The sequence below is a fragment of the Diplotaxodon limnothrissa genome, linkage group LG17, assembly GCF_057381915.1.
Source record: "Diplotaxodon limnothrissa isolate DT_005_m linkage group LG17, D_limnothrissa_male_GT1.1, whole genome shotgun sequence".
Classification (NCBI taxonomy): domain Eukaryota; kingdom Metazoa; phylum Chordata; class Actinopteri; order Cichliformes; family Cichlidae; genus Diplotaxodon; species Diplotaxodon limnothrissa.
In genome coordinates, this window is record NC_140612.1 from 9,070,222 (window position 1) to 9,188,728 (window position 118,507).

At 41.0% G+C, this 118,507-nt stretch overlaps 1 protein-coding gene across 1 annotated transcript; it reads left to right on the forward strand.

Annotated features, from left to right (window-relative positions):
- The first annotated feature begins 41,542 nt into the window (after positions 1–41,542).
- lrrc7 (leucine rich repeat containing 7) lies at positions 41,543–112,783 on the forward strand. Its single transcript, XM_085376619.1, has 33 exons — positions 41,543–41,628; positions 58,308–58,554; positions 64,311–64,428; positions 64,582–64,660; positions 65,486–65,575; positions 66,001–66,057; positions 66,974–67,037; positions 67,326–67,400; positions 67,518–67,662; positions 69,510–69,582; positions 69,844–69,861; positions 72,896–73,025; positions 76,038–76,153; positions 76,420–76,489; positions 78,169–78,268; positions 78,395–78,519; positions 81,330–81,575; positions 81,853–81,975; positions 82,743–82,854; positions 94,947–95,160; positions 96,057–96,563; positions 97,286–97,510; positions 97,601–97,832; positions 97,964–98,314; positions 98,576–98,818; positions 100,504–100,716; positions 101,930–102,097; positions 103,769–103,888; positions 104,023–104,233; positions 104,421–104,671; positions 106,081–106,173; positions 109,861–109,935; positions 112,673–112,783. Exons 1-33 carry the CDS (start codon positions 41,543–41,545, stop codon positions 112,781–112,783), a joined length of 5,088 nt encoding a protein of 1,695 aa, XP_085232745.1.
- The last annotated feature ends 5,724 nt before the right edge of the window (positions 112,784–118,507 follow it).

Below are 118,507 nucleotides of genomic sequence, written 5' to 3' on the forward strand. Positions count from 1 at the left end.
CATTACAGGAATATCCGAATGAGAAAATCCTTTCTTGATCTCACTTAAGAAAGCAATTTAGAGTTTCTCCGAGACAGAAAGAGTGTTGCTGAATGCAACGTCAATCAAGCTGTAAAGTAACAATCGGCAAATCGCGCTCAATCTGCTGCAGAGGCACAAAATAATTTGATGTGATAGCGCGATTCATGACTGACTGCTTCGAATATAGCAACAACAAAAAAAATACTGTGCATGGGCCTGTGTGTGCCAACAGATGAGCTGCTCTGAAAAGACAAGTCATGATTTGCTTCATTATTTTAAAGCTCATAAAGATGTGAGTATGAGAGGTTACTCATCATTATGATGGCTATCCTTAATAGATTTTTTGCAGTGTGTGATGTTAAAGGGCTGTTTAATTTAGAATAAATTCATTTAAACATTTTAGGAAGCTCACATTTGAATTGATTGATTTATCGCAGCAGCATAATTTTGCATCAAAGTTCCAAAAGCACCATTTGAATCAGCTGTGTTGGATCAAGGACACATCTAAAACCTGCAAGACACCGGCCCTCGAGGCCTGGACTTACCTACCACTGCTTAGGGTCAGGGGTCTCAAACTCCAGGCCTCGAGGGCCGTTGTCCTGCAGGTTTTAGATGTGTCCTTGATCCAACAAGGCTGATTTGAATGGTTAAATTACCTCCTCAACATGTCTTGAAGTTCTCCAGAAGCCTGGTAATGAACTAATCATTTGATTCAGGTGTGTTGGCCCAGGGTTGATATCTAAAACCTGCAGGACACCGGCCCTCGAGGCCTGGACTTTGACACCCCTGGATTAGAGGGTTGAAGGCAATACTGTATATATAAACTATGACTTCACCTATTGGTTTTGGGCTCTGCATTTTAAGGCTCTATTGGTGGCATATACTATATTGTTTTTCTTTTCTTTTTTTTTGGAGTTAGAAGTGGCCATATTTGGAAAAGAGGATGGAGTTCTAAGTTCTAAGGCTACTAAGATACAAAAATCATCTTGGATAGGCTGAACCTCACACTCCATAAAAAGTACTCCAAAAGGCCTCAGTACTTTGGAGATGTCCCCGTTCAGTGGTTCAAACATGTGGTCATGAGATAGATATCCACTCGTCCAGTATCCCCCCAAAAAAGTACAACTGTTGTATGAAGGGGGAAATTGCCTTAAGAGAGCAATGTGTTTTTCATACTAGGTTTTGTTGCATAGTCTCACATTTAATATGTGATTCTATATGAAAAAAAACCAAACATTTTTTGAGCCACCCTCAAGTGGCTGCTATATGAACTGCAACTTCTGATGCCTGGCTTAATTTTTCTGCACTTGAGGTTGCCACTTGGCAGCGATGCAGGGCCGCAGCAGCGCTGACACATCAGAGGGTGAGATGGGAAAAGTTGCAGCTTAAATAGACTGCCAAATTGGCAGGATGTGTTTGCTGTATCACGTGAAGAGAATGAGGCACGTTGTGTGTGTGTGTGTGTGTGTGTGTGTGACGCAGTGTCGCCGGCCTTTACTAACTTGCATGCGTCACTCCACGTAATATGAGGATACATATATCACTCTTTCCTTAAAGCGACACAGGTTAATTGCACAGCGCAGTGACATGAAACACTGCAGGTGTTCATGTGTGTTAAATGGCAGCACTTACAGCAGCACAACTCATATGGCCGTGATTCAACTGAGGCAAGAACATGCTTAAGGCGTAGCCACTGTTATCACACTATGATTAAGATAATGTGATCATGCACTTAGCCTGAGCATTATCACATTAACATATTGTTGCTGCTGAGTAACATTAGAAAACACTTGCAGGGATGGACTAAAAAGAGAGCTATGCAGGTGAATAAATAATCAGCTGTAGAGATGTCCTGGAGTATAAATTAGAGTGAGAGAGTGAAAAGCAATCACGGCTACCTTCTAAACATGGATCATTTGGGGAATTCCCTCTTTGGCTAAAGTGTGGGGAGTTGGAGCCATTTGGAAAGCTCCCTGCTGGAAGTTTTTCTTTTTTGGTCCACATATATTTGGGAGTTTGGCCAGATTCATTTTTAGAGAGTTTTATGAGCATCAGTGAAGAAAAAACATAGAGTCCTGCCAGTGACTTAAAATGTAGAATATCAACGATAATCACTTAGTTTGCTAAAGTTATTTTAACATCAGTTTGCAAGAAGTCAAAGAAAATAGCCATAAAATAAAGATAGCTAATTTAATGTACATGTCTCCTGACGGTCCAGACTCTTTTTATTAAACGGCATTTCAACAACACAGGGTCGTTTATCCCCACAGGTATTTTTCAAACCACTTTGTCACTTTTTTCTGAGATTTTTTAGATTAAGCTGGACCAGTTGTTCTCAAAGTAGTCCCAGAACTCCTGGAGCTATTGCTAAGGGTTCTGCAAAATATTACAGTATGCCATAAATTAGCAAATTATGATGCATTAACAAAAATTGCACTCAGTGTTGTTAATCATTCGTGGCAAAGGAGCACATACTTTGTGTCTGTTGAGCCAATTCAATTTCTGATATGACCCCAACATTGTTCTTTTAGTAGAAATGATGGTATGCTGCTGCTTTATCAGTGTTAGGATGATTAGGAGTCCTTGGTTATCTTTCTTGTCCGTAATATTTCACCTGTGGTTTAAAAACCACAACTGAGTTATTTATGATGAAATAATTTTGTCATGGGTTTTATCCGGGTTTTTAATGCTTTGTGTCTTGTTCTGTTTTATCTGAACAAGCCCCTAGAAAAGGCAGTGATCACTGTCAGCCTCTCTCGGTTTTTATTACAACTATTCATCAACAGCATGTTTTAAAGCTCATTTTTAAAACCTTACAATGTAACTAAAGCCCACCCCATGCAGCAGCAGTATATTAAATACTAACCTCATATTGTGGATGGATTATCTCAGTTGTTCTCCTGACTGAAGCTTGGTCAGTTTACAGCATCCTGCCATGCGATTGCATTTGTCTCTAACCATCGGGAACCCTCACGTTAACTTTTATCAAGCTGAAAAAAGTTAGCGTTCATCCTCCAGCTTCACTGTGTTTATGTTATGTTAACATAGCTGTGTCGCTATCGATCACGTAGCACATCATTATATACCAGCTAGCCCAACTTCAGTAACCCTACAAAAGTCACTGCTGTTTAGTTTTCTGTCTTCATTTATGTCGGAAGTAATAGCAGAGCTGTACGTTTGAATTTTTCAGAAATCCCTCAGTCTGAACATGCTATATTATGTTTAGGTGGAAACTAGCGAGCTAACACGCTGCTAACTTCTAACTCCGTTAAATTTCATGAATTCTGTTTTCATGGATGCCTGGATGTTAAACTTAAGTGTTACCCCTGGTAGAGCAGCAACGCTGATCATTTTATTAAAGATGAAAGAATTTAGATTTTAACTCTCAGTGATGCTGCAGTGTTCATTTGACTTTGGACCTGAAGAGGAGTTTGGACCTGCAAGCGGCTAATGGACGTCAGACTTAGAGACGGGATAGACAGTTGTATTGATTTAAGTAGGAGTGTGTCTGTTCTACTAGACATGCGTGAGAACAACTTAAAAAAAAAGAGAGGCTCAAAGGAACCTCTTGTGTAGAGACAGTGTAGTGCTTGCGTTAGCTGTTGCATGGTTACATAAGCTTATATAGGTACACAGGGAGTTGTTAAATTATTAAGATTTGTGGTTTAGTAAAGGAATTTTATTAATTTATTTATTAATAAAAGTCAAAAAGTTTTGTCATTATATCTGGCCAATAAATCCGTCCTGTTACCTCATGAAATGGTAGCCTGTGACCCTTTTAAACTAATGTTACTGATATTTATTAGACTGACTTGAAGTCTATCTTGTCATTTAACTCTCGGAAGAAAGCAAATGTGCTCATTTCCTTTCATCTCCAGCTATCCTGTTTTGATCTGGTCAGCACATTGTATTATTGTTGTATTATTATTATCACAGTCTGAAGTCTAGAACTCAATGCATTCATCCATCCGTCTTCATCTGTTTGTTTGCTCCTCAGCTGTCTTCGCTTCCTATCCTCAGGTATCTTTTCCTTCCTCTGTGATGGCAGGAATGGTCGCCATAGAAACAGAGAGCCTATGGTGAAGTGAGAGAAAGACTGAGGAAGAAAAGAAAGACAAGCAATGCGAAAGATACAAAAGGAGGGTGGGCCAACTTTAAGGCCTGCACTTCATCCATTTTTGCCTCGCAGCAGTTCCCTACTCTTTCTTTTTTTTGGAACTTCTCCTGAAGCTTTCATCTGTTACTTCTATCCATCCCCCAGCTTTGTTTCTAATCCTTCATCTGTCCCTCTGAGTCCTGGAGTTAAGAGCCACTTATACCTCTTGGGTCTGACAAACAGTTTATGATACACATAACTAATGTGTGCTTTCCATGCAGCAAGACCACCCCACCTTGATTGTAAACACGGGAGGATAGATTCTCGTTAAAAAAGAAAAAGAAAAACTGTAAAAAGTGCTTGTTAGCTGCAGCATTTACTTCATGCTGTAGTTGCTCTGAGCTGATTTAAAGTGACAAATCAAAGTACAGCACTTGTGTCTCCTGAGTGGAAGGCTGCATCATCATTAAATGGCTTTCGCTCGGCATGTTTCTTAAAATAAATGCTGTCAGTTTAAGGTCATTGTAAACTAAAATAACTACAGCGATGGAGGCTTTAAGAGACTCATACCAGAAAAAAATGTCTAAACGGTGAAATGCTTATGCCCCTGTGTGGAGGAACCTATGTGCTGGCGAGGGAAAAGAGTATGTATTTGTGTGTGTGTGTGTGTGTGTGTGTGTGTGTGTGTGTGTGTGTGTGTGTGTGTGTGTGTGTGTGTTTCACTGTTTTAATCTCATTCATATATTCATCAGCAGGCAGAATGCTGACGCAAGTGAGAAGGAGAGGAGGCATGGAGAGAGTGAGAGGCAGAAAGTGTGAGATAAAGTGCGAGGAGGAGAAACAAATCCAGAAATTCATCGTCCATCTAGCTATCTATCCAGCGCTAATGTGACTCTGTTTTTTGGTGTACACATTAAACATACAGAAGGGAGAGGAATAGCAGAGGTACCAGCAGAAAGACAAACATAACAAAGGTGAAGTATCCCAGAAACATGTAGACATACGGAAAAGAGCTTCTCTTCTGTTTACAACAAATCCCTTTAACTGAATCTGGTCAGTGCGAGAGACATTTTTTGACAAAAGTCCAATTAACCTAACATTGTTAGCACACACAGACAGATTTGCTTCAGCTTGAAGGCTTACATCTGTGGGCCTCCTTCTCTCTGTTGTATCTAACTCTGTTTGCTCTGTGCTGACAATGTGAAAAAAACACAATGGAAAAAGTGCAAAAAAAATCACAAAACAGATAACAGGAAAACAAGGAAATTAGTGAAGAAACGGTGACTATGAAACAAGAGCAGACTACAATGACAGGATGAGTTCCTGATCTTTGACTGTGATCGTGTCTGTCATTAACCACAGTCCATCAGGACCCTGTCCATTCGCTGGACAGCTGGCTGACTCTGAAAGTCAAACAGGTGTGACATGTTTCTCAGACTAGAAAATGGCAATTACACTAGTGAATGATGACATGCTGGATTGCAGTAAAAATGCCAGAGAGAGGCAAAAGGCAAAATATTATAGTTATGTGATAAATACGCTCATATTTGAGTGACAAAGCCTACGATGACATGAACAAAGTAGATGGTCATGTGAATTAGTAATCCATACATACAGGGAGTGCAGAATTATTAGGCAAATGAGTATTTTGTCCACATCATCCTCTTAATGCATGTTGTCTTACTCCAAGCTGTATAGGCTCGAAAGCCTACTACCAATTAAGCATATTAGATGATGTGCAACTCTGTAATAAGAAGGGGTGTGGTCTAATGACATCAACACCATATCAGGTGTGCATAATTATTAAGCAACTTCCTTTCCTTTGGCAAAATGGGTCAAAAGAAGGACTTGACAGGCTCAGAAAGGTCAAAAATAGTGAGATATCTTGCAGAGGGATGCAGCAGTCTCAAAATTGCAAAGCTTCTGAAGCGTGATCATCGAACAATCAAGCGTTTCATTCAAAATAGGCAACAGGGTTGCAAGAAGCGTGTGGAAAAACCAAGGCGCAAATTAACTGCCCATGAACTGAGAAAAGTCAAGCTGCAACATCACTGGTTTGGGCTGGTATCATCAAAGATGAGCTTGTGGGGCCTTTTTGGGTTGAGGATGGAGTCAAGCTCAACTCCCAGTCCTACTGCCAGTTTCTGGAAGACACCTTCTTCAAGCAGTGGTACAGGAAGAAGTCTGCATCCTTCAAGAAAAACATGATTTTCATGCAGGACAATGCTCCATCACACGCGTCCAAGTACTCCACAGCGTGGCTGGCAAGAAAGGGTATAAAAGAAGAAAAACTAATGACATGGCCTCCTTGTTCACCTGATCTGAACCCCATTGAGAACCTGTGGTCCATCATCAAATGTGAGATTTACAAGGAGGGAAAACAGTACACCTTTCTGAACAGTGTCTGGGAGGCTGTGGTTGCTGCTGCACGCAATGTTGATGGTGAACAGATCAAAACACTGACAGAATCCATGGATGGCAGGCTTTTGAGTGTCCTTGCAAAGAAAGGTGGCTATATTGGTCGCTGATTTGTTTTTGTTTTGTTTTTGAATGTCAGAAATGTATATTTGTGAATGTGGAGATGTTATATTGGTTTCACTGGTAAAAATAAATAATTGAAATGGGTATATATTTGTTTTTTGTTAAGTTGCCTAATAATTATGCACAGTAATAGTCACCTGCACACACAGATATCCCCCTAAAATAGCTAAAACTAAAAACAAACTAAAAACTACTTCCAAAAACATTCAGCTTTGATATTAATGGGTTTTTGGGTTCATTGAGAACATGGTTGTTGTTCAATAATAAAATTATTCCTCAAAAATACAACTTGCCTAATAATTCTGCACTCCCTGTAGACTGTAATGAAAAGATGGATGAAGCTGGGTAAACGCCTAGTAGCCCACAGGAGGCAAGTCCCTGCTTTCTGGATGAATTTGTGGGCTCTGGCTTCAGATGTTACTGAGTTAAGCATAATGTACATGATCTAAAATATGGGCATTGTTACGAGTTAGAAAGCGTTCCAAATTACTATGCAAATAAGATTTTAGTGTCATAAATGTTTTTGTGTTCAGTTAAACTCATGTCTCTCGGCTCTGTGGATCACTGATATCAATCTCAGACAGCTGTCATAATTAGTTTGGAAGGGGATGAGTCCAATAAAATGAAAACTAGTTAAGAAGGATGTTCCACATCATTAAGCATGCCACAGGTTTCAAGTAATATGGTAAAGTAAAAGGGTCTGTGCTGCAGATATGTGATGAATAGTGTAATACCTTGGAAGAGGTCTGAAAACATTAGGTATTATATGAAAACTTAAACGTGATCATTGTACTATGAAGAAACTTGTGGCTGAGTCAGAGCACAGACGGGTTCGTGCAGACTAAGGCATAGAGATGAAGGTTTCTGCCAGACAAATTCATCAGATTCACAGAACAGCTGCTAAAATGCCATTACAAAGCAGCAAGCAGGTATTTGAAGCTGCTGGTAGTACCGAAAACCTCAAGCTGTAGGATGCTCCAGAGGCTTGCAGTTGTGCATGAACCTACCATTCGGCCACCATCTAACCTATACTCACAAGCAGGAATGGTTCCAGTAGGCCCGGAAATACATCAAGAGTAATTTTCAAGCTGAGGAAGGCTGTGCAACCCTGGATGGTCCTGATGGATGGATGGATGGATGGATGACCATTTTTAGTTCATTACAACCAATAAAATGTTTTAAAACTCAGTGCATTTTGAGGGTTTTTTTTATTTGTGCAAAACCACAGCTATCAATGGGAGGTTTGTTCAATAAAATTTGAATTGTGCAGTTGATGACTTGAAAAGTACACTGACTGTCATTTGAATTGAATATATAGGAAAGTCAGTAACATATATCCTTTGCATTATGAAATTTCCCCTTGTGGGACTAATAAAGGTATATCAAATCAAATCAAATAATTTGAAAAGCAGTGTGTATCAGGCTTGCTCATCACATCTGTTTTCAAAACACCAAGATGGTCATTAGTGTTGGATATACCGTACTATGTGACTGACAGTATGTGACTGTGCAGTAACCCTCAGTGCTACAGTCAGCTCCACCCCATGTTTGTGATTTCTGGTTTCAATAATGGTGACAGGAAAACTGCTTAGCATGAGGCTTAAAAACAGGACTTCACTAATAAATGGGTGTTATAACTGTGGTTATGTCCATCTTTAATATACAATCTATAGGACTATCCCTTTTTAACCATGAGTTCAGTATATTTGGACAGGTTGGAGTGCTTAATTATCAGTTAAAACTTGCAACACTTGTGAGTTTGATTAGCAAGCTCTAACAATGGACTGAATGGGTTCATTACACAAACTCAATTACTTTTTAGTACTAAATGACTTACAAATAAAACTCTTGAATTTAACTCATTGACAATGGAGCAAAGACTTCTTTGACAGGATGTTAGGACATTACTTCACAGCAAGCCACATCATTTGTCATGTAATTGCATTGAAAATGCTCCAAAAGGCACCAGCGCTACAGAAAAAGATATATATAAAGAATCACTTTCCAGTCTAATCAGAAATGCTTAAAAGATTTGCTGAATTTTTTTCTTCCACTGTTGCAGAATTCTCCCATGTATTTCACTTCAGGATCCTTTGAGTGCCAAGTCTTTCTCTTATATTGCCTCTGCTTCTGCTTCAAGCCTCAGTTGAGGATCTGTATTTTCAGGAAGTGTTGCTTTGGCATCATTTTAGAGCCACAAAAGTTGCTGATTGTGCAGAGCAGCTATTACCAAGAGCGCTGTGGCTCACTTAGAAACCAGATAATCCTATGGGGCAAGCCCAATTTTAAATCTTCCCTCCAATCAAAATACAATAGAAAGTGATGCATTATTACTTGAACATTTTCTGACAACACAGGGCAGTTGGCTAACTGCTAACGCTCTCCAGTCATATGCAAACTGTCAAGGCCAATGCTTGACCACCTTGCCAGTAAGACACAAATTTCAATGCAAGATCAGTAAATTTAAGTCCTGCAAGATGGTTTTAGTGGGCAGGGATTTGGTTGGGGTAGATGGATGTGTCTAAGAAAGACTGAACCTAAAAACTCCTTCCTCATTTATACTTAAAAACAGTTATCATGCACTTTTATTTGCTTTTATTTAGCACTTTTTTCCTTTAATTGCATAAAGTAAAAATAAAGATCTGGCTACATAGCTCCGACCTGAAGAACTGCAGAATTTCCTGCATGTGGTCCCTGTCTAAAAAAAAAGCAAGCTTGAAAAGAATATTACAGCCACCCATGAGAGGATCAGTGAAGAGGAGTACAGATCTGGAACCGAGTTACTGCACCCACCTGCAGCTCAGTGTTGGAACGACTGGAGCTGCCATCCTCTGTCGCCATCCAGCATGAGGAGGTGGAGACTGCAGACTCGGATGCTCTCATCCGTCAGTGTGTGCGCTCAGCTGTTCCACATGTTGGTTGCAAGCAGTGCACCATTTTTCCTTATACTGTTCTGTCAGGTGTCAAAGCTGCTCCCAGAGGATTCAGAGTCTCTGATATCGGACCGCAGGAGCTTTCAAACTTGAACAATCTGGAGAGTTTATTTCCACAGCACTGCTCTGGCTAATCGCTGCTCACTTTCCATGACCTTTGCAGTGAAGAGGCGGATGAGATGAATGTCAGCTTGAAGGCTACCCGCAGAACTAAATGACAACAAGCCAGCAAACGCAATTTTGAGTTCAATACTGAAGAGTCCTTGTAGTCAAGAAAAGTTAAACTCACATGGCTCCTATATTCATAATTCTTCTAGGTACCTCTGTAGTTCCACTACTTAAAACACTTGTTTTAAACCTTAATCATCCTAAACACAAGAATCAAGTTGCCACGCTTTACTGCACTGCAGTTACCTAGCAACACCCATTCACAAAATGCCATATATGGCATAATGCAGTAGAGAGAGACTGAGTGTACTCTAAGATTCAGAAAACCAGGCAGAGTGAAAGGACATTAAAGAGATGTGGCTTTTTGGAGGATAAATAACAAACAAGAAAATAAGCAGTTCTACATGTGAAAGGTTAAAGCTGGCGTTTGTGGATGCTCTGCAGGCTGCCGAGCACTGATTCTTGCAAGGACGTCTAATCTGCACAGCACGTCACATGTCGTTCAACCTTCTTTCTTGCAAACTGTCACAGTCAGTCAATGTAAGCCCTATACAACTGTACAACACCACAAACTATTTTCTGCTTCTCCTGCCCGTCCTATAATCCTGTGTATTCCCCCGTCTTCTCCGTCTCTCTCCACTGTTAGTGAGTCGTTCAGCCTGCTGGTCAGCCAGCCAATCAATTAGTCATCTCAGTGGGAACAGACTAAAACTTGGTCTCATCCCACACGTAATACCTAACAGATCTTAAGGCTTACAATAGAGACAGAAATGGGCACTGTGCACAAGGCAGCAGAGAAAAAAAACTGTGATTGATAAAACAGTGTTTCCATAGAAACCCTGGATATTTCATATTGACAGTAAGAAGACATTGCTTTTTTTCCTCCTCTCTCTGCTCTAATCAATTTCTGTTGTATTCTTAGATCATTTTGGCATCAGACCGCCTGATTGTGTTGTCCTTGTCATGCAGATCCTGTGTGTAATCATTTCAGTCCTGATTAAATGTCTTTAAATGAACAAATTATGCATTTCCTGAGTCTGCAGTGAGATGATCCTGGGTGCTACTGCTGCAAGATTTGTTGCTACATTCAAGGATTTTTCTGACATTTTTCAAATAAATAAATGTACCTTCCACTTCATAGAGAATGCTGGCTTTCTAAGTAGTTTATTGAATACTGCTGCATGTGTAATGTGTGTCATATTATGGGTAGGTTTCTTTCTAATGGGGTCAAAAAGGAAATGCCATAAATGTAAATTATTGAACATTATGGTGAAAACGTCAGCCTCCAGGAAATTAACATAAGTCACTTTTATCTTCTTGAAAATTCACGCGTACACGACTGTGTGAGTGTGTGCGTACATGTGTGTGCATGTGAGGCGCTGCAGATTGGAGTTGTTACTCTCCATGAATCACATTGCATTAAGACTTCTCATCACCTATTCATAAGCCTGTGAGATAAAGAGCTCTTGAGAAATTCACCTGCAAGGACCATCATACTGTTGATGAGTGTGTGCCATGTACTTTTTACAGTTTGCAGAACAGCAGTTGTCTGTGGGTAGTTTGTGGTTTTCCTGTAAGACGGTAAATACTTACTGACTTGCTTCCACAAACTAAGAAAATGTGTTATTTGTAGAACAAAGCAGAGCATTCTTGAATTGTTGCTTTGTAAAACCATAAACCACAGAAAAATGCACAGAAATGGTTTAAAGATCTGTTTGTAATAACCAGTGTTGGGTAAGTTACTTTAAAATAGTAACTTAGTTACATTACTAGTTACTTCTCTCAAAAGTAACTCAGTTACTTCAAGTTACTCGTTACTTTCAAAGTAACTAGTTACTAGGGAAAGTAACTTTGGTTTTACACAGAATTCTCTTGTTAATGTGTTTCTTCCATAACTTTGCCAGTCTTCTAGCTTGCTTACTTGCCACAGTGCACTGTGCCACCTAACAATAGAAAGGAAAAGATAATGTGCATATTTCCACGAGAGAAATCCCACGCCTGGACCGTCATTGACTGCTGCCATGATTCTAGCCTACGTCGTCACAGCATCATGCGCACCTTTTACATCTAACACAAAAACTGCAGTCGTGGTGCTTTCGATTGTACTCAGAACTCGGAAATTCTGCCTTCTGAATAGGAAGATGTAGGCAACACCAGACTGCAGATGAGCTGCATACAGGGCTGGACTGGGACAGAAAATTGGCCCGGGCATTTTGACTAGAGACTGGCCCACCATTATAGGAAAAATCATAAAGCCTTTGAATGAAAATAAACACTGTTGTGACAGTGATGTACACTGTTTTGATGGTATATATGCATCAATCTATCAATCGTTTGTTGTAAGATTCAGATAATTATTTTTTAAAAGCTAGACATTTTAAATGAGAATAAGAAAGAAAAGTATTTCTACCTGGCCCCCCTGGCAACACTTTGCTAGATCCGCCCCTGCACAGTTACCAGCTGTCAGCTACCTAAAAAAGGATCCTGGTGTTATTTGTCTCTCAGAAACAGTTCATAACTTCCCTTCAACTCATTCATGTCACCTAAAAGGTAAACCTGTTTCTCCATCACCTGTTCAGCTCTGATGATTCAGTAAGGACATCTCCTGGTTTCATCTTCATGTTTCCCTCTCACCAGATAACCAAACCGATATCATGACCAGCAGCTTTACAGCTGTGGCTCCAGCAAACATCAGCTGATACTAGAAATTAATATTAAATAAACTCTAACAATAGCTGATCAAGCTTAAACGTGCTGCTGTTGTTTAGCGCGACATCCTTCGGCGCAAAGTGAGCGATAAACAAACAAGAGAGCCGATCAGCTGATCATTGATCAGTTTTCATGATTGAAGTAGAAACGGGAGAGGGAGGGGGGAGAATGAAAGAAGAAGAGGCAGCTGTGCAGCAAAGACACAGAATAACTCCAGCTTTGTGCCTTTTTCATTGTAGCTGAATTACGGGACAAACTGTTCCTTTTCACCTCAATAAGAAACGCTTAATATTTTCTCTGAATACCAGACGGGACGGTTGGCAACTCTAATAACTTATGAACAAAATAAAGTTCAACATCATTAACATCATAGCACCCACCCAGCTGTATAGAAACTCCGTCATGCTAGCTAGTACGCAGTACAGAAAAAGTCAGAATAACGAAAATAAACTCCACCTAAACTTGGTTCATATCTGACCCAGAGAGACTGCAGGTCATAACTTCTTACCTGAGGTTCAGTTCACACTTGGACCGGCGGCCGCCTCGGGTCTCTTTTCCTTCTACCTCCCTTTTCCTTCATCCACCTGCTGGCCTCCACCACTTGCTAATGTTACTGAATCTCCGCGATAGCCACCACACGAAGTAACGAGTAACGACCCTATCTAAATCCCAGTAATGAGTAACGCGTTCCTGATTTTGGCATAATAACTAGTTACCGTCCTCGTTACCATAATAATAACGTAGTTATTGTAACGCATTACTTAATAACGCATTAGTCCCAACACTGGTAATAACTTTGGTAAGTCTCCCCTTCCATTATTAAAAATTGCTTTATGCACCACAATTTGGTTCCTGCAAAAAGCAGAGATATAGACCTGGTCATTTCAGGTTCAGTCATGGACTAGCCTTCCAAAGTGTAGTTGAGTGAGGGACAAATGCAGATTTACAGGTGTGGGGCTAAGGCAGACCTCTTCTTATCATATGTTTGCTTTAGAATTTGAGTGACAGCAATGTATGTAGTATTATTACAGTATTAGATATCTGTTTGTGTTTAGTAGTACGGAATATATACTTATCTATGGGGCATAACATTTTTAAGAAGGGACTAGATTTGTCTCCTGCTGCTGGAGACTTCTGCCCGTGCTTGGGCTTAGTCCTAGAAATGATGTATCTGACCCAGATATCCTCAATTACAATTTCTCTGAAATCCAAACCTCACAATGTCACCCAAAGTCTCTTTTTTTCCCTTTTTTTTCCAGTGAATTTGGTTAAATATCTCCCTTCTGGCTCTCACTGTATTTGTGTTGCTTGGCAACATTAACTTAGCGACTGTCTTAACAGGAAGCAACTGTGGAGGCTTCAGCGATTTAATGACCCAAGTCTTCTCGCTGGCTCGGCGCGAGGCTGTTCGTTCACAGCATGGCATCCTGCTACCTGCAGGGTCCCATCACATGCTCATATTGTCTCTCTGGGATGCAGTTATGTTTTTGCATGTTGAACAAACTCATTTTCTCAAGTTGCTTATGAATATGGTTCTAATAGTACAATTAGCTTAATGGTTATCCATTGAGGCGCACATGTTTATATCACTACATTTACCAAGACTATTATTACCCACAATCCTAATCTCAGCCATCATAAATTATGTTAAAAAAACAAATAGTATGCTTTGCTTACCATGAATCTAAACCTGCACCGTAACTGATTTTTACTCATTTAAGCAGTATTGTGATGTGGACATATAATAAGATACTGTATTATGTATACACCATACACATAATACAGTATTGTAAAAGGCAAAGTGGCAAAATAAGTTCATAACTTAAATTTTTCTTTGCTGTAATTGCATCAGAAAACCATAATGTTACTTTGTAACTGAAAAACAGTACTCATACTGTAATACTATACATTTAAAATACAATAATAATATTGTAAATGACAAAAAGTAACAATGTGGAAAATGAAAACATTAATAAGTAGTAACGGTATAAATGAAAATACAGGTCTATAGGCCTGGTGAATAAGAAAATGTAACCATGATGTAAATGAAAATGCAGTAATAATGCTGTGAGCAGTTTAACAGTAAATTCCCAGCTTCCAGTTGCCAGGAATTTACTGTCATATTTAGAACACCTACTGTCACCTTGACTCAAAACTGTGACTTTAAAGTAAGATAACTGGTACTCTCAAGGCACAAACTGATCCTTAGAAAGATGTAATAGTCCACAGTTTTGTAGATATGACCCAGCGCTGCAATAAGAAATCCATGTCCACTTTGTGTAATTCATTAGAGCCAGAGTTTGGACACCACTGATAAATCTACTGTATCAACAGAGCTGGGAATCCTGCCATTGTGTTATTATGGGCACTATTGTATTATTTGTGGATAGCACTCTTAGAATAAACTCAAGGTGTTTAAGGAGCTGCAATCTAGTGCCAAAAAATAGGCAAGCTATCTAAATGTACAGCTTTGTGATGTATGTTTATAGCAGATGCGTGCGTGGCTTTCTAAACCAGGGTGCCCCAAAATAACCCCTGTGGGCAAAATCAGTTGAATCCAAAGTGCCTGAAATAGGACCTGTGTGCAGAAATTGGCTCTCATACTGAGTTTGGCCCACCAAAGTATTACACTGGGTACAAAATGCAGCATCTCTCATTTATTTTCTTTAAAACTGACATTTCCTCTGAGTTATTTGAAAGCAAGCTTTCTGTAACCTTTCCAAATAACCCCTTGTGAAAACTTGGGTCTAAAATGACTTTTAAATGTTACAGTAAAAATATATATCCAGAGATGCCACTTCAGGTTTTTGACTACAATGTTTTATCTTTTACAGTTTTAAAACATTTTGTCTCCAACTGAAGGATGCTCTTCTTGTATTTGCAAACTACAGAGACGTTCATGCACTCTCTTTTTTTTTCTCCTGTTTTAGAAAGTCGGGCTGACATAAAGTAAAAATAAAAAAACTGTTAACAAGACAAATTATATAAATGGATGCCTATAGGAAGGACTTCCTTATATGAAGTATCTGAAGTTAAGTGGTTTATTTATCCACCTTTTGGCTGGAACTGCTTGACTAGCTTAGCCGCCAGTCTGTGACCATCTGGTAACCACCGGAAAAATGTGTATTCCCTGACTGGATGGTCAGCAGTTGCTGAAGGTTGCTGGCACTCACTGTGAAACTGATTGCTAGATCTCCATGCATGCACGCCTGGCGACTCCTCTAGTAACCCTAGTAACAGTGACCCAGGTTACTAGGGACTCACAGGTTGCTAGGGAAAAGTGTGCGTTTTGAAATTTGGTGGTTGCAGCAATAATTTCCCCGTGACCGAAGCAATCAGAAGGACATTTCTGATGCATCTCTTTGTGACTGATTTCACTTGGTTAAAGCCAGCAACCACTACCAAATGGTGGGGAATCCCAATTTTCCTCTAGTGACCGGAGGTTGCCAGAAGGCCGCCAGCTGGTCTATGTGACTGTGTGAGGTCTTAACTGGACGCTATATACATCCAAAAGTCTTGATAATGTCCTTTTTTATGATGCAGACTGTCAAGATCTACCCCCATTTGTGTGATTGATGTCATTCATCCTCAGGTTTTACCTCAGTAGGCCAATTTGTTTTCTTGTGACCACCATAAACTCAAACATCCTCAACATGGTGCCACATACTTACTGGACATAGCCTCCTCTAACTTCTCTGTTTTACTGCACATTATTCTTCTTCACAGCAAGGAAGGAAGGAAGGAAGGAAGTGTTAAGGAAGTGCTCACATCTGTCCCTTTGTGTTAAAACACAGGGACAGATGTGAGGTTAAAGAGATACTTGATACCCAGCTGATGGGCACATGCCTTGAACAACTTTGGGTGGTTTTAAAACCCTTCTCACCTTGTTTTGCAGAGATGGTCAGCACAGCACATTTGAGATATTATTGCTGTCTGGCAGCTAATCAGTATGATCTTGATGTTCCTATTGACAACTGGACTTTTAAGCAGTGATCTTCACTCCTCTCCAGCGCTCCCATTCGCTATGAAGAAATGGAGCTTGTGTCTCCATCTTTCTAGTCTCTTTTGTCTGGAGCAAGTATTAACGTGTTTTTTTTAAGGGAAAAACCCCCAAATCATTTCCAGGATGTAACAGCTCACAATGATCACAAGCAATAACTGAAAAAAAAAAAGAAATAAAAAAGAAACACACAGATGAAATAAATGGAAAAATAAAGCAAACTAAAAAAGCAACTGCAGCAGGCTGCACATACTGTACAGTCAGTGCATGTACACATTTTGCATTATCCATTTTTCATCTGGAGCTTTTTTAGTTTGCTTTGTTCATTTGCTTTTGTAATTGGTTATGTATCCATACCTGATTTCCTTTATAGAGTAAAGAAATGTTAGAGTTGTTATATCATTTTATAGATGTAGAAATTTAAAATGAAACCGTACCCAGTAAGGTCTGATTGATTGCCTCTATTTCTGTTTTTATTATATTTGTCCAATCTATTTGAACTGTTATCAATTTCAGACTATGCAGTGATTCAGATGTGACCCCAGATGTGGTTCCAGATGTGAAACAAGGCTATTGTGTTGTTTAGCCTTGTGAAACAAGGCTAAACAACACTTGTAGTAGTGATGCATTTAGGTTCTGACAGTCAATAGGCCAAAAACTGACCGTTGCTTATCTCTGTGTTTTAAAGGCAATGCAAAGCTAGTGTGTTAAGCTTTTACCTTGAGAAGCAAACATACGAGAGATACTGTATATCTCATGCAACAATTGTGGGGAAGACTGCTGACTTGACAGTTGCCATGACAATCTTTAACACCCTCCTCCCTTCTGAGAGTAAGCCACAGGAGGTCATTCCTGCAAAGGCTGGCTGTTTGCAGAGTGCTGTATGGAAGCATATTGCTGGAATGTTGATGGGAACAGCGTCCTCGTAGTAACAGGTGCTCAAGCAACAAAGATAACCAAAGCTTTGAGAGTATTGTCAAGGAAAGTCGATTGAAGAACTTGGGAGAGCTTCAGAAGGAGTGGACTAAGGCCTGGGGGGCCACAACAAACGTGGGGCCTCAGGAAAGGTGCTACTGTACAACGGTCAGATTCCTGATATCAAGCCAGGCCTGAGTCACAAACACCGTCAGAAGCATCTATCTGGGAAAAGGCACAAGAACAGGATTGTTACTCAGTGGTTCAAAGTCATTTATTCACATAAAACTAAATTTTATATTTCATTTGGAAATTGAAAATGGGAAACTTCATTGGAAATGAATGTCTAAGAGTATGGACCAAGCGTGGAGAGGCATAGACTCCAAGGTGTTTAAGGTCCAGTGTGAAGGTTCAGGGGCCTCTGATGTTTTGGGGTTCTGGTTTTGGTGGTGGTTGGTCCAAAGCTACCCAGCTACTGGGAGATTTTAGTGCACTTCATGCTTCCATCTGCTGACAAAACGTTATGGAGGTGACGATTTTGCTTTTCCAGCAGGACGCAACACCTCCCCACAGCACCAACATTACGACCAAAGGGTTTGCTGACCATGATATTACTATCAGCAGACAGATATTGCCCTCGAGTGACCTTGACCTAAAAGAAATGAGTTGAAGGTGGCTATCAAAGCAGCCTGGGCTTAAATAACACCTCCACATTGCCACAAGTTGATCACCTCTATGCCACCATGCACCGATATAGTAATTCACGGTAAAGTACTGCGTTTATAAACAAAAGTACTTTTCTGATGTATGTGTGTGACTTTCATGAGCTATAATAATAATGGATTGGATTTATATAGCGCTTTTCAAGGCACCCAAAGCGCTTTACAATACCACTATTCATTCACTCTCACATTCATACAACAGTGGAGGCAAGCTACAGTTGTAGCCACAGCTGCCCTGGGGCAGACTGACAGAAGCGAGGCTGCCATATCGCGCCATCGGCCCCTCTGGCCATCACCAGTAGGCAAGTAGGGTAAAGTGTCTTGCCCAAGGACACAACGACCAGGACAGAGAGCCCAGGGATCGAACTGGCGACCTTCCGGTTACAGATGCGATTCCCAACCCCCTGAGCCGCAGTCGCCCCTATAAGCCATAGTCATCAAAAGGAAACAGTAAATATTTTGCAATGTTTCACTTGTAAGGAGTATATAATACCTCAAAGTTGACCATGTTGTATTAAATAATGGAGAATAAAAATAACATTTTCACTTTATTTTTATTTCTTCAGCTGCACGAGTACATAATCAGTGGCTTGAGTCTCAAAAGAGGAGCTGCTCACCATCCTTTCAGCAGTAGACTGTACTGTGTTTTTAAAATGTTTTTCCATTTGTGCTGTCATCCGTGTTCTAAAAGTAGACTTCTTTATTGTAGGATGTCCTCTTTTGAAAACAAAATTATCTAAAAAGCCTCTATATTTGGTATCTGTTGTTGCCAGGCAACAAAATGCAGTCCCAGCTGAATTTTTTTTTTTTAGACCCTGAACATTTTAAGCTATTTAACCAAATACTTAAAGGACTGACATGGAGGTAAAGTGGATGTGTAGTGGGAAAGGAAAAAAGAAGGGCTAGACAGAAGAAGATGACTAGCTGAGTGACAGGGTGACGGGCTGGCTGGCTTCCTGGTTTCTCGCAGACTGTTGTCAAACTCAGTCGATCTTGGAGAATCCCAGTGCTGCCATCTGGGTTTAACGGGAGCTTCATCCTGGCACTGCCTACTGGTACAGATGGCATAAGGATACTATGTCACTGTTACAGTAGACTTGAGTACAATAGAATAAAGCAGAGCTGCAAAGTCACAGGTCGGTTTAAGTCTTCACGGGGAGCCACAAGATTTACTGTACCTATATCTAATTTTTTCCAGGGGCCAACATAATTACTCTAATTGTACTACTCTAATGGTACTTGTTATCATGTTGTCATGACCTCCCACACAAGCAGTCCAGACCTACAATATAATTTATTTCACACAGTGTTTAAATTGATCGAAAACACATCCTGACTGTCGCTGCTGTTTTGGAAAGAAACTCTTAGCATTCGGATGATTGGGAAGAAGTATACTGAAATGCTATTAAAACAGTCTAACACCCAATGTCTAATCTTATTTATTTTACAGCATTAAAATGGGTCTAATCTGTTGTATTTGATTATCGAATCCTATTTTATTCATGGATTTGACTTCCTGTAGAGCAGATCTGCAGGTATGAGTGCTCTTCTGCAGTAACACACATAACGCACTCACACAGTTGCACACCTAAAGCTGCCTACTGCCAATGCACTGTGTCATGCTGGCCTCTGAGCAGCCTCACTATGCCGTTATGGGCAGTAGAAATAAGGCAGGGACAGCTGCTGTCACCCTCCTTAGGCTAATTTGTCCTGATGTTCCTGCCACAGTCCTGCTTCTCAGATCTCAAACCAGTGCCTCTCTGTGTGGAATGATTTGCAGAAATGTAAAGTATTGATTTAATCGAGGATTTTGGAAAATGACGATGCTCATCTTTGCTAATCCGCATGAAACGTGCAGCTGAGGTGTAAAACCGCAGGCAACAGATTACACTTCAGAGTGAAACTCTGAGCTGAGACACAGGCGTACGTACAGGAAGTTTAGCTATTACTTCACTGCCAACCTGTTTGTACTTGTGTTGCCAAGACTGAAGAAAGTGGGCATTTCTGTAAAGTGGATTTAAGCTCTGCTGAGTGAAATTGAAATAAACAAATAGTATTGAATTGGCTCGTGCTGCCTGTGAATGAACTGATTAGACTTAGAAGCCTCAAAACAGCAGCCCACTCAGATGACTACTGAATGTAAGCAGCAGTTTGCACCACACTGAGCTCTGGGTAAGGCTGCTCACTTAGCATCCATCATGTCGTCCACAATGCCAGCAGGGTCCCCGGCTGCTTCCACCACTGCATCACATGTGTGGCTCGTCTTTGATGTTTGTGTGTCTTGTGTCATGCCACTATAGGCCAGTCAGTGTGGAGATAGGCATCATTACCAACAGTTGTGCTGTGAAATTAAATAATGAGCAAGCGAGAATAGGTTAAGATTCAATGACAACGTGGCACCGTTGCCTTTCAGATTCACATTTCACTTTGGATGCTAAAATGATGGTCAGGAGGAGGAGGGACACATTTATCACAGAGGCCAAAGATTAGTGTGTGTTTAGCAGGGTGGGTTCAGATACTGATATTGCTGGTGACTTGTCATACGTAATTTAAAGAAAAAGAGACGCTTGTTTGGAATGCAAATAGTTATAGTATAAAGCACAATGGATAAGTCATTTATAAATATAAGGACTGATGGATTACTACTGTCTGTTCGTATTAACTTCAATAAAGGGCTTTCTTGGTTTATCATTCTCTAATATGCCATCAAATCCAGTTATAAATACTACAAGTTGGTGATTAGTGGATTTTAGTCCAGGCTTATTTGCAGGACCCTTATAATTAAGTTAATAATTGTTAATAAGAATCTTTTAACAACGTGGCAACTCATAATTGGTTGTAGCTTGTAGCGGAACTATAGAGTTAAAAGATAATTTCTTAATAGTTAATAAGACATTATTACATCATATCATCCGTTAAAAGACATTGCCTTATAAGAGCGTGGCGTTTGTTTAAAATAAACCTTTTCATTGAATATTATCTCTAATCGAAACCGGGCTATTTTTGCGCACCAAAATAGAAAAAAAAAAAACCTCATAGGAAAAGATGGAGGCAGCATGGCAACAGTCTCAGAGACAACCTCGACTTCACGTGCACGTGCACGCGCACCTGCACAATGAGATAAAAGACGACTTCTCCTCTTTGCTCTCACAAACTCTCACCCGTGCGCGATTACCGCACACAGGCACGCACATCCACGCGTCCTCGTTCCATCTTCATCCATCTTTCCTCCCCCTCCTCTCTCTTTCTCTCTCTCTCTCTACGAGGGACGTATGGGAGGGGATGCTCGTGCTGAATGTGTTTTTTCCTGCAGCGTGCTTTACGGTACCGGAGAAGAAGTAGGAGAAGCACGCCGCTCCCCTCCGTTGGTCACGGAATCTGTGTTGTGACATTGCGCGCCTGCTTCTTATTTTCTAAATGGACCGAAGGGGATGTGACTGAAAGCAGTGTGTAGTCTGCGCGCGTGTAACCGAGTTGGATTTAAACCTGACCCTGAGATGAATCACACTGCCCCGGTTGATGCGCTCATCTCCTCCGTCTTCTGGCTTCGGGGGCACTAAAGATGCGGCTGATAGCGCGGGTACCTGTCCTGGTTTCACACCGGTTCGGTTTGTCCCGGTAGACTGATCCCGTCCGGTGCTGCGGTTTCCAAAGGGGCGAGCTGAGTGATTTTTTTCTTTCTTAACCGGATCCGTCACCAGCAGCCTGCCAGATGGATAACTACTCTACTTTACAACGTAAGGCGACAGTGACAGACACATACCTGCTGCCGTAGCCCATTTCATGTTAAGTCTGTGCTAATGATGGAGTTCCCTTAATGAATAACCACATTAATCTGGGGTTAGCAAAGACTGCAGCTGAAGTCAGATTTTACTGGATAAAAAACAGAAAAAAAAATAACTTAAATAAATATTAAAATATCCTGTAAATGTCCACAGGAGGGACATTTGATGGTTTTCCCTCATGTTTTGTCACGACCATACATTTTTCTTGGGCTGACATCACGTGACAACTTGAATGGCATTTTTCAGAATTTGGTGAGCTTTGCTACTGAGCATCTGAACAGTGGCACTGTACACCGTATTTAATAATTTGGCGCTTAAATGTATGCACAAATTAAGCCCCTTCATCCTTTCATAGACACCCCCCACCCAGGGCCTTTGAAGCTCCGAGATGAGCTAATGAAACAACCATGACTGCAGGATCAGGGAGAGGTGGGGTGTGTGGGGGGATAATATATGATGCAGTGTCACATACCCTCTTGTCTTGACATGTAGCCCCCAGCCCTGTTGCCATTATAACGTCATGCTTTCATATAATGCACCACATTCACACCTGTTAAATCCACCACCTTGAGGTATGCTGTGCTTATTAGACTATCTGCACCATTATTTAGCTGGATCGGTTTGTCATGCTTGTTGTGAGCCTGTAATGACAAAGGCTTATTAACCATCTGCCTAAATGGTTTATGGCTGCAGTTATGCACCTGTAGAAGGTTATGGCTTTTTATTAACTGGATCATAATTTTTACAGATACAAGCTCTAATTTGTTGTCCATGTCTCTTCTGTGTGTGTATGTATGTGACTTACAGGGCTGTAAACCAACAAAAAGAGCCTTTTTTCCTTTTTAAAATCAAAGAGAATATTTAATTCCAATCTCAACTGCAACATATTTTAAAGCTCCTCTGTCTTTGTTGCTCCTAAGACGGTTCTATTTATACACTCTTTTTCGACAGGGCTTTGAAGTCGCTGCTCATTTTGGTGTCATTTTGCAAAAAAACACTATTATGTGTTCAGCACTGGTTTCTTTCTTTGGGCACACTGATCACAACAGCTTACATGCTGCATGTGTAATTCTCCAGACATGGAGAGTGATCTGCCACATCTTCAGGATACATGAGATATAGAATACCATGTAGATTTTTTTAGGGACTATAAAGGGATTTTTGAGAGGTTGTCAGGTAGAAATGTGTACCAGTAATGGAATCTAATCAAGTACCTTATAGCCATGGATTGTATTTAACGCCTGTATGTTGAAGATTACTTTTCAAACCAAACGTTCACTGAGACTTTCGAACACAAACCACTGGACTGATCAATAATTTTCAAGGGAACAATTCACAGGACTCAGTTACTGACAGATGGTTGTAAAACTGATATTTTTTTCAAATAATAATAAAAAACTGACCTTGCAAACACTTCATGAAGTAGTTCACAGCAGTTGATCTGTTATAATAAAACTCACACATTGATGAATCTCTGGTGTGGTTACATGTATAACCCCTTCTTGCATTTGCACATTGCTGCTCACACATTTCCTAAATTATCTCATGAATAGATAACAGAACACTTGCAGTAGTTTTCACTGTTTCCCTCTTTGTGGAATTTGTTTTCTCCTTTGAATGATGATCTGCCAGCTGTTAGCAACAGCTGGATTAGTCCAGTATTTAGCAGCTGCCACAGCTTAGTCGATATTGTTTCACCTTGTGAGTCTGTATCTGTAGCGCACAAAAATATGGTCCTGGCTACATCTACCATAGCAGGAACTACCATTTTGAGTACTTCTGCAGGTGTTTATGTGCCTATCTGTGGACAAGGTTTTTCAAGAATTGGTGTCATAACCCTACAAGATGCCGTCGTGATAGTTTACAAGTAAGCAGCAGTCATGAAAATCAAGTTCAAAGATGGTTGCAGTTTGACCCATGGGTAATGATTATTTTAAGAATGCACAGTGTGATACCAGTGCAAGATGGTCAATAGTCAGCAACTTAATAAGTGGATCTTTTGATTATTGCTTGGTTTCTATAGAGTAATATTTTCAATTAAAATGGCCAAACATTATCCAATTCCACCTTCTCAGTGTGAGAATTTGCTGTTTTTCATCATCTTATTGAAACAGCTTTTTGGTTTTTAGACTATTGCTTGGGCAAATCTGTGTTTTTATGCCTGTCTGTTATAGCTGAGCAAATGAATAATCTGTCAGTTGTCGAAATAAATAGCCATCTCATTTATACTGAAAACCCTAATTATTTATTAATATACTTTATGGTTGGTACTTAATCCCTTGTCTTTGGCATTTGGTGGTTCCCGTTTATGAGAAATACTAAAGACAGAAGAAGGTTTTACATACGAGCACTTAGTGATGGTGAAATAAATAATATTCAGGTAACTGCAATCTTGTCATCATCAGTTTTCCGTATTACTTACATTTAAACCCATCTATAGATGTACTCATTTTGTCAGTCTAAATTAAGCATGCCTAGTACCGAGGCTTCAGATCTAAGAAATGATAAATGCATTAACATTTCCTCTTCAAAGAGAAAACTTGCATACAGATAAAGAAGGATGAGTGGCTCAGTGTTCTACTGCTGCTCCACTTTAGCTCTGACAGGACACTGCTGTTTCTTGCTGCTGCTGCTGCTCCTGATGCTGCTGGTTGCCTAGTGACTGTATCCATGGAACCGGCTCCCATCGTCATGGTGATGGGCCAAGGGAGAGAGACCCAGTGAGGGAAGGGGGACAGAGATACCAGTACATCTGCAGTGTGTGCTACAATGATGAGGATGAATTGTAATATCATGAAGGATGATGATGATGAAGACTGTAATGCTCTGATTGCGATATTCTGGTGTTTTCAGATGTAGCGATACCACTGAAAAGCATGGAGAGGCTAGTTTGAAACAGAGAAAATGGTTATGTGGTTGCCAAAATATGAAAAATATGTCAAGGCAGTGGTTAAATGTAAAAGCCGTACTGCTATCCATGGATGGCTGGATCGATGGGTCGATGGTCTGTAATAGCATTGCAATAATTATCAGAGCTTAATTAGCAAGATTAACCTCGAACTATGTTCATAATATATTTATTAAGGTAATTTCATAAACAATCATGTTATGGCTAGCTGGCTGAGCACACATGTTTGCTAGTATTGTTGAAAGGAAATTTTTGTTGTATATTTTTACTTTGTTCCATTAAATGATTTACAGGTGTCTAAAGCAATACTGTTTGATATAGATCTAACAGTATCATTGTAATATAATTTACATTGGGTGGTGAAGGATATTTGCCAAGCTAGCCATTGAGATGAGATATAATTTTTCTAGTGCTAAGATTAGCAAGCAAGATACATTCATCTATCTAGCTGTAACTTAACTACACAGCACAAATCCACTGTTATCCACTTAAGACTTTATTTTGCTTTGTAAGGTAGTTTGCAGTTCATCTGTGTTAGCAGTGATGCTAGCATTAGCTAATATTAGCTAGAAGATAAAACGTCTTCTAAAAACAAAGCAATACCGCCATGTATCTAATGCCCTGCTTATGTCAGCCGTAGCTTTACCTGATAGCCAACTTCCTGAAGCTGGGACAGGCTTTGTTAGATAAAACTGGCTACCCTTCTGAGTTATGTTTGGGCTAATGGAGCCCAATTGATTTATTGGCATGTCGATACCATCTGACGAACTATTTGCTGATCTATGTGTATGAAGTAATAACGGTCAAAAAGTGAAAAAAGAGCACTCTAGAACTTCCTTGTTGGCAACATGTATTTGGAATGCCACAAACAGGACAACCAGCTGATCCGAACAGTCGGACCAAGTGTAAACAAGTAAATAAAGAACTCCATATAACAAATGTCAGGGAAATGCCTATGGTTCGTGTGTCCAAAACAAAACATATACTTAAATACCATAGTTTTAAATCACCAAATATCAGACTGTAAAATCCTAAATCGGTCAGGCTCTAGCAGATAATTTGCTTGATACCTACAGTGGGGCAAAAAAGTATTTAGTCAGCCACCGATTGTGCAAGTTCCCCCACCTAAAATGATGACAGAGGTCAGTAATTTGCACCAGAGGTACACTTCAACTGTGAGAGACAGAATGTGAAAAAAAATCCATGAATCCACATGGTAGGATTTGTAAAGAATTTATTCGTAAATCAGGGTGGAAAATAAGTATTTGGTCAATAACAAAAATACAACTCAATACTTTGTAACATAACCTTTGTTGGCAATAACAGAGGTCAAACGTTTACTATAGGTCTTTACCAGGTTTGCACACACAGTAGCTGGTATTTTGGCCCATTCCTCCATGCAGATCTTCTCGAGAGCAGTGATGTTTTGGGGCTGTCGCCGAGCAACACGGACTTTCAACTCCCGCCACAGATTTTCTATGGGGTTGAGGTCTGGAGACTGGCTAGGCCACTCCAGGACTTTCAAATGCTTCTTACGGAGCCACTCCTTTGTTGCCCGGGCGGTGTGTTTTGGATCACTGTCATGTTGGAAGACCCAGCCTCGTTTCATCTTCAAAGTTCTCACTGATGGAAGGAGGTTTTGGCTCAAAATCTCACGATACATGGCCCCATTCATTCTGTCCTTAACACGGATCAGTCGTCCTGTCCCCTTGGCAGAAAAACAGCCCCATAGCATGATGTTTCCACCCCCATGCTTCACAGTAGGTATGGTGTTCTTGGGATGCAACTCAGTATTCTTCTTCCTCCAAACACGACGAGTTGAGTTTATACCAAAAAGTTCTACTTTGGTTTCATCTGACCACATGACATTCTCCCAATCCTCTGCTGTTTCATCCATGTGCTCTCTGGCAAACTTCAGACGGGCCTGGACATGCACTGGCTTCAGAAGCGGAACACGTCTGGCACTGCGGGATTTGATTCCCTGCCGTTGTAGTGTGTTACTGATGGTGACCTTTGTTACTTTGGTCCCAGCTCTCTGCAGGTCATTCACCAGGTCCCCCCGTGTGGTTCTGGGATCTTTGCTCACCGTTCTCATGATCATTTTGACCCCACGGGATGAGATCTTGCGTGGAGCCCCAGATCGAGGGAGATTATCAGTGGTCTTGTATGTCTTCCATTTTCTGATGATTGCTCCCACAGTTGATTTTTTCACACCAAGCTGCTTGCCTATTGTAGATTCACTCTTCCCAGTCTGGTGCAGGTCTACAATACTTTTCCTGGTGTCCTTCGAAAGCTCTTTGGTCTTGGCCATGGCGGAGTTTGGAGTCTGACTGTTTGAGGCTGTGGACAGGTGTCTTTTATACAGATGATGAGTTCAAACAGGTGCCATTCATACAGGTAACGAGTGGGGGACAGAAAAGCTTCTTAAAGAAGACGTTACAGGTCTGTGAGAGCCAGAGATTTTCCTTGTTTGAGGTGACCAAATACTTATTTTCCACCCTAATTTATGAATAAATTCTTTACAAATCCTACCATGTGGATTCATGGATTTTTTTTTTCACATTCTGTCTCTCACAGTTGAAGTGTACCTCTGGTGCAAATTACTGACCTCTGTCATCATTTTAAGTGGGGGAACTTGCACAATCGGTGGCTGACTAAATACTTTTTTGCCCCACTGTATAGGCAGTATACAAGATACATTCTGGGTCGGAAAAGTGAAGTCAGCTTAGACGAGGCTTACACCAGCGCTCGTTTTAAAGGCTACCGGTGACTGACAGCTGTGATTGCAAAAAGCCTTTGGGTCCTATAGAAGTGTGTGGCAAGTCAGCCCTTGCATCTGACCTCAGTAAATACTTTTGTGATAAGTTTAAGGGCTCAGTGACTTGTTTTGTGTTATAGTAAATAATAAATAAAGTTCATTTTGTAATTTTCGTCAGAGTCAGAAAGACTTCACCGTAAGAGTCGCCGCTCATACATTAAGTTTGTTTTCAGTGTGCCAAGATGGTGGAAGTTGCTTAACTTTCATTTATTGGAGCATGACATAACACTTTCATTGTGTTGATCAAAGCTTCAAAGATAAGTAAATACATTTTGAAAGCATAGCAACAATATCTCTTCCCAAAAAGCTTTACCTGGTTACTTAATAATGACACTCGCCAACATTTCACCCTGCAGAAGGAACCATCCATGTGTCCATTAGACATTAATAGCATCCCCTTTGGCTGAGCTAGTGGAGTACTTGCACTTCCTATGTTTGACAGGTGTAGTTTGTTTGAAGGAAAATATTTCCTACCTAAAAGTGCTGACAACAAGGTTTGGGTAAATGTAATCAAGAGAAAACCAGAGTCTAAAACTGGGCAACTAAAGTCAACCCTGGTCAAGAAATGGAATGTTTTAACAAGTATCAGAAAACATTTTTATATTTTTTTTCATGTAAGTGTTCATGTAAGATTTTTGGATGGCATGTGGCTTAAGCAGCCATGTGTAAGCCCAAAAGACAAATGAGACCATTTTTTTCTATGCTTCTTAAAACCATATTAGCTTACACTAGGAAACCCTTGCAGGATTTTAGAGGAGCTCAGAGGAGCAGAGCGAGGAGTAGAGTAGAAGGGGGAGGGAGGAGGAAGAGACAGAAACATTATCCTCTTCGTCACGGCACGTACTGTACTGTAGGTTCACACAGGCTGTATGAGTCCGTTCCAAACTGGTCTCACAGAGGATAAATTTATCTCAGTCTTGTTGTTCATTTCTCTGGTTTAATGTGATTTCAGTCTTTTTTAAAAATGTGAGTACAGATTTGTTCAGGGAGCATCCGTTCCGTCCCTTCTCTAGTCTCCGTGGCAGTGTTGCCATGGTTGCATCATTCACATTGTTCTCTTGAGGGTGACATAATAATTTGGCTCAAGTTAGAGATTGTGGCTCCTTCACAGTATAACAGGGACATTACATTTGCTGTTAATATTAGTATTTTTTTTCCCACTGGAGTTCCTCTTCATTAGTATTTTTTTTAAAAACATTGAACACTAAAGAATTGACCAAAACAATTCCTTGAAAATATTTATCCTGGTTCAGGCTTCTTAAATGCAACAATTTATTTTTTTAATGTCACTGGAAATTGAATGTCTTTGGATTGTGACTGTTGTGTAGATAAAACAAGACATTTGCAAAGGAAACTTGTACATTTTTTACAATACATTTCAGTCTATAGACCAAATAACTGGTCATGTCATCTAATATGAGGTGAGTTATCAATACGTTGTCTTGTACTTATCACAGGTACACTGCCATATAAGTTGTTTTATACATGTCAGAGCTACAGAGCAGAGCTACTCTAACTCAGCTGTTGCAACAGGCCAGCGGCAGAGTTTGAATTGAGCAGAGTCAAGCTGTGTCTTCACGGTGAGTTGCTAGTTTGGCAAATTCATTGCTACAAAGTATCCAGTGTTTCAAACTAAGTAATACACAAGAAATCAGACACGCACTGTGTTATTTCTGCTGTGCTGTGCAAGCATGTTACAGGAAGCACAACCAGATCCCTGCTGTAATCGTCCTTATTATTAAGTCTCCGTGGCTGCTGAAATAATATTCCAAACTGCAGAATGCCTGTTGTAGCAGTGTCATACGTGTCCTCGGGCTTCACTTTAAGATCCACAGCTGCGGTGCACCAGGAGCATCTTTTTTTGGAAACACTGACAGGGCAGGTCGAGAAGCTTCTGGTATTTCTTTGTCACAACCGTAGTCTCCCCTGATCTAATGTGACAGCTACAAGAACACTAAAGAAGATGGCTTGTCATTGACAAAGAGGAAGTCAGGCCAAGAAGTCTGTTCTGAGATAATGGATCTTTTCAGGGGTGCGGAAAGTAGGACAGTGGTGCAGGCACACAGGTGCCACAGCACAGTTCTACAAAAACAAGGAACGGCTTTTTAGATGAGGACACAATGGTAGTGGGGTATTGAGTGGAAATGAACAGGTAAAAAAACCCCACCATAGGTAACCGTGCAGTTGCTAAACAACCTGGCAGGCTGGCAGCAAGCTGATTCACACGTTACAGTACGCACAGTGTGTGTAAGCGTGGATAATGGAAGTGTGGAAGTCTTTCACACTTGACCAGTATGTCACTCTGTACAACCTGCTGTGTTTGTGTGTGTACCTGTGTTTGTGTGTGTGCAGTTTTACTTTGCTCCATGTTGATGGGATGATGGGAAATGCCTTCATAGTAAAACAGCTTTTTTTACGAGTTCCTCAAATTTCCACACCTTTAGAAGCTAGAGAGATGACAAGATTTTATGTGAATCTACAACTTGGTGTGAAAAATACAATTTTAAACTGAGGAAAAATCCATCAGTAACCTGTAATGGAAAATGTTAAAATCCTTATTGGCAGCTGCGGTACTTAAAGCTGAGAATCTGTAGTCAGCTTTGGACTAATTTTCTTGGTCTTAACTAAACACAAGTGGTCTGTATAGTATATAGTGTTTGGTCACTGGAAAATATGTTAAAGTTAACGCTCATTAAGCACCAGCACAGAATTGCAACCCAAACATTTTGCAGAGCCTCTCATGCTTTCCACGTTAGAAAGCAGGAGATGATCTCTTTTACAAAGATCTGCAGAGCTCGTGAACTTCCTTTGCTGATAAAACAGCAGTAGCATGGCTGATAAACTGGATTTTATTTTTTCTAAATTGGATGTTTAGCTCAGATGAGAGCATCAACATTCATTTCCACAGTCACACGGATACAAAACTGGTGTAAAATCACCAGTCAAATGTAATTTAAAAAGTGCTTTTAAAAAAGTGCCAGAAAAAGAAGAGGAATGGTTCAAATCCTTCTGCTATGAATGCACACAATTTCTAACATCGTGGCTTTGTTCGGTCCAGTACCAGTTCTGCTCCTCCCATGAGGGCACTTCAGAAACGCCATACTATTTCACCTTATGAATACAGGAAATGTCAGCCTGACTGAATTAATGGCTACGATGTTTCCTGTTTAATTGCCTCTTCGGGGGCAGCAGCAGGACAGCTGCCTTCTTTTGCATTTCAGAATTGTCTCGTAGATTTCTATTTGGGATCCTTTGAGTCGCTTCCTTTTTTGACCTCCAGTATCTCTCTCTGGTCATACATCATTACCTTACATTAATAGTAGCTGGCTTATTCTAACTCCCAGTCCGCTGTCTCTCAGTACTGGATCTGACAAATTAGGTCACTGAAAAATATAAAATCACAAACTTTTTCTTGTTTTGTTAAAAAGTCCAAATTTATTCGAAAACAGCTGGTAGGTCATCCACCCGAGTACAAGAGACTAAATTAGGGAGGAATAGTTGAAGATGATGGAAGCAGGTTGGGTGAATGAGCGAGTATTGGTTTGTCGGTTTGGTCCTGGTTTTAATAGAGTGCATAGAAAGCACTTTGCATCTTAGCTGTCAGCTAATCTATTTTAGATTATATGAAAAGTGAGTACTACTTATGGTAAGGATGACATTTTTAACTCTTCCAAAACATGTGCCAAGTCTCAAGTGATGTAGTAATTGCTGGAGAGGACAGTGTATTGTGTGGGTACCTCCCAAGAGATTGAGGGATGAGGCAGGTCTTTTTGACCTTGTGCTGGTTTGTCCACGTGTTGCCATAGGCAACCCAGTCTCCTCTTAATGGGGCAAGAGCTCTGCCAGGGCGACTTTTAGAATGCCACTTTGTTTGAATTTAAGTACGAAACAGACCAAGAGCAACCCTAAGGCCTCTATCATAGTCTTTAAAATCCTTTCATCTGTTTCAGACTCGCAACATTTACAATCTTTTAGTGATGGCTGTTTCTGTTTAGCAAAAATAAGCGCAGCCAAGATGAAAATAAAAGCAGAACAGAATCTGACATGGGTACGGTGGAAAATCCATAACTGCAATTATTTTGTAATTAGAGGTAGTAGCATCTTTAACTGTCTGCATTACTCCGGCGTAATTGGAAAACAATTTGTGAAAAAGTCTCTGGAGAAAGTTTTGGAAAGCAGCAGAACAGAGTGCAGACAGACAAATGGGCAGGAAGGAGGATGGACGGGCGATGGAGTAATCTCCCTAAGTCGACAGCATCTGCCTACTGTCCCGCTCTGTCTGTCTCAGCTCAGCTGTCATGGCTATCAGACAGGAAGAGACTGTGAGATGGCGTGTCTCGGTGTTCGCTTGGGTTTGGCACACTTAGGCATTTTATCATTTCCATAGGACAGCTGTTTCTCTGTAACCATCACCTCTCCATGTTTATATGTTTAGGAGGCAACTGACGTTTTTCTTTTTCATTTTAGATCAAGTACCAGTTCCATTTCACACCAGTCTTTGGCAAATGCTGCTCTCTGGAGACTATTTTGAGCTACAGGTTAGGTGCATTTATGAATAGCAGAGCAGTGTATGTTGGATCGACTCAATGTTCGTTCGCATATAAGGTAATAGAGGAACTGGAGGAATAGAAGAGTTTTTGGAGAGGAGCGCTCAGAAATAAGGATTTGGCAATGCCATCAGTACTCAAGAGTTCTTTGTTGGCAATCAAAGAATAAAAGGAATCCCTGAAGTTTAATATATAAAATGTGTTCAAGAGCAACTTTTATTATGTTGGTTTCACTGTAATTGATGGTATAGTTCTCTGGCCAGATTTACATTACAAATCATACGTACAAGGATCAGATGCCGAAGTGGTGCCATAGCTTGATGCCACTTCCTTTAAGACTGTGGAGGAAGGTTTTTCTACCTTATATTCATTGATGAGTTCTAAAATGCTTTACAGTCACAAGCTCAGAAGGATAATAAAATACAATGTTGGTTATTTCTGCAGTAGACAGGTCTTAAAATGTGCCTCCTTAGGTAGAGGTACATTGCTGGTGCTGCAAGATTGGTGCTGTTGCTGCCCATTACAACGTAGTGTGCTATCAATGATCTTGGTGACTGTGGTCCCAACGGCCTTCAGATCATTAACAGCCTCATCCCATGTAGTTTTGGGCTGATCTACCACCTTTCTCATGATTGTACCCATGAGGTGTGATCTTAGATGGTCGTTTATTATTTCTTTCATTTCCGAAAAATCTTCCCCCCAAGCGTCTTGCTGATGGTTGTGTAGCCCATTCCAGCCTGGTGCACGTCTACAGTCTTGTCCTTGATGACAGCTCTCTGGTCTTGCCCATGGTTGCCCAGAGGATGGAAACTGATTGATTGATTGATTGAGTGATTGATTGGTTGACTGACTGATTGTAATCTATGTGCTCCATGGGCACAAGGCCAATCTGTGAGAGCAAGAATGGCGGCTGACTTTTAGAGGATCAAATACTTATTTCACTCAATGATATGCAAATCAATTCATAACTTTTATGTTATGTGTTTTTATTCTGGGTTTTCTGTCTCTATCTATTAAAATGAAGCTATCATAAAAGTGAGAGATTCTTTGTTTCTTTGCAAGTGAGCAAACTTAGAAACTCAGCAGGAGCTCAGATAATTGTTTCTTGATTATATTTTGCATCATAACTCTGAATCGCAAACTCTTCAGAAACTTGGAATATAAATGTACTGAATTAAAAGTACAAGTTTTCCAGTTTGCATTGCAATTGATTAGATATGCACTTTATACACTAGCAGAAAGGACTTTGAAATCACAGTTATGTAAACACACTGACCAGATTTCTCTCTAGCTTTGCATGAAAACATTACGAGCAAAACACCTCTTTTTTTAAAATTACACACAAGCATGCCTGACATTAATTACTGCAGTATCATTATTGCAGAAATCATTGCCTTATTTTCTCTTAGCAAGCTGTATTTTAAGAACTCATTATTTAACAGTTTTGCCCGTTAATGAGCTCATCTCCCAGATGAAGTGTGGTACAGTTGTTTTGTTTGACAGCAATTATTCTTTACATTTGAACAATGTCCTCAGAGTCACTGTAAGCACTGATATGTGGAGAATGTTAATAGACTGCTCCACTCCACGTGACTGAGGGGAGACTGCACTTTACCAGCAATTTAGCCATCCATGCGATTATATAAATCACATGTGTGTGTATCAGTGTATGTGTGTGATAGAGAGAGAGGGAACTGCTGACTGTGAATTTTCACGTCATGTCACCATTTGATTTCCTGTTCAGAAAATCTTTCACATTGACCATTTTCACTATTAAAACAACTGCAGTGATGGCATTTATTCTCGATTGATCTTGAGCGGTTGATCAAAGGACTGATTGTTCAATTAGAATTGAGTTTTGTCTGAAACAGTGTACAGATCTGCTGTGTGAACAACTCGACCTGTGTTCTTCGAGAAAAAAGCAAAGGAGTCAAGAGTGGCAAATGTTGCCATTTTGGAGTTTCTGGCATGACAACTACAAATGACTTGTGGTCACTCTCATCAAACCTTACTTTGGCTGTGTCATGGGCAGAGCAAGGAGGCACACTAAGCTGGTCATCATGTGCTGCACAACACAAGAGCCACTCACACTGAGCAACAGCTAGCATTAGCTTTCCTGCCCCTTCTTATGTGACTTACAAGTGTCCGCGCAAACATTTACCAGGTAAACGTGCTGTCGTGTGACACTGAGGGTCAGCTGCAGCCCTTTAAAAAGCAAACATTGCCAAGGTTAGTTAAGATGCCGATGCGGTCCTTATTATCAAGGCCCCAGTCACACAAGCGTAGAGATCTCCTAGCCACCATCTGGCAACCACCCATCGCAAACAGAGAAATGCGTGTTCCCCGACCAGTTGCAGTGTGGCTGGTGAACGTTTTTGGCAGTCGTGCTCCAAACAGAAAACTTGACCTCTAAATTTGACCTTGATGTCAAGGTTACTGAGATTCAACTCCTAGGTCGTCTCGATCTGTGTCCGCGCCACCTGCCCACCCGGCAGTATGACAACAATACCCATCAGCCTTTGAGCTGATGGGTAAAAACTAATCTTGCGTGTTCACTACATAGATTTCTTCCTTCATCCTCTCTCTCCTCATGTTGACTGTCTCTTTATCTCTGTAAAGCACAGATTACATTAGGACATGTGGCTCACAGGAAGTCCCAGACTTCTTGTGGGGTCTATAGGTTTGCTTTATAACAATTTCAGCAGGATTTAAGCTCTTTATTACTTCATACTCTTCGTTCTAATTACATTCAGAGCAAAGATTTTAGATGGTGACGGGAAATCTTGCTGCCTCTCATATGGTGACAGGACAGGCTTTGAAAACAGCACAAAAGCATCCATAAGGAGCACCATATGGGAAATAAGATATTAAAACAGCTCAAACTGCAGGAAAGTCAAAATTTCCCACATGCCAACTATCCAGCTGACTGCCCCCCAAACTGCACAGGAAACAACAACCGACCCAGCAGCAGACGTAATCAATTCAGGAGTAAAATTTGAGCCAAATCTGCGCAGTGTCTGCCAAGATTTACAAAGCAACATAAAAATGATGACTTGAAATTAAACTTTTTCATGAATAAAAAGTGCTTACAATTACTTTATATGTTTGCGCAGAAATATGTGGACGTGTTACTTCCTTTAATCGGCCGGCCTTCGGATCCTGATGCATTAGATATATGAGTGTGAGGAGTGACGAGCAAATACAGAGTGTGTTTCTGGCAGTGACGTATCATTCCTTTTATTATCCACTAACAACTTAAGTGTGAATGCTTTGAGTTAAAGTAAAAAAAAATAAAAAATACTGCAGCAACAAAAAGTGTCGCTTCACTCCTCCTTAGTTTATTTATGAAACGCTGCTCTACAACAGTGATGTATTATTTGTGCGAATGTGCTTTCGGAGCTCTGCGAATCGTGACGGTGAGGTTTGATGGGCTCGCGGACGTGGGAGTGAAGCGCCTCGACCTTGACTGTCTGGCCTGAATTTGCCTTGTGATGCCCACATCGCCACAGCAGCGGCACCGCGTTAAAGCGTTTTCTGCAGCAACTTTGTGTCGTGACTCGTGGGCTTAACATCAGCGTGTTCTCACAGAGCTTGCTTCCCGCTCTCACTGTTCTCCTCTTGTCTCTTTCTGTCCAGACAGAGAAGGTGTCTGCATTTATTCTGCTGTGCAACAGGCTGTGCTAAAGCACCACATACCCTCAGTCAGACACTTTATTAGGTACAGGTTGTTATTACTGGGTTAGACTCTCTTTTTCCTTGAGGACTGCCTTAATTCTTTGAGGTGTAGATTCAAGAAGGTGCCTGAAACTTTCCTCAGAGATTTTTAGTTCATATTGACATGGACATGGTTAGCTGCATGTCCTTTTGAATATCGTAAGCGTAAACTTTTGAGAGGATTTTAGGTTTGTGACATGGCATGTTACCCTGCTGGAAGTAGTCATGAGAAGATCCGTGCACTGAATCCTTGATCCTTGAGCATGAATCCTTAGAAATAAGTCACAGAATAATTTATTTTGTGAGCATCAATACTATTACTACTGTGATATCACTTCTCTTTGTGGATTTACCCAAGTGAACATAATATAAGCAGATGTTTGACCAGCTGTATGTATGATTTCTAAGGGTATAAACAGTCGAATTTAGAGAGGTAATCGAATCAGCACCTCAAATATAAATTGGTGTCTGCTACCCTTGATGCGACCTAGATGTAACCAGTCCAGCTTAGTTCATCACTGCAAACTTTATCTCAATACTACAAACTGTGCAGTGTAGCCTGCACTAAACTGCCTGGTACATTCATGCTATGTTTAAGAGACACAAAAGTAGTGCACTTCAGTTTGTTTTGCTAGATGTTTCACAAAAAACTAAATCCAGCAGCACATTTGAAAACTAAAATGAATCAGGACATTACATATAAAATCAAAATTTGTCAAATTTCTTCTGCTCCTGCCCTCTTTGTCTTACAGCTTTCACCACCTCTCAGTGTTTCGCATTGAGGGTTTTTGTTACTATGTAATACAGGGACAAACTGCGCAGAAAAAAGTTTGTGTGTTTGATGATATTTGTGAGTTGTTTGAAAAGCTGCATTTGAAAATTGTCTGGTGCTTAAAAAACATTAATCTGTTTAGCGAGAAGGAAATGAGAAGGAAAAAGAGATGTGTTTGGAGCTGGAAGCAGACTTTGGGAAGTCGCATTATTTTTCCTTATTTCTAAGCATGCTGTCTCTGGAGGCAATACCAGGCTGCAGCACATGAAAAATGAACTCATTCAGTAGTAACATGCATTAACCTGCCTATCAGATTTAATGAATCATTGAGTGAAGGTGCCAGAGTGCTGTTCTGGATCGTTCTGGCCCACTTTTTTGTTTTGTGTTCAGATATGCTGCTGACTTCCTGTCAGGCTGCCCTTTTCTCTCAGACTTGTATCGTCAACAAGGCGTTTTTACCCACTGGATATTTTCACTTTTTCACATCATTCCCAACAAATCTTAGAGATCCTTGTGTGGGAAAATTCCCAGCAAATAAACAATTTCTGAAATACTCAGACCAGCCAGTCTGCTCCACGAACAACCCTGCAACGTTCAAAGGCACTGAAATCACCTTTCTTCCCTATTCTGATGCTCAGTTTGAACAGCAGGTCGTCTTGTGATCGAGTGATTAGATATTTGCAGAAACGTGCAGTTGAACAGATGTGTTGTTGAGTGTATTTGTAGTGTGTAATTTAAACCTTATATGAACTTTTTTAAGGGGGCGTATGCCAACATCCCATATTACCTTGACATAAGCTAACTGTTATGTACAATAATAGAATAGAATAGAATAGAATAGAATAGAATAGCCTTTATTGTCATTGTACAGAGTACAACGAAATTGGAGTGCCACTCCCTTGGTGCAAGTTTCAATAATAAATATAAATGTAAAATATAAAAAGTACAAAAAAAACAATCGTAAGTACTCAAACAATAGTATGTACAATATATACAGGATAGCAGCATTAATATAATGACAGTATGAATAGCAGCATAATATAATGACAGTGACGGTATGGAATAGGTTCAATTGTTTTTGTGCTTATTTACTACGGTGATAGCTCTGGGAAAGAAGCTATCCCTGAATCTGTTTGTCCTGGTTTTATGTGACCTGTACCGTCGGCCTGACGGTAATAGTTCAAACAGTTGGTTGCTGGGGTGAGAGTGGTCCTTGATGATATTGCCAGCTCTGCTGAGGTACCGAGAGTTTGCAGTGACCTCCAGGCTGGGCAGATGTTAATAACTGGCAAATGTTGAGGGAGCTGGCAGCATAAAATATACTAGAAAAGCTGTTTGGTAATTTCTATACTTCTACTTTATAATGCTTTATTTAAATTAAACATTCACCGGTCGCACACAGTTGAAGAATGCAGTTATGTGAACCTGCGCGTTTGTGGTGATCACTCCAGGAAACGTGTCACTGTTTCCATTCATCAAATGCAACAATACAATGCTCCAGAATATATCGATGTGCTTTTTTGATTGGTACATTTTGGCCGTGTTTTGTTTCACTTTCTGTCTGTGTGTCTTTACCAGCAAATTCAGAACCAGAGTTATTATAAAAGAGGTTTGGATTTGTCATTTTATGCTGTTTATGTTGTTTTAGCCGTCTCCGAGGAAGTTTAAGCAGCACTGAAATGTTTTCCTTGATGTATTTTTGGCAGATTAAACGTGTAAATAGTTTGTGAAACAAATTCAATGGGATGTTTTCCAATTTCAGTAGTTGTGAATGTCTCCAAAGCATGCTGATATTGACTACATAAACTAAGGTATGCATAAAATTGAATTGCATAAATCTTTTACACCCGTAGAAGAGAGATTGGTTGAAATGAATCAAGTGGTGGCAAAGATTTGTCAGATACACAAACTGAATATAAGACGGATGTAGTCACAGAGTCAATGTGCCAGTGCCCTAAGTCTGGATTGTTTCCAGTGCCCAGCAGAGTTTGATTACTCTAGTTGGGTGGCGTTACGGTGGGTGTTTCTATATTTTCCACAGTCTTAGAAGCACTCAACAGCTTTTTACCTGACATACTTCACACCTACACTCAGATGCAGCGTGTTCAAAGAATTAGAACATGTCAAACATACTGAAATACCTTCTTTTCCCAGTTTCTTTTCCCCACCTGAGTGACTAGCTCAGCAATGTTGCATAAAGCTTGTCAAAATGGTGCTCTTAGCCATGGTTTTTGTAATTAGTGTTTTATGGTAATTTTGGGCAATTGAGTCCCCAGTTACCATAGCAACAGCTCAATGTGCAATTTCCATGGACTGTTAAGGAAAGCTTTAGGGATAAAACTTACTAAAGGGTGTTTATGCAAATGGAAGCTGTCATGCAGGATGAGCAAACCCTGCAAATGTGGGCAGGGTTCGGGGGAAAGAGACGCTCATAGGTTTGAACCCTGCAGGTCACAGTGTGCATCAGCATTAGTGTGACCTTGAGGAAAATAGTAAAGCAGATCTCACTGCTGAAAGAGCGTGTAAGCTGGAAGATACCAACGCGCAGATAAAAAAGCCGTGGCGTCTAATCTTTCTTTTTCATCTAGAGAGGAGAGGAAAACAAGATGAGGGGAGGATAGAGGAGTGACAGAGGCAGCAGCAGGTGATAGATGGAGTGAACGCATGAATAGAGATCCAGACAGTCATGCACAGCTATCAGCTGGCAGTAAAAAAGAGAGATTGACTCCCGGCCAGAGTGAGAGAGAGCGAGAAAGAGGGAGGGATGACAGAAAGATGGAGAGGTTATTCCAGATAGCAGCAGGTCTCACAGTGTGTTCATGGAGACTTTTTCAGGTGAAGGTGAACTGTTCTCTTGCAGTCGGGACTGTTGGATCTGTATTCATCACATAGCAGGGAGACAAAAGTGGAAACCACGTCACACAATGGGGCTCAGCAATGTAATCGAGGAAAAATAACACTGTTGAATAGCTGGAATTTTTTATTGAGCATCTCTCAGCTCACTGCTTTATTTTTAGGGCCAGTGACTCTATTGTTCTGGTTCACTCTCAACTACTTTTCAGCATCATTACCATTCTCTTCAGGCAGCTGCATTAGAAAGAAAATGATTCTGATAAACCCACGGCGTGCTACTGAGCAGGTCGATAAAGTGGTGCGTGTGACCTGCTTAACAGTCAGATAACTCTGTTAGGCATTGGTGGAGACCAGAGGGCAAACAAAAAGAAGAGTGAATATTAGACTTCTATTTCCCAAGTGGTTATAGATATGAGTTTAAAGTGGGTGATTCTTTCTCTGAGTCTCTACACGTGTACGCGTTCAGCTGGTTGTCGTAACATGCCGCAACCGCCTTTTACACGATGACATGCCAGCCCTGTGTTCCCGTTTGCACACGTTTGCAAAGTTGCCGTTTTATAGACCTTCTCAGATTGTCTGAATATTTTAGAGGTCTGAAAAAGTCAAACTATGTACTCCAAAATGTAAAAAAGTAAACCCCCGTAATAAATCACTGGATCAGATTGTACTCTACTTGAACTGGTGCATTTTGCGTTCCTATTTAGTCTGCAGAATCAAATTACCCTGAAACTTTGAGTAACAAGTGTCACTCTGTTCTATGATCTATGAATAGCTCCGAGCTTCTAGGTCAACAGTTTTGAAGACATGGCGCTGTTATCATAGACATCCGTATGCCTGTGTGTGTGTGTGTGTGTGTGTGTGTGTGTGTGTGTGTGTGTGTGTGTGTGTGTGTGTGTGTGTGTGTGTGTCTCTGTCTTTCTGGCTCTGAGCATTGGACGAGTTGCTGGGACACCAGCATGGCAAGGTGACCTCTAATAAATAACTAAATAACATGGAGACACACACACACAGACTCTTACTGGCAGTCTGAGTCCATGTTTTCAGCCCAGAAGTCCAAAATGTATACAGTAAATCAACAGTTCATAATTTTGTTTAACTTTTCTTATCAATCCTAAAGATACACACACGCTCCAGAAGTATGTGGTGTATGTTTCATATCCTTTTTTTCCACATGATGTAAGATCGAGGAACATTTGAAACGAGTTGAGTGAGAGCAGCTATTTTTGTCAGTTTGTGCTTTAACCATTTATCACAGTTAGAAAAAAGCAGAAGGTCAAACTAGTGACCATCACATGTGCGCTGAAGTAACAAAGAGAGATGCAGGCTCCATTTGTGATCTAGTGCTGACCAGCTTTGACTTGTTAAACCCTCTGACGCCCAAAACCCAATGGCTAATGGGTCATCAGGGCTTTGTGTGTTGAAGTTAATTAGTGGTAAAAGAAGCATCTCTTACAAGAGATTTCAGCTTTATTGGCTGATTTCTGAGGGGGGGGTTGTAAGTCTAACCTGCCAATTCTATTTTTCTTTCCCAGAACTATAACTGACAGCACATACAAACAAAAATCATTACTTCTTCAATTAAAGACACTGAAAGAAATGATTAAACTTTACAATTCTTCTCCCAAACTGCACTAAGTCACAGGATTTACTCTCACTGAAACAGCTGAAAATAAAGTGCTGCTGGAAAGTGGTAACCATAACTAAGTCACCCTTACCTGACATATATGAATTTACTAAACATGAGTAAAGGCATCAGATGTATATTAAAGCAACTGTCAGGTACTTGCATCATTTTCCACTGTGTTTATAACTTAAAATAACGGGACACTTTGGTCCTTTGCTCATACTGAGGCTGCTGGCTTGTGGTTGGCTCTGAGCTCTGGATTATTGTCACAAACGTTTTCGTGTTGGTGCCCCCACGGTTAACCTTGGTGAACTTTGTGTCTTCACTCAGAATGAACAGGTTCCATGCTAACAGTGTGTGTGGATTGAAGTGTGTGCACGACTATTTCCCACTCTGCTCAAGTTGCACATGCTAAAATGGACTGCCTTACAATCACACGTGTGGAAAGTCGATCGCTCAGTGGTCCGGGCCGAGAACAGGTGATTCTGTTCCTGGCCGGTCAGTAAAAAAAAGACTAAATGGGTAGTCTTCTAAGTTTATAGTTTAAAATAAAAATATTTGTGCTTTTATTTAGAGGTTTTAATCGGGTTTTTTTACTTGTCCTGTTAACAGAACATATGTAGGTCAGCCATAATGAGCTGCAAAGTCTTTATTTAAGACTGTACACAGTCAAAGTAACCTCAGTGCTTTTAATGTGTTAGGAGTGTAGCTTTTACATGCTAAACAGGTCATTGTGAAATACAAAACAAATCCAAAATCTTTGGGAAAATGTGATCATATTCAGCAGAAATTGGCTTGTGCTGAGGTGAAGTTCTGCATTGGGTTTATGTGGAAAGACAAACTTTAATTTTGAAAAATAGCACAGATGCTTTCCTCTTTTCCTAATGAAGACAGGAGGAGGTTTTTTACTGCTCAAACACAGGATGATAAGTTTGCCTTCCCATTAAATTGCCTTCTGGAATTCAAAAATGGTTTTAGATCGAGCTGCTCCTGTATAGAAGAAACAAAAAGTGCTGTGCCTGGGTTTTAAGATGGCTCCCCTGCTTGTCTCTTGATAGAGGAAGCGATGGAGGAGGAGAAAGAGAAAAAGTTAAACCTGGAGACAGATTGAGGAAAAGCGCTGAGACACCGAGAGAATGAAAGGGGGAAAAAAGGAAGATAGAGCGAGGAGATGCGCTGGGGCATCTCAGGCAGAAAGAACTGGGCCACTGAGCACAACTCTGGAAGAAAAGAGATGGAAAAAAAAAGAAAAGAGTGGCCTGGAAAAGAGGGAGAGACAGTGAGAGATGACAGAAGGAGAGGAGAGGCTCATGTGAAGCCTTTCCTCTGTGAGCTTCACATATAGGCTACTGAAGAACAGTTGGACGAGCGAAGCCTTGAAATGAAAAACCAAATAAGTTGGTCTGGTAATGTTTGAGAACAGCCAGTTGAATAGTGAAAAATGATGGAATTTCCCTGTCTCAGAGAAATGTTGTGGATTGTCATCTATTAAGTAAATCGGTGAAAATCTCATATCTGTTACTTTTGGGCTCTGAAGCCTTTTCTATAGGAAAATTACCAGAAAGCAACCAGCTAGCAACCAGTTTCCTCGGATTGTGCTCATTGACAGACTCATTCATACTGATGGCAGAGTGCTGGCAACAATCTGTCTGCACTCATTAATAAAATAGCACCTTCTGTGAGAGTGATTGCAGTTAAGTCAGACTGCAACTGTTTGCAGAAAGGTTGCCTCCTTTCAGGCGATCTGTGCAATCGCCTTCCAATCACAAGTTGTTCGGAAGGCGATTGCAATCAATCAGTCACAGCACATTGCAATCTGGTGCAGAATGACAGAAGTTCAATTCAATTCAATTCAATTTCATTTATATAGCGCCAAATCACAACAACAGTCGCTTCAAGGCAAGTCAAGGCAATTAACAGGCAGCCAGCACAGATGTCCTACTTTTTATCATTTGACTGATCCATTAGCGTGCTCTGAGTTAGCTTTTTGATACCAAGTGTGTCCAATGTCGGATGGTTTTTCAGTTGAATAAATGTAATGTAAGCTTGCTCAGCTAACACTATTTCAGGATTTTGGTGCATAAGATGAGCTCTCTTGTTCATAGTATTCCCAATGTATTTCATTTTATTGAGCTAGCATTGGCAACATCCGGTCTTCCCTCTGCAAAGCCTTGCAGCCATGGTGGTAACTGTTGTGGATGAGAATTGTGGACAGGACTATGGATAAAGTTATTCTTCAGATTGTCTATTACTGTACACCAACGTCAGTTTAAATCTTGCTGTAGTTTCCTGTCAGTTTTGAGCTATAAAAGACTGACAGCTTTTGAAGTAGTGTTCATAGTTTTTCTCAGTTTTTCTAGAATGCCCAGTAAACGGGTTCATGACTTTTATGACCAGATATTATCCATATTAATGAGAACTAAACTGGTACTTAAATATCATTTTCCTTCAGTAAATTAGTGCTCAAAGCCTGTTTTACAACAAACCACATTTACCTTTGACAAACCACTCACATCCCCTTTAAGCTCTTTCTAGGGTTTGGTGATAAAAAAAAGTAATTTTTTTATATCAGTCAATATCAATAAAAATATCATAGTTAGTAGTGCTATTGTCATTATCATTTGGCCTTTCATGTTTTCTGTCAATGAACTCTTAATAGAAATATAAAGTTCACAGAAGCCATATTTCTATTGAAGAAATGTGTTTCACAATAATGATTTTAATAGTTTGATCGCTCAGCCCTACTTTCAGTTGCCCACGGCCACACTTTGGCATATGGACCGGGGAGCTTAGTATCAACCCACTGACCCTTTGATTACTTGGCAACCGTCTCTACCTTGTGAGCCACAGATGATAATGAAACTCGTTATGAGGTATTTCATGTGCTTAAGCCTACCAATTTGAGCGCTTTTTTTATATAGCTCAAAAATGAAGGATACCTTAAATGACACATCAGATCTTGATAAATTAAAGGTTTCATTTGAAAAAGGGTCATTAGAATTTTATGCTATTTATGCCTTTTTTTGCTGCTCTTTTTTAAACTTATTCTTTTTAAACTGTATTGCTTATTGCACTGTAGAGGCTGGTGAGGAACAGTATTTCCTTTCAGGCTGGGTAACACCATAAGGAATGATAATAAACTTCTTTAGTCTTCTTGAGAAGTCATGATTTAAAAAAGACTTCCCTTTATTTTATTTATGTATTTATTTATTTGGAATCTTGCAGAAGCAAATTTATGAGAGAAAAGGCTGTGGAAACACGAGCACACTTCTCTTCGACGCCGATGCTGTCGATAAAATGTCAATAGTTGCCACCAGGGTTTGCTGCAGGCCAGGATGCGTCGCATATATTGCCCCAAACTAACAGAGTCATGTGCTATTCTTGGCTGACTTTTTAAAATTGCCAAGCATTCCTGTTGAGCAGCTAATTAATAAAAAGATCTATTAGCCGCCATATGAAAACAGTGTACATGATAGAATCCCTGCAGTAGCTCGGATACGTTCATATCTGACAGCATGATTCTCCCTGACTGCCTGTCACGCAGCCCTTTTCTGTCTGGCTGCTTGTTTATCTGTCTTTATTGCAAACTATTTATAAATCCCACTGTTTGTCTGTCTAACTTTCAGTCTGTCATTTGTGGGTACTTGTCACTGAAGGCAGTCACGTCCTAAAGTTTTTCTGTGTACACAGTGAGAGTCATAAACATCTTTTTCAGGTCACTCTGTGGTTTCGGTAACAACGCTTTGACTCATTTGGCGCGTTTGTATATTTGTTCATTCATGCATCTGAGCATAATTGATTGTCACATTTCGGGTGCAGGTGAATTGTCAGCTGTTCTCGGCTTTGTTGTGTCAGCTGATTGTTATTTTTAGTGTGAGTGATGCAAGGGTCGTTGGGTTTTACAGACGTGCCACCTGGAGCCACAGTGGCAGGCAGATTGGACTGGCTGAGAGTGTGAAAACGCCCAGACTGTGATTCATCAAGACCGTGTTGTGATTCCTCGAGGCTTTGTCCTCTTCAGAAAAATGCAAACCATTTGTTAGAGCACAGATAAATGTTTCCCTGACAGCAAGGCTTTTTAGGGATGGGAGCGACGGGATGGAATGAAACGGTGAGAACTGGGGATGGTTTGGGGGAAAAGTGAGGTAAAATATTTTATTTGTATCTGTTTTTTCACTTAAATCAACCTAAAGGTAGGGAAATATGAGGCGGGAATAAAACTAACCCACACAACTTCAGAAATTTACAAAACCTTCACACTGCGCCTAACTAAAATAGACAATTAAATTAAATGTGATCTCCAAAAAAAGCTACTAACTATTCAGTAAACCCTGTTATTAGTGATCTTCAATAAATATTACCACTGTTTTGTCTACGCTTATGAAAGATGAATTCATAATTAAATTAATTAATTAACGTCTCACTAAATTAAGTGAGACTTTAATTCTTATGAGCATTATAAAACTTCCAGAGGTAACCAGAGGTAATTCTGACCTTTTAGCCACTGATCAGTGTATTAGCAGACTGATATTTTTTCAAATTTATAATAGCCAGTAAATAAATCTTAAAACTGTAAAGAAGAGATGGCGGTGTGTTGATGTTGAATAATTCGTCCACAAGAGGGCACTCTCAGTTTCATTGTTGGCAATGCACCTGTTTGGAAGGACAAACGTAAACAAATAAATAAACAAATGTAACACATTTTAGGGAAATCTTTTTGAGTTTTTGTATCTAAAGAAAAAAGACTAAAATTGGGAATTATATCAGAATATCAGCATCTGTCTTAAAAATCCTACATCACTCCTGTATGTCGATGTTGCCATTAACATAAAAACCAGGATGTCACACATTCAGAATGTCAAAAAAACGAAGAAACACACAAACGAACGGCAATACTCGAGACTTAGGGTCTAATTTAAAAGAGCTCCTGTCTCATCTCCTTCACCTGCTTCTCGCCTCTCATGTGAGCTATTATGCATCATCTAAAATCAAATAAAATGTTAAAGATTTGCATTTTCTTTCTTTAAGGAAGTACAGGATAATGACTACCATTTAAAACACTGAATTCGTTTCAGCAGTTGAAATTACAAGTTACAGCGCGCTGGACCTCAATGTGAACCAGCGGTCTGCTTCACAAAAAGGATGGCATAATAAGCTGGCAATATAGTTTTATACCACAACAAAAACAAGAATTATCATGGGAAATGACATGGCGGTCCTTCTGCCTCCCGTCTGACCTCGTCTGCATCTGCTCCTTTCCTGGAAAAAGACACCTCCCTAGCCTAACCTTGCTGCATTAAAATCAGCTAGCAATTCTTAGCCTGTTGTTTTCTACTTATTATCCAAGTCCGGGACAATCTGTTCAGACTCTCTTGGACCAGAAAAATTTCACCCTGACTTTAACTAGTTATGATGTGTAAGCATGTTTGCAAAATCCCTCTGCAGCTCAACATGTCAGCCTCAATAATTCAATTCAATCATAGCACTGAATTGATCCTTTTGACCCTATTTACACAGAGTGCCAACTCTTAATGAGCGCAAAGACAATGAGTATATAATAATCACAAAAAACAGCTTTACTTAATCATTTTATTCCTAACAGGTATGACTTTGTAACTTTAGACAAACAGCTTTGACCTGTGATGCCAAAAAAGAGCAATAAAGTCCTTCATTTTTTCTATATCAGTCGTACGGTTTTTCTATTCCAAAACAAGATAACACATTTTTTTTAATTGCTCAGATACATATCATGGATCAGCCTATCCGCTGTCTTTAATGCCTTTTAAGGTCTTTAACATTAACTTTGAAAGCAGCCCTGAACGTTGTGTGGGATATCTGGTTAAGTCAAGCTACCGAAGCTTAACCAGATCTTAACCTTTGAAGTAGCAGACGACAAGAAATTGTTTCTAATTTGATATATTTTCTGTGATACTTATGTTTTGTGATTATTGCCAACAGAGAAAATACCCCAGTTTTTTTCTGGGTTTTTTTTTCCATCAGATTATTCTTCCAGACTTTGCTGGCTTGCTATTTATAATATTCATCCCGTACTTATCAATCAGTCTCTTTACATTTTTTTCATTATATTTTTCCTACATGAACTTATGCAGTAAATAACCAAACAAATTGTTTGGGGGGGTCTGATATGATGAGAAGACATTGTGCAACAGACAACATCACGAGTGAGTTTCCCCACATTTTAATATGTAAGAAAATATCAGAAGATCGGGGCGTTTGTCATCACTGCAAAGTTTATTTGTGTGTTGAAATGTTAAAGGTTGTGGAGCAGCACAGGACAGTCTGACAGTCAAGCAGCAGCTGATACGGGTAGCCTGCTCCTTCTACTGGTTAATGCCTCATTCAGTGCTGGTTGTCCGGCCACGCTGAAGGGTGAACGGTTTGATTGTGCACCAAAGTTCCACAAAAGCAAGCGGAGGCAAAATCCACTCAGTGATGACGCATCGTTCAGACTCACTTTTTTATGACGACTCTCTTTCAAGCCTTTTTCGCAGCCAGATGCCTTGTTATCCCAGACTGTGGATTTGTCTAAAAAGCTTAATATCTACTATCAAAATCAGTCCTCCAATGATAAACCTGTGCCTCAGACTTATATAACTTTTCACTATTCCAGTGTACGTATGTGGGATGACAGCACATTTCTATAGGACTTTTCAAAAAGAACATCTTAAAATGATGTTCTCTGATGATCAGAGACTCAAGCACAATTGAAATCTGCATGTGTGTGTGTGAGTATTTTCATGTGGTGGTAGTACAGGTAACTGCCCAAAGTGCTTATTTAATGTTTAGTAAATGTAAAAAAAAAAAACAACAACCCAACAAAACACAGAAAGTGGCAGAACAAGCTGTTCTTGGCCGCTAGATAACTAACTGCCTCCCACATGCACACACACACTCACACTCAGGGATTTGCTTGACAATGTGGAGCACTGGGATGTGAAACAGGATCTTCCGTGTCCTCTCACCGTCACTGACACAAGTAAATGAGTCAGCATGCATGACTGTTTGTGTCACTGATTTGTATGTGTGTGTGTGTTTCACATGTGCTCGTCCGCGATAGCGTGCGACTGTTGTGAGCGAGTGCAGAAACCCTGGGGCGATATCCACAGAGCGCAGCTCTCCCGCCTTTTGCGAGAAACAGAAAAGGAAACACGAAGCGGTGGCATGGAGTTGTTCTCGGGCTCTTATTCAGGTGCTATAAAAGTGTCTGACATATCTGAGTCTACATTAAGCGTCGCAGAATGTGGAGCGCTCGCCCACCGAGTGCAGCATGTTCTGTTTTATGACACAGAAGAGAGAGACAGAGAGAGCAGGAGAATGAGTAAAAATACACCCAGCTCCTGGGAGACGGTCTCTATGGCAGCGGTTACCGTGGCGACAGTGAGGCTGCACGTGAAGCGATGGCTGTCATGGCACCCCTAGGGGAATTCACCCTCTTGAGCTGCTGGAGGACATGCACAGATATTCACAAACACACAAGCTTGAATGAAGAGCAGAGGGAGGAGGAAAGCGACCGCTCGAGGGGAAATTCAGGAGAACTGCCGATCGCTCGCTAGCTGTGGTAAAAACTTAACTCTGGGGGACTGCCGAGCTAAAGCAGAGTTTGCTTGAACATTTTATGGAGCTATATAATTTTAAAAGGAAATATTTTTACCAGCTCAGACAGTGCAGTTGAGTTTTGTGTGACATTTCAGCAAAGTGTCCTGCAATTCAGTAGTTGGGACCAACGTTAAAGATGGTTTGTTTTGACTTATTAGTAGACAATAAAGGGGGGTCAAAAGTAGTTTTTGTGACTCTGTGAAAAAGGTATGTGAAGAAATATTTCTTACATTGCTTGGTGTGTTCCCAGTGCTTACTGTATATGTACACTGCACAGCCAAAAAACAAAAAGTCCCACACTCTAATATTTTCTGGGACTGCCTTTAGTTTTATAGGCACTACACACTCACTGAGGAATTGTTTCGAGATATTTACAAAGTGTATTTAAATATTTTTTCAACAAGATCTTGTAACCATGATGAGGCAGTCAGACTGCTAAAGTCTTCTGCAGCACATCCAGAAGATTCTCAGTGGGTCTAAGGTCAGGTCTCTGGTGATCCCTGAGCCAGTGAATTCTGTCATCTGTCATCTTGGAACGTGCTCGTGCCGTCAGGGATGAAAAAAAAAAATATTGATGGAAAATCCTGGTCAGTCAGTACAGTATATTTAGCAGAAAAACAATTGTCTTTTTTTATTAACAAACACCTGATCATTTCAGTGTGGGCATTGACGGTGAAGGGAGGGAGGCAGGACAAAAGACACACTGTGGAAGAGAGCCAGAGATTAATAACAACTAATAATTAAATGCAGAGCAGAGTATTAAACACACAGAGAGTATAAAGAGGTGAATGAAGAAAAGAAACACTCAGTGCATCATGGGAAGCCCTCAGCAGCCTAGGCTTATAGCAGCATAACTAAGGGAGGATACAAGGTCATCTGATCCAGCACTAACTATAGCCCTTGATAAACTGTAAGGACCTTTTCACATAATGAAGTCTGCACATTTTTACCAATACTGCTGCATTTTTACTTTCTCCTGAGTTGGATTTTTGGCTCTCTCTCGAGTATTTTTAACAGCGTGCAGTGTGGCGTTAATACTTCTTCATCACAGTCTTCTTCTTTTTCACCCGCTGCTGGTGTGTAAAAGTGTACATGTGTGGAGGTGCTTAAGTCTGTGCGTGTGCACATGTGGGCGGGTGTATGTTACAGTAGCAGTTCTTGTAAAACTTCTCACTACATCTTTGTTTTCTGTTTTATGTCATAATTATTATGATGATTACCAAAGCTATTTAAATGTGTGTGTGTGTGTGGGGGGGACTTGGACTTGCACATGAAGCATTGCCTCTGCAGAGTCAGTCTGCTCCGTCATGCTGTTTCCATAGCAGCAGCAAGAGCCAACACAGCCAACCACGCTCACTTCCTTGTTTCATCCTATTGGTACTGGCTCATTCTGACTCCCATCCAAATTGTATTTCTTTTTTTTCTTTTTTGTGCTGCATGCTATCTGGATGTCTGGGCAGGACTGGACACACTTCGGCACCCCCTTTACATTCACTCTAGCAGAGGTGATCAGTGTGTTAGAAATAAAGACAAAACCTAACGATGACTAAAATATTTCACTGCATCCATGAATGGCCACGTGGCCAAGTCCTTTGCACTGTTATATTGATATATGGGTCACACAGAGCAGTCTTCATCCTTGTTATTTGTCTTTTGGTGTGATATCTGTTGTGAACAGTGGCAGCACAGCGCCCTCTTCTTTTCCTCATGAACTTCAGATAATCAGTCTGTGCAGGTGTCTGTGTCATGAAGGTGACTGCCCACAAAAGTCTCTCACTGCTGCCCACGTAACCCCCCCCCCTCCAACAGACACACACCCACACCCATATTTGCTATTTGTCACCCTGCTGTTGTTAATACTTGCCTGGGCGACATCAGCTCCTCTCTCTCGTTCCCTCTCCGCTCCGTTGACAAAAAGCTGTTATTTTTAGTCTACTCTGTCTTTGTAAATTAAGCTGTTACATCCATAACCGTGAGGGCAGAGCAGGCAGCTGCACTATCAGTAGCTTATAGAAACAGATTTCTTAGCAGACGGCGAGCTCATATTTTGCACATGTTTTCAAGACAAAAGTTTTTTTTCTGTGCTCCTTTTAGTGAGTTCTGTAATTACTCAAAGTCACCTCAGTCAGGAAAACAAATGTTTTTGCTTATGTGTGATGGATCACACACACACACACACACACACACACACACACACACACACACACACACACACACACACAATGAATAATGATAACTAAAGCCAAAAACCTCCAGAGTCAAAAAAGGCACGTTATAGATGGAAAATGAGTTTTAACAAACTCTGATTTGTGGGTCACGTCACCTGTGGTTAGTGTTACTGGTTTCTTTGGAACATAATACTGGGCCATCTGGATTAATGATTCGAGGATGCTGTAGACACTGAAACTGATTTTGCATGTTTGCTAATTATGTATTTTTAAGCCCAACAAGCAGTCCGCCTGCCTTCTTACTCAGCCACTGAGAAGATCCTTAGTGCTGTGTAACCACGATGGAGTGTGTCAGCTGACTTCTGCCGCCTGTGCTCAGACAGCCACACTAGCAAGCTGATGTTCTAGCAAGCTGAGCGTGGACACATGTAGTGTTACCTCTTTGTTTAGGCATCTTTATATTGCAGAGAATCTAATAAAGATTGTAAAGAGCAGCAGGATGTATTGACCTGTGGTGTAGTTTGCTCCAGGCCCGGATACTGTTAACATTAAATGTTTCTGAGAAAATGCTGTTGGGACAGCAATGTTAAGTCCCAGCCAAAATGGTTGTGGTTTGATTGGGGAACTTAATTATAAAGCAGATGACCAGAGGGCACATTGTTTCCAAGTCAGGCCCTTTCTTAGAAATTAGGAAATATGGATCACATCAGTGTAGTTGTGTAGCTATGAAAAAAAGCAAAGCAATACATCTGTATGTGTTTTCTTTAATATATTTGATAGAGAGTCTTTTTGGTAGTTTATTTGGTAGTTAGGGTTGGATCAGGTGACCCTGAATCCTCCCTTAGTTACACTGCAATAGGTCTGGGCTGCTTGGGGCTTCCCATCAGTGTTTCTTTTTCACTCGCTATATGTTTATACACCACTCTGCATTTAATCAGTAGTTATTATTCATCTCTGGCTCTTTTCAGCATGTCTTTGACTTGTTTTCCTCCCCTTACCCCAACCAGTCTGACAGGTTGCTGCAGCTCCCTGAGCCTGCTTCCTGCAGAGGTGTTTTTCCTGTTTAAAGGAAGGTTTTCCTCCCCACTGTCGCCAAAGTGCATGCTCAAAGGGGATCATATTATTGCTTGGGTTTTCTTGTTTTCTTTGTATTGTTATAGGATCTTTACCTTACAATATAAAGCACCTTAAAGCAGTTGTTGTGATTTAGCACTATAAGTAAAACTGAATTGAATTGAACTGAATAGTGCCGCGCAGTACTGCACTGTAATACTTTCAATAAAAGGTAGACATCTGATGTTAGCATGTTTTACAGTTCTCATATCTAGAAGAGATATAGCATTAATATTCCATAATATGCAGTGTACATCATGATTATATTGATTATACAGTTTATGTCACAGTAGTGTAATTAACACATCAATTTCTTCAAAGTCTCCAAAGTGACGTAGTTAGTTATATATTTAAAAAATATATAAGAAAACATTAGGTTAAAACTTCTTACACTTTCTTAATAGCATCCACGCTATTTGCTTTAAAACTACACTCTCCAGCCACTTTATTAGGTACACCTAATTAACACAAATTAGCCAGTCACATGGCAGCAACTGCTTGCATTCAGAAATGTTGAATGTGGGAAGAAAAGTAATTTTAGTGACATTGAATGTGGGAAAGTTCTCGGTACATTTCAGAAACTGCAAAGCAGGAAAGCATGGATCCATCTGGCCTTGTATCGATATTTCAGGATGATAGTGGTGTAATAGTGTGGAAGATATTTTTTCGTTGTACTTTGGGCCCATTAGTGCCAACTGAGCCTTGTTTAAACACCACAACCTACCTGAGTATTGTTGCTGACCATGTCCATCTCTTTACAACCACAGTGTAGCCAACTTCTAATGGATTCTTCCGGCAAGCTAACATGCCATGTCACAAAGCCCAGTTTAGGCTCAAATGGCCTCCGATGGCCCTGATTTTAATCCAGTAGAGCACGTTTTGGATGTGGTGTAACAGCATATTCACACTGTGCATGTGCAGCTGATAAATCTGCAGCAAATATGACATGCTATCATATCAACATGGACAAAGATCTTTGAGGAATGTTTCAAGCATTTTATTGAATCTATTTCACAAATAATTAAGGCAGGTGTAACTACTGAAGTGGCCGAGTATCTGCGGTAAAAAATAATACACAGACAAGCCGCCGCCAAACAGCATCGTGAGAAGCACTGACTGCCGGGTTTACACATAGAATAGGCAAACAGTAAATGTCAGCTGGCCTCATTACACCTGCACTGAGCATGACTGTGGATAAGGATGCATTGATTTTAATGGTCCAGTCCTTTTAGATAAACAGTCCTGCAGGATCTGCGACCTTTTTATCTGATTTCAGTGGCTTGCAAAAAGCTAGAGCAGATAACACAGTGTACTCGCAATGTTCAAGATTACTCTCTCTATCGTCTGAATTCATCTGGTCTCACTGTGCTGGACATGTGTGTGTTTATAGCCAGATAAAGCTGCAGGTCTTATCTCTGAGCCTCCTGGTGTTCCTCTCACTGCTCTCTACACCTTCTTATTTTCACGTTCTCTCTTTAGTTTCCTCATCTCTTTCTTTTCATGCCGCTCTGCAGCTTCTCATCGCATCCAGTTGCTGTTGTGCTCGATGGCAGTTGAAGATCAAGCAGGAAATTGAAGTCCAATCACTGAAAACTCGCTCTTTGTTCCGTTTGAAAGGGCTGGCGTTAAAATGTCTTTATTTGTCAATAGATTGAGCGCAGCGAGCAAGTGGGTTTGCAATGATAAAGCTGAATGATGAGTCCTCACTCAAGGACTTTAATGACCATGGTTAGCCTACTTATGCCATTCAGCCACAAGCTTTTTAAATGGAGTTGTGTAATGGAGCGATGTTGTCGCAGAATTACAAAGGATTCGGTCTAATTATATGGCTCTGGCTTGTTGTTTGAAAAGACCATGTGTGTGTGTGTGTGTGTGTGTGTGTGTGTGTGTGTGTGTGTGTGTGAGACAAAGCGAGCCGAGCCTCAGCCTGCTGTGAACTGGGTAACTGCTGGTTGGCGGGGGATCACTGTGATACCCATCTGCCATGTGAGTTTTACATCTGCCTGACAGTCATGTGAAGCTTTTAAACTAATGTGGGTCCTTCAACACCTGTGACCTAAAGTATAATTTCACATTTTTCTCTGCCTTGGAACAATCTTCACGTATCCAATATGTACAGTGGCTGTTCAACACGGTTGAATTAAAACACAAAACAAAAACAAAACATAAAGGTCTGAATAAAAGTTGAAAAAAACAGAATGGAAGGGGAAAAAAAACAAAACTCACAAAACACAGCTGATGGATTTTTAGGTAAGATGGAAAAGTTGTGGAAGTGACAGAAACCAAAACATGTAAAAGAATTTACTGAGACATACTTGAAAAGGATTCAGAAAAAGATGCAAGGTAATGTGGGCGATCGTGGCTCAAGAGTTGGGCGTTTGCCTTGTAATCGGAAGGTTGCCGGTTCGAACCCCGGCTTGGACAGTCTCGGTTGTTGTGTCCTTGGGCAAGACACTTCACCCGTTGCCTACTGGTGGTGGTCAGAGGGCCCGGTGGCGCCAGTGTCCGGCAGCCTCGCCTCTGTCAGTGCGCCCCAGGGTGGCTGTGGCTACAATGTAGCTTACCATCACCAGTGTGTGAATGTGTGCGTGAATGGGTGGATGACTGGATATGTAAAGCGCTTTGGGGTCCTTAGGGACTAGAAAAGCGCTATATAAATACAGGCAATTTACCATTTAATCACATAATTCATATAATATTGTAAACATTTGTTTGCTTTTAGCCGTTTTCTGTTTTGTCTCCCCAAAACACTTCTCTCGTTCTTCTTTGTGAACTTTTACTGCATTATTTTTTCTGTTCTTCTGTTGTTTTTGCAGCCTTTTTCTATTTGCTGCAGTTTCAGTGCATTTGAACTCACAGGGCCACCGTACACATGGCCTTTTACATTGGTGCAGTTTTTTTCTCCTATCCACAGCAGGAAAATCCACATTCCTTAATCTATGCAAAAATGTCAAAGTTTACGTGAAGTTAATATGTCTCACTTCACAAAAATGTGGTGCTAGTGTAAATGATATCGTTCTCTAAAGTCACTTATAATACGACTTCACCTGCAGTTTTGGTTTGGTTGGACGGGGACACTTAGTGTCAATACCCACATTAGTTTAATTTTACTGTAAGAGCAAACCTTTAGCAGTGTCCATGTCTGATCTGGCTCAGAGTCGGTCTATTTCAAAAGGATGTGGGCACTGATTCCTGTACTTGACCATGGACTCAAATCTGAGTACAGCAGTAGTTCATTCAAATTCAGTGTAAGAAAACAGCTCAAATAATCATTCAGCAATTTTAGATCACCGCGTTTATATTTTTTGGTAGACTACTTTGTTTTTGTCTCTCACAGGGTTGTCAGTCAGCCACACTCACATTTACACAAACTCAATTAAGAGTCAGGATGAGGAGAACGTTCAAACTTGACACCACACAGAGAGGCTCGAGCCAACAGAACGATTTGGTACGTGCAGATTAAAATACTTTGTATGCTGATTTTGAACTATGGTTTAGATTTAAAAGGATCAGCTCACTAATTTTGGACATCAAGATTATCTTATCTTATTATTAATGTTGTAAACCACTAACCAAATTATGAATAGATAACAAAATCTGATATTGTTTATGTTTTCACAAGTAAAAATAATGTTTTGTGTCCAGTATTTTTATAGAAAAACCATGAACCATACCACACACATCCTGTGTCTGGAAGACCCTATCTCTACCTTTAGGATTAGGCCCTTAAGCCCAGCATAACTAATGCAGCATAACTCTCTTAGTTATGCTGCAGTAGGTGTAGACTGCTTGGGGAATCCCATGATGCATTGAGTATTTCCTCTTTAGTCACCTTTCTAACTCACTATGTGTTAATAGACCTCTCTGCACTGAATCATAGTTATTATTCTCTGGCTCTCTTCCACAGCATGACTTTATCCTGTCTTCCTTCTCTCACCCCAATCGGTCACTGCAGATGGCCCCGCCCCTCCCTGAGCCTGGTTCTGCTGGAGGCTTCTTCCTGTTAAAAGGGAGTTTTTCCGTCCCACTGTCACCAAAGTGCTTGCTCTTAGGGTGTCATATGATTGTTGGAGTTTTCTCTGTATTTATTACTGTAGGGTCTACCTTACATTATGAAGCGCTGTTGTTGTGATTTGTCACTGTATAAATTAAACTGAATTAAATTGAACTACAGCATTTGAAGCCTAAGCTAGTGTCTAATAGAGGTGGGGGGAAAAATCGATACTGTGTAGTATCGTGATATTTTGTTTGCTAATAATGTATCAATACAGGGACAGCAGAAATCGATATTTTGTTGCAAAAAAAGTTTTTGTGCTCTGACTTCAGAGCATGTTGATCAGCTCCTTTTTCTGAGCAAGAATCCTGACATTCCTTCACTGTCCAAATGTGTTTAACTTTTTTTTTGGCAGCAATAAACATGACAGTTTACTTATTTTAATTTAAGACATGTTTTATTTTAATTAAGTTTAAAACTTTTTTATGTAATGTAAAATTATATTTTGTTTTAATTTACTTTCAAATTCTTCAGTTGCTGAATGGGCTGCATAGTTTTCATAAATTGCATAGTTCAGAATAGCTATAATTGTACCAGATGGTTGCATTCAGTTAAGTTGGACTAGACTGTAATACAAACCGTTCAGTTTGTCAACAATAAAACTGACTGAAATGAGAGAAAGACTGAGTGCGAGACTTTGTTATTAGATAAAATGAATATTGATAAAGTTTACCTTTATGTACAGAATCTGAATATCGCAAAATATTTTAAAAAATTGCAATAATATCGTATCGTGCGTTAAGTATTGTGATAATATCGTATCGTGGGATGTATGGTGATTCCCACCTCTAGTGTCTAATGCCCTTCACTGGCTTTGCATTGATTTGAAGGTTGAGAAGGGCAAACATTTCAGAAATTACTCTGTTGAAAGTAAAGGTTGCTCACCCCTCTCTCTTTATCAGTTGATAGCTTCCCTTCTTTCCATGGTCAGATGAGGGTGCTATGTGTATTTGCAGCATCTGTTATCATCTGGTACACTTGCATTATTTTTTCTGTAGCAAAAAACACCAATATGGACTTGCCTCACCATTTATGAGACTTTCACACAGTCCATCAAACGTTTTTGGTTTCAGCCTCAAAGGAATGCTAGTTTCTTTTCATGCTTGTTACTGTTAGCTAACTAAGCTTGATGATGAATTTGGACAGAGGAACTCTTGTCACCCCAGACTTGACTGAAGCTATTGAAGCTTAGTAGTTTCTGCTGATACTGTTCTCGCTTTTCCTCAGGTGGTTATTGGTGGGGATCAAAGTGTTGTTAGTTGTAGGAAGTGATCAAATTTTTTTGTCACATATTTTGTCATTCTTCTTGTCATGAATTGGGGCTTTGATGTGTCACACTGTATAAATTACCACCATTTGGTGGGATCAAGTCTGAGCAGGCTTGATTACTTTTGACAGCTTGCTTCTGTATTTATGAGGACCTACAGAGTGCCTACAGATAGAACAAGTCAGTAATTCATTAAAAATTATATTGCAGTAATAATGCATGATTGCTACAAAATCCCAAGACACACTAACGTGACTCAGCAAACCATTTGGTCACCACTGGTTTCTCATCCTCTGCAAGGCTGTGGAGGGCTCACTATGCATAAGATGAACAGTCCTCCTGTCTATGCAAGGCATGTAGGTGATATTTGTACAATGAAAAGCTCCTATATCTGATCCCACTGTGTTTAACACATTGTTTTTTGCACTTTGAGATTCAAATAGGCACATTTTTTCCTTCTGCACAGTATGAATAATTTTGCAGTAGGTGGATTGTGAAAATGTTTCTTTGTGCATTTATTTATTTCATTACTCATCAAAAGATGCAAAATCTGTCACTGTGAATGAATGCAACTCACATTTTTTATCACGTAGTTTTTAGAATTTGTTTCCCACGTTTTATAGAAAACCCCACTCACGATTTTTTCACTATCGAAACACTTTGTATAACTAGTTTCTTATATCAGAGCCTGTCTTTTAGTACGCTAATCTGCCCATATACTGTTAATGATGCTATCAGACTGACAAGGTTCTACACAGAAGAACTCCATCAGGTAGCATAGCATAGCATCTTTATTTATAACGCACTTTACATCCAACAGTGTTGGCCAAAGTTCTACAAATCTAAAACAAAGAGAAAACAGTTTAAATTACATATAGAATATCTACAAATTAAAAATAATATAATTAATAAGAAACAGGTACAACAAACCTGTTAAAATCACGAGCTGCTGAACCTTAAAGGCCTCTAACATCATGTCTGTTCTCTCCTTTTCTCACCATTTCAGTGCAGTGTCTGGAAATGACCACTAAACGGAAGCTGATTGGCCGGCTGGTGCCGTGCCGTTGTTTCCGTGGTGAAGAGGAAGTGATCTCAGTGTTGGACTACTCCCACTGCAGCCTGCAGCAGGTCCCCAAGGAAATCTTCAGCTTTGAGAGAACTCTGGAGGAGCTCTACCTAGATGCCAACCAGATTGAGGAATTACCCAAGGTACCCCTGAGTCATATGTTAATTTTTTCCTGATATAACTCTTCTTCCTTTTATTGACCTCTTTTGGGGGGTTTACTAATCCTTATGCCTTTTTTAAAATTTCTTCTTCTACTATTAAGCTTCTACTACTAAACTAAAATCTGCTTTTTCTGACAGTTGATCAAATTCACAATTAATAGCTGTTCATCCACTGGTACCCTGAGTAACAATTAGGGATCACAAACTGCCTTTTCACTTCACCCACTCAGGTTTATTGAGCTAGTTCTGCACCTTTTTTGTACAGTTGTGTATGCAATGCTGACCATTAGTCATGTTGCTTTGTTTATGATTTTTTCGAATTTGGATTTCGGATGTGAAACACTGATGCTAACTTAAAATGCCCTCTCACTATTTTGTGGCGATACCCTTACTGGGCAATATTGATACATTAATATCCATGAGTTCACACTGGGAGCTGCACAGAAGCAGCCCACGTGGGGACTGCTGATGCAGAACGCCCTTCTAAAATTTCAAGGAGAATTACAGGTGCTGCTTATTAAAGGGCCGTCACATTTTATGGATATCCTGGCCTGGTTTAAATGACAAAGATGTTGAATTAGATTTCTAAATATAGCCAGCATGAATGGAGACAGTCTAATAAGGATGTATGAGATGAGATGTGCGACCTCGCATTTAACTTGCACAAAAACATTCTGCTCAGTCTTGACAATGTATGTCTGTGCCAGCAATGCATATTAAGTCTCTGGCTCCAATGTGAGTGAGTTGGGCAGCTTCTACATGTGTGTGAGTGTTTAGAAGGCTCTGTTACAGTGGCCTGCTGTGACCTCTCCACTCAGAGCAGATCTGTCCATTTTAGAATATATATGCTGTGGCTTATGTGCTGTACTTTTTACTGAAGAGAATGTCCTAGAATTAATGAAGGTGACATATTGCCTGGTCAATAAAATAACAAAAATATATATGATCTTCAGAATTAAAATCACCTGCTTAAGATTGGGTCAGTTCTTCCCCCAACATGCCTCCAAAGTAGCTTTGGTATGTCTGGGCATGGACAAGGAAACCATAGATGTGTCACTTGACGTTGGTCTACAAGTGATGGCAGCAGAGTCTTTGGATCCTGAATAAGCCCAGATCTTTAATCAAGTTTGGATCTGGGAACAGTGCAGTTGTTAGCACTTTCACTACGTAGCAAGAAGTGGTTTTAGATGTGGTCAGGGTTATTTCTGTGTGGAGCCCGTGCTGCCGTAGTTTCTTTCTAGGTACCTCCCACAGCCCAAAAACTTGCACATTGATCTGCAGGAAAGAGGCTGCTGCCTCTTCAAATGTTTTGAGGGTTTTGCAACAATATACTACAGCTAGCTAGTACTTTTTAAAGTAGCATAGAACACATCACATCAAGAAGGTCCTGAGTAAATGTGGTTATCCCAGCTGGACTTTTGTCAAAGCTGGGAAGGCACCTATAGAAAGTTCCAGCTGATCCAGAAGAGAAGGACAACTGCTGCCTAAGCGAAAACCCTTAGTGACCCATACGTGTCAGGAGTATCGGAGCAGTTGAGACGCATTTTTTCTAAACACCGTGTCTCTGTGGCTTTTACACCCCAAAAAACGCTGAACCAAAAATTGGTCCACCCCAAGGATTGGGTCCCCTGACACAAACAGAGTAACATAGTGTACGCTGTTAAGTGCCAGGAGGACTGCCAGGATTTATACATCAGGGAAACCAAACAACCTCTGGCAAAGCGGATGGCACAACACAGAAGACCAAACTCGTCAGGTCAGGACTCTGCAGTCTATTTACAACTACAGGCCAGTGGACACTCTTTCAATGATGAGGATGCACACATCCTGGACAGGGAGGAACACTGGTTTGAACGGGGCGTCAAGGAGGCCATTTACGTGAAAAGGGAAAGACTATCTCTGAATCGAGGAGGGGGCCTGAGGGTACATTTTTGCCATCTTACATGCTGTGATTGCAGCCATTCCTCAACTCTCTGTGAATGGTACTCATGGCCATTGATCTCACTGATCAATGGCCATGAGTACTGATCAATGATCAATAGTCTTTGATCAGTGGTTGTCCATCAATGGTCATGAGAATTTGCATCCCTGCAAGGGCAGGGATAGCTCAGTAGTAGGGTTGCCAACCGTCCCTTAAAAAACGGAATCGTCCCGTATTTAGAAACAAAAGTACACGTCCCGTATTGAGCTAATAAGGGACGCACTTTGTCCCGTAATACAGTGAGAATCAAAAGTAGTCTATAACTTTTAATGGAATTAACACTTTGTTTGAAAACATAATTCCCAGCCCCTCTCCTGCTTTGTGACCAATGCGCTGACAGCACACTTATGACAATTCGAGTATGACAAGTCAGATTATCGCTCATCTCATTGGTCGAGGAAAGGTCGCTTACGAAGAAAATACCGGCCAACAGGGAAACAAACGCCGACACTGCGGTGCAAGTCTCGGACAGCACACTGTGCCTCCATAAAATGAAGGTTATAACAGAAAATCTGTCGCTCTCTCTCTCTGTCTGTCTTTCACTCACACAGACACGCACACCGCCACCATCAACTTTGCTAAATTGCTAATGAAAAACATTAATAAGGCAGCTGTGATTGAGCAACAGTGTAAATCCAACTATTTTCACGGTTGTTGTGGTCGTGATAATTTTGTGATGCCACATCGAAAAGGCTCGGATGAGCTTTCCAAAGTTCTACAAGTTGTGCCTCCATCGCTTGTGTCCAGATCACACGCTGCACAGCCGTGCTGCTCCATCTTTTTCACCGACGTTTATGTGTTTGCGCGTGAGCAATGTGAGCGCCTGTGGTGACACCCTCACGAGCGATTGATGATCGGGAGCTGGTCGTGAGGTGTTAATCGCTTCTCGTTACCCCACGTATACTACACGATGCACGATGAAGGCCAAAATCGGGCCGATCACCAAATCGGTCGCACGACTCAAAAATCGGCTCAAAATGGGCCAAAAATCGCACAGTGTAAGCCCAGCATTAGAGCAGCAATGTTTGTTCGCTCAGAGAAAGAAAAAAAGGCTGCAAAAGTACAGGGAGGAATGGGAAAAGGAAAACACCTGGCTGGAAAAGTGCACTATAAAGCGCACTGCACTGTGTGCTGGCGCACTTTTTCCATAGGCATGCTTCTAATGGTGGGCACGAGGGAACACGAGGGGCGTGAAAGCTCGGGGAACCCTTAACCAATTTCTTGTCCACCAGGCATGGCAGAAGCAGATATGGTATGTAAACACTGGTTTGTTTTTTTAAAACCCTCTGGTTAAGGTTAATATGGGCATGTGCAGTGAATATCAGCGCTATGTGGCCAGAAGTGTAATAATATAATTTATTTTGTGTAATAAACAACTGCAAGGATAAATGATTACAACAAATAGATCACTAATACATAAAAGTAATACATAGATGAATAATGATGATGAGTTATGATGCGTAATCATGGGAACAAGCGGGTTTACAAACAGGAGCAGCTGATTAGCATTAGAAAAGCTGAAATAATACCTCAGCTGAAGCCAATTGTACTAAATGCACTATATGTGCACTGTTACAAGAATATTTTTGTTCTATTGCTTTCTATTAATTTATATAATTTTAAGTTAAGCAGGACAGAGTTCTTTTAAAGAAAGATTTACTTATATTCTCAAAAGTTAAGCATGACAGGCTTCTGTTTAAGAAGGAGACCTGTTTTACTGTGTTAATGTTGTCATTTTGAGCTAAAAATAAATGGCTAAATGATCATTTGTTTCACATATGGTCATATCACAAAGAATATGCATCTGCTTAAATCAAGTTCAAGTCAAATGGTTAAAAAATAATTTCACACACAAAAAAAGAGCTACCACACTGGGAAGGGTGAAGACAACTGGGTTGCCCAGCCCTGGCCACGAGGTGTCCCTTATTTATTTTTCAGGGAGTTGGCAACCCTACTCAGTAGGTAGAGTGGTGGCCCCATGATCGGAAGGTCGGGGGTTCAACTCCACTGAACTGCTACCCTGAGGTACCCCTGAGCAAGGTACCGTCCCTACACACTGCTCCCCGGGCGCTGCATTGGTGGCTGCCCACTGCTTCACTGGGTGAATGGGTTAAATGCAGAGGAACTATTTCCCTATGGGGACTAACACATACACATTACATTACATTATGTTACATTACATATTAATGATCTGACCTCACAGTTATTGTGCAATGTACTGTTTATAAGACTGGGGAAACCTGCAATCAGCTTAGAGTGAAAAAGTCACATGGATGAGTGACGAAACATTTCTTGCATTGAAAACGCTTTGTCCAGATGAACAGAATCAACCTTTTGGGACCAGGGACCCACGTTTCCAAAAAGCCATTGCAAAATAATAAGATTATTAGTTTAATCCACTTTGTATGCTATTGGGTTTTTTTGGTGTGGCTAATTACTGTATATTCATGAGGGTCATGTTGCATAAAACTAAAAGTGCAAGTACTACACTAAGAACATTCAATGTTCAATTCTTCTATAAGTTTGGGAAGAAGTTTAGAGAGACTGTATTGTATATGAGACTACATTAATTCAGGGTATGCAAATTTGTCATTTTATCTTGACAATAGCTGTTAGCATATCTTCCTGAAAACCAGCCCATTCTTTTATGTCTTCTTTAATAGACATTTGTTTTTGGTCTATATCTTTTGATGTATTTGAGTTACCCTAATAAGTGATGTTGCGCTCAGAAGAGGACATTGTGGCCTTTCCAATGATATCTCATGTGTTCAGGTGGCCTCTTTTAGCTCCAAATAGGCAGGACATTGAAAGATATTTGTTTCCTTAGGTCTCGGGAGGATATAATAGCTTTTAATTAGCAACCAAAACCGCTAATATTGCAGTTGCTTTACTATTGTTATATTTAAGCAATGAAAATATTCCCACTTTGATGACATTCATATAAAAATAGCCATATTGGCAAGCAAGAGGATTATAACCCAGCTACTGTAGCTAGCACAATGTTTATTTTTTAAATTGATATTAGCTAAAACTTGAAATATTATTGCTCTACTGGCTTATTATCAGCTGCCTTATTGTTGCTATATAATAATCAGATACATTTATGAAGAGAAACACCTTTTGGCTTCATACCATAGTGAGTCTGTAGAAAAACTGTCAAGGTTAGCTTAGCTTGGTCATTGAGAGTTATACGCTTGCTGAGCCCATATACTTCACTATTTGGCCTAAAACTCTGGCCTTATCTCTGGATGTTAAATGCAGCCGTTATTGATTCTAGCAGGCAGCAAGAGTGATTGAAAGTTTTGTTAAAATGCAGGGAGTGAAGATTGAGTGAAGCTGTTTTACTATCTAGTTACGTTTTTTCTTAACCATTGTGTTGCTGCTCATTTAGAATCTGGTATACAAGAATCACCTTTTAGTTTTGACCATTTGCTTTGTTATATTTTTTACATGGGTATTTCTGAATTCCTAGAGCATTTATCGCATTTACATACCCCCAAATTCTTTCATTTTTGTATATATTTTCTTATTAGCATAATTTTTCTGTTTAGGAGCACATTTGTCTAGATGTCTTTTCCTTTCAATCTATAATGTGTTTTGTCCTGTGGGAAGACATTACATTTGCATTATTAATAGACAAGTGCTGCTAAAGTGGCCTAGCTTTTTGAAAAACATTAAGTGCCTCATGCCTCCAGGTGACGTTCTACACCCTGCCAAGATCATAATTCCTTTATCGTCCCTCTTTGTGTTCCCACAGCAACTCTTCAACTGCCAGGCCTTGAAGAAGCTGAGCATGCCAGATAACGACCTGTCCAACCTGCCCACCACCATCGCCAGCCTGGTGAACCTGAAAGAGCTAGACATCAGTAAAAACGGTATCCAGCCTAAACAACCCTGGTTTAAAATAACAGGACGAAACCTCATAATTGCAATACCGAAACTTCACAACGAAGAAGAAGAAACAAAACCAGGTGGTCCAGACTTTTGTGAAACTAAACATCATGTATGACTCTCTTCCTGTCAAACAGGAATCCAGGAGTTTCCAGACAATATAAAATGCTGTAAAGGCTTGTCTGTGGTGGAAGCCAGTGTCAACCCCATCACCAAGTAAGACACAAACTGTACACTCTGCACATTACTGCACAGCTGAACCTGTTACACATTACTTCAGTCTCTGGTTTGATGGCTGTCAACCTTAATGTTTACAAGCTAGGTTGAAAAATTGAACATTGTGCATCTAATTACTCCAAGCACGCAGCCTCTGGATAACAACCACGGTGAAAACGCTGACTGCATCATCATAAGAACAAACATCTCTAAGACGTTCACTTTGGCTTGGTTATATTTAGGAAGCAAATTTCAGTTGAAGAAAGGAAAGCGTGGTTCAAGTTTGTTTGATTGCAGCGTTTCACACTTTTACAGGTCACCCTGCTTTTACATATTCATATTTATGTAGCACCAGAGAGGCTGAATATTTTATAATAATTGGCTGCATCCATAAACCCTGTACAGCCATGCTCTTGTATTCATATCCCGTAGAATCAGTATTGGCCTGCAGAAGAAGATGTAAGTATTTCAGTAGAGCGCTGGTGTTGTTTATCATTATACTTTGAGCATCAGGTGTTACACTTGTAATTGCTGTTTTCTTATTGGTGTGTTAATGCCACGAAGCAAAACTAGAGTCAACCACACAGTATCCTGCAGGTTTCCCATGCTTTGTGTGTGTGTGTGTGTGTGTGTGTCACTGTGTGTGTGTGAGGGAGCGTGTGCACGCAGCAGATGAGTCATCCGCAGGCTAACAGCAGTTAGCTGTTTCTGCAGGGGTTGTTTTGGGAACTTTGTCCGTGTCTTGTTCCACTGAGGCCGTTCAAGGACGCACACCTTTTTCATCTTTCTTGTTTTGCACAATTTCTTTCTGTCTTTCTTTCCCAGACTCCCAGATGGTTTTACGCAGCTCCTGAATCTGACCCAGCTCTTTTTAAACGATGCCTTCCTGGAGTATCTGCCTGCTAACTTTGGGAGGTAAACTGACTGTTTCTGATAGCTTGTGATTAAGTACTTTGGTGAACAGAGTCTCTATTTTTGTGCACATACAGGTTCATTAGCCTTCACAGTTTGCTAATGAATTTGTTTCCAGTTAACCAGTTATCCATCTTTACCTCATCACTATACATTTTAGCATTTTATGCAGGTCATAGTGTGCTACTGTTTGCTAGAGCATATGAAAATCTATATGTTGCAGGTATTCTCTGAATGGATGAATACCAGTGGGTGTTGATCATATGTAATGCTTTCAGTGTCAAAATGGGTTTGGCACTGTTTTGTACCAAATTAAACGGGGCTTGTTTCTCTTATTTGACCTGATGTAACTTCCCAAGCATTAGCTGTTGCAGTCGATAGATTGTTATTGCATTGAATTAAGTTTCATGTGCCTTCTGGCTTTTCAGACTCTCCAAACTACGGATCCTGGAGCTGAGGGAGAACCACCTGAAAACAATGCCAAAGTGAGGCAAACTGCCATATGTGTTTTTGAGTGTGTGTGTGTGTGTGTGTGTGTGTGTGTGTGTGTGTGTGTGTGTGTGTGTGTGTGTGTGAGTGAGTGAGAGAGAGCGAGAGAGCGAGAGAAACATTTAGTCTCATGTGTTCCTGAGTGTGCGATTGCATTTCCAGATCCCCGGATAAAAACTGTATTTATCTCTGCAGCTGTTTTCAAATACTGACGAAGCCTGATATAACATCAGTGTGTCACTCATAACTGTTTTAAATGTTTGCGGTTTAATGTTATGTAGCTGACTTTATCCTCACCATCACCACAGAGGACAGCTCCACTACAAACTGCTTCTAGACTCAGTAACCTTGTACAGCACTTGCAGATTAACAGTGATTTCAGTAACAGTGTCTTGTGAAAAGTGGTAATATTAATGCCAGTTACTCTACCAATGCAATTGCTAAACTTAATCACAAAAGCTAATGAAATTTGTGTTCAGTTGATTATGTCTTTGTCGTAAAAATGCGTCTTGGAAATATATCTTATATGACTGGAAAGCCTGCTAGTTTCCCCTTTAAAGGATCCACATTTGTAAGGAAAATGCATCTGTGGGTTAAAGAGCATAGTTCAATATGTGGGTTGTGCCTATGAAAAACTTGCCAAATGTTCTCTGCCTGTGCTAAACAGTAAATTCTGCTGTATACGTATGCTACATGCTAAAGTCACCGCAGTACAGGGGTTTGCATGGGCTCAAAACTTCTAACAAACTGAGTAAGTTTGTCAGAAGTCACAGCGTAAGAATTCACTGTGTCCAAATTCAGATGAAGTATTTAAAATTTTAAATGTGTGCTGTGAGGTCTTCGGTGCGTACAATTTTAAATTTATGTACAAAATGTCAAACCTGTACTAATCAGTGGATTCTTTCCTCTCAGGTCCATCCACAGACTGACACAGCTCGAGAGGCTGGATCTGGGTAGCAATGAATTTTCTGAAGTGGTGAGACCAGCTAACGCATGTTTTAGAAATGAAATTAGCAAATGTGGACATGGAAAATTAAGAGAAGCAGAAACATAAAAGGTTGAACTATACAGTGCTGTGCATGCAGTATGTTTAAGCTACTAAACAATAAAGTAACACAACCAAAAGTGTTATCTGTAAATGAACTGCAGAAAAGAAAGGCTGCACCTGTACATAATTAGTAGTCTCAATATAAATGCGAAGTCTAAATGTATAATTTATAGCGTGTGTTCAGTGAAAATGTCGGTTTTTCTTTGCGCATGTCAGCCGGAGGTGTTGGAACAGATCCACAATCTGAAGGAGCTATGGCTTGATAATAACTCTCTGCAGACTATACCAGGGGTGAGCAGAAGTTGGGACAAAAAGCTTCATGTGAGCATATACAGTTGAACATGTCTATGCTTTTTTCCGATTTCTGCTTATTCGTCTTTACTCTGTTCTTTTCTCCCCGCACAATAGTCAATAGGGAAGCTTCGTCAGTTGCGGTACTTGGACTTGGCTAAGAATCGTATCGAGACATTGGACGCGGACATTTCGGGCTGCGAGGCTTTGGAAGACCTGCTGCTATCCTCTAACATGCTGCAGCACCTTCCTGACTCTATAGGTATACACATATGGACACGCAAACGCACACAAAAACACTATGAGTCATTCAGAAAATGTTACCTACTTTATACTTTTACCAAACTGGTCATTCTGTTGTGCTTTTGTGGAGGCCAATTTAAGATTTGACAAGTAAAGCTAACATTGTTAGCTAAGTAGCATAAATGCTGAAAACAGAGAGAAACAGCTAGCCTAAATTCTGTCATTTTCCAAACATAAACAAAGACTCTGGGTAGCCTAATGACTTTAAAAGTAATGAAAGCAAATGGAAATTTGTTAGCTTCATTTTAAGTATATACCAGTAGGGCAGCAGCACATATTTAAATAAAATATTGGATATTTTAGCATATTTTTATTCAGCGATGATTATCCACACAGCGTTATTGCCACAGGCAAAAGGCAGAAAAGTCACCAGCAGCACTGAGGGTAGCTGGCTGTTAGAGGTGGGAATCACTAGGCACCCCATAATATATTATATCAATACTTTGATACTATAGTAACATTGTACAATATGCCAAGTATTGCAAAACCATACCTCAATTTATCATATTGTTTCAACTGTCATCAGAGTTAAACTTTGTCAACAAGACTAAAGTTATCTCACTTTAGTTATTTTTTTGCCATAAAATGAGATTGTCAAGCATACCGACACGAAAACCTCCCAAACCCTACCGTAAGGCCACTGTTGGGGGTAACGTGTTAATCACATTACATTTTTCAGTATTGCTGTAGTTTATTACATTCAGTAATTACAATACAAATATGATTATATTGTTACTGTCGTGACAAAGGTTCTTCACTTATCTAAGCTTCAGGCGGATAGAAAGAAAAAAAGCCTCAAACAAACATGTTTTGTCTTCCTGTGCGTTTGAGCTACAATCAGCTGATTTCAGTTCGGTAGAGCTGATTTAGGGAAATCTGGAAAATCTCATGATGGTGGTGCATGCGATGAGCCCTCTTGTTCATAGTATTCCCAGAGTATTTTTATTTTATTTAATAAAATATTGACATTGCCATCCCTATATTAACACAATATTGCAAGCATATTGATACTACTAATAAATGCCACACATTATCACTGTGCTGTAGTTTGAATTCCTAGGTGTGTGTGACTGTGCTGACTGGGGTGTTTTTCCATTCATTGCCAAGAGGTTTGCTGAAAGAGAATTTGGAGCTAAATAGTGCCTTGTTTACCTGCAACCTAAGCATCAGAAACTGTTCAGTAAATTGGTCATTGTTTTCAGAGATATTTGCAGTTACGATAAGAAACGCTGGAAACATTAAACCCCAGTTGTTTTTGATTGTGGCATTGCTTGGCTGTTTTTCATGTGTAGCCAGGATTCTTGGTCAGCTTTTCACAGTCTGTAGATAACGTAAAGCAGGGGTGGCAACTCCAGGCCTCGAGTGCCAGTGTCCTGCAGGTTTTAGATGTCCTTGATCCAACACAACTGATCCAAATTGCTAAATGACCTCCTCAACATGTCTCGAAGTTCTCCAGAGGCCTGGTAATGAACTAATCATTTGACATTTGGACACCAGCACTCGAGGCCTGGAGTCGCCTACCCCTGGTGTAAAGAGTCACTTTACACCAACGGTTGAGGTGTTTCTGTGTGGAGTTTGTATGTCATGGTTGTGTCTTGGTTCTCTGCAGATACTCTGAAATCCTCCCACAGTCCAGAGACACTCATACGTTTTTTTTAAACTGCTGTTTATTTCCATATTCATCTATCTTCTTTTTCTAACAGCCACAGGGAGCAAGTGGAGATGAATGTACTGCAGCACCTGAGCCACAGGTTTGAGGCCCCTGCTCTAGGAACAGAGTAATTTTGCATGTGTGTGTGTTTGCAGGAATGTTAAAGAAGCTGACAACACTAAAGGTAGATGACAACCAGCTAACCTCACTGCCTAACACCATTGGGAGGTAAGAAAAATGCACACACACTCCATCAAAGCCAAATACACATCTATACTTTTATAGTGTATACTTTTTTTTCTTCAAAAAACTTTAAAAGCTCCTTCAGCAGAACCTGCTGTCATTTTAGATGATCTCGAAAGGTGACATGTATCGTTGGTGGGTTGTTGTTTTCCTTGTTTATTGCTGTTAGCTGCTGTGTTGTTATGCTGGCTGATGACTGGGGGGGGGGTTCTGTGTGTTGTATTTGCTGCATTGCCGCGGCGTTAGTCCGAAGCCCAAGCAAGGGTGAGTAACATTAGCCTCCTGGATCCGGGGGTGTGTTCAGAGACAGACAAATGTTCAGCTGTGTTACAGATACAAGAATTCCTGCTTGCTGCCACATGCTGTCCATGTGGGAAACATCTTCACATTAATACATGAATTACATGCAAACATAAACACGACTTTGCATTTTCTTCTTGTTGGGACATTTGGACGTAACGTTTGAGTAAGACTCTCACTGAAAAAGTAGCATACCAGTAAAAATCTGCAGCGTTCAGATGGAAATGATTGCATGTAAAAATGATTACAGTAATGTGATTACATTCTCATTATTATCCATCACAGTCCAGATTTGGTGGCAGTAATTCCATTATTTGTTTTGGGAAAATATGAGCATTTATTAAATTAGGCAGAAGATTTTTGTTTTCTTTTTTTTTTTAAATTCCACTTAAAGTGCTTTTCTTTCATCTCTCTCTCTATATTTAGAGATTAGTTAGAAGTTATGAGCTGGTAAATTGTTGACGAATACAGTCCAAAATGGCCCAAAATTCGAGTGATATTAAACTACATCAGTTTGGATGGGAATAATTTGATTCTGTTGGGTTTTTTGGTTTGTTTGTTTGTTTTTACACGTTAAATCGATACTTTTTTCCATGTGGCTTTATGCATAAACATGTGCAGATGCCATGTTTAACATTATCATTACACTTTTGCAAGATTTGTATCTGAGCGCACTGGAAACATTTTGTCTTCCTGGACAGGTCCCAGGTTTTAGCTTCAATAAGTAGTGCTGTAGATCCATTAATTCCCCTTAAAAGGTCCTTTTCTTACCTTTAGTTTTTAAAGTGTTTCTTACTAATGATGAATGTGATCCCTTCCCAATGTTTCAGTTTCCATGTAGAATAAATAGACTTTACTGGATATGTGTCGAATCCACATAGAACATAAATAAATAGAATGAATACTGCTGCTGGTACTACTACTGTTATTGTTTTGCTTATTAAAGTCTTAAAATGTTTAAAGCCTCTGCTACATTAGACATAAGAAAGGTGCCATCATGGCAGTGTACACTCACTGGTCACTTTATTAGGTACACCTTGCTAGTTGAGTCCCCTTTTGACTGCCTTCACATTTGGTAAAGATTCAACAAGTTGCTGGAAACATTCCTCAGAGATTAGTAACAGACAGCTTCATGTTTACCAAAGTGTGTCAAGAATATATCCTAAAAATCATTACACCTACAGCACTGAACTGTTGATACAAAACAAAGTGGAATTTTATTCTGACATTATCATTAAAATGTTCCCCAGACCAGGCAATGTTTTTCCAGTCTTCAACTATGGTGAGCTCGTGTAAATTGTGGACAGAAGGGGAACTCAGTGTTGTCTTCTGCTTCTATAGCCCATCTGCCCTTCATACCTTGGTTGTACTGAGTGATTATTTGACTCCTTCCTATCAGCTCGGAGCAGCCCAGCCATTCTCCTCTGACCACCGACATCAATAAGGCATTTTCACCAAGAGAACTGCCACTTGCTGGATATTTCCTTGAATTTGGATGATTTTTGTCAACCCTAGTGATGGTTGCTTGGGAAAACCCCTGTAGATCAGCAGTTTCTAAAGTTTCTGTCCTGCACCAATAACCACGCCATTTTCAAATTCCATAAATCACCTCTCTTCCCCATTCTGATGCTCGGTTTGGGCAGCAGTGCGTTTTGACTATGTCTATATGCCAAAATGCACTGATTATATTTGCATAGTAACTGCAATATTTGCGTTAACAAGCAGTTGGACAGGTATACGCAATAAAGTGATTGGTGAGTGTATCCTTTTATATATTTACTACGTATCTTAACTTGTTTGCTCATGACTAATGCTTCTATGAATGTGCATCTTGAGTATTTAAACCAGAGGGAACTGAGTTTTTTTTTTCTTTTTTTGTCCTTGGAAAAGGAGGATTATAATCTTGTGATTGGGAACACAAGCAACGCTAAATGAAAGAAACTTGAAGTTAAATGTGGGGTGTGAAAGTCCTTTCCTCTTTTCTCCTCTTGTCTCCTCTCCTATCCTTTTCCTTCCTGTCAGACCGTATGGTGGCCCAGATGGTCCGGTCTATCGGGAATAATAATAGCAGACTAATGCAATGTTAACAGTGACAGTACATTAATGTAAAATTGTTGTCTCATTAGCATTAGCCTGCTGTTAGCGTGATGCTAGGACAATGATGGCAGTCAAAGGGGGCGGTCATAGTGTCCTGTAGTGGGCCTTCTGTGGATCTTGCTGTATAACTGAGTGGAGTGGAGAAATTGAGATCCAGGTTGAAGAATTTTAAGATACCCAAAGGGGATGAGATGGGTGGCCATCAAATGAGGCCAAATTCATATTAAGTCATTTATTGATTGATGGATGGATTCTTCAATGTGTTGATCTTTTCCCTCTCTCTCAACACTCGCCACTTATTAACTGGTGCAAATTTTCCTTTTCATCATAACACGTTTAAAGATGTGGCAGCTGACAGTCGTCGTGTTTGTTGCTGTCAACAAATCCTATGAAAAGTCTGAAACTAGGTAAACATGTCTGTGGAGCTTACTCCAGCACAAACCTAAGCAAAAAACTTTGAAAACATTTTGTGTGTAAATGCCTCAGAGATATACCTTCTGTACAAATGTTCATTTAAGTGAGGTAACACACTATTTTAATACACTTTTAATTTATGGTGATAGTGTGTGAGGCTGACGTGTCACCAAGTTAAATGATGAGGCTCATTTAATGATGTGTGTGTTGGACAACAATAGTACTCTATTGCTCAAACAAAAAATATATATCAGGCTTTGGATACATATACAGTACTCCCCACCCCCCATCCATTCATTCCTTGTTTCAGTCTTATCACATGATGTGTTGACAGCTGTAGGAATAACGAATACTGCAATTCTTATTCTTTCATGTCTGAGTAATTTAATGTTACAGAAGAGATTGTGTTGCCTGCAGAATGATTTCCTTTCTATCTCTGTCATGCTCTCTCTGCCTCTTCCTTCCTGCCTTTGTTCCTTCCACTCAGTCTGTCTCTACTGGAGGAGTTGGACTGTAGTTGTAATGAGTTGGAGTCGCTGCCTCCCACCATCGGCTACCTGCACAGCCTGAGAACCTTCGCTGCCGATGAGAACTTCCTCTCAGAGCTGCCCCGCGAGGTATGGAGATGAAGACACATCTTGAAATCTTTGCACTTCTATGTCCATTACTTGAAAAAAAAAGCCTTTTGAAATCAGATGAATCTTTTTGATACAGCATGTATTATGTGCACGAGTGCACACGGTTACTTTTTTAACATGGCAGACTTCTCAGCAACAAACTGTGTCCGCTGGCAGTGACTTACTGAAGTCTCTGTAAGCCTGTGAAGCAATTTCTACCCAGTGATATTTTCTGGTTTCTCTTAATCTTTTAATGAGATTATGTGCGTTAGATGATCATCTCCTCAAATTCTTTGTAATTTTACTTTGCAAGATGTTATTATGAAGCTGTTGAACCCCTCCCTGTCCATAATTCTTAAAGCCAATCTGGGCCACTCGTTTTCCTCCTAACCATCTTCCTAATTAACCTAATTAGCTCCCACTAATGACGTTCCCCTTGGTGTTTCTTTACATTGAAGAACTTTTTGTCATGGTCCTGGGTTTTTGTGTCCTTGTGTTTTGGTTCATGTCTTGATCATAATTAATAATAGTAGTTTCAGTTCCCTCAGTGTTTCCTGTCTCTTCCTTCTTGTGTTTCAACTTCCTGTTAGTGCCTTTTGTCTTTTGGTTACTTCCTGTTTTACTTTGAAGGTTTGTTTTTTGTTGTTCTTATTCTAGTTTCCATTTGTTTTTCCTTCCTTTGAGATTGCCAGCTTTGCTGTAATTGTCTTCACCTGTTGTTGATTGATTTCACTTGCATTTGGGGTTTTTAGATCATTGCTGTTCCTTTTTGTGGTCAGTTATTAAAACGTCTTGTTAAACTACTTAGCCTTCACTGTACTGTACAGGGAGTGCAGAATTATTAGGCAAATGAGTATTTTGTCCACATCATCCTCTTCATGCATGTTGTCTTACTCCAAGCTGTATAGGCTCGAAAGCCTACTACCAATTAAGCATATTAGGTGATGTGCATCTCTGTAATGAGAAGGGGTGTGGTCTAATGACATCAACACCCTATATCAGGTGTGCATAATTATTAGGCAACGTCCTTTCCTTTGGCAAAATGGGTCAAAAGAAGGACTTGACAGGCTCAGAAAAGTCAAAAATAGTGAGATATCTTGCAGAGGGATGCAGCAGTCTCAAAATTGCAAAGCTTCTGAAGCGTGATCATCGAACAATCAAGCGTTTCATTCAAAATAGTCAACAGGGTCGCAAGAAGCGTGTGGAAAAACCAAGGCGCAAAATAACTGCCTATGAACTGAGAAAAGTCAAGCGTGCAGCTGCCAAGATGCCACTTGCCACCAGTTTGGCCATATTTCAGAGCTGCAACATCACTGGAGTGCCCAAAAGCACAAGGTGTGCAATACTCAGAGACATGGCCAAGGTAAGAAAGGCTGAAAGACGACCACCACTGAACAAGACACACAAGCTGAAACGTCAAGACTGGGCCAAGAAATATCTCAAGACTGATTTTTCTAAGGTTTTATGGACTGATGAAATGAGAGTGAGTCTTGATGGGCCAGATGGATGGGCCCGTGGCTGGATTGGTAAAGGGCAGAGAGCTCCAGTCCGACTCAGACGCCACCAAGGTGGAGGTGGAGTACTGGTTTGGGCTGGTATCATCAAAGATGAGCTTGTGGGGCCTTTTCGGGTTGAGGATGGAGTCAAGCTCAACTCCCAGTCCTACTGCCAGTTTCTGGAAGACACCTTCTTCAAGCAGTGGTACAGGAAGAAGTCTGCATCCTTCAAGAAAAACATGATTTTCATGCAGGACAATGCTCCATCACATGCGTCCAAGTACTCCACAGCGTGGCTGGCAAGAAAGGGTATAAAAGAAGAAAAACTAATGACATGGCCACCTTGTTCACCTGATCTGAACCCCATTGAGAACCTGTGGTCCATCATCAAATGTGAGATTTACAAGGAGGGAAAACAGTACACCTCTCTGAACAGTGTCTGGGAGGCTGTGGTTGCTGCTGCACGCAATGTTGATGGTGAACAGATCAAAACACTGACAGAATCCATGGATGGCAGGCTTTTGAGTGTCCTTGCAAAGAAAGGTGGCTATATTGGTCGCTGATTTGTTTTTGTTTTGTTTTTGAATGTCAGAAATGTATATTTGTGAATGTGGAGATGTTATATTGGTTTCACTGGTAAAAATAAATAATTGAAATGGGTATATATTTGTTTTTTGTTAAGTTGCCTAATAATTATGCACAGTAATAGTCACCTGCACACACAGATATCCCCCTAAAATAGCTAAAACTAACAACAAACTAAAAACTACTTCCAAAAACATTCAGCTTTGATATTAATGAGTTTTTTGGGTTCATTGAGAACATGGTTGTTGTTCAATAATAACATTATTCCTCAAAAATACAACTTGCCTAATAATTCTGCACTCCCTGTATTTGGATCCACTCCAGGAGTGACACTTTTCCATGCTTTTGTTCCCATGTCCCAACTTTTTATCAATGTTTTTCTCCCATTTAGTTGAAAATGAGCATTAAATTCTTGTCCTTGTCCCAATTTCTGTTATGATTTAGTAATGATTTGTACCTAATTTCATTCTGTTTTTCTTAATCATTATTTTAGCAGTCAACCTTTTGGAAAGTGTTTTTTTTGTTTGTTTTATCTGGTTCAAAGTGTGATGACAGATGTCAGCCATGTTGCAGATGTTCTTTTTCGAAGTTATTATGATGCTAGGTATTACTAGCTTAGGTTGGCTGAAGCCCATTATTGAAAGAGAAGATGATAAATCTGGATGCATTAAATATATTACATGTTTGAATGGAAAACAAAAATTATGGTCACTTTAAAAACAACATTATTACATTTTGTAAACGTAAGGTGTTGAACATTATCAAACGCACCTTACAAAGATGCACAAAAGTCTTATACTATCTGTAATTTAACACTCATCAGTCTGAAGATGTCCAGTGTAATATAGGTTAATTGTGATGCTGTGGATCTTGCTCACTATGCGATGTTTATCTAATGTAATCTGACTGTCTGTGTCTCTGTGTGTTTCAGATCGGTAACTGCAAGAACGTGACCGTCATGTCACTGCGGTCCAATAAACTGGAGTTTCTTCCTGATGAGATCGGACAGATGACCAAACTGCGAGTCCTTAACCTCAGCGACAACAGGTACACCCACGCACACACACATACACACACGCAGAGACCAAGCTCCTTTATGACTCAGTAGTGAATAGATACAATGCACACACGAGCGCAAACTTTTTCAATGGTCGTTTCGGTTCGGTCTACTGTTTCCATGGGAATGGCTGAGTGTGTTGCTATGGTTATATGCTCTGCGGGCTGTACAGTGCGTGGGTGATGAAACATCTCTGGTTTTTTTTCTTTCTCACCTTCCCTCTCTCCCCCCCTCTCTGTGTGTCTCTCTCGATTAGGTTAAAGAATCTACCGTTTACCTTCACTAAGCTGAAGGACCTGGCAGCTCTGTGGCTCTCTGACAATCAGGTATCTCTTTCTCTCTGCCCACGCTCTCCAAGAGAGCACGTAGCTAACAAATGTGTGCTAACAAATGTGCAGCACAAACACACAACGAAATCGACATTGTAATTAAATTACCACAACTATGATATGGCATGTTTTATAAAATTGTGTTTCTCTGATAGACTTTCAACCTCTTTATCCTTTCCTTAGTTTCTATCACATATCTGAGTTCCCATATTTAACATAAGGTCAACATATGTTCAAGTACCGCCCATGAGCCACCTCTTCTACTCGTGGCTCTGTGTAATGTCAGACAGTACATGTCCCCAACATGGTCATCTCAGAGCACAGAGGCTCATCTCACCTGCTGTTCACGGCTGCTGCTCAGTTTAACCAGTCAGTAAAGAGAGTTGTTTTAAAAAGAATGGGCAAAGGAGCTGAAAGGGCCTGCACCGAGGTTCAAATAAGGATTACTCTTCACTTTGATGATGCAAAGTAACTCTGGCAGAGCTCGAGAGTATAAATATGGAGATGAGTCACTAACAGGTCCTTTTTACTTGCCTGTCACTGGAAGGTTTTTATTGTTAATTATCAATTAGTGTCACGTTTCATTTCTAATGGCTTTTTATCAAAACGGTGTGGCAAAGATAAATCAATAAAATAGGGAGATTTATTCACAACAGGGTGATAATGATGAAAAATACACATGCTAAATATTTTATGTCAGCTCCTGTTCATTTTCTCACTATTCTCTCCTTTGTTTTGTTTTTTAAAGACACTACAATGAACTGATAATTACTTGATTTTGTGCTTTCAGTGAGAGTTTGCTGCATGTTAACCTTCTCAGTGATAAGACAGATGCTACATAGCAATGAATCATTTTATGGGCCCTCTGAATTTGATTCTCTCTGCGATGAATGCGCTATATAAAAAACAGAGTCCACAGAGAGGATGCAGTTTTAGCTGTCATTCAGAAAAAGCAGCCAAACTGTTCTTCAGCTCTTTGAGACATTTGCATTTTTATTTTTAAGTTCAATCAAAGCCATTAAACGAAATCATGAGTCCCAAGAAGCTCGGAGCGTTATTTACCTGCTGAAGAGGAAAGCAAATTTAAAATTCAAATGCAATTTGTTTAATGGCAGAGCGTTCACACATTTACATCTAATATCACCACTTATGTCGGCATATTCTGCCTCAGTCATGAAACTCATATTCGCTCATGCTGTTTGATGCATTACAAGTGGCGACTCTGACGTCATGGGAATTCGGTCCGCATTAAAGTTTGCGAGGAAGACAGAAAAGTTTACTAGCATTGTATCCGAAAATAGAAAATGTAAACTATAATGTCTTGGTGCAGTTTTAATTAGGATGTGTTGTGATATTTGTAATCTGAATGCAATGAAACATTTATTGGGAAAATTGATTCGCAAATCCTTCCCAAGTGATTTGCATTAGCACTCGGCAGGTTTCGTTTGAAGTCGAGCTCTGCTGCAGCTGATTGTGTGAGCAATTTAAATGAGCAGCAGGCAGAAATCTTTGTTTTTAGGAAAAGGGGTAGGTGCAGGTTAAAATTAGACATAATGGAATAGATGTCATCAGTAAAAGTTCCTACAACAATACTGTGTGTGTGTGTGTGTGTGTGTGTGTGTGTGTGTGTGTGTGTGTGTGTGTGTGTGTGTGTGTGTGTGTGTGTGTGTTTGCAGTCCAAGGCTCTGATCCCACTGCAGACAGAAGCCCACCCAGAAACCAAACAGAAGGTTTTGACCAACTACATGTTTCCCCAGCAGCCGCGACACGATGAGGGTACGAACTCCTTTTGTGTGTGTGTGTGTGTGTGTGTGTGTGTGTGTGTGCGCGCGCGTAACCCAGGTAAAGATTACCTGACTATAATTTTAAACCCTCGGCTGTTAATTTATGGTGTGTGTGCAGATTATCAGTCGGACAGCGACAGCTTTAATCCTACGCTGTGGGAGGAGCAGAGACAACAGAGGATGACTGTGGCCTTCGATTTTGAGGACAAGAAAGAAGAGGAAGACAACTCTGGGAAGGTCAAGGTCAGCTATATCTGTTTTGGGGTGGGAGGGGGGGGAGGGGGGGTCGTATGAGATGAGTAGGGTGTCTGTTTATCTTTGTTTTTGCTATTGGAGCACCTCCAATATTAAGATTAATATGACATTTTACAAGTAAAGCATTAGTTGACTGAGTGACTGATTTATTTTGAATATACAAATATTAATATTAAAGTAACAACTATAAACATAGAAAACAGAAAAGAAAGTACATACAGTGGCTTGCAAAAGTATTTGGCCCCCTTGAACTTTTCCACATTTTGTCACATTACAGCCACAAACATGAATCAATTTTATTGGAATTCCACGTGAAAGACCAACATAAAGTGGTGTACACGTGAGAAGTGGAACGAAAATCATACATGATTCCAAACATTTTTTACAAATAAATAACTGCAAAGTGGGGTGTGTGTAATTATTCAGCCCCCTGAGTCAATACTTTGTAGAACCACCTTTTGCTGCAATGACAGCTGCCAGTCTTTTAGGGTATGTCTCTACCAGCTTTGCACATCTAGAGACTGAAATTCTTGCCCATTCTTCTTTGCAAAACAGCTCCAGCTCAGTCAGATTAGATGGACAGCAGTTTTCAGATCTTGCCACAGATTCTCGATTGCATTTAGATCTGGACTTTGACTGGGCCATTCTAACACATGGATATGTTTTGTTTTAAACCGTTCCATTGTTGCCCTGGCTTTATGTTTAGGGTCGTTGTCCTGCTGGAAGGTGAACCTCCGCCCCAGTCTCAAGTCTTTTGCAGACTCCAAGAGGTTTTCTTCCAAGATTGCCCTGTATTTGGCTCAATCCATCTTCCCATCAAGTCTGACCAGCTTCCCTGTCCCTGCTGAAGAGAAGCACCCCCAGAGCATGATGCTGCCACCACCATATTTGACAGTGGGGATGGTGCGTTCAGAGTGATGTGCAGTGTTAGTTTTCTTCCACATGTTTGCTGTGTCCCCCACATGGCTTGTGGCAAACTGCAAACGGGACTTCTTCTGGTTTTCTGTTAACAATGGCTTTCTTCATGCCACTCTTCCATAAAGGCCAACTTTGGGTGGCTGTAGCTCAGGAGGTAGTGCAGGTCACCTACTGATCGGAAGGTTGGTGGTTCGATCCTTGGCACCTCCAGTCTGCATGTCAAGTATCCTTGGGCAAGATACTAACCCCAAGTTGCTCTCCGATGCATCCATCGGAGTATGAATGTGTGTGAACGTAGTTAGATAGCACTACGTATAGGTAAAGTGCTTGTGAGAATGGGTGTGATTGAGTGAATGTGGCATGTTGTATAGAGCGCTTTAGCGCTATATAAGAATCAGTCCATTTACCACTTTGTGCAGTGCACGACTAATAGTTGTCCTATGGACAGATTCCCCCACCTGAGCTGTAGATCTCTGCAGCTCGTCCAGAGTCACCATGGGCCTCTTGGCTGCATTTCTGATCAGTGCTCTCCTCGTTCGGCCTGTGAGCTTAGGTGGACGGCCTTGTCTTGGTAGGTTTACAGTTGTGCCATACTCCTTCCATTTCTGGATGATCGCTTGAACAGTGCTCCGTGGGATGTTCAAGGCTTGAGAAATCTTTTTGTAGCCCAAGCCTGCTTTAAATTTCTCAATAACTTTATCCTTGACCTGTCTGGTGTGTTCTTTGGACTTCAAGGTGTTGTTGCTCCCAATATTCTCTTAGACAACCTCTGAGGCCGTCACAGAGCAGCTGTATTTGTACTGAGATTAGATTACACACAGGTGCACGCTATTTAGTCATTAGCACTCATCAGGCAATGTCTATGGGCAACTGACTGCACTCAGACCAAAGGGGTCTGAATAATTACACACACCCCACTTTGCAGTTATTTATTTGTAAAAAATGTTTGGAATCATGTATGATTTTCGTTCCACTTCTCACGTGTACACCACTTCGTGTTGGTCTTTCATGTGGAATTCCAATGAAACTGATTCATGTTTGTGGCTGTAATGTGACAAAATGTGTAAAAGTTCAAGGGGGCCGAATACTTTTGCAAGCCACTGTATAATCCCCCCAATGCTATTTAATTTACAATGAGCGTTCCTCGATATAAAATATAATCAGACATTTTATATACAATTCTACACACACAATATACATAAATAAAACTATATATACTCCACATATATAGTTCATGCTTTACATTGAGTCAGACACTCTGGGATTAGCACCCCTTTAAATCTTAAGAAAATAATCTCTGTTATGTTTGGACACAGTTCCATAATTATACACCACATGTGGATATAGAAAAACTGCTTCTGGTCATCCGCATACTTTGCACCTTAGAATTCAATTTACCCCTAAAATTAAAACGTTATCACCACGCAGATGTCATAAATGAATCCCTGCAGTATCACACAGTGCACATAAAAAATGATGCATTTAACAAGACATTGGTCAGGTAAATGATGTTATGTGTTCTTTTACACATGTGACAGGTCAGCTGTTACAGATTTCAGGTTTATATGCTACTAGGATTCATTCAGAGATCAGCTGCTTCGTCAGACTGTAGATTTCCCCCCAGTATTGGAAGCAATTGTCCTCCAGTTGCCTCTCCTTGATTTAAGTTGCAATGCTGTTTCCTGACAGAAACACATGCAGAAAACTGTGCACTTGTATGCTGAATTATGTTTGCAAGATTTCAGATAATAAGTCGTGCTTATTCTTGCTCCCTTATCAGGTTTACTTGTTTGTGACCAACGCCTTTATGCTGATCTTGGCAGATTTAAATTTGCTACTTCACGCCCTGTTTATTAAATATAGTCCTAAATGTCATGTAGGTGGAGATAAACCTAAAACGCTATCCAACACCCTACCCTGAGGACCTGAAGAACATGGTTAAGTCAGTGCAAAGTCTTGTGGGCAAAAGCGTACATGCCGGACACGCCGGTCACGCCGTACACGCCGGACACGGGCACCAGCACCAGCTGAGCACAGGCACCGCCACCTCGGCAGGAACCAACATGGAACATACACACCTCAGCAAAGAGCCATATGAACCACCGTGGCCCCTGCCTCCTAAAGAGGTACAGATTACACATACAGACACATACAGGAGGTCAACAAGCATTTAGTCCCAAATGTATTTATTAGCAACAATGTCGCAGGACACAGACATCATGCTTGTGTGTGATAATCTGATAACGGCTCTCACATGGCAAGAGCTTACCTGAAGTAAGTTCATCCAAGTCTCTGATCACTAAAACAGAAGACAGCTGAGAACAACAAAAGCTTTTCTTATGTTTGTGTTTGTCCGTTTGAAGCAAATCAGTGCACAACTCAAAAAATGGAGTTGTTTTTCAGGTGACAGACAGAGCGATGCAGGACTTCTCTCAGACTCAGCTAATGGATCAGGGACCAATGCACAACTCTGGCATCGATATTCCTAAGAGGAACGACAAAGAGGACTTGACAGAGAGCTCTGAGGTTTGTCTCTCACTCTCTCACAGAAACACACACAATCCAAAAAGAACTGTAAAGAAAATTAATTAGGTATTTTTACTTGGTTTGTGGACTTTTTATAGCTTTTATATCCAGAAGATACCACTGAACACATCCAAAATTCAGTGCTAGCTGTGTGACACTGCACAGATTTCATCACTCATATGTCTGTAAGTTCAAGATGTAAGAAAGTTATGATATCTTTTGAAGTCACTCTAACTCTCACTCACGCTCTGACCTTTAGTGTTGTGAGGGTTTTGTGAGGACCCCAGTGAGGATTTGCAGACAAACAAAAGTCATGTTTGCATTTAGAGCTAAACCATCAAACTTTGTCGGAATATGTGTATATACATCGTAATCAGTGCTTCAGTTCAGTTTTTACTTTCTCTAACAAGGTGATAATATCTTATTTTTCAGAACTGTATTCAAATAGTGCAGACTGTACTGAACTTGGTTGTTTCTTACAATAATGACTCCACGTGGCCTTACATAAGAGAATCTGAGGCATCAGTGAAATCAAAACCCCAGAGGGTTAAAAGCACGCTCCATGATCCTACTGGGGATCAGGAACTCCAGAACCTGCTGAAATACTTACCAAAGTTTGTATTTATTTAACAAATGTATGTATGTTTGATGCCAGTCAAGCAAAACGAATTGTCTACATGAGATTCGTAATCATTTTTTAAATCACAGAAGCTGCCTTTTCTTCTCTACTGTATATGCCTGATGCTTTTTTCCCCCTTCTTCCTCAGGATTCAATGGGCGGCTCTCCGAACGACATCCGGATCTCTGACATGAGGCCCACCCTGGTGGAGCCACCAATGTACAAACCAAAGGTGGTGTTGCTGGGGAAGGATAAGAAAGGTACTGTATTATAGCATAAACGTACAGCTTTAAGGGAACATGTCGGAGTCATGTACATACATGTCGACAACAAGGCTGCGCAGTTATTTAATGTGGGTCTTATAAAGAGCTTTGGGGCATGTTGTAAGATGAGGGCAGAGGGAGCGTGACGAGGAGTGTGCATAGCGAACCTCTAAAGTGAATGTTTGGCCATTTTTACATCATTTGCCCTGATGGCTTCGGTTTCATCAGAGAAGAAACAAAGCTCACTTTTTACTGCCTTATCAAAAATCTGTCTCCACTCTGAATAACTGAGTGTCTAATCGCATTTTCCAAAAGAAACAGTTTATTATCAGCTCTCCGCAACAATCGACAGCTTTCACTAATACGGAGCTTCATCATATGATCCACTCCTCCTTAAGAAAGCTTATTGCAAAATGATTAAAGCTCAAACAGCTTGTCTGCCTCAGTGGAGTATCAGTTCTTAGTGGAGGCTCTTACGAAGTAAATAAAAAGCTTCTTCTGGTTTGTTTTGTGAAGATTTGACTAAGTTTGACTCAGGAAGTTTTCAGATTGTTGGTATCTACACAGTGCACGTCTGTCTGCAGCCAGGTCAGCTCTCCAACAGCAGCTCTTGATTTCAGTTACAGCAGCCAAGTTAAATAAAGATTTTAAAAAGCCGTGTTTTATAACCAGGCCACGTCTTGCGTCAGTGCTGTGGACTAAATAGTGTCCACATGCATAATGAGAACACTGCAGAGATCTGGGTTAAGAATCTGATGACAACACGAAGGAAGCATGCAATTCCTTCACTTTCTAGTCAAGTGTTCGAGAGGCCCCTGAACACAATTCTGGTTAACGACTCAAAGAAGTCTTTGATCCACTTTTTGATTTGGTTGTAGTTCTGATTTGTTTTATAGGTTTGGGGGTTTAAAAGGTCACAGGTGAGCTTTGAAACTGAGCAACAGATGAGAAGTGTAAAGTGCGTTTGCATGTTGATTCAAATATTAGAAAAATATTAGAAAACTTTATTATTTCTGTTCCTGAGATGCCAGAACTAACAGCTAAAGAGATCAAAAGTCATCAAAAATGAAGATGATTAAATATCTATTAAAATGACATTATTATTGGGATATGCCTTTACGCTTTCCTTTAATGTTGGTGGCCATTGGGCACTACTTAGCTCTGTTTAAATACAAAATATGTCTCGGTCATAGAAGACCGCATATCCCATAATTCTGTGAATTTTAAGACAGAAGGAGAGTCTAATCCTTACCTCAGAGCACATTTTTAAACAAGCTAGCTCTTTCCCTCTCATCCTTAACATGTATTCGTCTGTGTGAAATGAATGATGTTCAACATTTTTGCTGTATTTCCATTTGCGTCTTCCAGATAACGCTACTTTTTGAGAATGAGAGCTTTTAGAAACCACTACAGGGAGTGCAGAATTATTAGGCAAGTTGTATTTTTGAGGAATAATGTTATTATTGAACAACAACCATGTTCCCAATGAACCCAAAAAACTCATTAATATCAAAGCTGAATGTTTTTGGAAGTAGCTTTTAGTTTGTTGTTAGTTTTAGCTATTTTAGGGGGATATCTGTGTGTGCAGGTGACTATTACTGTGCATAATTATTAGGCAACTTAACAAAAAACAAATATATACCCATTTCAATTATTTATTTTTACCAGTGAAACCAATATAACATCTCCACATTCACAAATATACATTTCTGACATTCAAAAACAAAACAAAAACAAATCAGCGACCAATATAGCCACCTTTCTTTGCAAGGACACTCAAAAGCCTGCCATCCATGGATTCTGTCAGTGTTTTGATCTGTTCACCATCAACATTGCGTGCAGCAGCAACCACAGCCTCCCAGACACTGTTCAGAGACGTGTACTGTTTTCCCTCCTTGTAAATCTCACATTTGATGATGGACCACAGGTTCTCAATGGGGTTCAGATCAGGTGAACAAGGAGGCCATGTCATTAGTTTTACTTCTTTTATACCCTTCTTGCCAGCCACGCTGTGGAGTACTTGGACGCGTGTGATGGAGCATTGTCCTGCATGAAAATCATGTTTTTCTTGAAGGATGCAGACTTCTTCCTGTACCACTGCTTGAAGAAGGTGTCTTCCAGAAACTGGCAGTAGGACTGGGAGTTGAGCTTGACTCCATCCTCAACCCGAAAAGGCCCCACAAGCTCATCTTTGATGATACCAGCCCAAACCAGTACTCCACCTCCACCTTGCTGGCGTCTGAGTCGGACTGGAGCTCTCTGCCCTTTACCAATCCAGCCACGGGCCCATCCATCTGGCCCATCAAGACTCACTCTCATTTCATCAGTCCATAAAACCTTAGAAAAACCAGTCTTGAGATATTTCTTGGCCCAGTCTTGACGTTTCAGCTTGTGTGTCTTGTTCAGTGGTGGTCGTCTTTCAGCCTTTCTTACCTTGGCCATGTCTCTGAGTATTGCACACCTTGTGCTTTTGGGCACTCCAGTGATGTTGCAGCTCTGAAATATGGCCAAACTGGTGGCAAGTGGCATCTTGGCAGCTGCACACTTGACTTTTCTCAGTTCATAGGCAGTTATTTTGCGCCTTGGTTTTTCCACACGCTTCTTGCGACCCTGTTGACTATTTTGAATGAAACGCTTGATTGTTCGATGATCACGCTTCAGAAGCTTTGCAATTTTGAGACTGCTGCATCCCTCTGCAAGATATCTCACTATTTTTGACTTCTGAGCCTGTCAAGTCCTTCTTTTGACCCATTTTGCCAAAGGAAAGGACGTTGCCTAATACCGTATTTCCCGGACTACAAAGCGCACCTGAATATTAGCCGCACAAGCTAAAATCAGGGGAAAATCCTGTTTTGTACATACATTAGCCGCACCTGACTAAAAGCCGCAGGTGTTTCAATGGTGACTTATCATATGTAAGAGAATATGCACAAAGCGAATTGTCAGGAAAGAGATGGCTGTTTGGAGATGCATCACTTTTATTAATATTTTGAAAAACAAGTTAGGGGTACATACGGGGGCCCCACAGGGAACGGTTCTGGCTCCGTTCCTCTTCACCATCTACACTGCAGACTTCTCCCACAATTCCACCCAGTGCTTCCTGCAGAAGTTCTCTGATGACTCTGCAATAGTCGGCCTCATCACTGATGGGGACGACAAGGAGTACAGAGGTCTGACCCAAGACTTTGTGGACTGGTGCCAGCTGAACTACCTCCAGATCAACGCCAGTAAAACCAAGGAACTGGTGGTAGACTTCCGCAGGCACAAGCATTCTTCACTGCAACCACTGAACATCCAAGGTATGGACATTGAGGCTGTGGACAGCTACAGGTACCTTGGTGTTCATCTGAACAATAGACTGGACTGGACTCATAACTCAGACGCCCTCTACAGGAAAGGGCAGAGCAGGCTGTACCTGCTGTGGAGACTCAGGTCGTTTGGAGTGGAGGGCCCACTCCTGAAGAAATTCTATGACTCTGTTGTGGCTTCTGCTATCTTTTATGGCGTGGTCTGCTGGGGCGGCAGCATCTCTGCTGGGGACAGGAAGAGACTGAACAGGGTGATCCGAAGGGCCAGCTCTGTTCTAGGATGCCCTCTGGACCCAGTGGAGGTGGTGAGTGACAGGAGAACGGCGGCTAAGCTGTCATCCCTGATGGACAACATCTCCCACCCCATGCAGCAGACTGTGACAGCACTGAGCAGCTCCTTCAGTGGGAGACTGCAGCACCCACGGTGTGGGACGGAGAGATTTCGCAGGTCTTTCCTCCCCACTGCTGTCAGACTCCATAATAAAGACTTTAACTGATCAAGCACACACATCCATACATATGCAATAATACTAAGTGCAATAATCCTTTCTGTCATCGTTGTATTTTTACTCAGTTGTATATAGTATTTGTATTTGTATTCTATTTTTATCTTATTGTATATTTATTTTATTTTATTCTACTGTATATAGTATTTTATTTTATTCTATTCTGTACAGTTGTGTACTGTATTTATTCTTATTGTATTCTAATTTTTGCCTCATAACTTTTGCACTGTCCACTTCCTGCTGTGACAAAACAAATTTCCCACGTGTGGGACTAATAAAGGTTATCTTATCTTATCTTATATTTGCATAACTTTTTAGGTATATGTACAAGTAGCGGTAATTACAAGTACGAAACATGTACTGTGATATCCTAAGACCAAGGAACCACGGAGACCATGTTTAGCTCACAGTTGCTTCTTTATTAAGAGAACCGGGGCATGCACCCCCACAGACTGAAAGCTCCCCAACCACCGTTGCCCCCTGGTGGACAAATCCCTGCCACAACATAACATTCCTCCCCCCTTAAACTGGAACTACTCTGTAGTTTTAATCACTACAGAAAATACCCATAACCAAAAACTTCACCTTTATAAAAAAAAAATGCAACAACCCCGTCCCCAACCTTTATTGAAATTTCACTCCGGAATAGTGAACCTTTAGTCCAACAGTCTTAGGTTAACCTATAACAGTTCACCGTAATCACGGCACAAAGTCTCTCAGGTGCTCCGGCTTTCTCTTGGTCCTTTGCGATCGCCGTAACCCAGTGGCAGGTGATTCCAGCGAATCACTACTCTCCATATGTGGCTTCACCACTGGTGTAACTTGCACCTCTATGTGTCTCTCATCCTCGTCTGGGTGGCCTTCAGGCATTCCTGCTGCCAGGCACGGCTCCAGGCGGGCAAACAGCTGATCGACGTGACGCCTCACCACTGTCCCATTGCCCAGCATCACCAAGTAGGAAACAGGCCCCGTCATCTCCTGTATAAGTCCTGGTATCCATTTGGGGCCTCTGCCATAGTTTCTGGTATATACTGTGTCTCCAATAACAAACATGCGCTCCTTGGCATGTCTATCATGATACAGTCTTTGGCTATCTTGTTTTGCTGTCACTTTTTGTTTCAAGTCAGGGTGTATGAGATCAAGAGTACACCTCAACTTCCGGCCCATCATCAACTCAGCGGGAGACTTCCCTGTTGTGGACTGTGGTGTGATTCTGTAACTAAACAGAGCCCTGTTTAACTTGGTTGCCAGTGTGTCTCCAGTACTCTTTTTCATGAGTTCTTTGAACGTTTGCACTGCTCTTTCTGCTAACCCATTGGAGGCGGGGTGATATGGAGCGGAGGTGACGTGAGTGATTCCGTTCTTTGCCATGAACTCTTTAGTTTGTGCACTTACAAAACACTGGGCATTATCTGAGACCACCATCTCAGGAAGGCCGTGCGTGCTGAAACAGTTTCTCAGGCAGTCTATGGTTGCAGCTGCTGTAGCGGATGGAACTGGATACACATCTAACCATTTGGAGTGGGCGTCCACTATTACTAAGAACATTTTACCCAGCATAATCGATATGTATCCTTCTCCAGGGCTTTTCTGGCCACTCCCAGGGGTGTAGCGGTGCCTCTTGTGGCCTGTGTCTATGTTCTTGACATGTACTGCAGGACCTCACCTTGTCTTCAATGTCATTCTCCATATGCGGCCACCACATGTAGCTTCTGGCCAGGCCCTTCATGCGGCTCATTCCTGGGTGTGACTGATGTAGCTGTTCCAAAAGGGGGCGTCGACCTCGTTCTGGTATCACCACCCTCGCCCCCCACAGCACACACCCATCCTGCACACTCAGCTCCTGTTGTCTCTGTCTGTAGGGCTGAAAATTAGGATGCTGCGTAGTGGGCCATCCTCTCATAGCATACTCACGCACTCTGGAGAGTATGGGATCTTTGGTTGTCCATCTTTGCAGCTGCTCAGATGTCATCACGCCCTCCTGGTCCTGATCTACCATCAACACTTGGTCCTCAGCTGCCACCTCTTTAGGGAGGTTCTCTGGAAGAGGGAGACGACTCAGACCATCAGCATTACTGTTATTTTTGCCTTCTCTGTATTTAATGACATACTCATAGGCTCTTAATAACACTGCCCATCGCATGATCCTCTGTGACGCCATCTGAGGGACGGCCTTCAACTCATGGAACAAACTTATCAATGGTTTATGATCCGTGATAATCATGAACTTCCTGCCGTACAGGTACTTATGAAAATACTGTACACCAAATATCACAGCCAATCCTTCTTTATCCAGCTGTGAGTAGTTCTTTTCTGCTGCATTCAGGGTACGTGATGCAAACCCAATGGGTTTTTCCTGACCATCTGGCATGCGGTGAGCTAGTACTGCTCCCACTCCATAGGGGGACGCATCGCAAGAAAGAATTAAATCCTTTTGCTCATCATAGTGTACCAATACACTGCTTGACTGCAACAGTTCCTTTGATTTGCCGAAAACCTTCTCCTGTGCTGGTCCCCAACACCATGGTTCCCCCTTTCTCAGAAGCTTGTGCAGTGGGGCCAACAGTGTGGACAAGTTTGGCAAGAACTTATTATAGAAGTTCAACAACCCCAAATAAGCTTTGAGCTCTGTCACTGATTTTGGGGGTGGCGCCTCCTGCACTGCTTTCATTTTTGCCGGCACTGGATGTAAACCGGTCTTATCCACCCGATGTCCTAAAAATGTCACTTCCTTCTCTATGAATTGACATTTGCTCCTTTTTAAGCGCAGGCCCGCCTCCTCCAAGCGCTGCAGCACTCCAGCCAGTGTTTGAAGATGTTCTTTGTCATTCTTTCCCGTCAGGATGATGTCATCCAGATACACTGCGACATTAGTCAGACCTTGCAACACACTCTCCATGGTGCGCTGAAAAATGGCAGGACTTGAACTCACACCAAATGGCAACCTGGTGTATGTAAACAAACCCTTGTGTGTGTTCACTGTGACATACTTTCTAGATTCCTCATCAAGTACAACCTGTTGATATGCGTGACTCATATCTAACTTGGTGTATTTTTCTCCTCCCGCCAGCCCCGCTATCATGTCCTCCATTCGTGGAATGGGGTATTGTTCTACAGGCGACACCTTGTTAACAGTCAGTTTGTAGTCACCACAAATTCTGGCGCTGGAGTCTGGCTTTAGTATGGGTACAATGGGTGCGGCCCACTCTGAGAATTTCACTGGTTGGATGATTTTCTCCTCCAACAGTCTCTCCAGTTCCTGCTCCACTTTCTTTTTCATAGCAAACGGAACTGATCGGGGCTTATAGAAGCATGGTTTGGCATCACTGGCTACATGTATCTTTGCTGCAAACCCCTTCAGCGTTCCCAACTCATCCTTAAACACTGTTTCATGTCTGGCCAGTATCCGCTGTAAGGCATCATCTCCGCCTTCTATCTTATGTACAGGTTGCCAGTCTAATTGGAGGGCCTTAATCCATCCCCGACCCATCAAACTAGTTCCAGCCCCTTCAACCACCACCACATCCAGTGTTTTCTTACTGTCTCTGAATTCCACCTGCACTTGGGCTGCTCCCCACACGGGTACCTTGTGGCCTCCATACGTTCTCAGTTTGATTCCACACTTGCTTACTTTGGGCGCCTTACTGCCTTCAAAAAGTTTTTTAAATGACTCCTTCGACATGATAGTGTAACCACAGCCTGTGTCTACTTCAAATGTCACATTCTGTCCATTTACTTTTAGCTTCTGTCTGATGGGTTCTTCCCTTGGGATGCTAATCTCCTCATGCACATTATACATACTTGCCTTTATGTGGTGCATTTCAGCTCCTTCTTCCTCACTCTCCACATTCTCCTCTTCCAAGAAATGGGCTTGTTTACCTTGTCTGCCACGCCCTCCTTTTTGTTCCATTTTCATTCGGCAAACCCTTTTTATGTGTCCCACCTTTCCACAGTTGTGGCATTTTTCTGAAACAAACCTGCAGTCCTTGGCCACATGATTTAGCCCTCCACATCTGTAGCACTTCCTGACAACCTGTTGTGACGTCGAGCCGCCGTCCTCCATCTTGTTCACGGCTCCTAATCCTTTAGTGAATCGCGACTGTTCTGTCATGCTCTTCAAATCCACAATGTCTCTGTTAGCAGCCTCCATTGCTTGAGCAAACTTCAGCGCCTTTTCAAATGTTAGCGAATCCTCTGCTAACAATCTGCGCTGTATTCTGTCGTCGCTTATTCCACATACTAAACGATCCCGCAGCATCACCGTCAGGGAGTCTCCAAAGTTACAGTCCTGTGCGAGCTTCCTCAGCTCCGCTACATAATCGCCCACACTTTCCTCCGGCCTTCTATTCCGTGTGTTAAACTTCCACCGCTGCACAATTTCACTCGGCTTAGGGTGAAAATGATTGTTCAACAATCCCACCAACTCAGCATAAGAACGATCCCCTGGCTTGACCGGACTGAGTAGGTTCCTAATCAGGGCATAGGTCTGTGCGCCCACGCAACTCAACAGTACCACTCGCTTCTTCTCCTCCTCCTTAATATCATTCGCCACAAAGAAGTAATCCAAAATCTCACAATATTCCTCCCAGGATTGCAGCTCGCTGTCGAACGGTGCCACCGAGCCCAAAGTGGTAGCCATTATTCCACACCGAGGGTTACGCTCCACTTCCCACAGATACTAGCGCTGTACCACTTGCCAACCTCAGTTCATAAGTCACTTAGCACGGTGTAACTTCACAGCAAAACCTGGCTTTTACCCTCGTCGCCATATGTGATATCCTAAGACCAAGGAACCACGGAGACCATGTTTAGCTCACAGTTGCTTCTTTATTAAGAGAACCGGGGCATGCACCCCCACAGACTGAAAGCTCCCCAACCACCGTTGCCCCCTGGTGGACAAATCCCTGCCACAACATAACATGTACTGTGCTTCATAAACGAGTAACAAATGTAGTACATAACAATAACCTACAGCACACCAGAAAAATAGATTCAGACCACCTTTTAGGCTCAGGTGCAGTGACACGGCTTTAACAAGAAGAAAAGTCAGTCATTCACCACCATCTTTCTCTTCTTCCTGCCCACTAAAACCACCAAAGTCCTCTTCTCCAGTGTTGGAAACGAACAGGCTCAGGATGGCTTCGTCATCCACTCTCAGCTTCTTTCCTTCGTTGTCACTTTCAAAACCAAAGAAATCCTCGTTGTCAGTGTCAGAGTCGAACACCCTCAGAAGGGCCGTGGCGGTGTCCTCCTCTCCATCATCAGTCCAGCCCTTAGAAATCCGTTGGTGATCGTGGATGTTTTCACACTTTTCCACGCTGTCAGAATCCACTGGTGGAGTTGAGCATAACTTGCTTTTCGCAAGTTTATCGCCGCTCATCATCTACGCCTCCCGCTGAACGCGTAGCGCTACTTTGAAGTTTGCTTTTCGTGCTACTTCGTACGGCACTACGTTGCCTGGCGGACGGACATGTGACCAACATACCACTCTTGAACCCCGATCCTTCCGCCAGGCAACGTAGTGCCGTACAACAGCGGAACAAATAAAGCAAATCGTCTTACAATATGACAAAAATCATGGACAATCCATAGAAAAGCCGCACCTGACTAAAAGCCGCAGGGTTCAAAGCTTGTGCAAAAAGTAGCGGCTTATAGCCCGACAATTACGGTAATTATGCACACCTGATATAGGGTGTTGATGTCATTAGACCACACCCCTTTTCATTACAGAGATGCACATCACCTAATATGCTTAATTGGTAGTAGGCTTTCGAGCCTATACAGCTTGGAGTAAGACAACATGCATGAAGAGGATGATGTGGACAAAATACTCATTTGCCTAATAATTCTGCACTCCCTGTACAGTGTATTTTCCTTAATACCAACAGTGTATTCTAGTCTCTGTAGTAAACACTGGGGTCTAACAGGACAAACACAGAAATGAGTCCACTGTCAGAGGGCAGAATGTCATTCATAATCATCATTAGTGCTGTTTCTGTTTTAGTGTGAACTCTACATCCTGACTCAAACTTCTTGAAAAGATCATTCCTCTGCAAATGATGACCCAGCCATTTTACAACTGCTCTTTGAAGATTTTTCTGAAAAAAAAAAAAGAAGATTAGAAATCGGCCTATAATTAGCTTAGACACCTGGATCAAGTAAAGGGTTTTTAAGTCGTGGTTTAATTATAAATACCTTAAAAACCCGTGGTATGTAGCTAGTTAATAGAAATATAATGATTGGTATTTGAAATGTAAGAATGAATCAATGGTGAGTCTTATTTTAACAGCCTTGTAGGAATTGGGTGTAATAGACATGATGATGATTTAAAGGAAGGCATTATTATTATTTCAGAAAGATTGATAGGAGAGAGAAATAAATCACCACAGTTATTAAAATTAGTGAACGTAATCATTTGTCCTTGGGACGGCTATGAGGGCTATGAAGTTTTTTCCCCTAATGATTAAAATTTTATTTATGAAGAAATTCATGAAGTCCTTACTAGTTAAAGTCAAAGGAGCACTGTTTGTCAGCCTGGCTACAGTGCTGGAACTAAACCCAGTGTTGTTCCTGTTTCATACATCCAGGCAGTGAGGATGTATGACACTAACAACAAGATAATAAACCTCTGTGGGAGTAAAGTTTAGGACGCTGCTCTGCGTTGTGTTGGCACGTTACATTGAAGAATTCTTTTCAATTGCTTTATATTGTAAGGTAAAGACCCTACAATAATACAGAGAAAAGCCAACAATCAGACAAGCCCCTATAAGTTAACACTTGGCAACAGTGGGAAGGAAAATTTCCTTTTTAAAGGAAACCTCCAGCAGAATCAGGCTCAGGGAGAAGCAGCTACCTGCCACGACCGGTTGGGGTGAGTTGAGTGAGGCAGGACAAAGAACACACAGTGGGGAAAAAAGCCAGAGTTTAATAATAACCAAGTGAATGAATGAATAAATAAAGACAAAATGGTGTAAAACAAAGAAGAAGATAAAAATGAAGGGAGCACTTTTTACAATCTCATCAGAACATTTTCAGAAAGACGTCTAGTCCTTTGAAATTGTTTTTCTGGTGCTCTGTAGTCCATTATTGTAAAATGAAATGTTATTAGGATTCTCAGGCAAAAAACTGTGTCTATACCACATGTCAGTACAAGATCGTGCTGTGACCAGGTTACTGTAAAGCAAAATACATCAATATTTTGATCAACTCATGTACTGACAGAGACATAGAAGAGAGTTACCTGATGTTTAATAGTCCACATTTAAAAGTTTTGCTGTTTGGCTGGAATAGTAATATTTTTCCTTCTTTATAAGGGTTTGCTTTTCTTTTTGCTGGTATTTTATTTATTTTTAGGTGGTGTGGGAGGGGGGAGGTGTTTGGGGCAGTGATTCTGTTGGAATAAACAATCAAAGTCCTTATTAATCTCTTAAGATAAGAACTCTTTCATGCCATGCATTTTCAATTTTTCTTTGCTATTTGGGCTGATTGGGTCCTGATGAATATAAAAACAAAGAATGACCAGATTTTTTTTTTTTTATCTGATTTTTGTTTCTGAGATCCACATATGAGGATATTCATTTTAAATTTTGATAGAACAGTGGCAGTATAACGTCCTCGTAAGTGGAAATCAGGCCCTTGTAGAGCAACATTTTGTATTTTGCTCTAAACAACCCAAAATGTGATGTCCACATATGTGGATGCCAGGTCCTAGGAGGTTAAAGTGCATTGGCTGAATTCCCAGGTAATTAAATTGGGGGACAAAAACTCAGAATAGGTCGGACCCAGAGGACATTAGATACTGCTCAATCGGTCACCTGATGGAGTGGAGCCTGATCTGTAATTGTAGCAATTGGGTGGTACATGTAAGGGGCCAGAGAAAGGTGCAGCATGGGAGTGACATAGATATAGTTGCAGAAAACATGTACTGGCGGTATACCGCAGTGCTCACCCTCAGTGCTCCCAAAACAATTTAAAGTATATCTGCCAAAACTGGTTTTGAGCTTCATTTGGTCATTTTTTTTCAATTAGCAATATAGTAAAGATAAGTTTAATATAGTTAACTAACAATAATACAAAAATAGTGTGATTATGCTGTACTGAATCGAAATTTAAGGAAAGAAAACTAACATGAAGCAAGCTTCTGGTACCAAAATGCAATAGAAAGCAAAAGTTGAAAATGAATAACATGAAGAACAAAAGTTCAATGGAAAATCCAAAAATATAATGATGTTGATCACAAAGAGGACGTGCTGTGTGTCTGCTTCTGTCTGTCCAGAGTCTACAGATGAAGAGGTTGATAAACTCCACTGTCTGAACCACAGCGGCTCATCGGCCACCTACTCCGATTACTCTCCCTCACAGGGCTCCTCGGGCTCCTCCAACCCGCCCGGCAATACGCGCTCACACACGCTGTCGCACGGACACCCCCACAATCCCGCCCTACCGCCTCCCAGCAAGGACCAGGCCCCTCAGACGCACTGGACCAACAGGTGCGCACGCCCGTTTCATGACTCCTCCCTCCTGCTGTCCGTCATCTCTTGTACATTTCAATTGTAACCCCACTTCAGTTTCTCTCCATCTGTAATCTGTCACATCCATCTTCCTGCTTGCTCTGTCAAGGTCAGAGAGGCTCACTGGAACACTGCAGACTTCTCTTTAGGATTTTCTCTCTCAGCTTCAAAGCTGTCTGGTCTGAGCTTCAGTCATGTTACTATCCAGAGGAGGTTTTTTTTTTTTTTTTTTGCCCCAGTGCATTAGAAAAGCAAATAAAAAGGTTTGGGCTGTCTCCTGAAGTTTTAAGTCTGGGTGCAGTGCACTTGATGATGTTGGTTAGAAAGGGATAAAAATGTTATGAAAACTTTTTGGGACAGTTTTGAGTTCTAATCAGAAATGTTACAGCTATAAAAAAAACATGTCATCTTAGTCTGCCTGTCATATTTACGACACTGTCAGTGTAGTCTCAATCATATTGTTCAGACTGGATGGCAGTAACAATAAAATATCTGTCACTGATATAACCAGATAGCTGGTTTTAGTATTGTTTGACACTAAATCTGTTAATCCACATGCCCTGAAGTGAGGTACAACTGCAGTATTTTATTTCTACTTGTGGAACATGATATTTGCAGTCTGTAAGTAGTAGCGAGGGAGTTTGAAGGCATGTGTTCTCTTGTAAACAATAACTAACACAAACATGGTTTCTGGCCTAATGGGTGTGACAGACATCAGAGAGAAAGGGAGAGAAAGTTGATCTGTCCTCTGAGCTCATTGTCTCTGATTGAATGTGCAACACACATCCACGTGGCATGTCGCCTGTTTGCAATTTTGATCTTCTTGGTTTTTCTCCCACAGTATAATCAGTGATTGATATTTTCTGTCTTTGTAGACTTGCCCAGTCATTTCCCAAGCCCATTGACTCCAAGCCCCTGCTGTCTCAGAGAGAAACTCCTCCATCAGGAACCCTGCAGCAACGTGGGGATCGGCGTCCACTTAGTGAGCCTTTTGACTGGGTTGACGCACCTCACTACGACAACACGGGTTTCGATGCAGAGGAGTCTTCTCTGGATCCTCCTTCATCTACCACCAGTCAGGGAAACCCTCCGCTGGGCTCTAAGCCTCGCAGCTCATCAACACACGGCCGCCGCCCCCTCCTTAGGCAAGACCGAATTGTAGGGGTCCCATTGGAATTGGACACCCAGACGCTCCCCTTCCACGGCAACCAACGACCAAACCAGGACAATGACTCGCAATCCTCCGGACATCCTTCCCAGAATCCCTGGCAGAATTGGACCAGGACCCCGAGCCCCCTGGAGGACAGAACCGCTTTTCCTTCCAAGCTGGACCTTACACCTACTTCCAGCCCCAATCCTGATCGCAAGGACATGGATCCAAGGTAAGTGACTGACGGTCATTTACAATTGAAATACATAATTTTATTGGGAAAGCTTAATAATTCCAAGAGTTTGCAGGTCTCAAATCCTGTTTACAGTGCAGTCTTTGGGTTTTTTTTAGTAAATAAACATATCAGAGCTGTTATAACTAAAGCCGTTGATTTGAAAGTTTTACAGCTGTGACTGTTTTTATTTGCACATCAATAAAATAACAAATCAGCTTACTTATCGAATTTCCCAGAGGAACCCACCCGAGGGATTAATAAAGTTCTATCTTATCTTATCTTATCTTATCTTATCTTATCTTATCTTATCTTATCTTATCTTATCTTATCTTACTTACTTAACTTAGTTTTGTTGCAATGCAAAAACACCAAAGTGTCACTAAATTGAGATTGTGAAAGCATTTCAGTTTTCATTTCTTAGTTTTATGTTACTATAAAATGTATTTCTGGGGACAGTGCAAGGTCATTTTGATATGCCAAAGAAAGTTAAAAAAAAACGTTAATTTCTAATAATTGTGAGCTGTAGCCTTAGTCTCAAATTTTGGTGCAGCTGCGTCACAAGAAACTGACCGATGGTGTGGAAGTAATTTGCATTAGTCAAAAAATTCAGTTTCTACTATTGTAACACTCCTCTAATCCAGCTTGTTTCTGTGCTTCATAATTGAAAAACACTTATCCCTATCATCAACTCATAATCCTTGATTATTTCTTCCCCCAAGGCTTCAGCAAAGCACAGTGCCTTTGCCCGGCAGCTGGACATATCACGACAATGAGGGGGAGCAAAACAGGAAGGATCAGCTCAGTGTAGGCGGGGTCAACAAGGTGACCGTGGTGATGAGTAAAAGCTCAGATCGCCTGTCCCCCATGATGAAGGAGACGAGATCCAAGTTTAAGAAGTCACAGAGCATAGACGAGATTGACATTGGCTCCTACAAGGTCTACAGGTAGATATTGTTCTGATTCTTCTTAAAGAAAGCTCAAGCTCGATTGCAGCTACTGAAGTTGATTTCTAATGATGCCACGTTCCTCTGCAGCATTCCCATGGACAGCTATAGTTCATCCATTGAGCAGCAAACTAGTTTGGACCGTCCAGAGCTCCCCGGTTCTATGGAGCAGACCAACATGTCACGGTCACAGTCTGCCCCCATGTTAGATGAGGAGATGGGATACCCCGGACACGGATCTGGCGACCAAAACCAGAGACAGAACCAAAAACCTGCCATCCCACAAAAGGCTTACCACTTTGACCACAACTACAACCCGCAGGTTCGATGGAGTTGTGAACCATTGGTAGCGCTCATATATTACGTTTTTAGACATACACAATAAAACTAAAATAATCTGATTGAAACCAAACAATACAAAGTTAAACAAACAATTCTGTTCTTACCAATCAGGTGACCATGGATCGCCGGGTCCCTCCCCCTTTCCCAAACACACCAGATTATGTCAACCACTCATCGAAGGCTTTGGAGTACCTCAACCAACCAGGGAAGACACTACCCAAAGAGCTAGTGAGCCCTCGGTATCGTGCATATCCACCCTTGGAGATGTTTTCTTTCCCCCAGTCGCCAATCAACCAAGATGGTCCGCCCAGCCAGCAGCAGCAGCCAATCCCAAGTCAGCGCTCCAGACCAGGATTTCTAAGAAGAGCGGACTCACTGGTGAGCTCTACGGAGCTCGCCTTGTTCAGACGGGTTCATGAAGCTCAGCAGGAGGCGCTCCAAGAGTCTCAGTACAGACAACAGGTAAGCACAACAAAACAAGTAATGCTCATATTCCATAAATGGATGTGATTTTCCCTTTCATGTACTTTATTGAAATGTAAAGTAAATCATAGAAATGTGTTTCTTTCAAACACTATTTATTCCCTAAGACCCAAAATTAGTTTTTGTTAAGGCTCTACTTGAAAGTCATCCCCATCCCCATGCATTTATTTGAGGCCAGGATGAAAGCTCATACTTTTGTTTTTTTTAAACTCCCACTCACTTCCCATCTGTGACCCTCAGGTGGATCCCCCTCTTTATGGCCGGGCTGTCTACTCCACTCCCATGGAGCACTCCGCGATGAGTAATATGGCCGACAACCAGAGTCAGATGCTGCACAACAAGAGAAACGGTCGTTATGACGACGACTACCCCACTTACCAGGAGCAGAAGAAGCCCATGATTGGTTATCCAACCAAGAGCCTGACTCAGCGGCGTCCCCTGTCTGCCAGAAGTTACAGCACCGAGACCTACGGAGCATCTCAGGTACACTGTTTGTCTGTGTGTTTATGTTTCTACTTAACTGAGCCCTTTAAAAAGAGGCAGTATTAAAGTGAAAGAGTCATGTTACAGTTATAACATAATGGCTCTAACTAACAGTTATTTTCCTTACAGGCAAATTTGCCAGTTTCTTTTTGTTCACTTAAGTATCACTTGCCTTCTTTAAAGATGCCTTAAAACAATAACAGGGGCAGATCACCATTTTCAAAATCCCATCCTGACATTTTCAAATATCTTGTTTTGTGTGGTCAGCAGTCAAAAGCCACAGTGATTCAGTTACAACACAGAAACACAGCAGAATAATCTGCCCTGCTTTTAATATGCCTGCTTTTATGTCGTCTCTTTGAGGATGCAGAATTATAGCTTTGTTTCACTTCCATTTTCTTATAGGTACTCTGGTTCAGGTTTTTGTAGTAGCGAACTAAGAGGCATATCACTGGTGTCCTTTGCCTCAGTCATATCTCTGAAGGCGATCCCTCGTCCATAAATAATCCCTTCAGGCTATTCTGGATTTCCCTCAAGTTAGACTTTCCCAAATTAGTCACAGTGAAGTGTCCAGCAGCATACTGATTAGATGTGCAGATCACTTCATCTGGCACCTTTCAACAAGAAGAAGCTGGGCATGGGAATGAACGTAAGGGCTTACATAGAGCGCTTGTGGCCGCTGTCTTTTTCCTGCCATCATTAGCCAACACTCAAAACTGAAGGTTGGAAAACACACCAGCTGTTACACAAAGAGCCTCACCTTTAGGCAGCTGGTGTAATGTTTGCATCGCTGTTGTGTTATCTTCGTTCACATGTGCCATGTGACCCAATCACATTGATCGCTATTAGTAATATTTCCAGCTTTGCTAAACAGCAGCAGTATCACTCAGTTGATCAGACCACCTATTGATCCAGACTGAAATATAACAGCTGCCGGTTGGATCACCTTTCAAAGTAATTCCGTCTGTCCATCGATCCACTTATCCACTCACACATGTACACACACATACACCCAAAGACACCTTTAAAGCAGATAGCGATTAGTCTCAGAAGTACTGTGTTTTTAGTGATAATTTCTTATGGGTCATACTGGGACTGGAAGCTGTCCCAGCTGTAATTGGATGAGGGGCAGGGCACACCTTGGATAGGTTGCCAGTCCATCGCAAATCGATGCTAAACTAAGAAAGCAAACAGTGAGACTATTATACATTAAATGTTTTGCATTGAGTTTTGAGTCCTTCCTGCTTTTTAGTACACGTAAAGTAACAATTGACACAAAAACCTATCTGTACACACTCACAGAACTAGTAACATGCTGTAGGGTTGATACTGATTTAAACAACTGACCAACACTGTCTTTCCTTTTGTGATTGCAAGTGGTTGGCAGAATAAAACAGCAGTTTAAGTGTTCTAGTCCTTCTGAGGAACATCCAGTGGTACTAGTCTGTTGTTTATTTAAGTCCTTAAACCACTTTGTGGGAGTGAAACAAGCTGTAAGCATCATAAATAGCATTACATATGTCATTTAATACCTAAAAAACACTAATTTGTTGCCACTTGATAAACTGACACTTGGTCTCCGTCTTGCATTTAGCTTTTTATCCACAAAATGTTCCAATATGAACACTTGTTAATTATGAACCTTGTACATTTTTATGTTTAAATATTAACTCCCTTGTGTTCAGGCACGTCCGGTGTCTGCCCGTCCCACCATGGCCGCCCTGCTAGAGAAGATGCCACCTGACTACACCCTGGCAACCTGCCCCGAGAAGCCACCCGATGACACCATCAAAGTAAGACCTGTTGTACCCCAGAAACCTGAAGACATCACCTCCAAGATGCCTGCCGACTGGAGGCAACAGCTACTCAGGCACATAGAGGCGAAACGACTGGACAGGGTATGTCAGTGCAGTGCACACACACGTAAGAGAGAAACACGCGTACACATAGAAAGCATTCGGAAGCCCTCCCTGTGTGTATTTGTGCAAGTCTGTGTTGTAAGGTTAACGAGATTCATGTCTGGCTTCATGTGTTTCCACTTCACACCGTCACTCTGTCAGCCTGACCGACCACAAACTCACTACGACAGACAGCGCAGTAAATTCTGTATTGTGATAAATATTTTGATCTTTTGTCGTGTCCTCAAATCGTCTTTCTTTTTGTGAACAAATAAAAGTCAGCAGGATCGTCTCCATATTAGGATTTTAATGGCGCTGAAAAAAAACTGTATTTTCACCTTTTTGTTTGTTTTGCACAATCACATGTTAAGGATCGTGCAATAGTATCACTGCAAAGGAGTAACATTTAGGAAAATACTTTCGTGACAGCTCAGTTATACTTTAGATTGATAAATAAAAAGCTACAGACTTGAAGTGCAGCTTAAACTGTCTAAAGGCAAAGTAATCCAATCAAATTCTCACATTTTGAGCACTGAGGATGGATTGAGCTGTTGAATGGTGTTTTCTGGATTTCTATCTTTCTTTGGCCTCCAGTTTTATACTTACCTGCAAACATGAGAGTGCTATCAGTCCTTTCATCTAACTCCCAGCAAGAAAGCGAATGAGCCTATTTTTGAAAATGTCAAACTAATTACTGAGAAGCAGTACCTCAGCAGACAGGACAATCAGACATGCTAGGGAGGAGGTCTGGAGCGTGCAGTTATGAAAAAAAGATAAAAACCTGCAGAATCTAAACAATATGATCCACCAAACCCATCACACGGTGCCTGATGCATCATCAAAAATGAAGTCTTTTGGTTATAGGTTTGGTTTAATTGTTTGTCAGATATGTTACGCGACAGCTAATCTAAAAGCCTTACATACAAATGTTGGAATGAACTGATCCACCTGTTGTTGCCTGTATGACGCACTGTTCTGTGTGTATTGACCGATCACTAGCTAACATTTCTCTGTGCTTTCAGCAGCTCTGCACTCTTGTTGTTGTTGCTGTTGTTGTATCTGTTATTATCAGTGTTATTGTTGTTTGTTTGTTTGTGGAGCTCACAGTGTGTTGTCGCCATGCTACAGCCCGCTGTGTTGGCTCCGCCCCTTCCTCCTCCTCCCCCCCTCCCCACATTCACCCATGTCGTGTGATGTTGTCTTCTCCAATCAGAGTGGTGTCCTAAAGCACAACACGCTCACGCTGGGCATGCTCTGTCAGGGCGGGGGTCACGGCCAGGGGCGCAGCAGCACTTTGAACTTTAACCTTTACAATAACACTAAGCATGAGCCCTCTGCTGGCCGCTGGCTGCCACTACCTCCACCTCCGTCTGCTAACGCTGTGAGTATCCCTCCAAGAACAATGTTACTGATGCTTACAGTATATGATTAAAGACAACTTCAGCTACTCCCTCTTTACATTCTCGCCGCTAATACAAACTATTATTTAAACAAAACAATGACCATGCAATCTATTTTAGTCACTGTTATATGTTCCCTGTCTACAACCCAACAATAAGAATTGGAGAAAGCCATTAAAATCCCGTGGGTTTTTTTGTTTTTTTTCTCAGCATGACTTGAAATCATTCAGTGCCCAGTGTGGCAGCCTGGTGGTGGCTTGTTTTAAAGGATTTAAAACTTGAAATATGTCACTTACCATAACAACAAACAGAAACTTGTTTTTTCTTTCTTGCAGCAGTCACAGTCTGTCTGTCAAATTTTGTCTGACACATGTTAGGCATTCCTCATTTACAGCGTTTTCAATCATCTTAGGCCAGCTTAGCTGTTACCAGCTTTTAATATCGCTGTCATTTCTCCACGAAGTGGCACTAAACTCTGGAAAACAAACAGATTACTACTCAGGTTATTTTTCCAGGGATAAACCAATATATTGTTTCAATATCACATCAGCCTTATGAAGCTGACATCTTCTGAATGTAGTGCCCATTGATTTTCTGATAATCATTAATTATCGGTTTTGGACTGGTTTAGAGGCCCAGAGGAAGGGCAGAATGACTTTAACCCTCTAAGGTCTGACTCATGAGTGCTAGGTGATAGCCTAGCACTCATGAGTCTATATTTACTCTATATTTTGGAGACAGATAGAATTGACTCTTTTTAAAAAAATTAAAAAAAAAAGGGGGGGGGGGGGGGGGCTATAGTTAGGGTTGGAGCCATCGCTGATGATGTCTTAGAAGGTGAAAACAAGTACTTTTTTTAAAGACACATTCTTTGTTTCTTTGCAACAGCAAAAAAACCCCAATATAAACTATAAACATCAGTATCTGAAATGGCAATAGACCAAATTGCTATTTCAAACTTTTTAAAGTTTCAGTCGCTATTTCTGTGAATATCTCAGTGGTTTGATGTGGGCACGGCTCATTTAGGCTTCAGTCACACAGGCCTGGGGACCAGATGGTGACAATCTAGCAACCACCAGTTGGTCACTAAGAAAAACTGTGTATTCTGCAGTCACTTCTCGAGTATTTGTAGGAGGTTGCTGCCAGTCACTGGTTGAAATAGGTTGCAGGTTGCCATCGTTTGCCAGCAGTTTATATGGAAGATGGTGATTTGTCTGCAAAAGTAGTACAACTGGGGAAAAGTGCTACACAAAATGGAAATGGAGTCTAAGTAAAATTAACGCCTGTTGAAATGTGTTACTTTTATTTTGAAGGGCATTTTACTTAGACTCCATTGGCATTTTGTGTTACAATTTTTCAAGGTTTTTTCTGAAAAACTCCTCTCATTTAAGCGGGTTTTTAGGGGGGCTTTTGGTTTGGGAAAAAGGGGGAATCATAAAAACAATCTGTTCACGTTGAGCACGATATCACAGGTTTTATCACCGCCTAACATGACTTCATCTCGAAGGAGAAAAATCTGTTCCAGCTCTGTTCATTCTTCCAACTGAATCTCAGATGAGCTGTCTGAAACTCCAGGAGATAATAGGAAGACATGACTGGGGTAGCTAGAGTTTAATGTTCATTGTCAGTAATGACCACTTTGTCTCTTTCAGACCCCGTCTCAGCAGGGTGGCGTGCTGGACAATGACCAGGAGGGGGTGTCAGGAAGCAACCAGTGGGCTCCCTATTCACTAGGCAGGAGGGACGTCCCACCTGACAACCTGTTAAAAAAGGTGAGACCTGTTCACATCTCAGTGAAGCATCTCATCTCTGTTTTTATGCTGAGCATCTTCTCAGTGATAAAGATAACTATTTGTGCAATTACTCTTAATCACACGTTACATGTATTCCCGCTCTCCTTCCACAGAGCGCCCATTCCCATAACCCTTCCCATCAATCACACAACACCATGATCGTCACTTCCTCTTCCTCCTCCTCGGCCACTACACCTCATCGTGTGGTGGGTCAGCAGGGCTACGATGGGATGATGAACAAAGGAGGCCAATACAATCAAGGGATGCAGCTGTCAGTGGTTCCGTCTGGGGGGCCGGGACAGTACCAAGGCAACATGTCCCAGGGTATTGGCAATAAAATCATTTTATTTCTATTTATAAATGTTCACAAGGAGACTTTTTTAAGCAAGAATGTAGAAATCTTGATTAGCAGCAGTAATCCATGGGCCTCACATTAACAGCATGTACACATATCTATTTTAGAAGCTTTGTTTTAGAGTTAGATGCTACCAGCCTGTTTTTCTCCATACAGCCCCTGGACAGGCCTACCCCAGCGGTGGTCTGCCTATGGCCCTGTCCCAATCCGGAAACCAACCCCAGTACAACCCCCATACCTCTCACACCTCCCATCAGCCCGCTACCAATCCTCAGTACCATGTCAACCAGGGCATGGGCCATAGCAACCAGGTCGTTATGACCACCCACACCAACCCACGGCCTCAGAGCGCTCGCTGCCTGTTGCAGACTAAAGGCCAGAAGAGCACGGATGGTTTTCAGGAGCAGGTATCTGTCTGTCTGTCTGTTCATGTGTCTGCCTGCACCAACCACACCAAAAGCAATATTGGAGGTCTTTTCAAAAATGGGCTCTTCTAATATTACTATATACAGTATTACTTATACTACTATTACGTATGCAGTATAGGGGAAGGGATATTTCCGTAGCAGTAAATGTGAATGCTTTGATGGAATAAATATGCTCCTGCATGTAGGGTTACCTCTCAGTAACTAATTTCAGCTTTGTTTAGCTCTATCTTTACTGGAAAAATAGTTCCCCTCAATCTCCATGATCCGCTGTTTGGTAACTAACCCGCAAACTAATCTCTCATAGAGCGATTAGTGCTTGTTTACATCAGTTTCATTAATAGGAGGACACGGAGGGTTCAGATTAGATGCTCAGTTTCGCAAGGAGAATTTATTGATACCAGATATAACCATAGTTACCGGAGTTACATTTTCACAGTAGCACTCACTCTGTTAATAAAAAGAAAGCTAGACTTTGCCCCTGTGGCATCACACAGTGGTTTTTTGGAGTTCTGTGTTGAAGCTTGACGATTACGGCGCCATCCTTCGCCACCTTTCTTTGGATGAAACCAAAAGGGTGGAACACTAACTTATCAGCTAACACTAGTTAGTGTTCTCTCACAGACTAGCTAGGTTTATTCAAAGATTTGATGTGTATATCATACAAATACCTACTAGTGGCTGCTAGTTTGTGCTAATTACAATTAAAAACAAGATGCTGAAATATTAATTTACAGATTTACAGACTTGGATGGGCTGACCAGAACCAAAAACCAAGTCTAGATGTGTAGCTTTTGACAGGCTGTAAACATGTTTTTTTTTTTCTGATATAAACTAGGCCAACATTGGAATCCATGGGGAATTTACTCACTTTTGGAGCCAGCCTCAACTGGCCATTTGGGAAATTGCAATTTTCCCGCCCGTACAAGATTAACTTTTAAACTGCAGACCTTGCTTTGCTCTTGGATTAGACCAATACAAGGCAGCAGTCAACTAAAGGGGGAAATCTTGAGATATCTCATGCTTCTAAATGCAATTTTAGCCACTTGACTGCAACAGCCTGGGCTGAAACATTTTAAAAAGTGACAGAGATGGGATTAAATTAGATTAGACATTTCAAAGCATGAGATTAGAGTGCCAGTTGAGGTGGGAACCTGAAGATCTAAACAAAAAGCAAAGATCTCAGTGCCTCAGCTGTTGCTCCATAAAAGACCTCCAATACAGCATAGGTGCCAAAACATATTGCCCGTCACACACGAGCGCACTTCCACATGTTGTCTGGTCACTGTCTGTCTGTGCGGTGATTTTTCACAACTTTGTATTTCACTTTCAGTTGTTGTCTTGTCTTTTCTTTTCTTTTCTTCCTGTATCTCTCCCTCCTCTCTCTGTAGCTGTGCGTGAGAATAGAGAAGAACCCTGGTCTCGGTTTCAGTATCTCTGGTGGCATCAGTGGCCAGGGGAACCCCTTCAAACCCTCCGACATGGTACGACCTGACCCGGCCTGCCAGCCAATCGCAGCCTCCCCGGTTTTACCTCAGAGTTGCCATGGAAACTGCTGCTTGTTACTGCAGTGTTTTCTTTCTCTGTCTGTTTGTCTGTCTGTGGGGCAACCGCTTAACGTGGTTAGCTGTGGGTGTGTTTGAGTGCATAATGTTACATGTAGGGCTGTGCTATTAATTTGGTAAAGAAACACTAAGGTGTGATTGGGGGTGTTTCCAAAACTAAATCTGAGCATTGTTAGACTCACTAGTGATTATGATACTTGAGTCTGACATACTTTAATTTTAGGGTTGTTTTGATGTGATCTAAATACCTGCACAGCATCCAGGGCAAAGCTCCTTGTTTGGTTGGTCAGCAAACTTTAAACAGCTATGTCCACATGCATGCAAATATAAGATAAGCCAAACTCTCTTATCATTCCTACTTCTGAGTCTGACAGTGTCTGTCAGTGTATGCCAGGACAGAGAGCCTGTTGGGGTTGCAGCTCCCCAAGGCCTGCTGCACATGGCAGTCTGTCCTAGAAACACACTGCTGCAGTCAGTCTAAAGGAGCGATGCTGCTCGTGGTGCTCTGACTGCTATTTTGGGAAAGCTGCTCAGTTCTGGGACACCGTGGGTGATTTCAGATGTTCACCACTTTGATCTAAGGACAGGGTTATATGACAGATTTTGACTGACTGTTATTCTGAGCAACAGAGGAGACGACTGCCCTATAAATAGAAAGCACACAGAAAGAGTGCTTTCCATTGCACCCTTGCAACAAACGGGGAAGTTTCTTCCGAGTCGGGAGTAGACTGATTATGTGGAAACTGTCAGTTCATCATTTTAGTTTTTGAAGCAGACAACTGGTGAAACAGTTGCTGACTCGTGCAGTTATTTTAATACTCCCTCCTCTGCTTGTATCCATAGGTCTTGCACTAGCTGCAGTTTGTACATTATTAATGCCGCGTTACACGGGCAGAAAATGGAGTCAGTGCAGATGAACATTTTGTCAGAGGAATACGAGATAAGGTTACGTTATCTATCCAGTTAGTGTGGAGCAGTGGGCATTGTGGAACACTTGGTGACGTTTCACTTTAGAACCGAACGCTTGCTTTTACCATACATACTGTGGCGTCCGGCGAATGGCGAAAGTGGACGTGTCAGTCAGTCACTGCTCATCTGCTGGATATTCGCAGTGATTCCCACTGAGTCGTCAGCATGTATGGTTCAAAGGAAATGTTCTAAAGTGAAATATTGATTTAGATGTCCCCTGTGTCATGTTATATAGACTGTATGTCTGCTTTATCTAACTAACCCACAGGGTCACATGGAGGGAGCAGATGGAGGATATTTGTCTGCTGTCAAAGTTACAGTGCCGGGATACAACCGCAACTGTTACAAGCATCCTCCTCTGAATCCTTGTTCTCGCTGTTGTTTCATTCACACGTGAGAGGCATCAAGCGGAAGCCATTAACGGGTGCTTTGGAGTTTTATCAGCGGTAGTCACCTCGGGCGTCAATTTGTCACCAAATTCAACTCAAACTAGAAGCAGATGCCTTTGATTATTCTTTGAATCTCTTTTCTGGCCTATTCGTGAGAGTGTATCTGTTTGTCGTCTGATGTGTTTGCAGCTATTTTTGGTTAAAGCCAGTGTTAGCTTTCAGATGAACTCGAGGTGAAAGAGTTAACAAGGGCTGTATGTTTGAAAACAGCTTGACTACTAAATTATACATCTGTGGTTTTGGCTCCCCAGAGCCTACTACAGCTGTGGCTATTCCACAGGGCTGTGGCTCCCCCTGGTGGACAGCTTGTTATTTGCACTCATGCTTTGATGGGTCTGGGACATGCCCACATGTCCAGGTGAATCACAGATGGTACAGTAGGAAATTGGTATCAAAACCACCAAATATAACACAACTATACAAAATAATTAAATCTATATTTGCTTTTAACTCTTTACCTAACAGAAAAAAATACCTTCTTTAAAAATGTAGCTTTATCTGTCTCTGTTTTTTGCAGAGAAACAGAATAATCTCCAGGCTAGATCTCCAAATAATTGAAAGTTTACAAAATATACCTCTTTAAGTACCGCTCTCATGTACCTGATGATAAATTTTTTCCTCTTTCAAAAATCTATCAGAAGTCATCAACAGGTGTCTAAAAAGAAGCAATGATGATAATAGCCTCGATGTTGGACTTACAGGACTCACTGAGGCCCTCTAAGCCACTGGGCCAGTTTTACGTCTGCCTAATTAGGACTCGGCAAGCAGAGACAGGGAATTAGTTCATGTATCGACCGGATTGGGATCTGGGCTTTGATCTTTGAGCTTCTCAGGGTCGGTTTAAGAACAGAAGACTGAAGGTTTTAAGGATCAGAACACGGATTTTATTATGTTTTCTTTTTGTTAAATCTGGGTCAGGAACATTTGAAAATCCAATTTTCTGTCCCTTCTGTTGTTAGATGTACTGTTGTTGCGCACTGAGCTGCTGAGATACAAACACATGTTACATGTTTAAAGGAAAAGTCTAAAATCCCCGTGTGAAACATTACTAATATTGTTCCCGATTGTGTAGAAGTTTTTTTTGGAGATGGAAGGATTTTGCAAGATGCTGCAGCTCTGTGTGCAACTGCTCTGTTGTGTGTAAATGTTTAATTGGTGTGACTAATGCTACACAGTTTTAGCCCCTACTAAACTTTTTTGTAAAGTACAGTGAGCTTCATATTAGATCAGAAAGGCCACGCTGTCGTACCCGTTCGAGGTGCCGACGCCGTAAAGAATGGACACAAATAACGGCGTCGTACACAGCATTTTGCAGGCAAAATGAAACCAGTTTGTATCCTGGTGAAGAAATTATTTTATCTGTATATGCATGCATGAGGCTCACTGTATACTAAATGTCACTGTTTTCACGTGGAGTCACTGAACTAACCCTTCCCCTGTGGAATTGTTTAACATGCAATATATGTGTTTGTTCTTGCATTCTCTCTCACAGACTGTAGTATGTAGGTGCTGCTGCACTCTCACTACTACACGTCCTATTTGTCACCTCTCTATGGCAAATATATCCGTGTGTTCAACACAACCTGTTGAACCGTGTTGAGTCGATACAGGTGCATTGTCCTACACTTTCTGTGTCCAAAAACATCTTTCAGCTCTCGGTGAAAAGATGTTGGTGTTTTTACAATCTCTGCCTTGGGTTATTGAGGGAAAATATGGGGGATGAATTTTTCTTCTGCCCTGCCCGCGACCTACTTCCTTCCCATAGTGAGAAACCCATCCCACGTCTACTCTTCTTCCCATAATCTTTAAATATTTACTGTATATATTTATATATTTATATATATGCCAAGTCTATATTGTTAAAAAGAGCTGCTAAATTTTTTTTGTCTCTTCGGGAGGGCTTTATCACCCAGTGTTTGTAAATTTTAAGAGAGCCGCTAATCTGAAGGAAACACAAGCACCTTACAACATAACAGTTTCAGTGTCAAAATATGTATGCAGTATTTGCATGCCTCTCCAAATTGTGAACAAAGAGAATGCTTTGATGAACTGGCCATATATTTAAAAGTGATTTATTTATTTATTTATTTATTGGGAGGGTTGGATATTGAGTTGAGAATGAGAAGGCAAAGATTCTAAACCATCGTGTCCCTGTGTTGTCCTAACGGTGTATCATTTTGACTTATAGGGTATCTTTGTTACTAGGGTACAGCATGACGGGCCTGCCGTCTCCGCCCTGCAGCCCGGAGACAAGATACTGCAGGTAACACCCGCTCACTCGCCATCACATAGACATCACAAACATCCACATCTTGTCCCTTCCATTCCCAGCCCCACCCTTTTTTCTTATTAAACTGTGAGGTGAAAAGCAAGGGTGTAGTCATCCTACTGAATCTTTATGTTAACTGTAGATTGTGTGTGTGTGTGTGTGTGTGTGTGTGTGTGTGTGTGTGTGTGTGTGTGTGTGTGTGTGTGTAAGGCTTTCCTGCTAAATATTCTACCTGTATGTGTGTGTGTGCGTGCGTGCCACCTCAAAATATCAAGCACCACCCCCCACATACACCCGTGCGCCTTTGAGTCAAAGATCACAGTCAGATTTAAGTAGCTTTTAGCAATGTGTCATTTGTTATTCATTGCTGTAATGACAATGGGAAAAGCTGAAATTGCAGTAAAAGTTACAAATGGAGCACATGTAATCTCATAAAAACAGCTGAACTGACTTCTAATCTACTCGGATAAACAAAACTGACAGGCACCTGAACCTGTCACTGGAGATCATCCTAAAGCAAATTACAAAGAGCATTTAAATCCCATAAAATGTAAAACAGTTGAACTGGACATCTTATACACAGGATAAAGGTAGGGTAATTGCAGATATACAGGTTCGCCATTGTAGTTTTTCAAGCGTGGGAAATAAATAAAATGGCACAGGAGATTTTTACAAATGGAAAAAAAAACCCTCTTTTTGCTTTAAATAGCTATTAGTTGGTATTTCCTACAAAGGTGCAGTGTTAGTTTTGTTCACTTGTGAAATGCCATCAGAGCACAGAATGTTGGGAGGAGGGTATTGAATCACACAAATGTGATCTACTAAGACGTACAGCTTAGTTTTCTGCAAATTGCACTGAATTTAGCACCAAAAGGAAGCATGTCAATTTTGGACCCTGTGTGGCTGTGATAGTTGCTGTTAGAAGTGTTAATTTGTTTAATGGGAAGAGGAGAGGTTATCAGAACAAGTGTGTAATTTGCGTAGGCGCACGGTTTAAAGCTTTGACTTTGTCCTGCAGCTCTTCACTGAGTCCTCACCGTGAATGTTTAATATTTCTGGTCCTCACTGAAACTGGTGTTTTAATGAAACAGAGCAGAATTGAAATGAGCCAAACTTAATGTGTAGGGAGAATCCCAGTATGAGGGGTATGCACACTTTTTAAAGGCTGTGAAGTTAGTTTTTCCAGTGAACACTGTTTCTTTTGTTAGTCCCATTTCTACAGAGAGGTTGATATACAATTAAAGTGTGTTGGGTGTCTGCTCTTCCAGCAGTTTGACTGCAATGAACTATTTTTTCTTTTTTTTTACTGATCTGTGGTTTTACATCCATTACCAACCAAATTTAAAGGGCTGTCAAAATACAGCTTCTGGAGCTCAAACAGATCTGAAGTGTGTTAGATTAATGTCTCAGTGCAACCTTGCAGTAAAAAGCACCTTGAGGCAACCGTTGTTGTGGTTTGTTGCTATATAAATAAAATTTAATTCAATTGAGTATCTTCAGCCTCACACAGAAAAAGAAGTAATGCGCACATTTGCGAATGCGATAAACAGCGACTTCATTAACACGCGGATGGGTCAGGATCTGATGATAAATAATCTTTGTGCTCTACTACACATTGTAAAGGTCAGCTTCCTGCATGTTCGCTGGATGAATTCTGCTTTACATTATGTGGTCTGCAACCCAGACGACCCAGAGAATGCCCGTCCTTATAGTTTCCTCCCGTATAATTTTAATTTTAATCCTTACATAACGCCCAGTGAAGCAGTGAAAACTCACTGTTTGACCACAGTTATTTACTGAACTCCAGAAGCAGGATGTCAGAAAAAGCCTGAATATCAGGTACAATATAAGTGGCTTGTGATGATTTCTAATTAAGTCAATAAACGTCCATGTTTTAGGACTAGCGACCACTTGAATAAACAATTTCAATGATCAGTAGAAATCCATGGGTTACGTCTTCACATTATTAGAAAGCTGTTCTTAATATAAAATAGCTTCAGCCGAGGCCTTAGATTTGAAAGTAGCTGAACACTGCAGCTAGGTTATTTTTTTAAAATTTATTTTTACCCATGAACACAATCTAACATGGTTTCATTTGAAGTAAATATGAGTAAAACGATGTAAGTACGCAAGTACAAGTTATTTGGATTGATGTGCCTCGCAGCAATGTTTTCCCCATCAGCCAAATAATAATTGAACATCCGCCTCCCATGTAAAGCAGTCCAATTGAATCAATAAACAGTAAACAGCAACAGTAGAAATCGCACTCTCGCACCACGCTACACGCATTTTATTGAGATGGATTGAGGTCAAAATAAGACGTCAGTGCTTTACGGTAATAGCTCAGCCTCCCTCACCCCCCATGTGCCATTCCTTTCATGTTTCCCTCTCTCCTCCCCCTTCATCTTCTTTCCACAGACTTACAGTGTAGCTGGATGAATTCATGTGAAAGCCCTTTTTTGTCTTTACCCCTTCTCTCTCTCTCTCTCTCTCTCTCTCTCTCTCTCTCTCTCTCTCTACAGCATGACTGTGTAGCTCCTCCTCTTCTCTCTCTTTTTCCCAACAGTGATGTGTTACTGAGATAATGATGGCAGTGACCCTCCATCCTTCCACAAAACACTCACACATAGACATGTGTATGGGAAACTTAAACGAGCCGCAGCACATATACCTCTATACACACGTGCACCCACACACATGCTGTTGACTGTGCTGCGTGTTTGCCTTGCAGGCTAATGGACATAGTTTTTTACACATGGAGCACGAGACAGCCGTCTCTCTGCTGAAGAGTTTCCCGCGGACGGTGGACTTGATGGTTCTGAGAGACAGCAGCACGCGCTAAAATAGTTTTTAAAAACAAACAAAACAAATACAGCAACGCTTCTCTGCTCTGCTCATCGCCATCCCACGCCATCCCACCTGCCCTCCTCTGGAGGTTTATGGAACTGAAAATTGAGCCACATTTCCCCCCCTTTTTTTGTTGTTTTTTTAAAACATTTTTAAGGGAACAGTCAGACATTTATTTGCCTATTGCTGGACCAAAGGCAAATACCAGTGCCAAATGTACCATAGGAAACATATCGGCTCTTCTGTCTACCGGCGGTCAGCGATCTGATCTGATCGACGGCTGGACGGACCGCAAGAGGACTATACACTTTAAAGTTCCTACAGGGCTGCTGCAGTTTGGATTTTGTGGTTGGTTTGTGATTTAAGCTGCCATCTGAGCGGTCAGTCTGAGTAGTTTTTGTCGGTTAGTTAGATTTTGGGATATTTTTCTTTCTTTTCTCCACTGCCGTCCATTGTGAATTTAAAGTATTTTGTTTGGTGTAGCACATGGTTCGCTTTCCTTGTTCTTCACAGCTTTATTGTTTCTTTCGCATCTTCCGTCTTTTTCCCCACTTTTCAGTCCTTTTTCTATCACCGTCTTTGATTTTCATACTCCTCCGATATATTTTTTGTTCTGTTCTGCAGGTTATTGCCTCCACTGTACAGAAATTGAAACTTAAGACTCTGCCTTGTGTACATACATAGAGATTCAGCTTGTTAGAACTCTCCTTGGGGCCTGAGCAGACAGCTCTTAAAAGTTTATGATTCTTATGATTATTGTTGATAAACTATATTCTCAATTCCCTCCTGTGGAAATACAGGGGTCGTTTCTTCAAATGGTTTTCTAAAGAGTATATCACCGTTTTATCTGTATAGAAAACACTTTTCATAGTTCATCACTGCTACTTGTTTTTTTTTTTCTTTTCTCTTAAAAAAAGCTGTTGCTTGCACAGCTGTGCTGAAAGGAGCTAAAGCAATATTTCTGAGGCTCGGCCCATTGAGCTTTTCAGCAGAGCCTTACTTGTCCTGCAGTGCCATCTATTGAGCAAGTCATGCTAATGTTTACACACACTGCCATGCACATAAACTAACAGGCAAATACACACATAAAATTACACATATCTATTCTCTGCAATGTTGCATAATGCATCCCTCATTTTAGAATATCATTTCCATTATAAAACTGGTCCATTAATATTAACGGTGCCATCTTTTTAAAGTCCTGTCTTATGTTGTGCAGTGATGTCACATCCCTTTTGATGTGTTTATAAAGTCACAGCATGCTTTTACATCACTGGACACTGACAGATAGCCATTTTCTGTTGGCTTCTGGACGTCTCTACTCTCTAGAAGACTCTAGACGTATTAAAGCACTAAGTGCTGCTTGTTGATCTGTGCCATATGCAGCCTCCTCGGCTGTATTTACAACAATATCAGAGCTTTACCTCTTTGTGGCCCAGCACACACTAAAATCAAAAACGTGGCTTCAATGAGCCGGTAAGCTGTTCTATAGTCGTTGACCCGGCTTCAGCATCTCCTCTGCTGAAGTCTCCTGACCTTCGGCCTTCCTGTGGAAAGCAGTGTGAGACACTAATGCCCCTACAAGCATCTGCAAGGTTTCATTTTAGGAGGATAAATCAGATATCGTCTCTTTTTTTGACAATCGGGGAAACATCTGATTTGTGTCACATGTGCTTTCGGTTACACATGAATTGTAAAAGGTGGTGCTGATTGATACTCGGCATACACGGAAGGCTTGCTGAATTTGCTGGTAAATGCTCAAACTATTTAAAAGAGCAGGGAAAATGAAAGTTACGGTGGACCTGATGGGTCAACAGTACTGCAATTTAAGAAAACATCTGCAAACAGAAAAATGCTACAAAAGGTCACGAAAGAAAAAATCTTGGAAGAACACAATGGAAGTGTATTAGGGGAGATAATAATGTGACAGAACCAAAACATGCGAAGGGTTGCACCGACACACGCTTAAACGAAGTGGAGGATTCTTGTGAGGGGAAAACAAATGCAAGGTACTGTGTGTTTAAATCGCATAATAACATAAATATATGTTTGCTATTAGCCGATCACTGTTAGCTTCTCACGTCGGCAGCTGTTCCGTCATGCTATTGTGTCCCCAAAACACTTCCGTTGTGTTTTGTGAGGGTTTTTTTGTTTTTTTGTTTGATTTTTAGCTTTTGCAGCCTTATTCCATTTGCCAAAGTTTCCTAAAATTGCAGTGCATTTGACCTCTCAGGGCCACCGTAGCAATAGACTCTATGTAAAAAAGCAAAAAGAGGGAAAAAAACAAAACACCAAAACAGAGATTGAAAGCCTTTGCTCTGTAGTCTGACTTTTATAGTCACGCTTGAGAAGATATACTGACTAAAATACAGAGTCTCTTTTTGTCTTTATGTAAATGCACCATGGGTCTTGAAGGCATTTCATGGCAGTGAGTTTTGTTCTGTTCTGCATAACATCTGATGTTTCATCCGGAGCGAACCATCCTTCACTGTCCTTTTGATTTCACTTGACAGGTACCCTTTTTGTGCCAACTCTCCAAATACGATTTCCATCACTTTGTCAATAGGAGACACAACACGGCACAGTTTAATCATGTGGTTAGGAGATTTAACCACAGGTACCTACCCCGACCCTATTCAGAGTTTGAAATATCAAAGATATTGTGATGAGAACAGAGTAAAAGGTTTGATAATATAATTATTTTTTACTACATGTTTCAGGTAATTCTTTCTAAATATATTGATATACCTTAGCTTTGCTCAAAAATTGTGATATTTTATAATGACACTTATAACAAAGTTATGGATGGAAGTACGCACAGTATGACTTGGAGACCTACACATGTACTATCCAAAACTGTATAAAATGTATTTCTACTGTAATTGTGAATTTGTGTTATACAAATATATATTATATATATGTATATGACTATTTAAAAAAAATTCAGTCATTTTCTATGTGTTTAAACTGCTAAAAGAGCTGAACAAATGAGGGCGGTGTCACTGTACATAGCTGTGAATGAAATCCAATTTAAAAATGACTCATATTGATTGTGAATGTACTCATGCTTTCTGCAGTACCTACACCTACCCAACTTGAATGCTGCTTCTTCTGTTGTGTGACAAAAAGTACTTTGACCTCCGAAGAGAGAAACGCTGTCGAGTTTATAAGTTGGACAAATTTTAGTGACGATTTAACAGAAACTATTTATTTCTTTATTTATTTGCACATGCAAGTTGAAATCCTTCCAGTTTTAAGTTTGAGTATTAATGCGGAGAAATGTAATTGCCGAAGTATATATAATATATATCATGTGTTTAGAATGCATTTTGCAGACGCTATCTGTACATACTATTTAAGATACAGTTTTTACAAAAAATAATATATGTATAAAATTGAAAAAATGCTGTGCAGCGATTATACTGGAGCCATTTTGGGCTTTGGGACGTACCATTTTTTCAGTATATAAGAAGTGTTTTGAATAATGTACTAAAGTCTCTATTGTACAAATAATAAAAATGTCACTATTGGTAATATGGGCTTCTCCTGGTGCACTGAGCTGTTTTTAGGAGGGTGGAGGAATAAAACAACACTTTTCTTTCCATATTTATGCGTAAGGAAAAGGGGAGGCAGGAGAAAGGAGTGAGGAAAAAAATGAGTTCAAATGCAGATGCGGGAAATGCAGGGGCCAGAATAAGGAATGAAAGTAATGCTGCAGTGAAAGAAGCTGAACAGAACAGAGAAGATGGTGAAAGGTGAATATGGGAAAAAGTGAAATGGGAAAAGAAAAGGAACCGATGGATAAATTATGTGAAGGAAAAGACAGTGATGAGGATCGCCTCAGCAGGTCTGTGGGAGATTACAGTTACCTCTGTGGATTAAACTCAGCAGGGCCTCTCATCATCTCTGCAGATGCTCCTTTGTCTCTCTGTCCATTAGGCTAACAGCCTGACTCCTCTTCATCCCTCTTGATCCATCCATCTCATCTATTCTTGACACTTATCTGAGCTGTAGATCGCAGAGGGTCAGCCGAGTTCTGACAGGTGCCTCACAGTGTGTCTCTTCTGGGGCTCAAAACCCACGTTGAAGAAAAAGCTTGGCGCATCGCGGTAAGTATGAAAATCTTACTAGTTCATGCACACAGGTTACTCTGCAATTAAGGCAAACGATTTAACATGATAATTCAAATCCAGAAAGTAGTAATTGGTTCTTGTTGGGTCTGTGCTTCCACAAGCCCCGCTAGTTTAGAGACTTATTCCTCATGAAGAACACAAGACATAACAGAACATCTTCAACCGGTTTTTCACTCTCTAACGAGGGAAGTTTTGGTCAAGAACCAGCTCTTGGAGCTCACGCTCCTTACCTGTCTCATGCCCAAAATCCTTCAAAGAGCAGCTTCCCTCGCAGCTATTTATTGACAAACTGTTACAATACACAGCACAGCACAAGCAGATCCCTCAGTAAACTCCCCAATGGTTCTAAGACAAGGCACTATGTGTGTGTATGTGCAAGAACGTGTGTGTGTGTGCATGACTTCCTGCTCACCAAAAGGATCATAAAAGCAGGAAGCAACATCACAAGAAACAGATCTTTCAGATAGGATGTATCTGCAATAAAACCTCCCCCTGCACAGAGTGGCTGGAGAGGTGGTCAGAGACAAAGGGATGTCTTGATCCTATAGATTGAACTCAGACTTACAAATTTAAGAAACCCAATGACAACATTCAACAATTAGACTTAACAGTTCTATATGGAAATCTTAGTTGAAACCAAAACGTTTTATGAACTTAACCAGAAGCCTTCAATGTATGTAGTGGGAATTAGTGAAAAGGAAATTTAATGAGAATGAATCAATGAGTTCATTTGTAGGCCAACGAAAATCCCAGCTTTGAGGAGTTTGCATGTTCTCCTTGTACTCTGGGGTGACTGACAGACTGATAAGACTGTCCAGGATGCACCTCGCCTCTTGCCCTATGGCTGTTGGGATATGATCCAGCCCTCACAGTGATCCTGAAATGGTTGGATGGAGTCCATTGCCCTGTGTGTTCAGTTACTCAGCAGTCATTTTGTCTACATTACACAGTATGGTGAAGTACGTGGGTTGTTTTGTAATTTGCCATTTAAAATAAGGCAAATGGGTTTTTTTCTATATATTTTCAAATTTTTTTAATATAATAAAAATTTATCCAAAAAGGTAATAAAGAAAATATGTAATTTCCTCAATGACGTCCAGTATTTTTGAATGCATCACAGATACATTAGTAGTTAGTTTTCAGTTTAACACATTGCACTCTAAACATGTGAGCAGCTCATAAAATATTTTGACTTACCTGCATAAAGTCAGCTGCATTGCTCAATCAACTATGTGCATCATTAACATTCAATACAAATAAATGCACATGTAACTGTAAACAAACAACACTAACAGATATTTGTCAAGAGGAATTTAAGTACCTGTTGATGATGTGTGTGATGTGTATTTTTAACACATCTGAGTTTTTGTCTCTGCAACCAAACTGAAAGTTAGATGCCTTTTTTCTAAACTCTCTATCCGGTGGCAGGTTTGTACCATTCCCGACTGTTCTCTTGGCATCAGAGCCCACTGTAGAACAAGTCTGCTTACTGTGGTATCAGCCGACAATAAACAATAGAGAGTAACACCGCACACACACACACAGGCGCCCACACACTAACGTACATTCTGGCAAAAAGCAGAATG

What these genes read in the sequence shown, in the direction of transcription:
- lrrc7 (XM_085376619.1), top strand. Translation starts at nt 41,543, where the DNA reads ATGGACTGCCTTACAATCACACGTGTGGAAAGTCGATCGCTCAGTGGT. An exon ending in CCAAGGCAACATGTCCCAGG is followed by an intron (nt 104,234 to 104,420) that starts GTATTGGCAATA and finishes TTCTCCATACAG; the next exon opens with CCCCTGGACAGGCCTACCCC. An exon ending in CGGATGGTTTTCAGGAGCAG is followed by an intron (nt 104,672 to 106,080) that starts GTATCTGTCTGT and finishes CTCTCTCTGTAG; the next exon opens with CTGTGCGTGAGAATAGAGAA.